The sequence below is a fragment of the Tasmannia lanceolata genome, unplaced genomic scaffold (genome assembly GCF_043159265.1).
Source record: "Tasmannia lanceolata isolate RefF3 unplaced genomic scaffold, GAP_Taslan_0.1 ptg000008l, whole genome shotgun sequence".
In the NCBI taxonomy this organism is placed as follows: Eukaryota; Viridiplantae; Streptophyta; class Magnoliopsida; order Canellales; family Winteraceae; genus Tasmannia; species Tasmannia lanceolata.
This window is the reverse complement of record NW_027518685.1, coordinates 21,456,953-21,578,683: the sequence shown is the minus strand read 5'-3', so window position 1 is coordinate 21,578,683 and position 121,731 is coordinate 21,456,953. Positions and strand designations below refer to the sequence as shown.

Below are 121,731 nucleotides of genomic sequence, written 5' to 3'. Positions count from 1 at the left end.
CTAAGCTGGAGAAGATGACTTTTCTTCTCTGAAACTCAAAATCCTTCCTTTCCCTCTCTCTGAAACCCGAAACCCCTTTGCCAGAGAAGGATTAACTCTCGATTTTTCTCCTTCATTCTCTCTCATATGTTTTGACCATTCAGCCCCTTAATAATTCATATATATATATATATATATATATATATATATATGGTTTCAAATATCTCTATCATATGGTTTTAAAGCTCCATGCGTCTCTCTCTATCGCAGAGTCTCCACCGCCTCTCTCTCTCTCTAAGGTTTCAACTCTATACTTAATGTATGTACGTAGCAGAGGAGAAAATCGGCAATCCCTACTTCCTTTTAAAGCTTACAGCTGTCCAACATCAGAGATATTTCTAAAGAAGTGCATGACAAATAGATTTGGAAAATGATATTTTCCACATACTGTCGTCATGTCCTTATCTTTATCTGCCCCTCTCTCTCAACGTGGTTTCCATCAGAAGTCTCTCCCTCCACGCATCTCCATCCTCTCTCTCTCTCTCTCTAAGCTGGAGAAGATGACTTTTCTTCTCTGAAACTCAAAATCCTTCCTTTCCCTCTCTCTGAAACCCGAAACCCCTTTGTCAGAGAAGGATTAACTCTCGATTTTTCTCCTTCATTCTCCCTCATGTTTTTACCATTCAGCCCCTTAATAATTCATATATATATATAAGGTTTCAAATGTCTCTATCATATGGTTTTAAAGCTCCACGCATCTCTCTCTCTATCGCAGAGTCTCCACCGCCTCTCTTTCTCTCTAATGTTTCAACTCTATACTTACTGTATGTACGTAGCAGAGGAGAAAATCGGCAATCCCTACTTCCTTTTAAAGCTTACAGCTGTCCAACGTCAGAGATATTTCTAAAGAAGTGCACAAATAGATTTGGGAAATGATATTTTCCACCTACTGTCGTCATGTCCTTATCTTTATCTGCCCCTCTCTCTCAACGTGGTTTCCATCAGAAGTGTCTCCCTCCACGTGTCTCCATCCTCTCTCTCTCTCTCTCTCTCTCTCTCTCTCTCTCTAAGCTGGATCGAGAAGATGACTTTTCATCTCTGAAACTCAAAATCCTTCCTTTCCCTCTCTCTGAAACCCGAAACCCCTTTGCCAGAGAAGGATTAACTCTCGATTTTTCTCCTTCATTCTCTCTCATATGTTTTTACCATTCAACCCCTTAATAATTCATATATATATATATATATATATATATATATATATATATATATAGAGAGAGAGAGAGAGAGAGAGAGAGAAGAGAGAGAGAGAGAGAGAGAGAGAGAGAGAGAGAGAGAGAGAGAGAGAGAACATTTCCTACACACTTGTGTAGGTAAGTTACCTACACACTAGCTTAAAATACAGTGGGGGCCCACATTGTTTGGGTGATCCAAACAATTCATTTGAATGGTCCTCACATAGATAGGGTGTCCACAAAAAATCAGATCCATAGGATCATCCCAACCCTACGATTTGTGGAGGTAAAATGGACGTGTATAAACCTTCACAAATTAGTCCATTTTTTGCCTCCATAGTTGAATGGTTAGGATGATCCTATGGATCTGATTTTTTGTGGACACCCTATCTATGTGAGGATCATTCAAATGAATGGTTTGGATCACCCAAACAATGTGGGCCCCCACTGTATTTTAAGTTAGTGTGTAGGTAACTTACCTACACAAGTGTGTAGGAAATGTTCTCTCATATGTGTATATATATATATATATATATATATATATATATATATATATATATATATATATATATATATAAGGTTTCAAATGTCTCTATCATATGGTTTTAAAGCTCCACGCGTCTCTCTCTCTATCGCAGAGTCTCCACCGCCTCTCTCTCTCTCTCTCTAAGGTTTCAACTCTATACTTACTGTATGTACGTAGCATAGGAGAAAATCGGCAATCCTTACTTAAAGCTTACAGCTGTCCAACGTCAGAGATATTTCTAAAGAAGTACATGACAACTAGATTTGGGGAATGATATTTTCCACCCACTGTCGTCATGTCCTTATCTTTATCTGCCCCTCTCTCTCAATGTGGTTTCCATCAGAAGTCTCTCCCTCCACGCATCTCCATCCTTTCTCCACGCGTCTCTCTCAACGTGGTTTCCATCAGAAGTTTCTCCCTCCATGCGTTTCCATCAGAAGTCTCTCTCTCTCTCTCTCTCTCTCTCTCTCAGCTGGAGAAGATGACTTTTCATCTCTGAAACTCAAAACCCTTCCTTTCCCTCACTCTGAAACCCAAAACCCCTTTGCCGGAGAAGGATTTATGGCCATTCTTTCCTCTCCGACCCTTTGCCGGAGAAGGATTAACTCTCGATTTTTCTCCTTCCTTCTCTCTCATATGTTTTTACCATTCAGCCCCTTAATAATTCATATATATAAGGTTTCAAATGTCTCTATCATATGGTTTTAAAGCTCCATGCGTCTCTCTCTATCGCAGAGTCTCCACCGCCTCTCTCTCTCTCTCTCTAAGGTTTCTACTCTATACTTACTGTATGTACGTTGCAGAGGAGAAAATCGGCAATCCCTACTTCCTTTTAAAGCTTACAGTTGTCCAACGTTAGAGATATTTCTAAAGAAGTACATGACAAGTAGATTTGGGGAATGATATTTTCCACCCACTGTCGTCATGTCCTTATCTTTATCTGCCCCTCTCTCAACGTGGTTTCCATCAGAAGTCTCTCCCTCCACGCATCTCCATCATCTCTCTCTCTCTCTCTCTAAGCTGGAGAAGATGACTTTTCATCTCTGAAACTCAAAACCCTTCCTTTCCCTCTCTCTGAAACCTGAAACCCCTTTGCCGGAGAAGGATTAACTCTCGATTTTTCTCCTTCATTCTCTCTCATATGTTTTTACCATTCAGCCCCTTAATAATTCATATATATAAGGTTTCAAATGTCTCTATCATATGGTTTTAAAGCTCCACGCGTCTCTCTCTATCGCAGAGTCCCCACTGCCTCTCTCTCTCTAAGGTTTCAACTCTATACTTACTGTATGTACGTAGCAGAGGAGAAAATCGGCAATCCCTACTTCCTTTTAAAGCTTACACCTGTCCAACGTCAGAGATATTTCTAAAGAAGTGCATGACAAATAGATTTGGGAAATGATATTTTCCACCTACTGTCGTCATGTCCTTATCTTTATCTGCTCCTCTCTCTCAACGTGGTTTCCATCAGAAGTCTCTCTCTCTCTCTCTCTCTCTCTCTCTCTCTCTCTAAGCTGGAGAAGATGACTTTTCATCTCTGAAACTCAAAATCCTTCCTTTCCCTCTCTCTGAAACCCGAAACCCCTTTGCCAGAGAAGGATTAACTCTCGATTTTTCTCCTTCATTCTCTCTCATATGTTTTTACCATTCAGCCCCTTAATAATTCATATATATATATATATAAGGTTTCAAATGTCTCTATCATATGGTTTTAAAGCTCCACGCGTCTCTCTCTATCGCAAAGTCTCCACCGCCTCTCTCTCTCTCTCTCTAATGTTTCAACTCTATACTTACTGTATGTACGTAGCGGAGGAGAAAATCGGCAATCCCTACTTCCTTTTAAAGCTTACAGCTGTCCAACGTCAGAGATAATGCTAAAGAAGTACATGACAAGTAGATTTGGAGAATGATATTTTCCACCCACTGTCGTCATGTCCTTATCTTTATCTGCCCCTCTCTCTCAACGTGGTTTCCATCAGAAGTCTCTCCCTCCACGCGTCTCTATCCCCTCTCTATCTATCTCTCTCTCTCTAAGCAGGAGAAGATGACTTTTCATCTCTGAAACTCAAAACCCTTCCTTTCCCTCTTTCTGAAACCCGAAACCCCTTTGCCGGAGAAGGATTTCTGGCCATTCTTTCCTCTCCGACCCTTTGCCGGAGAAGGATTTCCGGCCATTCATCTCTGAAACGGTGGACTGTTTGTAGTTCAAGACTACATGGCCGATCCCAAGATAGCCTTCTGCATACTTCAGTATGATTAATGGCATTTTCTTTTAAATTTCAGTATATTTATGCCGCTTCAAATTATGAATATTTTTTATATACCACTTTCATATTCATGTTTGTTCTCTTATTTGATTGTGTTTTCTCTGGTCAAAGTCTGTCGGCTCTTTGGGCTATAAGAACTGAAATCTGCTCTGATCTTTGAGAAAAAAACCCATCAATTTCTCTATCTTATTTTTTCTATTGTTCTCTCTACTGCTCGAGCAATACTTTGAAGACAAAACGGGCAATTCACATATCACGTCAACATCTAAAAAAATTTGCCTGTAAGTTGAATCTTCGGCTGATGGAGATCTCTGTAATTTTCCCAACTTCATTCGAAGATATGTTTTTACAAATATTTTTGTTTGTTATTATTGTTATTGAAGGATGTGGCGGATTTGGTGTTCAGCTGCCTGCATGGAGCACGGGAAATCACCTCTGAGTTAAAACTAAATCTTTCCCTCAATTTTCTTTTTAGTTAAGTACATCTAAAGAACTTTTCTGAATTCAGTTTACGTTAACGATCATTTCTCTGGACATTAGAGTATCTTATTTCTTGAAACCCATTTGCTAAAATCTTGCATTATTAGTTGCTTTGAAATACATTTTCATTAATCTATTATTTTATACATTAAAATCTAAAATTTCTCGAACCTCATTTCTTAAAAAATCTTAATATCTACGAGATATTTAATCCTAAGTTCGTGCCAATGTTAGATGCAGATTGTGGGGATGGCAGTATACGGTTCTGTGGTTGCAACTTTTAAATGCAGCAAAGACCCATCTGGGAAAAAGGACACTCAGCAGCAGCAAAGCAAAAAAAAAGGACGAAGAAAGAGATGTAACTTCTTTTTTCATCTCCACAAACTCCCATTTTCACCAATTATATCATTTTATATAAATTTAGCCCTTATCTCATAAGAAAAAAAAATGGACTGCTACGGTTTTGAGATAGTTGATGCTTTTTTTCTTGCATTCGTCATGTCATAATCTCTACAAGTGTTCTACTTTTGACTACTTAAAATGCAAGGCTTCTTAAGATGTATGTTAGTTGTTTGTTGAAATGGTTACAATAACTTAGTTACAATGATATCATGTTTTATTACTGATCTCTCTTGCTTCTTCGATTTTGTTGAGAACCACCAATTCCCTACACTTGCATTTGAATTGCTGGGCATTCGTATTCACTCCATGTAGATAAGCTTAATGTTGAAGTTTCTTGGGAGTTGTTTCTAAACACAAATACTAAATTAATTAATTTTCATATATCTTTTAGATATTCTTACCAGGTTCTCTTGGTTCTTGGATGTGTTAGAAACACATCTTCGCTGGTCTTGCACCTGATTACTCGCACTCCTACTCACAATTCTTTCAATTAAGCTTCCTGTTGAATCATTGACAGAGCAGTTTGAATAAAGCCAATAATTTGCATGTTGATTTTATACAACTGTGTATAAAAAAAACACTTATGTATTACATTCTTTACAATTTTACCATTCAAAAAATAATTCTTTACAATTTTATTACCTGACTCTTCTTGGGATCCTTTTTTTTTCATTTATTCTAAAGTTTTGAGAGCCGAGCTATCAGTTCCTTGCTTTGCACATGGGCCTGCTCTGCTACTTTCAATTAAGGTTGACATAGAAGCATTTGAAAGGTTAGTTCATATGGGGATACCTTCAAGGGGTAAACTGCATTCCAATATCTCTTGCTATTCTAGATCAAGAAAACTTCTCCAGCAATTGCTTCTGCCATGCCCGACCTTGCTCCAGGATTTATCTTCATCATAGCTTGGTGTCTCAAGTTCATAATATCATGTACAATGGTCTTACAGGCTGCAGCCATGGGAGACTTCCCTGCACCTCTAACTCTTATGTGCTGTAACCTTCTTACTTGGTTTGAAGTATACAGTTGCTGTGTTATGGAGCCAAAGGACTGTCTTTGATAAATGATGTTTTTTATATTTCCATAGTGTTAGCCCACTATTCGAGTCTCATCATTTCAGATTAATGTATGTTAGTTGTTTTATACTTATTTTTTATTTTTAGTTTATGATCGATTTCAGATGGATTTTGCTTCTTTTCCATCCATGCTTCTTCAACCATTTGATTTCTTAACGATTCCAATATATTTAGGCATCTCCAACAATAACATCCAATTAGAAGTGCTAACGAGATTTCAAAATGATGATTTCATTTTCCTAGCCTGTGTGATATGGTCTGATGGTAGTTCATGCCAAACACTGACATGCTTCTGTGGGTTGCGTCAATATGTGGGTTCCTGTAACAAAGAGGCACTTCTTAACAGTGAAATAACATTTCTCAAGTAAAACCTGTCTTATGTCATATGGGGAAGATTGTAAGTTTAGAATATGGTGGATGGGGGAAATGAGAGCAATTGATGACCATGAGACTGCTTTCAACAAAATTGAAGCAATCACATTTACGTCGCATCCTTTAACCCTTTTAGATGATTTCTTCATGAGGTGAAATTTCTTCATGGGTCTTCACCATTTCTTCATGGGTCTTCACCAGATTTAGCCCGACTTAACAGTAGCAGCCCTGCTCTGTATTTTTGTCTCTGTGTTCCATAAATTTGTTGCACGGCGGGGTCTACTACTAGTATAATATTATATGATATGATGTTTAATTAAAGAAGGAATGCATGAGAAAAATTTAACCAAGAATCTGGGAATCTTGCTCGTTTTTAATGCCTTTTCTGATTTAAAATTTTAATTTATTTTGAAAAGGGTGATGATAAATTTGCACCCCTGTAGAATAATTCACACCCCTTTAAAGGAGGGGGCGGGGTATGTGGCAGACTTTAACGCTTTTTAATGTCAATTCACGTTAAAGGGGTGCGAATTATCCTAAGCAGGTGCGAATTTATCATTGCCTTTTAAAAAATGAGAATTTATATTTCTATACGTTATTACGCACCATTTCAACCTTCTATTTTCACGAAAGACAAAAAGAAAAAGGAAGGAGAATGCAATAATTATTTTGTAAACAAACAAAATTAAGGGTGTAAAAACAGTAGAAAAGAGTGGAAATATAATTTATCAATTGTTAGGGAAAAAAATCTGACCTCCAACAAGGGGACGACACGTGGCGTCAAAGGGCTCGGAGGCTCCAAGGGAATAAAGGACGTTTTGCACCTCTTCTAGAAGCCATAAACTGATCCCTATAAGGCAACATCATTGGCGGCTGCATAGACTTTGAAATCAAATTCATAGACAAGTCGGCCAATTACAAAGACTCTAAGAAAATGAGAGTCCCTAGACTGCCACTGACTCCAAATCTATAAAAGTGGGACCAAACTCCAAGGTACGCATCTCACAACAATCCTCCCAGCTCCTTTCTCAAGCTCTTCATGCCTTAACTGCTTAATCCGTGCTGTTTGGTGCCTTATTTTGACTTGAGCGTTGGAGGGTACCTTAGAGTCCAAACTCCGGGCCATACCGATGAATTTTCTTGTGGGCGTGGGTCATCAAAAGCAGTCGAGCTCAGGAACAATGCTTTCCCGGGCCCAAATTTGGATTTCGACATCAACAGCTTGGTGCCGTCCTTTGCAAACTAAGAAAAGTAGGATCTCAGTACTATGGCACTAAGGAGTAACTGCACTTGCCCAGAGTCACCTTCTGTGGCGAGACCCGCTAATAGGCATGACTCACAGGGTGGCTCTGAGTCTGCTAACGTCCGACCTCTAAATCAGCCTCCTACGCCCAGACCAACGACAAACGAGATCAATAACTTGATGGGGAAGGAGGTTGTGGTTTTGACTGCCCTGGTCAGAAGACTCGCTGAGAGAGAAGAACGGGTCGTAGAGCGGGACGAAGTACGTCTAGCGGTCCCCCTGTCCCGGAGGAGAATGGAGACAGACCAGCTCCACTCAGAGCAAATCCGAGTAGCCGATCGGTCTCCGCCTCCAGTACCGATGAGTTCGTCAGACCAAACCTCCCCATGGAGCACGACCTAGCGAGATGAATCAGAACATCGGTAAGTAAAATTATGCTTACACACTACAAAAATGCGGTCTACGAGGCTTTATTCAGGCTACTAATCTCTTGAATGAAGTAGAGATTCATGCTTTATGCAATATAAAAAATAGATTTCATTCTCACTTGCAGATTGGAAACAAACTTATCTATGGAAATTTCTTCAATGGAACTTTGGTGATCGGGTTATTCTAATTGGGCACATGACAAAGGTAGAAAAAACATGCAGGTGCAGCAGGTCTTGTGTAGAGGACCGGTTTGTTGTTGGCTTAGTGAGAGTTAAAAATACGGGGCTTTTCATTGATTAATTTAAGCTATTGTTTCTGCTTTTCATTGTTGGTCTCCTTTTGATTGATCTAAACCTTTCATTTGAGAGGTCTTGCTTTGGATCTCCTATGGCCCAATAATCAGTACAATCATCCAACATTAACATCAAGTAATGAGTATCATTTTCATTGAATTTGAATGGTTGCCTCTATGTAATTTATAGCAATCCATGTTATACAATACACAAACACATTACTAGATCATAGAATTAGATGATTGAGGTAATTATCTTGGCAGTAGGGGATCCGAATCCATGTCGATATATCAAATGGACGATTCTAATCAATTATGGTCGGACCCAATCAATTATCTCAATGTGGTCACACCCTACTCAAGCATTCCTCCACCAACCAAGGCTACTTTTTACAATGCTTCTCATCCTCCGAATATCAAGGTGAAACGGGTGGAACAGAATCCCTTGGAGCAGCCCTGCCACCCTGCATCACTCTGATAATTCAACACAAATGGTGAAAAATTAGAATGTAAAACAATTTAGGACTTTACAAGTCGACAAACATAGGACTTTTATTTTTTAACCTGGAAAGGAATGTGACCCCGGGGAGGACCTCAATATTTCATATATTAGTGGAAAGATACAGGAGGACGGCAAGTCGCCAAACCTCTATGGAAAGCCAAAAGGCGAAGAAATGAAAGCCCTACACACTACCATAAACGATATACCTGCTTGATCGGAGATTAGGAAACCCCAATGCATCACATCTCGGCGTCCCACGGGCTGTGAGAGGCAATTCAGACCAGCCTTAGAACACGCGGCTAGATTTAAGGGTGCATACTTTGTTTGCGAGTGCATTCGCAACTTTGTTACCTTCCCTAAATTGGTGCTGGTGGGATATTCTCCTATTGTCGATGAGATCAATAATTTAAGGCCAGAAGAAAGAAATGGACCGCGGATGGCTCCCTTTCTTGGATACAAGCTCCATTAGCACCTTGCTATCAGATTCAATCACGAGATTCTCAATTCCGAATACCTTGCAAAGCCTTAGCCTGTCCAAGAGGGCTCTCGCTTCAGCTACCATGTTGGTGGATATCCCATAGACAAAGGCAGGACTTTAAAGACCTGATCACTCTAAAGTCCCTGCCGAAGTCCCTGTTTCAAGAGTTCCAGACATTTCTAGAATAATCCACATTCCGCTGGACATCCCTAGACACACATTCCGCAAAGCCATTGGAGATTTAAAGCCACACCCAACTGCTTGAGTCGGGAACTCCTAAATAACTCATATTTAAAGTTTCCATGTGGTTGAGGCCTTAGAAGTCCCAATAGAAAATAAGATTAACTTAAAATGATCATATTTTCAAATAAGGACTGATTTTTTTATGGAATTCAAAGAGGCCTAAAGATTTTCAAAAAAAAAAAATCTTAAAATCATGTCTTTTCCACCAAGGTCTTGATCAACAAGTTAGAATCATTGGTACGCAATGGGCTAGACTAGTGGTGCAAACCAGATCAATGGAGCCAATTACCATGTAAATCTGCCATGCAGATCTGGACTAAAAAATGGTAATAAAATAATTTTCTCTCCTAGCAACATCATAATACAAAATTAATATTCAACTTTACTAGAATGCAAAGTTATACAACTCGGATGATGAATTCAATAAATTCATGTGCTGTTTAGATAAACTAATTTTGCTTACATAGAAACTTTAAAGGGATTTGCTAGGGTATATTGCAAAAGGCATTTTGCAACTGGTCTGTCGCACGTCAGACCAACCACCTCGTGAATGGAGACAACAGAACCACCTCGTGAATGAAAACAACAGCTTTTGTCTCCATTCACGAGGTGGTTGGTTTGACATGCGACATACCAGCCACAAAATGCCTTCTGCGATGGACGCTAGCAATTCATAACTTTCATATTTACCAATTTAAAATTAATAATTTTAAAATCCGGACTATAAAATATGTTGTTTGGATAACATCCTATAGTTTACAAATTATAAGCAATTTTATGCTATTTGGATGAAACCCTAGATTCTAAAGATGTTAGATTTTGATTTCCTATTTAATTTCTTGAGCATCATAACTTATCAAATTTAATGGCAATTCCAATTACAACTCTAGTGCGTTTTAACATTACTACTGAACTCTCAAAGAAGATTTCTACCTTGATTTTCAGTAAAGTATTCGTCCCAGTCAACCCATGATTATTTATAACAACATGAAATTCCTACTAAACTCCCAAAGAGGAGAATGTTTACCTCGGTTGAATTACTACTAAACTCCCAAATAGGAGGATTTCTACATTGATCTTTTTATTTAAGTATTTGACCTAGTTAACCTATGATTATTTATAGCAACATGAAATTCCAATATAATAGCTGTCAAAGGTTAGAAGCCACCCTTACTTTCCAGTGAATCCATAACTCCATCAACGGTCCTGATTATGCACTTTATAAAACAAGCTCCTCTAATGAAACAGCCCTCCCCTCCAAATACCTGCCTAAGTAACATACATGTAACAACAAATTTCATATTTGAGAAAAACAAGCAACTCAAATCAAGGGCCTTCTTCCCTGTAACCATTTTAAATACTACTCACAATATTTGTCCTACAAAATACATGAAATCGCTATGTTTTAGATAGCATTGTTAATTGTAATAATATAAAAAACAACACAAAACAACATTCATAGTCTCCGATTGTTGTTTTCCTTTCAGGCAATCACGTCTTGATTATTGCTTTTGTTGTAGAAACTCACACCTGTGTAGGTTTCTTGAAGCTAACCATGTCTCCATCTTTTTCGTGGCATGTGGGAAATGCGCGAGAGAAACACCTTTTTTAAGTAATTCCATAATAAGTAAATCTGAGGAGCATGATCTCTTAAGAAACGTAATACTTCTGCCCGGCAATATTATTTCCAGAACCTGTGAGCACAAAATTATTTTAGCTCTTGGGAAGTGCAGAGTGAAAATAGGAGTGCCATTATCAAACACAAAAAATATATAGAAAGCAGGTCCAACCAACATATCTTATTGAACACATGTAGCTCCTCTATAAAGATACTGTTTTGTTGTATAATTCATTTCATCTTGTATATCATTTCTACTGGCATAAATGTCATTGTTAAGAAGATGGGATATGTCATGTGTCTCAATTCCACTTGCATAAGTCATTGCTAAGAAGATGGGATACGTCATCAAGCACATAAAAAATAGAGAGTTGTGTCATTGCTAAGAAGATGGGATATGTCATCAAGCACATAAAAAATAGAAAGTAGGTCTATTCAAATAGAAAGTCATCCTACGTCTGTAGAATGAAGACAATAGAAAACCAGTCCGTCTGTTCAGCCCCAAAATTTGGTTTTTTTAATCATTTAAAATATCTTTTTGGGCAAACTAAACCAATCAACTTTTTTCTATCAACATCCACTCTATTTTAAACAAAAATAAGCACCCTTATTTGGTTTTAAACATGTGTTTAAGAGCAAAAACATGAGTCTTTTTAGGGAAGGCTTAACAGGAAAAAAAAACAATCACTCATTAGACATTCCATGGCTCGATGGAGAGATGTTTCTATGGTTTTAAATTCCTGCCGAAATTGACACGAAATGACCGAAATATTTCCATTTCTATCCCCATAGAAACACATATATAAATCAAAACCATAAGGGGCGTTTGGATACATGGATTTTAGAATCTTGGATTTCATCAAAATCCTGTATGTGAGACGAGAGAAGGAGACCCTCTTGGATTTCATCAAAATCCTGTATGTTAGACAAGAGAAGAAGGAGACCGTCCGTTTCGCTTCTCTTTAGAATCTTGGATTTTAAGTAAGAAATCCAGGTTTTAGAAATCTCTCCCCCAGCCTGAGATTTTAAGTAAGAAATCCAGGTTTTAGAAATCTCTCCCCCAGCCTGAGATTTCTAAAACCTGGAAACATGGGATGATCTCCTACTCTCTTGCTCCTACTCTCTTGCTGACAGAAAGAAGGGCGAGAAATAAGAAAACGACGGCTGGCCTCCTTCTCTCGTATCCCATCTACGATTTTGATGAAATCCAAGATTTTAAAATCCGCGTATCCAAACGGCCCCTAAGTGTATTAGTAGAATACTACACCAGTATGTATTACATAATTATATTATATGAATTGTATATGAAGAGTGGTGTGTGTATTTTGTATAATTATTCATATGAATTACATGAATTATCAGACATGCTCACATGCATGATAGTGCATGTAATTAGGTGTTCGATGTTGTTAAACCATTATGGGTGTTTTTTCCTTCTATGTGATGGCTTTTTGGTATATATTTGAGTGTATTCTAGCACCTCTTGAAGTTTCATCTTAAATATCCATCATTTGGATATGTTTCCATAGGTTTCAATGATTTTACATGATTTCCACCACATATTTCCTTCCGAAACAGACATATTTCCTGAAACCTGAAACCTTGGATAGAGTCTGTCCGCATTTTTTGAACCCAAATCCGGTGTTTTCGGACGATATATCTTTTCTACGGATGACAAGTTTTTTTCACTGTCAGAACATTTATAATGACGTCCGGAATTTTGATTGTTCGTTTTTGCTGACTAAATTTCTAATAGTTTTCTATCTTTAATGAACTTTTTATGCAAAGAAACCCTCACTTAATAATAGGAGAGCGGCCCAGATCTCCTACTCCGATTCTCAGATCTCCACAATTGCACATAGGAGTGCGGCCTACACCTTCTAAGTCCAGTTCTTAGATTCCCTCAATTACTCATAGAAGTGTAGTGCACACACCCTATTCCATTTCTCAGATCTCCTTAGTCGCTCATAGAAGTGTCAGTCACATTTTTTTATATTCGTGTTTCTAGATTCCAGATCATTTCATTTTCTTTGAGAGGTACATTTCTTATTTCCTAATTCCTAATTCCAGATTCCAGGTCATGTCATTTTATTTTTATGAGGTCATCTCTAATATCCATGTTGAGAGTTAGGAGAGGAGAGACAGATGAGAGAAAGAGAATGAGTTGGAGAGAGCTCCCCCTCACTCATGTATTTATATAACGAAACAAGGTGTACAAAGACAAAACTGCCCTTAGGCACATGTATACACTCCTAACACTCCCCCTCAATGTAGCTTTTACACCAATGAAAACAAGCCATGTTTAGACAGAATACTGATCGGTCACCAGTGGGTTATAGGCTATATAGCACACCCAGTGTTTCTTCCAAGACAGCAATTTCATGCTAAGGCAGCATTTCAAACCATTTCATACACATTCAACAATTTCATGCTAAGGAAGCGTCTCAAACCATTTCATACACATTAGAAATAATGTACTGCGTGATACTATAAACACAAGCTCACTTCATCTGATTATGAACAAGAAAAAAAAAATTTAGCATAAGCTAATCTATGTCAAGATTCCAGATAGAGTAATTACCTCAATGTTTTATAACTTCTGGCCTTTTTTGACAAGGGAAAGTATGCTTTGAGCAATTTGTGCAGATGCATCAGGCAGGGCAGCCTTCATAGCCTTCTCACTCATCTCCGCCATCAGACTCTCATCCCCTGAAAACCATTTAAGAGTGAGAAATGCTGGAGCTCACCACGTGTCTATAATACTCGACATTGAAACTTCTTACTGGCTATGTTGCCTTCTTAAGACATTTTCAATGGAACGGCATAAAGGTAGAAAGGATCATATCGTAATTTAGGAATTGTAATTTTTATACATATCTCCAAAATCTCCTTAAAATAAAAACTATATGGTGTATGGCCCTTTGTTCAACGAAAAATGAGACAAGGTAAAATTGTATTTTGGGACAGTCAATGATCCAACCTGTTCATTAATTGGTCCCCACTGTAGATAAGCCATGTCCCAAAATCTTCTTCTAATTATGGAGAAGTGGTAATAATCAATGCATTGAAGCCTAATAGAAAAGGTGAGAAAAGATTAGCACCTCTTGACATAGACCCCTAAGCCACGAAGTAAGCTTCATACAATTTATCTGTGTTCAAAGGGAGCATGATCTGAAAGACCCATCGAATGCGCACTGAATTATAGTTTGCCACACAAAGAGAAATGGGGTTGCTACTGTTCTATTTTTCTTTTTCTGCAAAGGGGGAATGGGGGGCATTCTTCTCTTCCTAGTATAGCCCAAGGAAAACTCAATGGATGTTAGACTATGAGTTCAAACCCACAAATCTTTGGTAGTCCTAAAATATTGGCATAAAAGGACTTAAAAACCATCTGAGATTTTCACAAGGCTCACCACAACTACGAAAAATCAAACAAGTTGGCATAATCTGTCCATCCTTGATGGTCTAGAAATATTGGCATAAAAGGAAGTAAAAAAAACCATCTGAGACTTTCACAAGACACGCCACAACCAAGAAAAATCAAACAAGTTGGCATAATCTATCCAGTTTCATAGATGTTTTTTTAAAAGAACAAATTGTACGAGAAATGTGGTAAATTCATGACAAAATAGAATCAACTTGGTAAACTTTAGAGCAAATTTCTATGCCTATTTCTTTTCCACAATCTACCCGGCTCTAATCCTGGCTCTAGTTGGGTTCTTCTACGTGGATCATTTTCACCTTCTTCTTGAAATTTTTCTAAAGGATTCATTTAGCCGACCCCAACTAGTCTGGGACAAAGGCTTTGTTGAGTTGAGTTGAGTTGAATCTAAAATCGTGAATAAGAAATCCAATTTTCCAAATATAAGAATTTGTATTTGTTTTGGTGTATTGTATGAAATTTAAGAGATCAGGAAACAAATTGCCCTGCATAAAGAACACAATCAACTATCGTTGAGAGAAGCAATACACTTCTCATACCCATGGTTTTAAATTTCATTCGAAATCCGAAATTTTGGACCGAAACCGAAATTTCACAAAATCTGAAATTTCAGATTTCCCAAATTTCGGCCAAAATTTCGAGAAATTCAAATTAAAAAAAAAATAGTATTTTTTTTTTGTAATTTCAGCCGAAATGTGGTAAATAATAAAATATTGCTTTTTTTTGTACCGGATTGTGGCTGAAATTTTGGTTTCGGCGAGGACCGAAACCGAAATTTAAATCCATGCTCGTACCTAACATTGTGAGAATTGCATCTAAAAGAGTTGTTGAATCAAGTTCATCTTCTGTTAGAACCTTTGAACCTGCTATGCTTGCCATAATAGATGCATTCCTTGTTTGATGGCCTTCTGCAACATTTGGTGATGGTATCTACAATGTGTGCAGGAAAACCAAATACCGAATTAAGAAAGCAATCAATCCACTTATGGACATAAAGATAAAGTAAAAATGGAAAAGATAACTTACACTATAAGAAATAGAAAACAATTGTGGTCTCATTTCAAAGATTAAACAGGACATACGAACGAAGATGTGGCTAATGGCTCACTCATTATAAAACAATATTTTTGATAATCCACAAAGAAAAGCATTTGTTTGGGCTTGGTATGTAATTTCAACAACACAAAGTTTGATTACCAGCAACAATATGAAGTCTTGAAAAATCATTTGTGGATAGCCATTGATTTTTTTTTTTCAAATGGTTTGTAGATAACCATTGATGAAGTCGGAGTGTAGGAAAAATTAATGCAGCAGCTGACCATATTCTATTTTATGAATCCAGATTTTATCTGTGTACCTTTTATATGTTAATGATCGTCGTTAAAGCATGTTATAAATGATCCTTATGGTTGACAGAAAACATATGATAGTTGCCAAGCCACCATTGGAATAGGAGGATCATTGAGATTGTTGCCATGGTAATGCAATAGCGATGCAATTGCAAGCAAAGTTGATGAACAAGTCCATAATTCAGTAAAAGATGATTTGGGACAAAAAGTGGGTTGACTGAGATCCAAAAGTAGGCCCAAACGCTTCCAGAACATCATGTTAACATCACTAATAGGCCCTTATAAAAATTGGCAAGCAAGATCGTTAAATTTTATGTATCGACCCAATTTCGCATCGGGTCATTACAGTTGTGGTATCAGAGACGCCAGGTTCAATCGTGAGGAACCTGGTGCGCGTGAGTCTTGGGTACGTCCTAGGAAAGGGGTAGATGAACAGAACCTGATTAAAAGTCATACACCTCCCTTATACACTTGGAATACCCAAAAAGGAAAACACACATCAACACAGATCATTAGGTTATAAGTAAATAAAATAGACCAACCCACCTCATAATAAAATGTTGCCTGTTTAAAATAAAAGAATAATTCTTTAGACTTTTGTAACATGTCTAACTGCATGTTTGCTCGCCTTGTAGTTGTAGTAGTATCTTAGGAGAGGAAATTGGGCTAATGCCCAGGATGGAGAGGGTGAGGATCCATTGCACATGCTTGCTGAGATTTTGAGAGGGCAAGCACAGACTCAGGCTGCGAATCAGACCAATCAAGCTACTCTTCAGAACATTGTAGCGAGCCTTGCAGCCTGTCTGGAGCCGAGGGCTGTAGCGGATCCTTCGTAGCTACACAGACAGTTCGTGGATTATCACCCACCGGATTGTACTGGGATATAGTTCCTATGCTAGCAGATCAGTGGATTTTGAAGGTGAAGCGCATATTCGATGTTATGGAGTGCAACAATGCTCAAAAGATTCGTTTGGCCACCTTTTTGTTGAAAGATCAGGCTGGCCTTTGGTGGAGTTCAGTTGAACGGAATTACCCTGAGGCCAGAAATGAGACATGGATGCAGTTCAAGACAAGATTCAATAATTAGTTCTTCCCAAACCATGTCAAAAATGAGTTGGCATCACAGTTCGCATCATTGAGGCAAGGGAGTTGGGGATAATAAATAGGTAAAACATAGGAACGTTGGCAAGATATTTTCATCATTTACTACCCATTTATTGACAGTAAATAGGTAATAAATGGATGTTTGCATTGCAACTGAAGCCTCCTACTACGGACATCGATCTTCAATGCAGACAGGCAAACAGCAAAGCGGCGGCATGCCAGCTTTCTACGATGGTGGGTTTAGTAGCCAAATAACCTGGAGCTTTTTCTAACAGATAGTTGTCGCTGAAACCAAACGCAACGCCTTTGGCTGAAAGGAGGAGATGAGATGGAGGCGATCCCGACTTTACTTTTTCCTTTCCATTTAATTCCGCTTAAATCGGGAGGAAATTGCAAAACCTCTTATTCGGAAAATTCACCCCGACAAGGAATGTTGGATTGCTAGTCAAAAATGCCCAAACACAACTTGAAATAGGATAATGTCATCAATTACCTAGTATTTCCTGGTCATTTCGACTTTCGTGGCTATCCAAATTGACCCTGTGAAGTTTAAAATGAAGAGAAATGTTTTGTAGAATTTCTTTCATGGTCTTATCGTTATATATCAATTTTTTGTTGTTTCTTTTGGATCTAAAATAACTTCCAACCCACGGGTGGTCCCACTAGTGTGTGTGTGTGAGGTAGACTGAAGGGCGCCATTGCAAAAACCAGTTACAAGGGCGTTCACATCAGCGAAGTACATTTATGGCTCCTTTAATTTTATAGTTGTCAACGCCATTTCCATATTTTTTTGTGCCCTTTTAAATGCACTTTCTTGCGATGGACCAATGAGGGTGCATTTGTAACTGATACATTTTGCGGTAAGGACTGCTCTTCCTGCTGTTAACAGCGCTTTCTTTTTCTCTTTTGGGGGTTTCAGGCGCAGCAGATGGTTGTGACCAAGTCCGGATTGGCCTAACAACAAAGGAAAGTCAGATGGTCAAACGTAAAACAGTGGTGCATTATGAGTCTGTCAGAGTCACAGATGAGTTTGAAGAGGAAATACATCAGTATGATCAGCAGGTGCAGTCCATATCAGAACTTTTCGGAATACAGTACAGAATTCATCTTTTTAGGGCCAATATTTTGAATTGTATCTCTCTCTCTCTCTCTCTCTCTCTCTCTCTCTCTCTCTCTCTCTATATATATATATATATATATATATATATATATATATATATATATATCAAATTTTGTAGTAAGATTTCATGAAAAGCTAGAGCAATTGGAGGAAATTCTCCAAAGAATGTTAAAAAGGCTAGATTGGCTCATGTTGGGATTCATCACATGGAGGGAAAGTGGAAAACGACGATGATGCTAACGAGGTACTGAACGATAAAGCGCACCAACATAAATCCTTTTCAACAAGGTGGGTCTCCAACATGTGAAGTTCGAGGCCGGAATCATGATGATAGAGATCAAAGACAAAACTATGACAAGGATCAATTTGTTTTAGAAAGGATATTATAGGGTTAAGAATGATGTTGATTTAGTACCATCCTTACTATCTTATTGTGCCCATTCTCAATTTCAAGTATTATTTTTGAAAATATATGACTTCAAATAGAAGTTGTTCCCTGATCGAGTATGATTTTTAAAGTAAAGCTATTCCATGAAATTCAATGTTCTAAAAAGCGCTGGGCGGCTGACTGACCTCCCAGCGCCCAGGCGCCTAGGCGTTTTGAGGCGTTTTTTATTTATTTTTAGATATTAATATATTTTCATAATATCTTGCATTTTTTTATATAAAATACAAATACTTGAATACAGAACAATCCAAACCATTTTATGCATAAGCACTAAACATTAAATAATAACAAAAAGTCAAAAAAGTGTAGGTTATCATGAATGAGGGGTGAAACATGGAGAAGAAGCCTACAATCAAAGGTTTGTGGTTTCCAAAAGAGGACTTGCCAAGGTGGGCCTACTATAGGTTAGTTGATCTTTAAGATGCACACTCGAGGACAAGACTTCTTCAACCCAAGGGGAACTAATGCAAGCAAAGTTTATGAACAAGCCAATAATTCAGCATAGATGATTTGGGAGAACAAGTAGGTCGACCAAGAATCAATTAAAAAGGAGGTTGACCAAGATCCAAAAGTAGGCTTGAGTGTGTCTGAAACATCATGGCAACATCAATAGGGGGGCCTACAACGCTTCGTTCATCATAAAATTGGCAAGTTGGGTTGTTAAGATTTATAGAGATTTTTAGTAAATTTTATTTAATTTTTTGAACGAAGTTTAAGTAGGTTTTGGTGGGCCCTTGTAGTAAAAACAAGAATGGCATTTCCGGGCTAAGACACTTTCTATTATAATTTTGGGCTACTCTACAATAGAGAACACTTTATTGAGGTTGATCTAAGGACCGAAATTGATCATATACCATATGTTAGGCTCCTCTACAATAGAGAACACTTTATTGAGGTTAATCTAAGGACTGGAATTGATCATATACCATATGCTAGGATTAAAATACAATTTTAAGGTATTTTTTAGCATATATATATATATATATGTATGAGAAAACGGTTTCTACACACTAGCTTAAAATACTGGCCCACATTGTTTGGGTGATCCAAACCATTCATTTGATTGGCCCTCACATAGATAGGGTGTCCACAAAAAATCAGCTCCATAGGATCATCCTAACCCTTCGAACCATGGAGGCAAAAAATGGACAGATTTGTGAAGGTTTATACACGTCCATTTCACCTCCACAAATCGTAGGGTTGGGATGATCCTATGGAGTTGATTTTGTGTGGACACCCTATCTATGTGAGGGCCAATCAAATGAATGGTTTGGATCACCCAAACAATGTGCCCTCCACTGTATTTTAAGCTAGTGTGTAGATAACTTATCTACACTCGTGTGTAGAAACCGTTCTCTCTCTCTCTCTCTCTCTCTCTCTCTCTCTCTCTCTATATATATATATATATATATATATATATATATATATATATATATATATATATATATATGAGAATAGAGTTCCTAAGGGTGCCCTCATATAAGCTTATATGAGGTGGCTCTCACAAAACATAAGGGGCCCACATTGTTAGGATGATCCGAAGCATTCATTTGAAAGGCCCCATCATAGATAGGGTGTGTACAAAAAATCAGCTCCATTGGATCATCCTAACCCCTCCAAAAGTGGGGGCAAAAATGGGCAGATTTGTGGGCAAAACGTGTCTATCCAATGGAGCCATTCATGTATTCGGAGACCACGTAAATAGGTTGCGCCCCAAAAATCATTTCAATAGGATGATCCTAACCATAATCACCAAGTCGGGAAACAGACGTGAAGCGAAATGCGAAACAGAATGTGAAATGCGTGAAAAAAATAAAGGGAAAACAAGAAACGGGAAACACATTGAATCATGGGAAACGAAAGGGAAACGTTTGCGAAGAGCGAGGGAAACGTTTGGAAATACGAGACGGAAACGTGAGTGAAAGATTTATGCATTTGATTGTAGCGAGGAAGGTGGAAAATGCGAAGAAGGTGGGAAAACGCAAGGGAAACAAGAGTGAATTGTTTCCCAAACGTTTCCCACACGTTTTCCGAATGTTTCCCACGTGTTTCCTGCACGTTTCTCACGCATTTCCATAACGTTTCCCGCACGTTTCCCACATGTTTCCTCTTTTAATAGGCGTTTCGTTTCCGTGGAAACGTGTTTCCCACCTTCCTATGACATTTCCGGCAACTATGATCCTAACCCTCCGATCTATAATGGGACTGCACATTATGGAAACCTGTATTGATCGGAGGGTTACGATCATCCTATGGAAATGATTTTTTGGGAACAACCCATTTACGTTGTGGCCCAACAAGTGAAAGGTTCGTATCATCTTAATAAGTGGGTCGTGGAAGTACTTTTTGAAAAATACTGAACCATACGGCCACACATAATATAAAATCTTGTATATGTATGTATACATGCATGCATACAGATATGAAGTTTTGATGTATTTTATAGGAGGTCAATGAATAGTTTCAAGCTTTCCCATTGGGGTTTTTAGTGTTACCTTTCTTTAATCATCTTTTGGTCAAATATAGTTGTTTGTCTCCCTAGAGCATTATTTGTGAAGATATAACGAATTTGCATATGTGATTGTTCAATTCCCTATCATGTTTTCTACTTTTGGTGGATTCCTAGTAGATTTAATTGCATCAAATCAATGTCTAAAAACTCCCCCAGCCAATTGTGAACCCATCCAAGTCGACTCCTTTTTACCATGACTAAGTTCTCGTTTGAGCATAAGTTTTCCCTACTAAGTCATGAAAACTCCCTTGAATAAATTAACCATGACAATCATTGAATTGCCCGATTTGAGTCCCTTTTAAATGGTAGAGTTCTCGTCCGAGTCCAAGTTTTGAAAAAACTGCATCAAACATTCTTAGGTTTAAGTCCGAGTCCAAGTTATGAAAAACTGTATCAAATATTCTTAGGTTTGAGTTTCTAGATCAATCATACAAGCACCAATTGAGTACGCAAAGAGAAAACACCTACAAGACTTGCAAAATTGTTCTAGATCAGTAGAAACTCCATTCATCATCAAACTTCAGAAAATAAGATGAAGTAAATTTTTGTGAACGAAATGATAAAAGTACCAAAATAGAAGGCTTCCCAGCGGCCAAGATCTCAGAGCAAGTCATTGCCCCAGCTCTAGATACAACAACATCTGCAGCCGCATACGCCAAATCCATTGTATGCAAGAACCTTCACAATGTCATAGTAAATTATTCAACAAAATAGAAAAAACACATACCAAAAGATAAGTAAATATGGTATTAAATACAAGAGACAACCACAATAGTTGGTAATCAAGATTTAAGCTCACAAAAACTCATATCTAAACAATTAGCAATCAAATTTTAAAGAACATTAGTCCTCTACTCCACTTTAAAAATTGTGAAATTCAAGTTTCAATTCCTAGAGATAATATCAATCCTAGAGATAATATCAATTTGAACAATGTAGTTACATGACGATAATTTATAGACAGATAAAAAATAAAGGCATGATCTTTTGATCTTTAATGAGAACTTACAAAATTGAATTCCATGGTAAACATAGAAACAATGTGAAATATGAGTTGATGTGGATAGTACGAAAAGATAGTATCATCAAAGAACATCCTACAAGGATGCCAAACAAGTAGGGAGGAAATTATCGGGTTAAATAAGTTTAGGTTGGATTCTCTGTTGGACCAAGGAACTTACCCCCATGCAGTGGAAGGTCGACAAGGTTATGAGTTGGTATAAAATCTGAGAACTTATCAAAGGGATGATGCAGGTCACACTAGTTTTCTCAGCTAACCACATTATGAAGTCCCCAACAACAACAAGACCCAAAATCCTTGGATGTAGAAACACATAACTCAACCCATAGATATTCTCTCTCAATGTCACCGCAAGGGATGTAGACTGCCAACATCAGCCATTAAATGGAATTTACGGTCATCTGAATCAATATAGAAAATCTACCATGATCGATCCGACTACAACGAACAACCTCAGGGTCTTACATTACCCATATCTCCAGGTAATTCCCTAGAAGGGGTGATTGCTTCCTTATAGCCATTCCAAACTGAGTTAATCACCTCCATCATAACCAATTCTCTCTATTAATAAAACTATGCAAGGCTTGACAAACTTAATAAGATTCCTAACCGATGTTTTTCTATCGGTGCCCCTAATACCCATAACATTCCAGGATGTAATCTTCATAGATAACTAGTAACCCTAGGAGTCCCCTGAGAAGATTTGGAGTTAGTCCTAGACGTATTCTCATTAACTTTTTTTAAAAGAAAAACTAACTTTTTTCTTATTTCAATAGTTAAGAAAATAAACTAAGAGCATAGCTTCTACAAACTACCATAGGCAGGGCCTCATCTCAGTACTCATTTGTCGAAGTCTTGGACCATTTATGCACTGAATCAGAGCTATAAGGAAGAAGTAGCCTCATAAATATAGCGAAGAAGAAGACTCACTTTGTCAATAGCAAACGCGGATGATTCTTAACCAGGCTATCCATCTCATCGAACCCATAAACCCCCGTCTGCCATATGATAAGAATGTTCTTCTGCTCCAACAGCATCTGATAATACATATTCAACACCGCAATATTAATCGAATTCGCACCCAAAGAACCTCCAAGTATCAGCACCAACTGCGGAGTCAAATCCCCCGATATCCTCTTAAAGAAATGAGACCTCGCCACCGCCTTCGAAACATACCGCCTCAACGAAGCCCTAACCGGATTCCCACTCAAAACACACTTCCCTTTGGGAAAAAACTCCGAACACGAATCAAAGGCAACGAAAATCGTATCAGCAAATAGTCCAAGAACACGGTTCGCAATTCCAGGAACAGAATTCTGTTCTTGAATCACAAGTTTGATGCCTTTAAGAGCCGCCGCAATGCAGACCGGAAATGAGACATAACCACCGGTGCCAATAACAATCTGAGGGTCAAAATCGCTTAAAATCGTGCAACTGGCAGAAATGGATTTGAAGAGGTGGAAAGGGAGGAGGAGATTTTGGGGAGAGAAAAGGGGGCGGATTAGGGGAGTGGAGGGGGCGGAAATAAAATCATATCCTGCTGAAGGGATTGCAATTTGTTCCATACCAGTTTCGGACCCTAAGAAAAGGATTGGGAATCTAGGGTTTATGCTTTTGAGCTCGTCGGCAATGGCTACGGCAGGATAGATGTGGCCTCCGGTGCCGCCTGCGGCGAATATAATGCGGAGGTTATCATCAGCGGTGATGGATGTTGCAGAGAGATCATCGTCCTTTCGATCTAGGGCTAAACAGCAAGAGATTTGGGGGTGTCTGAAAAGGGGAAAAGAAGGAAAGAAATAAGAATGAGAAAAGAGAAAGAGAAGGGAGGAGACATGAGGAGAAGGTGAAGGGAGAATACCTGCCTTGTTGGTGATGATGTCGTTTGCAGAATGTGGAGGGAAGTGTAGTTTCGTAATTTGAAGAAGCGAGTAGAAGAGAGGTTGATGTGAGAAGGAAGAGCGACGGTCGCCATTGGAGAGGACTGGGAAGACTACTGTTTATGGGTTTATTTGGATTTTCCGCCCAAAATATCAAAAAAGGAGAAGGAGAAAAGGCTGCTAGAAGGAGGGAGGGGCCCACTTCATCAGATGATCCAAACCGTTCATTTGTTAGACACAACATGCTAGGATCATCTTATGGAAATGATCTGCCGGGTTACAGGCCCAACAAATGAACGGAATGGATCATCCTAGAAAGTGGGCCCTGTTGTACTAGTTGAAAAACACTGGACTTTAAGTCCACGCAGAATTTCCCTCACTGGAGTTCGCGGAATATAGATAAAAAATTTAGACTTTTCACTGACCAATGGACCAACCATCCTCTGACGCCTTATTCCCCGGGTGGAGAGATTCCAGTGGTCACGGTTCCATCGGATCACGAGCACTAGTGGCTATGGCAGTTGACTGAAATTTCAATCCTTAGATAAGGGTATTTTCTTTAACTTAGTGGTGGGGGTGGTGTTATTTATCAAAGTCTAGTTTCGTTTTGGAATTGTCGGTTTGTGTAAAACCTCTGTCCTACTCTCGTAACCGTTAGATCATCAATCCACGGCGTGGATCGCACCCTATTGGCTTCTGGTCGTTGAGACGCGACTAGTCACGATCCAAACTGATCTGATGTACCAGATGACATCTGATCCAGCACTAGCCGTTGCACAAATCTGAAGATCCAATCTGAAAAAAAGAAGAAGTAAGCACTCCAATCACGACGATGTGAAGTGCAAAGTGCACCACTAGCACTATAGGTCACTGCCCCCACGCCGCAGGTCCACCCTGTGCCAAAACTCATTTATTCAATAAAAAAAGAGAGAAGTGGCGGTCCACCCTGTGCCAAAACTCATTTATTCAATAAAAAAAGAGAGAAGTGGGGGTCCACCCTGTGCCAAAACTCATTTATTCAATAAAAAAAGAGAGAAGTGGGAAGCAGTATATTAACCCCTCTCCAACTTTTTAATGTCGTCTCTTCCCGCACATCGCTTTTCTCCTCCTTCAATAAGGCACGGCACGATACAGATAAAAGACAATTTTCTTTAATGCTATGTTTGGTTGCCGGGTTTTTTTTGTTCCCGGGAGTTATGTGGGAGAAAAAAATACCCTGGGAGATAGGTGGGAAAAAAAAAGTCCTGGAAGTATCCTGGTAAAATAAAAATCCCATGTTTGGTTATGTGGGAGAAAAAAATACCCTGGGAGATATGGTGGGAGAAAAAAAAACCTTTGTTTGGTTGCTTGAACTGTTGGGTAGAAAAAAAATTCTTCTCAAGCTTATTTTTGGTTCCTGAGTTTATTTTTGTTCCTGGGTTTATCTTGGGATGGGATGAAAAGGCAATCATTACAAAAGTGGGATTAAAAAATTCACCCCACAAGTAATCATTACAAGAGTGGGATTAAAATAAACCTACTGCTAAAAGGCAACCAAACATGGGATGGGACCAAAATTTAACTTACTCTCCCACAAAACTCCCAGGCACAAAAAAAACCCAGCAACCAAACAGAGCATAAAAAACTTTTCAGGATTTTTTTTTTTTCATGATAAATTCACGTCTCCAAGTGGAGATGGGGGCTGAAGTTCCTAAAAATCAGGAAACAAAATCCAGTGATGAGAAGTTAGTAAAAAATGGGAAAATATATCCGGTTTTCAATACAGTTTTTTGTTTTCGGACTTCTAGCCACATCCATGGTTTGAAATTTCGGTTTCAACATATATTTCGGACCTAGCCGAAATCCCGAAATTTTGGTCGAAATTGTGTATAGACGCTCGAAATGTTGGTTTTTTTGGGCCAAAAATTTTGGTAATTTCGGCTGAAATTTTATACGTTTCGGATATTTCGGATTTCGGTCGTTTTCGGTGTCGGTGTTGACTTAAATTCGAAATTTCAAACCATGGCCACATCTCGGAAGACTCTAGTTTGGGCGGAACCAGGAATTTACATTTGGGGGGCAGGCTAATTTACACTTGCCTGCATTGGGCATTGCGGGGGCCATAGCCACTATACTACCTATGTATGGATGTACATGCACCTTTAATGGGATTTTTCAAATCATGGCCCCCCTCATGCTATATGTGCCCCCGCCCTAATTTTTAACGAATTCATCCTTCTTTTTTTTAACAAATTCATCCTCATCTCCACTTGGAGACAGATTTATCATAAAAAAAAAAAAAAAAATCATAGTAGCCAAACGTGCCCTAAGTCCCACTCGACTTTCGGCTTCTACTTCAAAAACTCGAGTTAGTCAATAGGTTCGGGGTTTAGCCCAGGGACTCCCCTCCAAAACCCCATTCCATTGTTAAAACATTTATCGGAAATCCTTCTCAAACCAGTATAATTCGAAGTTCTAAGTGGGCAACTCCTCCCAACAATGGAAAACGACCAAAATACCCATCTTATATAAATTGAGAACAAAATTATAAAAATTAAAAATATCCTAAAAGGAAAATTTGTAACAATTCTTGATATGAGAAATGACAAAAATACCCTTATTTCATAAAAAAATAAAAGAGAATTAAACATAAGAAGCATTTAATGGAGTTAAGTTCTAACGAACTTTGGAGAACTCTAGGAGAACCCCTTAGTACCACACGACTTTTGGCTACAACTCTAAATACATGAGTTAGTCCGACATGTTGGGGATTTAGCACAGAGCTCCCCAAAATACCATTCCCTTGCTAAAATGTTGACCTTCAGAATTAAAATAAACACAATTTTAAGCCTCAGATCATCACAACTTGTTTATCTAAACTCTCCACTATTAGAAAAAATGTTCCATTGTCTTGGGTTTGACAACATCTTTTTTATCACAATGAGCGTTTGGTTAGAGTTACAGATGCAATGGATGGAGGCAGTTGCGCTAGACATGTAGCTTAGGCTTCATTGGAGCCCCATTTGAAATGGACTTTAGGTTTCATGAGCCAAAGAAGAACCTAACAAAGTACATTTGATCTTATTATAAAACTACACAACAAAATTTAATTGCACAAGCGTGTAATAATACCAAACAAAAACTCGTAAGAACACAACAAGATTGGCAAAACAAGAACTGAATAGAGAAGAGAACAATGGCTTACATTTGGAAAAGTCGAAGGTCCAATTCAAGAACAAAAGACCAATCATATAGCTGGCCATTTGATCCCTGGCTATATATCTTTCTCAACAGAGAAACATGAAACAAAAACAGGTTAGGATCTTCATATTATCGTTACCAACAAAAAAGTCAATCGGTAGCTCGCATTTTCAAACCGGATCAAGTACCAAGTCTCACTCTCACGCATAATGACTGTCATTTTCTTCTATAAAAACCAAATGAAATGGAATCAAATCGAGTTTACACACCGAAGAATAGATGCATTGCTTATTCAAGCATGTCAAACGGATATACAACATTCAAGGACTATAACCCGAGAGAGAGAGAGAGAGAGAGAGAGAGAGAGAGAGAGAGAGATTGATTCAACATTGAGATGCAGCAGCCTTGCAAACAGGGCAAGCATTTTTCTGCAAAAGCCACTGTTTTATGCAATATATATGGTAGCTGTGACCACACTCTAGCTTCCCAACCTCGTCATCTGCTTCATATTCTTCCTGTACTTCCATTAGAAGTAAACCACAAAAAAAAAAAACATTCAACATTTCTACATAGAATATACATTTATAATACATCAAAAGAAAAGGTAATGACCTACCCACCTGACAAATGCTACATTTGCACTCGATTGCAGTGGATAACGGCGACGACAAAGCATCCAAAATTGAGTGCTTCATTTTTCTGAGACAGCGGAAAATATCATCTTCTCTCAACCCAGTGCTCACATGCCCGATGCGCTCACCCAGCTCAAGCAACTCCTGTTGAATAGGATGAAAATAGATCATTATCATCTATTGATGAAGATGAAAAGTAATAGTAAGGGAAAATCTGGAGTGAGAAAGTCAAACACCTCATAAGACATATTATCAACATCGAGCCGCCAATCCCTGTATCTATCGTATGAGTCTGCTCCACCCAAAAGAAGGCTAGTTTGTAACATCATGATCTGCAGACAACTAAATAAGTGTGAAAATGTCACCCAGGACTCAAAAGATAACATTCTTTTGCTCCAAACCTAACTTCTTGAAGATAATCTGTAGATATTTTTACCAAAAGTCTTGCATCATACACGAAACTCACTTTTGTTGCTATTGTCTGATCTGTTCCAAGAGTTGCATCCATCCAGAGAAGTTTCTTTGATTCTACTTCGGTTTTACCATTACCACTTCTAGCTTGTGTATTTTGGCAAAGACAAAACAACACTACAAGTATATTTGCAGAGAACTGCATTTACATTTGCTTCGCAGGTAAATATAATGAAACTCGAGCGGACTTGCAGGACCCACAAACTAATAAGTAATAACATACAGAAGGAAAGAAAAAAGAGCCGAAAAAGTGCCATACAGGTGAAATCAAGTTTATGATAGCAGAGTGGCCGGCCCATGGTTACTTTGCAAATAGAAGAGTGAACATTTTTAGAAGAATTACGTTTAGTTTACTGAATTGCTAGATGCTTCTAAATGGCTAGATGCTATGATTTGTGGACATGGACACGATTGTCGCGTGTTGACACAGACACGGAGTGTCGGACACGGCAAACTCGAGCGGACTTGCAGGACCCACAAACTAGTTGGGGTCGGCTAATGAATCCTTTAGAAAATTTTCATGAAGAAGGCCTTTCTCAAGCTGGGGTCGGCTAATAATCTAAGACTAATGAAAATTTTCATGAATCCTAACCACAAATTACCTACCAAAAAAAAAAACACAATACAGTCCTAAACAGAAGATTGTTCATCATGAACCAATAATAAATAAGCAAAAAATTGCCCTTTCTCAATCTGCTTTTTCTTTAAGGACAATTATACAAGCATTTCAAGGTATAGGAGATGTGTACAAGAGCATGCCGGAAAACCATGCAATGCCTTTTCATGCAAACGTAAGCAATGATTACATGAATGCACATACAAGCATGATGAGTAATGATTTAAAAATGAACATGAGCTTGAAATTCTAGAATACATATACCCAGACATATAGAGCACTGCATATACAATTTGCCTTTAAGACATAAACCGAATTCCTTTCCCATCTGCCTGATTCAAAGGACATCTGCAGATGGGAAAGGACATCTGCCTGATTCAAATTATTTTTTCAAGAGAATTAACCTCCTCAAGAACCTCTTTAAAGTTTAAATGATCAAACTATGAACATGCTTTCAAGATTTTAAACTAGATCCCAGATGTGGAGAAAGGCTAGACTGGTTTTGCTTCCTAACTGAACCCAGACAATCCAAAACCCAGGGCTGGAAAGGTGATCACGAAAAAATAATAAAATTGCCCTTCAATACCCATGCAACAAATACATGGATCAACCAAATTGCTCTGATGGATAATCACATTGAATCATGGAATATTAGCCACAGCAAGAAAACAGTGTATAGGAGAAACATCTCTAACAATTTCAGATAGTTAAATATATTGTAGAATCAAGAGAGTCAGAGCAAAACCTATTTTAAGATTAGCCAGAATATAAAAAAGGAATTGTAAGTATAGATGCACCTCTGTGAGACCTCCAGGAGAACGATGAAATCCTCGTGAATGACGAAAATGTCCATCTGTTAAAAGATCAGATCCAAAGTGCCGTGTTCCAAAGGTAGGTGCAGATTCAAGACTGGAGATCTGCTCAAGGTTGCTACTCTGCCTAGTAATGCAAGGACGCTATCAAGGCAAAAAAAAACAGAACCATTTTAAAAAAACATCCATTATGGTATATGCATAAATGCATTCATGAAAGGGGAGGACTAAAATTCCTCTAACAATGAAAATGAATGCAGCAATGCAAAACCCGTCCGAACAACATGGCAGACAGTGAAAAAGGTAAGAGAAACAGAAATAAACTCCCGAGATGATCAAAGAAACTCATGAAACATAAAAATTGTTAGAATATGTAATATGCCTAAGGGCACAGTTTACTTTGCATTCCTTTAGTATAAATATATGAGTGAGGGGGATATGTCTCCAACTAACATTTTTCTCTTCTCATTCTCTGTCAACACAGTATCAGAGCCCTAGGGTTTTGATCCCCTAGGGACCACCATAGCTCCCCCCCCCACAACCCAATCCTCAACCCTTTTCTTCTCTTTCTCCGTCCCCTCTCCACCATCTCCAAATCCTCAATATTAAAAAAAACCAAACCCTAATCCTAATGTCCTAAATATTTCCTATTCCTCTCCTCTTTCTTCTTTGTTGTTGTTTGGTTTGCGACTTCGTTTTCGTGGCTTCCACGGCCATTTCTCTCGGATCTACTCTCCCTTTCGAAACCGCACCATGATGCTTGTCCCGTCTAGTTCTTTCCATCACCCTTTTATTTCTGGCATTGTTGCGGGTATTACTGTTTCTTCTTGTCCTTGTTGTCATGGATCCACCTGTCATTGAGGATCCCTCTACAGGCCCAACTGATGGGGTACGGGTTACAAACTCACCATCGGCTATCTCCTCTTCTAGTTACTCGTCCCCTGTGGAGGTTTCTTTCCCTCATATGACTACTACTAAACTGGATGGGACCAATTACTTGTCGTGGAAAGTTGTCGTTGAGACATATCTCCTTGCTCGGGGCAGGGTTAGTCTTATTCGCATGGACCCTCCCTTGTCGACTGATTCCACCTATGCTCGTTGGGAGCAGGAGGACGCCTTGATTCACACGCTTCTTTGACAGAGTATGACTCCTTCTAATGCTGCCACGATGATGCTTCTTCCACATCGAAGAAGATCTGGAATCATATTGTGTTACTGTATTATGAGGTTGACAACCTCACTCGTATTTGTGCCACATATTATGAGTAGATGCGCCTATACCGTGGTGATATGTCCCTTGCTGCTCACTATGGCTAGTTTGTTTCCCTATGCCAGCAGCTTGATGTGTTTATGCCCCTCACTTCTGATATCACCGTTCTTCGTCGCAAGCGAGACCAGCACCAAGTTGTTCATTACCTTGATAGTTTGGGACCGGAGTTCATCCATCTTCATCAGCATATCATTGGCTCTGGTTCTATTCCCTCCCTTACGGAGGTATATTCTCGAGCCTAGCAGTGACTAGGTGATTCATCACCAATTGTTCCCGCCGATAGCTCTGCTCTGGCGGCCTATGATGGTGGTAGTCGCCCTGTTCGTGGTGGTGGTTCTTTTAGCCGTGGCAGAGGACGTGGACGATTGTTTTGTAGTCATTGTCAGAAAGAGGGCCATCATATTGACATATGTTACACTCCTCCTCTCGAGCTTCGTCAGGCTCGCACAGCGCATTTGACTGCTACTGGTTCTTCTGAGATTCCATCGTCCTCCACTGCTGCTATTGTGCCAGCCGATGATTCATATAATTTATCTCGTGCTGAATATGAGAAGTTTTAACGTCTTTGCTTGAGTGCCCGCCCACCTACTGCAAGCTTTGCCTAGCCAGGTAGTTCACCCACTACCCTCCTCTCTAGCTCCTGGTCATGGATTATTGATTCAGGGGCCTCAAACCACATGACTGGTAACTCTCCTTAGCTTACCTCATTTAGATCTTTTCCATCTAACTCAGTCCATTGTCCTTGCTGATGGGTCCACTACTCCCATCACCGGTGACGATACTATTTGTCCTCATCCTAGTCTCCCTTTATTTTCAATTCTATGTATACTTCGATCTCCATTTAGTTTGCTTTCTGTCAGTTAGTTTACTAAAAGCCTCCATTGCTCTGTCTCATTTTATCCTTCTTATTGTCTTTTTCAGGATCTCTCGACTGGGAGGATGATTGGATCGGGTCGTGAGGTGGATGGCCTATATCGTCTTGACTGTCGGCCGCCTACTAGCTTGCATAGTTCTGTGGATCCCCTATCAGTGGCCCTGTCGTCTTGGCCACCCCTCACTACAGCGGCTTCAGCAGACGCATATTGTTCCAAGCCCTATTTCATCTTTTCAATGCAAGTCGTGTGAACTCGGGAAGCACCATCGTGTGTCCTATCCTTCCTGGGTCGTTAGTAGATTCTCTAGTCCTTTTCAGCTAGTCCATTCTGATGTATGGGGGGCCTCTATGGGCCGCGTCTTCAACTGGTTTTAGTTATTTTATTTTCTTTATTGATGATTATTCCTGTATGACATGGTTGTATTTGCTTAAAGATCGTTCTGAGGTCTTCTTTGCTTTTCACACTTTTCATGTTGAAATTAAAAATCAATATAATTGCAATATCCAATGTCTACACACCGACAATGCTAGAGAGTATTTGTCTGGTTTGCATGGCTTTCATGATTATCTGTCCACTCATGGCATCATTTATCAGTCCTTGTGTGTGTACATCTCTCAACAGAATGGTGTTGCTGAGAGGAAACTCCATTATTTACTTGAGGTAGCTCGCACCCTACTTTTTAAGATGCGGGTGCCTATGACGTATTGGAGTGATGCCATCCTTACTGTATGCTTCTTGGCTAATCACCTTCCCTCGTTCGTCCTTCGTGGAAACTCGCCTTTATCGTTTTACATCCTCAGCAGGACCCCTTTCCTCTCAACCCCCTTGACCCTCGCTCTGAGCGCTGTATTTTTATGAGGTACTCTCGTACGCAGAAGGAATATCGTTGCTATAGTCCTCACCTCCGTCTCTAGTTTGTGTCTGCTGATGTGTTACAGTTTGAGTCTGAGCCCTTCTCCACTCAGGTGTCTGACTCTCGTTCTTCTCTTCTTGACCCAAAAGTTTTACTTCCACTTCCGGTTCTTCCTGACTCAGTTGTGGTACCACATGTGCCTCCACTTGCACCTGTGGGTCCACCACCTACGGATGCTCCCTCTATTACCTCTTCAGTGCTGCATGTTCGTCCAGCTACTATAAAGCTATATCAGCGACGTCGACACAACGTTCAGCCCACGCCATCTCCTCTCGAGCAGTCCTCTTCTCAGCTAGTGATTCCGGTCTCTACTTCTCAGGTATCATCTCTTCCTTCCTCGATTGAGCTTTCTAATTCTCCTCTTGCTTCACGCACACGTTCTCATTCCACTACGCATCCTATATCTCACTTTGTTTCCTATGATAATATCACCCCTATCTTCAAAAGTTGTCTTCCATATCTTTACCACAGTCCGTAGTTGAGGCTCTTGCACACCCTGAATGGCGAGAGGTTATGGACCTAGAAATGGGTGCCCTGCACACGAATCAGACTTGTGATCTGGTTTCTCTACCTTTTGGTGCTCGCCCTGTTGGCTGTAGATGGGTGTTTTGCATTAAATATTTGCCCGATGGTACTGTTGAGAGTTTAAAGGCTCGCCTGGTTGTAAAAGGATATACTCAGACTTTCGGTGTTGATTATATTGAGACATTCTCTCCAATTGCGAAGACTCCATCCGTTCGTGCACTCCTTTCTCTGGCTGTGAATCATGGTTGGGCCCTTATCAGTTGGATGTGAAGAATGCCTTTCTCTATGGCGACCTCACTGATGAGGCGTATATGGAGCAACCTCCAGGGTATGTTGCTCAGGGGGAGATGTCCTCCTCTGTGTGTCGCCTTCGGAAATCACTCTATGGTCTCAAGCAATCTCCATGTGCATGGTCTGGGAGGTTCAGTGAGGCAGTCATGCGTTTTGGCATGAAACAATGCATTGTGAACCATTCGGTTTTTAGTCATCACTCTTCAGCTGGTTGCATTTTGTTGATCGTGTATGTTGATGACGGAGGTATACAACAATTATAGATCTTCTTACAGAAAGAATTTTTCACTGAGGATTTGGGTCGTCTCGGGTACTTTCTTAGGATAGAGGTAGCACATTCTTGTAGAGGCCTTTCTCTATCACAAAGGAAGTACATTTTGGATCTAATAGAAGAGACAGCCAATCTTGGAGTTAAGCCAGCATCTGTACCCATAGGTCCTAATGTGAAGCTTGTTCCAGAAGAAGGGGACTTGTTGGAAGACCCTGGCAGATATAGAAGACTGGTTGGTAAGCTCATATATCTCACATTTACTCCCCAGACATATCATATGCTGTGGGGGTAGTCAGTCGGTACATGAGCTCTCCACGTACCTCTCACTGGGTTGCAATAGCCCAAATTCTTAAGTACTTAAAATGTACTCCAGGAAATGGTTTGTTCTTTAAAAGGCATCGTCATATGAAAATTGAAGGCTTTTCTGATGCAGATTGGGCTAGATCTTCAGTAAATACGAGATCAACCACTGGGTATTGTACCTTTGTAGGAGGTAACCTAGTGTCATGAAGAAGCAAGATGTCAAAGCCAAGTACAGAGCAATGGCACACACAAGTACTGAACTCATTTGGCTGCACTCACTTTTATCTGAGATTGGTATTCTTCCCTCTTCTCCTTCGTAGTTGTACTGTGATAACAAGGCTGCGATACACATTGCTACCAATCCAGTGTTCCATGAGAGCACGAAACACATTGAGGTGGACTGTCATTTTATTCGTAAGATAATCTAGAAGGGAGAAATACGCACTGTGTTTACTCGTTCAGTGGATCAGCTAGCCGATATGTTTACAAAATCACTAAGGCTAAATTGAGTGATATTTGTAACAAGCTATGAAGTGCTGATTTTGACATAAACCGCGCTTAAATACATGTATATCGCACCTCTACCTCATCTACTTTATATAGAACCTAAATATACATATAATATACCATTTTTAAAACAAATCTTTCACAAAAAATATTTGTAACAAGCTACGAATGTATGATATATACATTCCTGCTTTAGGGGGAGTGTTAGAATATGTAATATGCCTAAGGGCATAGTTGACTTTGTACTTTACATTCCTTTAGTATAAATATATGAGTGAGGGGGAGATCTCTCCAACTCACATTTTTCTCTTCTCATTCTCTCTCAACAAAAATAAATAAATACATGAAGCCATGTAAATATTCCATGAACATGATGAAAAAACAAGAAGCCCAAAAGAGGGCCAAAAAATATAAGAAATTAAATCAGGAACAACCAGCATGTAACAATACAAAATCCATGCATTTTTTGGTAGCTAAGCAGGGATTGAACCTCCAACCTCCACGTTGAAGAACAAAGCCTGCTTAAAGAGGTTCTAGTCAACCCCTTACAAAATCCATACATGTAACAATACAAAATCCATAAAACCCAGTATGCATTTTTTAAGAAAAGGGAAAAAGATTGCCAGCTGAATAATTAAGCTTAACGAAAAGCCATGTAAACAAAACCCAAAACTGGACAAAAAATATTAAAAATTAAATCCGGTGACTAAAGAAATCAGGAACACCCAGCTTGTAGCAATACAAAATCCATAATAGCCCAATATGCAATTTTAAGAGGAGAGAAAACAGGCAAGACAGTTGTAAGATTAAGCTCCGAGCAAAGCATGTAAACCAATCCATCAATCAGAAAGAAAGAGCAAGAACCATCTCCCTCCAAAAAAAGGGAAAAGGGGTAAAAGAAGCCCAGGAGATGCAACAAATTAGAAAAGGAAAAGGATATTAATATACCAAAGTCATAAAGTCACCTCAGCCACCAAACAGATTTCCAAAAATGTAACTAAAAACAATACACCCCAAAATAACAAATCCTAAATCAACACCGAAAATGTAACACAAAAAATTGCAAGAAGGGAAGCAAATAACTAATAATCCTCACAAGTTCAACAGAAATAGAAGCTGAAAAAGGAAATCTAATTAAAAAAATAACCGATGATAATAAAACATATAGATGCAAATAACAAGAAACCCACGTGGAGAAACCCCCAATAAAAATAGAAAGAAAAAAGAAAAGAACCCCCAATAGAAGATAATATTTCTAAAAAATGGCAAATCCCCACAAGTTCAGCAGAACAAGAACCTGAAAAACAAAATAAAATAAAAAGAACCCGTGATCAAATAAAATATGCAAATTAAAAAGAAAGCCAGATGGATAGCAATCCAATAAACCAATAAGCCGTTTGTATACATGGATTTTATAATCCAGGATGGTAAAATCCTAGACTTTACAATAAAAAACCTGGATTCTATAAGCTAAAACCTAGATTCTACATTTTAAGGATTGTAAAATCCAGGTTTTCCCTTACAAAATCAAATTTTAGCCTGTAGAATCCAGAATTTTACCATCCTGGATTATGAAATCCATGTATAGAAACGGCCTAAAAAAGGATTAAAAAAAAAAAACCGACCTCTCCATGATCAAACAAAACATGCAAATTAAAATAGAAGCCCACATGAATATCAATCCAACAAACCCATCTCTCTTTCTCTCAAAAAAAAAAAAAAAAAAACAAGGAATCATAAGAAAAAAACTACCTCTACATGATTCCTCTCCCCATCGACCCTCCCTCTAGGCCTCCGAGACACAACACAATCCACCGGAGCCGTAGCGTCGGCCACAAAGGCGATCCCCGGCGAGCACCATACATCAGGAACAACAAGGGCAGGATTACCCTGCTTCTTTCTCTTAACCCTCTGCTTCTTTTTCCTAACCCTCTTCGCTTGCCAATCGGCTGAAGATCTTATAACCTCCGGTGCCGAAACCTCCGCCGACGAAGCACATCCGAGCCTGCGAAAAGTGGCCGCCGAGAAATGCTTCTTTCTAGAAGAAGAAGAGTTAGGGTTAGGGTTAGGGTTTGTGGGGGCGAAAGTGGAAAGGAAGAGGGAAGAAATGGAGGATTTGCAGGTTGTGGTTTGGAGATGAGGGGAAGAGATTAGAGGGGCTTGAACGGTTGGGGTGTTTTTGAGTTTTCGGAATCTTCTGCGTTCTGCATTTGGAGAATAGGGAGAGGAAGCCATGATTGGAGGAGGAAGAAGAAGGGGGGGTATGGAAACAATTATAGGATCTTTTTTTGTTTCTTTTCAGATATTTGATTTTGACGCATCTGTGTTCTTCTGCTTTTACTTTTCCTGTGTTGTTGCGACTTGCGAGTAGTGGAAGAGAGCTAGATTTTATGTGGGGTAAGAACGTAGAGTCTCAGGTAGCTTTCAAAAAGTACTACAAGGCTTCTGGATGATCCAAACCGTCCATTTGATGGGTTAGCCGGTTGTGTTTAAAAGAAAACATTTTTATAAGATGATCCTAGCCTTACGATTTATAGAGAAACTGGGTATTATAGAAACTCTATAGATGGGAGGGTTGATATCATCCGATGGAAATGATAATGAATTTATGTTGGGGCGCATCAAATGGACGGTTTAGATGAGATGATCTAAACCGTCCATTTGATGGGCCATAATGTAAATAGGTTGTGTTCAAATAATTATATTCATAAGATGATCCTAGCCCTACGATCTATAGAAGAACTGCTTATTATAGAACTTCTATAGATCGATAGCCTATGGAAATGATTTTTTGGCACAGCACCCATCAAATGAACGGTTTGGATCATCCTACGGTGTAAGCTAGACAGTGCCTTTTGAAAAATATTGGACTGTACTTGCTTACTAAGTAAATCCATTGATTCTTGAAAGTCGTATACGGATTCCACCGTAGGATGATCCAAACCGTCCATTTAATGGGCCATAATTTAAACAGGTGGTGATCAAAAAATCATTTTCTTAAGATGATCCTAGCCCTAGGATCATTATAGAAACTTTATATTATAAAACTTCTACAGATTGGAGGGTTGAGATCATCATGTGGAAGTGTGGCTCATCAAATGTGTAAGCCGTACAGTAGATCCATTGCTTCTCGACACGCGGTTTCATACGAAAGTGATATTCCGACTGATTTTCTCTCTGATTTGACATTTTTCTTCGCAGTAGGAAGTAATTTCCACACCCATATTTTAATCCTGCCACTCCTCTCTTCACCTGTATAAATTATAATTATAAAACAAACGTTCGACGGTTTGAGGGCAAAGGCAACAGATTCAGCTCCCAAATGAGGAGTGCAATTATCGAGAAAAGGGAGTGCGGATATATTGTGAAAGAAGGTCGTCTGTTGCCGTGTAATCCTCGTTTGAATTCTATTGGGAGGGCATCACGTGTTTTAAGTTGCTTTTACAAGTAAGACAGTTGAGTCCGTAATTTGCGCAGAATAGTAGTGTGACCTTTTTTTAAGTTACTTTTTGAACTAAACAAATGCCCGCGTACTCCGGTATATATATATTATAATGTGTTAGCGAGAATCCTGATTTATACGAAACGCGTTTTGTTTCCATCCGAAGTCACGAGCTTACAACCTTTTGGGGGGCCTAACTGGTGAATTGTACAGATCTTTCAACCAGGTAGGCCCCACCTGTACTTATTAACTAGTACTATGGTTGCAACTTGGATCAGGTTTTACCGGACCCACGTCAACCCGATCCGAAATAACTCGGGTCGGATTTAAAAATCATGGGTCTTAGGTTGGGTCGGGTTTTAGGTTGAAAATCCCGACTCAATCTTGGGCACGGTCGGGTTTAAAGAAAAAAAAAACATGAACGGAAAAACAAATTTCTAATATATTGATATAATTGTTTTCAACGTGGTGATCATATTTGTGATGTGAAGAACACATAAAATATGCGAAGATGTAGCTCAAAAGCAATCGAAAAACACAAACATAATCACCATTGCATGGAAAAAATCTCACTGTAGAAGATGATTCCTTTCAACATTTCGGTACTCCCGAAACAAGTTTCTGCTTAACACTGATTACAAGAACTAATGTTCTGTCGGGGAACGATTACAGAATCCTGGTACTACTGGAATTAGTGACTATGAACTAACATGACTACAAACTAAGATTAAGCAGGAAGGTAAATTAAGACATAATTGTTTGATGCTGTGTGTGATATTTCTCATGATGCAGCCCTCTCTTCTTATAGCAAGATGCTTGTGGTGGTTATTTTCACCACTACTTGTAACTTCCTAATGCCATCACCACCACTTATAACTTTACACCACTATTTGTAACTTCCAGAGCCACTGCCACCACTTGTAACTTTCACATTGCAGATAACCAGATGTAAACACCCCCCCCCCCCCCCCCCCCCCCCCCCTTTTGAACATGTCACCATGTTTGAAAATAATCACAACCATACATCCGTTGGAGAATTTCAAAAACAGGTGTAAACACCCCTTGACCACTATTCTACGTGGACCTAGGTTAAAAAACAAAACATGAATTGCAAGCATAGTTCGAAAAAATAGATTCAAGGATAGGGTCTCGAAGGTCACTAGGTCAATTAAACCCACTAAATAAGTTGGTTAACCAAGTGGGTCATATACATGATTTTTAAAGGGAAATGATATCACCACTACCATATTTTGATGATCGCACTCCTCACTTTATTAAAAAAAATTATGGTATTCCCGCACCATAGGATTATCCAAACCGTCCATTAGATGGGCCACAGCCTAAATAAGATGTGCCCCAAAAATCATTTCCATAGGTTGACCTTAACCTTCCGATCTATAGAGGATTAGGATCAACACTCTAATATTCAGTCCCTCTATAGATCGGAGGGTTAGGATCAACCTATGGAAAATGATTTTTGGGGCACAATCTATTTAGGTTGTGGCCCATCTAATTGACGGTTTGGATCATCCTATGGTGTGGGCCATACGGTACTTTTTAATGAAGGGTAGAGTGCGATAATCAAAATATAGTAGTGGTGATATATTTTCCCTTCTAAAATAGTTTTCCTTCAGGAAAAATTCAAAAGCTGACCAATGCCATCTAGTGTTTCTCCAAGTCAGCTTCGGCATGAGAGGAGTAGGGGTGTTCATTATTCGGTTATAATCGAACCAAACCGAATTGGTTTGGTCGGTTCGGTTCAATTTTTTTTCCTTTTCGGTTCGGTTATTTTTTTTGGAAATTCTATTCGGTTTCAGTTATCTCAAAAAAAAATTTGGTTAACCGAATAACCGAAATTATGATAAAAACCATTATTTTTTTCAAAAAAAAAGTGCTATATGGGCACTCCGTAGGATGATCAAAACCGTCAATTTGATTGATCACAACTAATTAGGTTGTGCACAAAAAATCATTTTGATAGGATGATCCTAGCCCTCCGATCCAAACTGAGATTTTACTTATTTCCTCTTTTTCTCCCACTAATCGGTTATAACTGAATTTTTAATCGGTTCAGTTTTGGTTCGATTTTTAGAAATTTTGGTTTGCTTTCGGTTATCGAAATTTGATAACCGAAATTTTTTCGGTTATCAAATTTCGGTCTATTCGGTTCGGTTATTTATTTTGGAACCAATTCCGATCTGTAATTCTTCATTAATCAAAGTAGATGCGTTTTTGGGATAATTGGGGAATAATGACTGCATGGATGCTGTCTTGAGTCCTGACCTTATAGCTGCCCTTCAGACATATTGTCAATTATAAGGGTGCCCATATCATTTAAAGGGCTGGGGGACAGAAGGTATGTACGTATTAGTTTATTTTTCTATTTCTCTTGTTTAGTATTAAATATCTTTTATATATATATGTGAAAAAGAATGTTTTATGTGAGATGGAGAGACAAGAATATTCTTTGCCCTAATGCAAAAATATTAAAATACTTTGGTTTTTCTGGGTCAGAGTTGGTGCAATAGGCTTCCAAATTTCCTTGCACATAAGATAAGAACAGGTGACAGTATAAACCTGTGTTTTAAGAACAGCAATATCCTTATTCCTGTGTTTTAATGAGAAATTATATGATGTGTGACAGTATAAACCTGTATTTTTGTAAAAGGACAGTACGACCCACTCGATAGGATGATCCAAACCGTCCATTTGTTGGGCCACAACGTAAAGGTTGTGCCCTAAAAATCATTTCCATAGGATGACCCTAACCCTCTGATCAATAGAAGTTTCCATAATGACTGCACATTATGGAAACTTCTATAGAACGGAGGGTTAGGATCATCCTACATAAATGATTTTTGGGGCACAAGCACAACCTATTTATGTTGTGACCCAACAAATGGACAATGGACAGTTAGGATCATCCTATGGAGTGAACGGCACCGTACATTTTAAAAAATACGTGTTTATACAGCCACACATCATATACTTTTTCTGTTTTAATAATAGAAGTCATTTCTTTATTTTACACCTCTTGGATAAAGTAACAAATTAAGATAACTAAAAACTACTGTAATAGTTAAAATTTAATGGCAGAAAACAATTTAAAATTCATAAGGTCTTAGATAGATTTATAAGGAATTTATTAGTTAAGGCTCTAGTTCTTTCCATATTTTGATAATGACACTACTCTTTCTTTTACATTGTTTAACGAGCTGCCAATCATAAAAGTGTAAGACAAGGTGATTACTACTGAGGGTGGAACTCGGGTCTCGTTGGGTTGGGTCGTGTTGACCTGAACCCAACCCGAAACTTTAAACCCTGGAACCGACCCGACTCTCAACCCAATGAAGGCTAACCCGATCCAACCCAAAAAATTAATATATCAACCCGAAGCCAACCCAAACTTGACCTAATTTCCCCATTCAGGTCGGGTCGGGTCGGGTCGGGTTGACCCGATTATGGTGATATCTCTACCCTTTAGGTATTTATGTTATATAAAAAAATAAAAAAATAAAAAAAAATGATAAAAAAAATTTAAAGTCGGTTTTTGATGTGGGTCGGGTCAACCCGAACCTGTCAAGACTCGGGTTTAGCTTCCTCAACCCTAACCCTAACCCGACTCGACTCAAACACAACCCAACCTGTGATTTTTTCGGGTTGAACCCGACCTAGCCCGAGTTGTAATGGAAATTTGTATTTCTAAGCTATTTATAGTTAAAGGAAAGTTTAATTTTTAAAGTTTTAGATAACCGTTGAGGCCATCCGACTTTTTCCTATATTATAAATTATATGTATAGAGGGAGAAATACAATAAATAAATAAATTTGAATATGAATTTACAGATGGCTAGTCGTATCAATTCTTTTCACCTTGGTGGTGTGCCATACAGTCCAAAAGTCCATTTCCTCCCTTCTTCTTCTCTAATTTTTTTATTTTTCATCTCCACCAACGTCGACCTTCGCTGCAACTCGAAAGGGGAAGAGAAAGGGGTAGAGGAATAGGAAGAAGAATAAGAAGAAGAAGAAGAAAAAGAAAAAGAAGAGGAAGTGGAGGAGGAGGAAAAAGAGGAAGCCGAAGAGGAAGAGGAAGAAGAATAATGGAAAACAGATTGGCTTTGGAAAAATTGGAAAGTACCGGAAAAAAAGGAAAAAGAAAAGGAGGAAGAAGAAGAAAAAGAGAAAAATTTGCCAAAATGGGATTAAATTGGAATAAAATAAGAATAAAATCGGGTCAAATAAGGGAAAAAAGATCAGGTTGAATTGCCGAATATTGGGTGGACTTGAAAACAGATCGAGTTGACTCGACAAAAGATTGGGTTGAAATGCAAAAGGATTGGGTCGACTTTTTTGCAACTCGACACAATCTTTTGTAGACTCAACTGAACTTTGAATATTTGACCTGAACATTTTGTGATTTGACCTAATTTTTGCCGATTTAACTCCATTTTTGGCCGATCATCCTTTTTTCCCTTCCCCTTCCTCTTCGTTTCCATTTATTTCGGCGCTTTCTTTTTTATTTCCCGGCACCGATATTTCCTTTATCCTCTCGCATTTTTTTTTCCGGCACCGATATTTCCTTCATCCTCTCGCATTCTTTTTTTTTCCCGGCACCGATATTTCCTTTATCCTCCCTCCTCCGTCTCTCTCTCTCTCTCTCTCTCTCTTCATTTTCTTCTATCACCTTTTTTTTCTTCATCTTCTTCCTCTTTTGAGTTGAAGCAATGATCGGCAGTGTAAGAGACGGAAAAAAAAAAATATTAGAGGACCATTGGAGGGGCAAAATGAGTTTTTGGACTGTATGGTGCCCTTCCTGGGAGGAAAGATTTGAAACTAGGGGCCATCTATAATTTCAGACTCAATATGTAATTATTTCATCCATATTTTAATTACTTTGAGACAACCCAGCCTATTTTTGAAAGCAGTGTTTTGACTTTGGTTTTATATATTCAAAAGATACTTTATTAAAGTTTGTGTAAGTAGGGTATATATGCCCACTTTGATAACTACTTTCTTATACAAAGAATATGTTCTACTAGAAAATATTTAAAAGTTTGAGGGATTCCCTACAAAGAGTATGTGGCATTCCAAATCTTTTAGGTGAAAATCTTAGCAAACTCTCTCTCTCTCTCTCTCTCCTTATTTGTCCCACTCTTCAAGGCACAGATCCACTACAACTTGTAGGGTGATCGGGTCTATGAATATTGTTGGCTATCACGAACATGGGCTATTGCCCTTTGCCACACTGTCATAGGTTGATTCTAGGTCTTTGATCTAGTATGAAGAAAGAGAATTGCTAGCGTCCATCGCAGAAGGCATTTCGAAGATGGCCTGTTGCATCTGACAGCAGCCACACCGGCTCACTATTCAGCAGATTTTGTCTTCATTTGTGATGTGGCTGCTGTCAGATGCAACAAGCCATCTGCGAAATGCCTTCTAAGATGGACGCTAGCAAATCCCATGATGAAAGTATCATTTAAGTTGTATTCAAGCCGTTGATTTTTGTACCCCTCAATCTAATGAATGAGATCTCCTGCAGAGTGGAACATGGACTCAATGGGTTGCCCTGTGATAGCCCATCAGATCAACAGTGCTTATGACCAAATATGTGCCATGTGTGCACTGAGTCGAAGTCGTTTTCGTTTGTTTTTGCCGGATTTGTTCGAGTGCACAAACGGGTCCGTCCTTGTGCTCGGCTGGACTGAGGACCTGCAAGATGATCTCGGGGGGACTCGACATAGTTGCGGACAGGGGCGGAGGTAACAAAAATCTCAACTGGGAAGGTGATAGTTCTTGTTTTCTAGAACTTAGTAGTTAAAGAAGGAAAACTTAAGAAAACTAAGAATTGATGTTATGGTAGTTAAAGAACGGATCTTGGGTTTCAAGAATAGGGATTTAGGTGGTTAATCAAAAAGATTATAAGATTGGAGGGTGGCTGGTAGATTTGAGTAGGTGGGTAATTGGGGAGGTGGTAGGTGATAAACTAAACAGAGACCATGTGTCTGAAATCCACAAATAAAAGATGAAAATGGAAGATGCAACCTATAGCACGAAGATCACAAAGATGGGATTTGGGTAAATCAAGGCTAAGATTGCTTCGAATAAGCAGATCGATTGGGGCTACAGTGGTGGAGCTCAAAGGGGATTCTTTCTCACTTGTGTTTAGTACTGTCATTTAGATTGTTGAACTGATCTACCTACCCCAAAATTATTCCAGCAGACATTCCGCGAGTTTAAATTTAAAAATCAAATTGCAAAAGTAGCTAAATTTAAATCTCAAGAGATATTTAGATTCGGTGGATTATGTAGTGTTTAATTCTTGAACGAATTCAAATTCCAACTATCCACTAATGAGACATTCATTTTCCATTAATATTTGAACTTTGACAAAATATTTGCCAATACAAAAACTTCTTCAAACTAACTTCACTAGCACTGCGTTACTCACAGTTATAAACTTCTATCATTTTCCATCGATTTCAAATAATTAAAAGCACAATAAATATAAAAGCTCTGAATAGATATGTATGGAATCATCTTAACTATCCGAAGGCAATATCCATCCAGACTCGGATAAATTTAGATGATCTTCTTGCATCTTATGACTATTTCCCATTTCCCTTGCTGCTAAAAAACTTAACCAAATTTGGCACTACCTTTCTCTTCTTCCTGAGATTGACGGAACTTGAGCGGATAACACGTCGTGCTCCAGGCGAGGCTGGCCTCCTGATCTTGGTGTGTCTCGGAGTCATTGGAAATGCTGCCTCAATCTGCAAGTTTACATCCTCCAGCTGTTTTTCATGTTTATTTCTCCGCTTATTCAGTTCATCCTCAACTACATTTATCGCTACCAATGCCTTCTCTGCTTTGTGCAACTCCTCCTCTTCCTCCTTCCTTATCTCACTGATTTCCCTACTCACTATTTTTGTTTTCATCAAAATCTCCTTCTCGGCGCACTTAAAAGCCTCGATCCATGCCTGAGCCGCCGCCACCTTTTTGTCAGCAATCTCTTCAGCTCCCTCCCCACGCCGACTCAAATACTCATACTCAAAATTGGAGATAGTTATGGTAGAGTTGTGGAGAGAAGAGGAAGCTCTGGCCTTCATGGTTCTCTCAGAAAGACTCCTCAAGCTCTCAAGCGCTATTGCCTCTGATTTTTTTATTGCTTCAAGCTCTTGCATTGCAGCTTGCAATCTCTCCCCCTCTAACCCAATATCAGACTCTGCCTTTTCAATATCTAATTTTATACTTTCAGTTTCTTTGCTAATGAGCTCTCTTTCTTTGTTTGCTGCCTCCTTTTCTGTTTGTAACTGTTGCAGTGTTTCTGATAGATTGGACAACATAGGCCTAGCCTTTTCCTCTGCCTTGGACGCGGCTTCCAACTTGGACTTGGCTCTTAGCAGCTTGGAATTGAGATTTTGAACAGCAGAATCTGCCTTCTGTTCTATCTTTTTCAGTCGTGCGGTTTCTTCAGAGATATGTTGGAGCTCTTCTCTTATGATATCCATCGAAGCCATGAACTGAAATCCTTCCTCTCTAATAGATATCAATTCATTTTTAGCCTCATTCAATTCGGCCTTTGCCGACTGTAACAAAGAATAAACCTCTGACTCCTCTTCCCTTCTCTTACTGATCTCCTCTGCCATATTATTTAGCTGATTATTTTCATTGTTTCCATCCCTAGCCTTGATTAGTTTTAGTTCATTTTGCAAGACATTAACATCTGAACTTGTGATTTCGAGCTTCGCTTCAAGTTCCTTCGAATGGTTTGCTTCTTGAATAAGATTATTAATTCTCTTCTTTGTTTTCTCCATGGTTGATGAAAACTCAGCAGCTTGTGCTTCTCTTTGAGATTCAATTGCCCCCAATTCTCTGACAGCCTCAATTTTAGCCAGCTCAACAAGTACCTCCTCTTCATTGGTTTCCTCTATCTCTTTCGTTAGTGCTTCAAGTGAGCTTGAACAAGACCTCGCTCTAGAATTCAAGGATTCGGTTTGTTTTTCTGCTTGCACTTTTGCTTGTAAAACAGCAGCCATGTCCAGCTTCAGATTATTCAGTTCTTGCTTTACTGCTTCCAGCTCCCTCATCACTTCCATGTACTGATCGTTATTCAGTTCTTTGGGTCCTTTTTGTTTTTTCAGTCCTTGAATTCCGTGTTTCTGTGATTTCAATTTCGTGTTCGATTCCTCGATCCTTAGAGTGAGATCTTTCACTGCCTTCTTCGCATTGGACAGTTCGGATTCTGCTTGATCTCTTATGGTCTCTGCATACTTTTTTCTGTCATTGAATTTATCCATGTCCCTTCTTGCAATATGGAGTTCTCTTGCTCTTGATGGTGATTTCTATAGGATATAAATTCACGACATTTTTAGCCCATCAAACCCATGAGTCCATGAACATTACAAGCACAGAATTTGATGTGAAACATGTATCAAAACTGAATTTTTTATAGTTTTCTGCATTCTATATGATAACTTTTGCAGGAGAGCAAGTAGAAAAATCATTTTCAGACATCTGGGTTTTATTTTACCTCTACAAATGCCATTGGGGTTTTATTTTTCTCTGCTTTTCCTCCAAGAATCCTTTCTCCATACAGGTTAACAGCTGTTTCCACTGACCTGGATCTTTCTCTATTCTCAGCCTCTGCACCGTGCATTCCAGCCATTTTCTCACTAAAACCAGAGAAACCCTACTAAATTTCCGGCATAAAGAAAAAGAAAAGGACAGTTAGAAAGTGATTTTTCAGGAAATCAAGCAAAGGAAAGTCAGAATCTAAACGCAGTTCATGAGAAGTTTCACATTCAACTTATTCAGATTATTTCAAAGACAAACAAACAAGAGGAAGTGCTCACTTAGCTTTAAGAACCTCTCAATCTTTTTAAGGAAGAACAAGTTAAAGTGTATTCAATTGCAGTCTGCAAATTCAAAATCTGAATTCCAGTTCCCATCTCATGAAACCCAGTTCTAAAGGAGGAAAGAAAAAGAAAAAGAAAAATACCATATCTCATTAATTTGTACCCATGTCTTCGACTTTCTATAACAACTATAAAAACCCAATACACATACCTGAAACAAAGAGCTTGTTCTCTTTACTTTATCATTCCTGTATTCTTCAAAGTGTTGCTGAATTTCAGATTATTACATTGAAGAGAAGCCATGAAAGAGGATATGAAAAAGGAGAAAGTTACAAGATTGTAAATGTCGCCAGACAAATTGTTTTGCCAAATTTTCAGCCAATAGAATTTATTTTAATCTGTTGAAACTACATTCTGTTTTCTGGTTGGCCATCAATATTATTTTTATTTTATTAGAATTTTTCTCTGAATAAAGGTCACTGTCCTGTGAATTCACCAAGGCTATCTGCTTTCTAGTGTGCAACATAACGAAAACCACACAAAAACATCAGATTCCAGGATATCCAGCGATTTTTTCTTTGAGAAAAATTGATTGGATGTTGCACGGATTTGGTGTTTCTGCAACAGGAAGTGATCTGGTGGTGGACGCTAGATGTGATCGGATGGCTAAAAGATCACAAGATTGCTATTGGTTCACAGTTCATACTTCACACCACACCATAGGGTGATGATTTTTTCACCCCTGTAGGAGTGATGCGCCCCACTTCTAACTCGATTTGACGTCAAAAAGCGTTAAAGTTGCTCACAATCACGTTAAAAGGGGGCACATAGGGGGGGGGGGAATCATCTCCCCACGCCATATCATTTCCGTCTATTGAGGAATGTTACCGTGGGGTGCCACCTCATAATGGGTCCTACCTCCGATTGATCTAACCGTCCATTTAATAGGCATTGCTTTAGATTTGCTATTTGCGAAAAACTCAGGCAAATCACGACAATTCTAACTAGGGGTGCAACTCGGGTCGGGTTGAAGCCGACCCGACCTGACCAGAGGAACCCTGTTTTCCAACCTGAACCTGAACCCGAACTCGATTTCCAGCCCACGCCCACCCGGACGGTTTGTCCATTGGTCCCACCTTTTGCAAACTTGCATGTGCTTCAAAAGCAATAGAGAGAAGAGGGAGGGAGTTTACTAACCCCTCTCCACTTTTTTTCATTTTCCAATGTGGAACAAACTTTTGGTTCCCAACTTTCTCACTTTTTTATCGAAACATCTTTTTTCCAAAATTAAAATCTTTTTATTTTAAAAACTAGTTTCTAAGAGTAATGATATGGAGACCGAGAGTAGAACCTAACAGGGGACGAAGAAATAGCTTCTCGCCCAACATCACAATTGACGTTAGGCTGCACTTACATTTAGGAAAATCAACAAAAAAAAAAGGTAAATGTTTTGCACGAATGGCACATTACCATCAATGTTGTCACGCTCCGAACTGAGGGCGCGCTCGGGGCCGTATGCCTGTAAGGCAAGCCTAACAAGCATGCAAGGCTTATAGTATCCAAACAGAGAAATAATTCTAAAAGATGGGGTTCATGGTATTATTCAAAGCAACCAATGTTCATGCCTAAACAATAATAGAAATTACCCTCTCCATTCTCACTCTAATCCCAATGTAGAAACCAACTCATTACTGTTCATCACAATTATCTAAAAACAAAGCACTCCCTATAGGGAATGTAAATCAAACGAACTAATTTCCGCCAAGGGTAAGACTAAAAATATAAAACCACGGACGAGCTTAACTCTAAGCAAATAATAAAGTACTACCCTAGTTGAGTCTAAGCATGCCAAAAAGAAACTAAGGCTAAAGCGCCATGAAGAAAATCATCTTTTTACTAAGAGAAAATTCGAAACAAACTTTAACACAGGCACATAAATAAAGATCAGTAGCTAGGATTGACCACAAAATGAATCGTCAGAATCCCACATTTGCCACAAACCCAATAAAACAAGAACAGAATCATGGATAATCATATGCTAAATAGAATCATCTCCGGGGCACAGACTTAATTCACATCATGGCATTTCACAAGGTACCAGAGTACCACAAGACACGCTGCAAGTCACCAGTGATCATCTCTGTCGGAACTCGTTTTTACACAATTCTTGTCGACAGTGCGAACATTTAATCCCCATGGGAGAGATCCTCGAATTCTAACCTCTATTCCCCCTGCACGCGGTCCACATCAAATCTTAACCTCCATGAGGACTGCCCGATGACAAATATAGCAATGGTCATGAGGATATACTACACAACACAAAAATTCTAAACATGTCTATACCTCAGATTGATCTCTCCAACGTTCAGAAACTATCTCCCGCAGCTCGTCTTTCCTCTGCAGTCACTCCTCTTCGGTTTATGGTTTCTCTTGGTGAATGATTGCTTAAGTTAGTATTTATATTAGGATTAAGAAGCCCTAAACTCTAACTTAAATTTTAACAGAAACACCCACTTCTTAAAACAAATTTACACATGAGGGATAAGTGGGGTATTTCAGTTGTCTCCCACTGGTTCTACTCTCGGTCATTTGGTCCCACCTTAATCAGATGTTTGTGACCTAGAGTGGGAAGTGTAGTTATCCTCCAACAGATCAATGGTACACGCGCGTGTCTCATGTGGGATCGCCCAACAAATCAATGGTGCCAGTTACGTACACGTGTCTTATGTGGGATTTTCCTACTTGTCTCATTGTAAAATGGGCAATGGTATTTTCCCCTTCCTTTTCAATATTTCCACTCATTTTGCTTGTATTATCTTATAACTGCATTTTTTTTCTTGAATATAAGTTCTTATACTTGGAGGTTTTCTTTTTAAACAGCGGGGCCGACATGGTTGGATTATCCTGATCATTCATTTGTTGGGCCGTAACTTAAATATATCGTGCTAGAAAATCATCCCCATTATGTTATCCTAATTCTCTGACATGTTGAGAAATGGCATATTACAGGAACACTTCAATCGGAGGGTTAGGATCATCTTATAGAGATGATTTTCCAAGCACAACCTATTTAAGTTAGGACATAAAAATGAATGGTCTGGATCATTGAATTATGTAGGTCCACCGATTTTTTTTAAAAATAACGTGCCAATACCTGCTAACACCATTTAATATCTCAGTGTATATTGTCATTTTCAAGAAAAGACAAACAAAATTAAAGGGCGAAAGAGAGTGAGCCCAATGGAAAGGTAGATAGGTTTGCCACGTTTCTCTACTTTCATCGGTGAAAATTTGGGAAGGATGAATTGCTCCTAAACAAGGACCAACACTTTCATTACAAATGAAACTAGAAATATAGCTGTCACCGTAATTGTCGCTACTAACTCTCAGTACCGATTTCAGGATGAAGATAACTATCAATTTATCATCTGTGTCTACTATTTAGGCAGAATACCGTCGCCTATTGTCACTAAGAAACTGAAAGAAACTGAAAGAAATGGAAGAAAGGGGGGAAAGTGAGGAAGAAACAGATGTAGAAATAGAAACAACTTCTGAAACGAAGCCTGAATTTAACTGGGGTTTGCAGTGGTGGAGGAACCGGATCATAAAAAAGAGGGATTCTAGTTGTAAGATATCTAATGAAACCGTAGCTGAAATTGAGATCTCATTCACATGATACTGATTGGACCTAGGAATGAACCAAGAGAATCTTCTTAAATCCAAATCATTCTCTTTCGTGGGTCCAGAAATGTACTATCCCTTTCTATGTATTGTATTGTATGAAAGTATGATTCCTTCTATTCTCATTTGAGAATTGAAAGATTTTTTATTGGGGGAGGTTCAAAGAAAAAGAAAGAATGGTTTTTTGTCCAAAGTGAATCGTATTCCATGAATATGATATATATCTAGTGTGATATATGGAATATATGACAAAGGTAGAGTGTTGGAGTATTTCTATGGATTGGTCATATAGGCCCGAGTCGGACATCCTTTGTCTAAAGAAATGTGTTGAGAAAGGGCAGATGTATCGAACCTTTCAATGAGATAGTGCTTTTTCAAATCTCCCAAAATGGAATCTGTTCCAAACATATATGCCATGGTTCCTTACTTCGACAGGGTGCAAATATCTCTGCCCCTCCTCCCTCTCTAAAGCTAAAGGAGTCAATCTTCTTTAAAGGATACAATTTCTACTATACAATTAATTATTATTGTATTGAGTGTTTCTTATTGAGTCTCTTTTACTTTCTTTCATAGCAGTGGGAGGAGAGTTGGACCTCCGACTGCGTCCCTGTTGAAGAATGAGCTGGCGACTCATAGGCAGTGGCTTGGTTAAGGGAACCCACCGTAGTCGTAGCGAAAGCGAGTCTTCATAGGGCAATTGTCACTGCGTATGGACCCGCGTGAGATTGGTGAACCCAGTCTATAATCGATTCATTTGCAACTTTTCTGAGTCATTGGAATAACTTATTTGGTTAATGACTTATCTTGTTCCGGTATTGAGAATCTAATTAAGATATTCTCCTCCCTCTGAAGGAGAGAGGAAAAAGGTTAAAACGAACGGCTTTAAGGCGGTCTAAAATGTATATCGACGTGATCAGATTGTCTTTTCTTGCTCATGTCGGACGAGAAATTTAAAGAAGAAAATGGACAAACCTGTAGAGAAATGTCTTTACTTGTTGGGACACGGTTAGAACTCATTCTCAAAAGCTAGTTATTAAGGGAAGGATGCCCAAGTCCTTATAAAGCATTAAAGCCCATCCACGTATGTTACTTTTTCATGTGGGAACCCCAACAATCTCCCCTCTATACAGAAGCAACGTGGACAATCTCGCCCCTCCCTGCGGCAGGAACGTGAGAATTATGAGATCTTCTCCGAGCAATTTTTTCGTCATAGAAGGCACACCAGAGTTACTGCGGTCTTCCCCGAGGGACTTTTTCATCCTCAGATGGACAACAGGGTTACGACGCCCAAGCTCTAATATCACTTGAGGACTAGGGTCAGGTAGAACTCATCCTTAAAAGCTAAACTATTAAGGGGAGGGTTCCTAAGTCCTTATAAACCCATCCACATTTATTACTTTACTGATATGGAGTCTTTGCTTTTGCTTGGAACCCCGAACAATCCTGTGCCATGTGTCCAAAACCATATGAATTAGCTATTTATTGCAGATTGACTGACATAGGCAGTCCATCTATGGCAGAGAGCAGGGATGAGAGCACTTGAATTATGATTCCTAATTCCAGATCTAGTTGGACCTTTAATTTTTGCACACGTAACAACGTTATTTAAGCTCGATTTACCCATTAAAAAAAACAAGGCTCGAGTCGGCCAACATTCGGTTCTTTTATTTCCCTTCAACATATGATTGCCATCATCATTAGGAAGGAATTAATTGCATGTTCCTCCTTACAGAAACCGGTAGCTTTCTCATTAAGCATTTCGGGATCTAGATGGAAATTTGGCAAGGCAGGGTATTTTGCTTACCAAATTAGGAGTATACAATAACCTAGGATTTTCAACTAGGGCTTCAATGGGAGAAATGCCATTTCCATCATCTTTTTTCACGATCAATAGCTCCTGCTTCAATAGTTGGAGATTCTTGCACTATTCAAAAACTAAAACTAGCAAGGAGATGCTGATTTATACATTGTTTGAGTTCCTTGCAAATCAAGGATGGATGGAGAGGAAGAAGAGAGAAGCTTGCAATTCAAGCTCTAAAAATCTTCCTTCAATTGCTGAAATTTCACTGAAATTTTTCCTCTAAAATAAACTACAACCGATAATCACCAAAATTGGTGATTATGAACTGATGGAAAACGATTGTGCGCATTGGCTGGCGTTTGGGTGGTCGAGTTTGCAAAATTCCGATCCTGTTTTTCCAAAAGTACCCTCATGTTCTAGAAAATGACAACAATACCCCCGATGAACCCTAACTCTAGCTCTCTCTCTCTCTCTCTCTCTCTCTCTCTCTCTCTCTCTGAACCCTCCTTATGTACAATTCTCAAAATCCGTTTGCGAAACAATGGTGATCTGCAACTAAAGGAGTTCTCAAAATCAATTTGCAAAAATAATGGTGATATGCAACTAAAGGACGAAATCATAAGGTTTCAGGGTAAAACCCTAACTCCAGTTCTCTCTCGAAGAACCCCAGCTCTCAATGAAATCTTAGGGTTTCGGAGTTGTTCGATCAATGCTCCGCCTCAATCAGGTCTTGTGGAACTTACATTTTGTTTGAAGAAATTGTGATTTAGAACATCTCATAGTTGAATCCTATCATGACATATTATTTTAACAATTGATTATTGGCATAATAGGCTGCCATAATCACCATCACTTCTTACATTATCTGAAACGAACAGGGCCTAATTACTTAGTTGAGATACAGTACTGAAAATGTTTAGTGCTCCCAAATTCGAATATATTTTATTATAGTACCAAAATCTAGAGATTTTATATGGTGTAAAGCCTTACAACAATACGGTTCAGGGTGGTTTAGACGGAGTTGCTCCAACTGTCCGTCGAAGGATGTGACGGTGGTGACCAGTGTGGCGAATTGCTCTGTTATAGTGGCGAGTTGATTGTTGTGGTTGGTGGCGGGTTCGTCGAGTATGCAGAGGCGGGTTCCTTCTGCCATGATGGGAGAAGAATCAATGAAAGCACCGATGATAGATCCCTGTTTTCGAGGACAGGTTCTCCAGAAAATGGAAGTAGGAGACGATGAAATTGAGAATTATGACAATTATTCTACTCCTTCAAATGTGAATGCATCATCCCTTTAAACAGAAAATAAGATAACCGAAAACAACTTCCATTAGAATTATGACCACAAGTAATGTAACTTCCCATAACTGCTAATATGTGTAATCACTGAGATGCTTGGGTGGTTGCCGGTTTCTTGTGGAAGTTGGCCGTTGATTTGTGGTCGTATCAGATATGCACTTCGAAAAGAAGAGAAGAGAAGTGGTTTGTTTGGGAGAACCGGTCCCTTATAGAAGAGCACGGAAATGGGAACTGAAATCTTATATCATTCCATAAAAGTTTTGGCTATATAAGACTACAAAGACCTCACAAACATAATAGATAAATATGATACCAACAAGTAACAAAGCTATTATTCAGGACTCCTAATCGAAACTAAGTACTTTTGGGTTATTTGGGATTCCGATCGAATCCAACAAATCTCCATAGCAGTTGGAACTTAACAAAAATAGATTTCATTTTGCGAGCAGCCCTTGTTATAAAATAAGAAACCCGAACTGCGCCTCGAGTTTATAAATAACTCCATCCGAATCCATTCAATGTATTGGGAAATGGGAATCGCTTTAATTTTGCATCCATGAACTGGTTTCTAGATGGGGAAGGAGAGGCGAGAATCGCTTCGATCCATGTCGTGCCCTAAGCAAACAAAAAGCCAAAAACAACGATGTGTAAACTTATACAACGATATATATTTTTTCACATAGACGTTTACACCCACATTTGTTTTAGACTCATTTTTTGGCAAAACATACGGACTCCGTTGGGGAATATATTTTCTACTACAAAACGGGCCCTCGACAAACCAAGAACTTTATTGTGGCATTAAATAGGCCCACATCACTGCTCCAAAACAAATCTGGATTTTAGTTATTTGCATGGACTTGGGTTACTCTAATGGATTTATATTCCTCGTTCTAGGCCAAAATTAATGGGCCAATAGGCCAATATACCCCACTGGTTAGATCCAATAGGCCTAAAAATGGGCTTAACCTGAATCTAATAGCCATAATGAGTAGCCCATCAAAAGTGAGACTCACTATGCCAGAGTGGCTATCAGGTCGATCGCTCCCTTTGAAGTAAAATAAAACTTGAAAATCATGAGTACATAGTGATATGGCAAGTTGGCAAAGAGAAACGTTTACGTATGGTGATATGTTGGTGACATGACATTGTGACTTTGTGGTGGTAGACTGTGAATTGTGTTTTATACGGCAAGTCGGCAACCACAAATTTCTAGTGTATAGTTGAGACTCTCTTCATATGATGGTAGAAATATTAGTTGACCTTAAGACTGTCCCAACTTGTTAGTAGAAAAAGGCGAGAGAATCGTAAGATGTGGGTTTGCTTTGTCAAAGTGGTCTTTTCAAAAGAACTAATAGGCCCAATAGGGTATCGACCGATCAACTTCGGATTGGATCCACCTGTGTCTTCGGTCACTATCCGTTTAAATTCCTTATGTCTTTCTCTTCACGTAAAACAAAATTTACACCCATTTTCTAAGTTATTTGCTTCTTGGCGTATACGAAATTTTGTACTCTATATTTTCATGTAAAATGTGCATAAAATTTATTTTAGATACATTTTACAATTTGTTTTACACCCATTTTACTTCAAAAGAAACAGAGACGATCAGTCGAACCCATTAAGTCCTTTTCGGATCTTGCTATCTAAGTTTCGGTCACGATCCATTTCAAAATGGACCGTCCATCGAGTGTCTATGCCCTACTTACAATGTATACAACTAGGCCGGGTTAAGATTAAAGAGAAGAGAAACCTGAAAGGGAGAGAATTGCATCTAATCAAAGCGGAAAATAACATTGTTTGCCGTTTTTTTGGATGAGGAAATGATAAATCTGCCCCTTTTCTTTACATGAAACAGCCAACTCCGGTGTACGTGGCAATCAGGGTCACTGAGTCCTTTCCACGTGAAGTAGATCAGCCTCTCTGCAGTCATAGACACATCAGAGGTGGCTGTCCCAAGTAAAAAGAAGAGGCAGATATATGACTTCCCTTGTAAATATTACAAAAACACTCCTAATGAGTGCATGTAAATGAACGAAAATATTTTTGGGTATCTTCTTAAATTGGCACCCTTCATTCGGATCTAGGACAGTCCATCAAATTTTACGGGTATGCCTGGTTGACGTCTTGGTCATGTCTGTGTCACGATCCAAAATAATTTTAGACCTTGGGTTGTGGATTCAACGGACATGGACTTGGATCGAATTGGTGGGCTTGAATCCTCCATTAGCATTTTGATTTTTTGGATTCATGGGACTGTTGCGATCAATGGTGCTCTTCAATTCTAGAATCCCGCATAGGAAAATGCACAGGTTGCGATCAATGGTGCTCTTCAATTCTAGGATTCCACATAGGGAAATGCACCGATGGTCTTCTAAAACACCATGAGGCGACTCATGGTCTTTGTTCTATTTTGAACGGACCTCCCATGCATAAGATAATTAACTACAAAAATCATACTTTTCGCTTTGTTAGCTAAACTCTAAATGTGGCTTGATGGATCTTAGGATCCGAAATCCTCCACAAAGTGGCTTGATGAATCAAGGTTCAGAGATCCTCCTATCAAGGTGTTCTCAGCCATATTTGGTTGGACCAATGGATCCTATCACAAAGATGTGACACTTTAGGCCCAGAAAAACACCCCAGCCTATAAAACTAGGGCTGCAACTCGAGCCGGTTTAAACCCGACCCGCATCGACCTAACCCGAAAATAGCTTGGGTTGGGTTCAGGTTTCTCGAGTTTCGGGTCGAGCCTAGTTGAGCATCCAAAAGCCCGCATGAATCTCGGGTCGAGCCGGGTTTGAAGTAGCCCGACCCGACCCGACCCGAGTTACATAAGTTACAGTGTGTATTTTTTTTTCTGTTGTTAGTTAAAAGTTAAAAGTGAAAACCCACGCACGCACTGTTATAGTATGTGAGTGTAATTTCTGCTTCTATGAGTTGAGTTGATTCAAGTGTTTGATTCGGCATTGTTTGATTGTAATTACAACATTGTTTGATTCAAGTTTAATTACATCATTGTTTGATTCAAGTGTAATGTGAGTGTAATTTCTGCTTCTATGAGTTGAGTTGCCTTGCAAAACAAGAGTTTTCCTAAAAAAATTGCGTCAACGTCAAAAAACCCGACCCGACCCGAGATTTATCATGGGTAGGGCCGAGTTTGGGAATCATGGGTTTTCTGAAAAAAAAAACCCAAGCAGAGATATTTCTCGGGTAGGGTTGGGTTCTGCAAAACCTGACCCGCCCGACCTGAGTTGCAGCCCTATATAAAACCCCGTCTTCTTGGTATTTTTCCATATCAATAATTTCAAGTAAATTTTATTTTATTTTAGTTTCATTAATTTTTTTAATATTTTTGTGTTAGCATAGTTATATATTTTTAATAAGAGGAATTCTAGACTGAAGGGAGCCCTTGCAAAAAAGAGGTGAAAGGGCTCTCTCATTGGCTGCACATCACCATCATGTTTGAGGCATGATAAATGCAGTTGGGTGACTTAGGCCCCTTGCGACAGGGTTTTTGCAAGGACACCCATTAGTTTAACATTCCTTGGACATAAAATTGATTTCAGATTGTACATCCATAACTTATAGGTAATATACTGCAGTAATTATTAAAAGAGGAAGTCTAAACTGAAGGGAGCCCTTGCAAAAAAGAGGTGAAAGGCTCCCCCATTGGCTGCACATCACCATCATATTTGACTTTTCACCCGCTATTAATGCATGATGGTGATGTGTGGCCAATAGGAGAGCCCTTTCGCCTCATTTTTGCAGGGGCTCCCTTCAGTTTAGACTTCATCTTTTAATAATTACTGCCGGTATATTTCCTATAAATTATAGATTCAGTTTAGACTTCACTTTTAATAATTACTGCCAGTATATTACCTATAAATTATGGATGTACAGTCTGAAATCAATTTTATGTCCAAGGAATGTTAAACTAATGGGTGTCCTTGCAAAAACCCTGTCGCAAGGGGCCCCAGGTCACCCAACTGCATTTATCATGCCTTTAATTTTGCATTTTTCAATGACGTTGGGTGACATGGATCTAATAGGCCGCCCTTGCAGCTGGACTTTTGCAAAGGCACCCTTAACTTTAGAATTCCTCATTGTGGCGATATAAAAAGCTGCCCAAAATCTCTTTTGAGATATTGGCCAACGCCCGCAATTTTATTCCATGGTAGATCCCAACCCCTCGCAACTTCATTAAATTTGCATGGAATATTGACAATTTTTACCCGCAGATTACGCCTCATTCATTGCTTTAATGGAGATATCTTGTCACTACAAATTCTTTGTAGCAGAAAATTGACTTTGAAAGAACATCGCTTTTGTTTTTTTGTGAGCTCCATAAATGAGTTATAAGACAAATTTTACGCCAATTTTCACTTAAACAGCATTAAAATTTGTTTTCCGTCCATTTTACGTTGAGGCTCCATTTCTTTCGACGTAAAACTGGATGTAAAATTTGTTTTATAAGGAAAACAATCATTGAATGGTGTGTTTCCACCACGCTCAAGAGATTTTAAAATGTTGTACACGTCAAGTCCAGTATTTCTCAAAAGAACATACAACTTCAAAGAATGATCCAAATTGTTCATTTTTGGCCACAACATCTATAGGTTGTACCCCGAAAATTGTTTCCATAGGATGATACTAACGTTCGGATTTCATTAGGTTCCTACTTTGATTCATGGTATGTGTATTTTGTGGGTCATCACAAGTTTAAGGCGATGTTTTGCAACTGTGAATTAGTTTCTCCAAGTGGTGAGAGAGGGGTAGTGTGGGTGGGAGAGTGAGTGACTTGAGAGGGCATGACTGAATAGAGGGTGAGAACTAGCTAGAAAACAAGAAAAATACTGGGCTTTAATAGGAGGCAAGGTTTTGGTGGTGGTGCTGCGAATTTGATTGTCCATCACAAGGCGACCATGTGGGTAAAATGCCTAAGGAATCAATAGCTTGGTGACATCTTGAAAGTTCGTTTTCTTCATCATCCATGATCAAGTGGATACTATCATCAGATGAGGGACAACACAATTAAGGGTCCCGAATGACCTTAACATATGGGCGTGGATTAGAGGAATGCTAAACTCATGGTTGCCCTTGCAAAAATCAGCTGAAAGGTTGCCCTAATTGGCTGCACGTCACCAAAGTGCATTTAATCGGGGCACCCCCTTTCAGCTGATTTTTGCAACTGCTCCCCTGACTTTAGCATTCCTCAATTAATTAGCTATCAAAAGTTGTTATGATTCAAAGCCAATAAGAAAAGTGTTTAATGAAAGTTAATTGGGATTTGCTAGGGACCACGGCAGAAGGCATTTCCCAGATGGGCTGTTGCATGTGAGAGCAGCCACCTCATGTGAATTAAATGAATAAGACAAAATCTGAGGCTGTGTGGCTGCTCTCACATGCAACATCCCATCCATGAAATGCCTTATGTCATGGTCCCTAGCAAATCCCAAGTTAATATTATCAAAAGAAGGGAGCGCCAGTATCATTTCCCTTTTCAAAAACAAAATCTCTCTTGGATTGATTAGATTGGAACTTGGGAGTGAAATGTTTAGGCGTTCTTGACTTTGTTTTTCTAACCAAACAAAATATATCTTAGTCTCCTCTGCCATGCTCTCAAACTCTTGACTCAAACGTCTTAGAAATTCCCAAGAATTTTAGGCAATCGTTGCCTTCACGGTTTGGGTCTCCCAAGTAGTTTTTCAAGCTCCTTCCCACCGGTTATTGCGCTCAAGTCTCATGCCAGACCACCTGTCGTTTTCACAATTTCACGTAAAGATTTTTTATTTTTATTTAAGGGAGATGATATCCACACCCCTTTTTTATACTGACACGCCTCTATTTTCTACTTTTGGGGTGTTACTTGAATGTTTTTTTTTTTTTGGTAACGAAGGGTGTCCCCACCCCACCGACTATTTCCCTATGGATGCGCGCAATCACCCGGAAACCACGCGCATCGGGTAAGCAAGGGGGGATTCGAATGCTCGTCACTGGGGAGCAAACTCATGACTTTACGCCAAAGAGCCACACCCTTCCGGGTGGTAGCCCTACTATTTGCCATCTCAAAACGAGGAAACATTCCATAGCATAGCATGGTAGTATGATTAGCACTTGAGAAAAGAAACAAAAAATAAATGATACTCTTTGTTATTTTATTTGTAAATCTTGAATCACATGTGCGTTGTAATATAATATCGGATTTACTAGGCATCATCGCAAAAGCCATTTCGCATAAAGTTTGTTGCATGAGAGAACAGCCACCTCATGAATAATGACAAACTCTATTGAAAAGTAACCCTATGTGGCTGCTCTCTCATGCAACAAACGTTCCACGAAATGCCTTATGCGATGGCCCCAACTAAATCCCATAAAATATATATGGTCTAATTTTTATTTTTATTTTATAAATACCCGGTTTATTTGGACGTAAAATGTAAAATGAGTGTAAAACTCTATGCTTCGTTCAAATTTTTCCTTATTTGGTACAACAACTTAAAAAGTTATATTTTTTTTTTGGAAAACCCACGAGAGCCCACGCCTTGGGGATGCTGAAAACACGTTTATATAGGGAGAGGGAGAATCCTCATATATAGCCCACAAACTTTCTCTCCCTTTTTTATGTGTGATCTCACAACAAGAATCCAAAGGGAAATGATATGTGAGAATAGTTCACTACTTGAGGATAAATTCAGCCCCTTTAACATTTTTCTTTGCCTTTAAAACTTAACGAATAACGTTAAAGGGGGGATTTTATCCGTCACGGGGGGGGGGGGGGAATATCATTCCCCTAATCCAAACCATTCAGTTATTGGGGCCACAAGAGTAATAGGTTATAGCCCTGTAAATCATCATCTCCATTGGATGATCATAAGTCTCCGATCTGCAGAGGTTTATATAATGTGCAGTCCGTCAATACATCGGAGGGCTAGGATCAGCTTATTGAGATGATTTACAGGGTAGGGCCTATTTACTTTGTGGTCCTAGGTAGTGAGCCCTAGACTACTACTTGCATGGGGCGCTACTCACGAGCGGATGCCATTCCAGCCCATCTATACTTTTGTTGTTCTACATAAAAGCTAGCATCACTCGTACACATGTATACTTATGCACTGGAAAGCGTAGTGGGACCTGTTCCAACTGAGGCCTGATAATAAGGCATGTGCGCGAGTGATGCTATCGGTCCTACATTAATAAGATCTAATAGGAATGGATTTTTTTTTTCATTTATGACAAAAAAAACTTGGTATACTATTAATATCCCAGGTTTTAAATGCCTCATTTTTTTTGCTCATAGAATTTCTAAAATTTAAATATTTATTAGTTGATAGGAACTAAAATACTATCGAAAACTATGGGTTTTGTTAACAAATTCTCCGGAGACACTTTTTAAGTGCATTGAAAATGTAAATTTATATTAAATTTACATACGGATTAAGAGTTTTATACGGCTTTAGAGTCTTTTTTTTCTCAAAAAAATGTGTAGATTTACATTTTCAATGCACCTTAACCAGCGCCGGGCACTCGTTAACAAAACCCTTATAAAATTTAAGACAGAGGGAGTTCGTCCAATTATCACAAAGGTTTTGTTAAGTGCATTGGAAATGATATTTTACACGTCTTTTAATAATAAATTAGTATATTCATGAGACAGTGTGTGAAATGATTGTAAAAAATCATTTCCAATGGACTTAACCCTTATCACAAGTGTTAGTGGGCATGTGAGTCTGTACTACCATTCATCTGCTGTAAAGCAGAGAGCTCCACCTCTTTTTTATTTTTTTATTTTTACTCTTTGTTATTTTCGTGGGACCGTTGGAAGACTCGAGAGTGAGAAAAGAGAGCTTTGTCTCCTTGGGGCCCTTTATTCTGACAAACGGCTACTTTCTTTGGTCACATGTCAATTTATCGTCATATTCTCAAATGCAATACTTCATTTGAGAATTTCTCTTAAGTGGGCCCCAATTTCTTTCACCACTCTTCACCGTCCGATTTGCTTTATTTTCTCACCCAAAAAAATACTTCATTTTTTCTTGGTTATTTGTGGGAACATATTTAATTGATTCCTTTGCTGTAAATGTGCTCAAATCAGTCTTTCGAGACTGTTGCAAGACTCTTCTTCTCTTTCCCATTATACAGAAAAACCTTTCACGCCTGTTTTTCTTTGCTGATCTCCAAAACTGTTTTATGCATTTTGCTGAAGGATTTAAAGCAAAAGGTGAGCCAAAGACCTCTGAAAATATCTCTTCCTGTTCTGGGTTTTGCGATTTTTCTTTCTTCTTGAGGTTTTGCTCCAACGGTCATATATGATATATCCCTTTGAAATTTCAGAGATGGTTTTAGTTCTTTTTTGGGTCTTTTTTCTTCTCTGCAATCCATTTGCTTTTGTGGGTTGTTTGAATAAAGAAGGTTCTGCTCTACTATCGTTCAAACAATCCATTACAGATGACCCAGAAGGATCTATGAACAGCTGGAACTCTTCTGAACAAAACCCTTGTTCATGGAATGGGATTACTTGTACCAATTTGCAAGTAGTTTCTATAAGCATACCCAAAAAAACACTTGTGGGTTTTCTCAATCCTGCTCTTGGTTCCCTTTCTTCCCTTAGACATATCAATTTGAACAACAATAAGCTCTATGGAAGCTTACCAATTCAGCTCTTCAATGCTCAAAATCTCATAAGCCTAGTCCTTTTCGGGAATTCTTTTTCTGGGTCTGTCCCTACCGAGATTGGGAAGCTTAGCAACCTCCAAAAGTTGTATTTATCACAAAATTTATTCAATGGATCCATCCCCATTTCTATACTTCAATGCAAGAGATTAAAGGAGCTTGATCTTAGTCACAACTACTTCGCAGATTCCCTACCTGCTGGATTTGGTACTAGTTTGATGGATTTAGAAAAACTCCATCTATCGTACAATCGATTGAATGGCTCTATTCCTAGCGACTTTGGTAATCTTTCCAGCCTTCAAGAAACATTTGATCTGTCACATAATCTTTTCTCCGGTCCAATCCCCGCGAGCCTTGGAAACCTTCCAGAGAAGGTGTATATTGATCTTAGTTACAACAATCTCAGCGGGCCAATACCGCAGAATGGGGCTTTACTTAACAGAGGACCTCCCGCATTTAGTGGTAATCCAGGGCTATGCGGTTCGCCATTGAAAAATCCTTGTTCTAGTGTAAGTCCTCAATCCTCATTTCCTTTCATGCCCAACAACTACTCTCCTCCAACATTAGATGGAAATAACAATCACAAAGGCTTGAGTAGAATTGCTTTGATTGCAATTGTGGTGGTAAGCGATGTTTTAGGAATCTTTCTCATAGGTTTGGTGGTCTCTTGGTGTTATTTGAGGTTGGTTTCGCGTAAGGGTAAAGATGAGAGAGGGACTATTCAAATGTTGCAAAGAGGGAGGAAGGAATGCTTATGTTTTATGAAAGATGAGTCTGAAACTCTATCTGATAACATTGAGCAGCTTGAGCTGGTGCCATTGGATACACAGGTCAATTTTGATCTGGATGAGCTTCTAAAAGCATCTGCTTTTGTTTTGGGTAAGAGTGGGATTGGAATTGTCTACAAAGTTGTGCTTGAAGGTGGGCTCATCCTGGCTGTTAGACGATTGGGTGAAGGGGGTTTACAGAGGTTTAAAGAGTTTCAGACAGAGGTAGAAGCCATTGGAAAGGTCAGGCACCCGAATATCGTCACTCTTAGAGCTTATTATTGGTCTGCTGAAGAGAAGCTACTAATCTATGATTATATACCCAATGGTAACCTGGCTGCTGCAATTCATGGTAAGTACCCAACCTCTAATTTGTTTATTTAGAAAGGGATAATCAGAGTGATGTAGGTAACACTATGGAGTTTTGGAACCTTAATTTGTTTATCGTCTTATTTGAACCTTAGTAATAATAGGGAGTTTTGGAAGCTATTTTCTTTTAATCTGAAGTTATATTCATTGATTTATAGATATAGGTAACACTATCTCAAATCTTATTTAAGATATAGGTAACACTATCTTAAAGAAATTTTCTTTTAATCTGAAGATATATTCTTTGATTAATAGACATAAGCAATAGTATCTTAAATCTTATTTTCTTGCGAATCATGAATCTGCTGCTATAAATTTGAAACCAGAGTTGTTATTTGAATCTTAATAATAATTTGAAGTTTTGGAAGCTATTTTCTTTTAATCTGAAGATATATTCTTTGATTAATAGACACAAGCAATATTACAACTTTGTAGTTAGCAGCTCCTGTTAAGAATTGTAATGGGATTAAATATATAACTCTTGTCTAGGATGTACTTGGATTTAATCCACTTTTGTAATCCACTTTTGTATATTGGGGGGGACAACTTGTCCCAACCACTATTCAATAAAATTGTCTTAATTTTTTTTTAAAAAAGAAAAAAAAAAGCAATAGTTTCTTAAATCTTATATTCTTGTGAATGATGAATCTGCCGCTATAAATTTGAAAGCAGACTTAACTGATAGTTAATGTGATTTTCTTTGATCCATTTTCTATCCAAGTTAGTTTGTTCTCATCCTTCAACTTTTGGGCGTTTGTTATGGATCTAATTTCAGGGGCGGCTGGAACGGCGTCTTTTTCCCCACTTCCGTGGAATGTTAGACTGAAAATCATGAAAGGCGTAGCGAAAGGTTTGGCTTATTTGCATGAATTCAGCCCAAAGAAGTACGTCCATGGGGATTTGAAACCCAGTAACATACTACTGGGACTAGACATGGAGCCATGCATATCTGATTTCGGACTTGGACGCCTTGCCAACATAGCAGGAGGATCTCCAACATTGCAATCCAATCGGACACCTGCCGAAAAGTTGCAGAAACAGACATCAGAAATCCCAGTTAATCTGGCCATGAATTCCGGGTTTTGTTATCAAGCTCCTGAAGCCCTGAAACTTCTAAAACCATCACAAAAATGGGATGTCTACTCGTATGGAGTGATTTTACTTGAAATGATTTCTGGAAGATCGCCAATGGTTTTATTGGATACTTCGGAAATGGATTTGGTTAGATGGATTCAGTTCTGTATTGAGGAAAAGAAGCCGCTTTCAGATGTTTTAGACCCTTCTTTATGTATGGAACCAGAGGGGGAAGAGGAGATGATTGTTGTGCTGAAAATCGCTCTGGCTTGTGTTCAGACCAATGCTGAGAGAAGACCTTCAATGCGGCATATTTCAGATGTTTTGAACAGGTTAACTAATGCTGGCTGAAAAACACCCATCCCATTTATCAAGCTTTAAATGACAGAATAATTCTCCATCTGCCACTTTGTCTCTCTGCTCTACGATAGCGTCAATTTTGACAGAGAAATCCATTAATGCCAATCATTTTCTGGTTTCAACTAAATCGAACCATTTAAGCAAGGGAAGGGCTTCCTATTTGCAGCTGAGGGGGGTTATGGTACAAAATGCATACTTGAATTTTTCTTACAATTGAAACAATAGAGAGAGAAGAGGTAGAGTTCTCTTTTACTGCTATTTCATTTCTTGGTAGTTTATGAGTTCTTTGTAGTTTATGGTTTGTTCCCATGGTTTGTGCAGTGTCATGGAGGTTGTGTTCTTTAGCTTAGCTTGTTTAATAGTGTAACATTTTTCATGTTTGACTGTGCTAAATGATTAGACATTAGGTCATTTAAGTGCAAACCATTCCTCTGTTCTTATATCTGGAGCTTATGTTGTGGGAATTCTGATGGCTAATGCAGTCAATGGAAATTATTTGTCTGTTTCTTCTCTGCTTGATTAGTTGGAGAATTTCTGAAAAGAGAAGTACATTTGTTTATTGGAATTCAACTGGCTTTTTTAATGGGCTTCCTATTGAGCTTATGAATTGGGATAGGGAGAAGAAGACATGGTGACAAACTATGTAAATTTAACTTCTTCTCAAGCCTACATTTCTCTGGTAGATCTTGCTCACCACTGTAATTCTTTGATCATCTCAATGTAGGCATGTCTTTTTGCTGCACATATCCAGCATCTTAACTGTCAACAACTTAGTTGTTATTATTGTATAGCTTAGTTGTTGGATGGTCAGCTAGACCTAGGGCCTTGAATGATTTAATTTATTATTGTATGGGTTAGTTGTTGCCTCTTTGGATGGGAACAAAACTGGTCCTTATTTGCATATAAGATTATTTTAATTTAGTCATGTCAACAAGTGAGACATTAAGAACTGTTTGGAGGCCATGGATTATATCATTTATAACACTATCACAACCATTATTTTCATATAATCATACATAAATTCAAAGAGACCTTTTCACCTCCGTCATGACGAAGGTAAATAAGATTAGTCTCTGTGATATGTTCGGCGGTCTAGATTTGTTATGTTGAAAACCAATTGCTACGTCTTACAATCGGTAACTGGTTACATATTAAGCTGAAAAAAGGAAAGCAATTCCCCTTCCTTCTCCGTTTTTCAGTTCTAAGCCAAAAAACCACAAGAATTTTCTTCTGTCTTAGATGAAATCTCTCCCCTTCTACTTTTTTTAGTTGTAAGCCAAAACACCAAAAGAATTTTCTTAGGTCTTACATGAAATCTCTCTGCTTTGAAGCTTAGATCTTGGATGGTTAGGCTTTCATGTCCACGCTCAAAATTCATGTTTCATTTGCCATGCTTCGACGTAGAGATGCTTCTGAGGAAAACTATGGAATCTCTCTCCTAAACACGTTCACTAAGAAATCCAACATTTGTTTATCTCCGAAATTCTCCAAAGCAAAGAAAGCCTATGAAATTCTAAGATCAATATGTGACACCAGAAAGTTTCAGATGGGTACTTCCAAATTTGATGCAGTATTTAGGAGACTAGAAAGTCAGAACCAGTTTAACCACATCCATGGCAGATTTTTTAGTTAGAGATGAACTCAGTCAAATGTATCCATGGCGCTTTAAGGTCAGGTGAGGCCCATTACAAGTGTACAAATAGAATCTTGTCCATGCATTCATGCCACTCATACCTGAAGGAGAGAGGAAGAACGAGCTTGATGAAACTGCCTCAAATTGAAAACCATTTGCAGATGAAGAGTAAATGCTAATAATAATCAGAGGTATCCAAAGAGGCCCTTAGTTTCAAGCTTCTTTCAAAGCCCAAGGCTGTCTAGTTCCATCAGTTTAAAATTTCAGTTCATCAAGTAGTTGAAATCCTACTTATAATTAGTGAATTGGCTGCATTGAGATGACGAGCTCCGATCACCAATCTGTCAAAGTGAATTGGCGATGATAGATAAGATTCGGTCTAGATGTGTGTTAACACCAGATCCTTCCCTTCATCAAAAAACTGTTTTGGGTTAAGGCACAGTCCTGCCTGTACTATCGCTGGGTTAGGTGAAGACCCACCACACAATCTTACATTGGAGTTTTGCGAGTCAATTTCATGGTGTTTTGGTGAAAATCTCCTTGGATTCTTATATTCTTTCGTGGATTTACACCTTTGGATTCTCTGTCGTTACATTCTCCCAGCTTTTTGTGTCCTGGGGTCTTTCTTGCACCTTTGTCACTTACTGCTAATTCATATCGATATATATTTTCTGTTAACAGTTGTGGAAACGATAATGGCATACTCTATTTTGGCTGTTTGTTCGATTTATCTGTATCTTTTTCCCTCATTATTCAGTACCTGCACTCCCTTCTCTTGGAACTGGTAGTCTTGTAAATCTGTTGGATCAAATACGAAGGGTGGTACCGCTTTCACTGTACTTGAAGGCTGGGCACCATATAAAAACTCCTTATAGTGAGCATTGTGTTTGATGGGTCTTAGTTCAGCTTTTCAAATGCAATAACACTTTAATCAAATGGGTAGAATTGATCTATTCAAATTTTTCTACAATACTCTTTCATAAGGTTGCTCCATTGTGACCTGGTGGTCACGGGTTCAATTTACGGAAACAGGCTCTCTGCAAAGCAGGGGTAAGGCTGTGTATATCTAGCCCTCCCCAGACCCCGCAATGGCGGGAGCCTCGTGCACTGTGCCACCCTACTCTTTCATAATAGGGCCAACACACCACATGGAGTGGGGAGTCATAATTGGGCAATTTAGAGACATGTTTGTGTGAGGTCTCATGTGTAGACTCCATACTATCAAATTATCAATACTAAATATTACGAGAAAACTTATGTGGCCCAACTCTATTTAAAACCTTATAAATGTAATGTTTTGGTGCAGCCCTAAGTTATTTAAAACATTATAAATCTAAAGTTTCATGGGAGACAGTAAGGTTATTTGGAACACTATGACAGTAAAGTTACGTGGGTGGACCCATGATCAATTATTTAAAACATTGTACATATAGAATTTCTTGAGTGGTCCCGAGGTTATTTACAACTTCAGGGGAATGATATCACCCTTTAAGTTTATTCGTTAAGTTTTAAAGGCAAAGAAAAACATTCAAGGGGGTGAATTTATCCTCAAGTAGTGAACCATTCTCACAGAAACCGTCAAGGGGGGATTTTATCCATTTAGGGGGGGATATCATTTAACAAACTTCATATTATAAATTTTCTTGGGTGGTCCTGGTGTTATTAAATTGTTATAAATGTAAAGTTTATTGGACGGCTGCTGAAGTAATTTAAAACCTTATAAATGCAAATTTTCTTTTGACTCAAACAGGTAAAGAGGAGAAATAGGGTATCTGAAAGAGGGGTGTTTCAAAAAGTTATTGAATTGGTTAGGTGGTTAAAGAAGGGATTCTTGTTAAGGTTGTTAAGGAGTCTGAGGGTTAACTCAACAAGTGAAGAATTGGTTCTTAGGTGGTTAGATTCTTGATGTTTCAAGAATGTATGTTAAGGAGGTTGAAAGAAATAAGAATCAATAAGTAAAGAATTTGGTTTAAGAAAGGTTGGCAAGAAGGGTCGGTTAAAGAATTGGAATTTGATACATCAAAGAAAAGGACTCTTACTTGGTCTTCAATGTTAGGCAATTGGTTGTACGGTGCTTAAACAAGAAGGTGTGAATTGGTTTTGGGTAGTTATTCTCGTGTAAGTAATAGGGTGGCTGGCAGCTTTGGGAAGTGTTTTGCTGGCAGGAAAAACTGGTTGGAAGGGTTAATGGTTTGGGTGGTTTTGAGTAAGCTGGTTAATGGATGTATGAGCTGAAGGTCGGTGGGCTATTAGAGGTTTTATAGGGTTGTTGTCAATTCAATTTCAGGGTGCAAGGATGAAGATTGTTGGGATTGTTTAGGCAGCAAAGGGACTCTTTGGCTGACGTTTTATCACCTAAAACTAAGGAGCACAGAAGTGCAGCTAACAAGATGGAGTTTTTGTTGAGGGAGATGGATTGTCTGTTAACAATTGAAGAGGATTTGGTGGACTTGTTGGTGGCGTTCGGTCCTCCTTCGGTCCGGGTGTGTGCGTGAGCATGCGTGCGTATAGGTGCAGGCGTGCCAGCCTCTCTCCGAGGTAAGGTGAAGGGGTGTGGTCCAAAGATCGGAGCCTTTCCGTCCCTGGGATTGGATTTCATGCGATTAAGAAGAAGAGGGGAACATCACTTCTTTCTTGGGTTCCACTGCCTTTACACATATGGAAATGACTTTTTTACGTGGGAGCGTGGTCTCAATCTACCTAAAGCAACATAAGAAACAAGACAAAAGGTATCCGAGAGTGAAGGGGGGGGGGGGGGGGTGCCCCCATACGCGTGGGACGTGTAAGACCCTCAAGGTCAACAGACCGTCCGACTTAGGCCAAATGATAAAATAGGCACAGACCCAGCGCCAATGCGAGGGATAAAACAAATTAAAGAGCAAGACTCACCAGTGAAGACAAATCCATTGCTCCTTCAATCCGAGTTACAGTTATAGCTACCGAAAAGTAAAAATGTACACGTACTGGAAAGTAAAAAGATAAGGATAAAATGCTAATACATGATTTGTGGATTTTTGGTTCTGGGACCTCTTCCTTGGAGATGGATGCCTCCTTATATAGCTTTATTCGGCTAACCGCTTCTCATTACCCACGTTCTACTTTGAGGGAAGCTTTTTGGTAACTACCCATGACAGGTCATATTCCACCTCCATAGTCCAGATGGCCATCTTCCACCTTCCCATGACCGGCAATAGACACGCCACATCTTTAAGTCATTCAAACAGATAGTATCGTGCTACTTTAGTCCCATTTCACCGATCGTCTCCTTTATGGTGAATGCGCACTAATGGATATCTTCAATAACCGCCTTCTTATACCATTTTAAATCATTCACATTTTTCCTATATGCCTATTAAGTGCCAGCTCAGTTCAGCTCGGTTTCAGCTAGGTTCGATTCGGTTCGGTTCGGCCAATTTTGCCACCTGTACTTGTGGATCCAGTCACTTATGGACCGGTTAAACCCAAAATGGGTGTAAACAGGACTCTTACGAATAGTGGAGAATGGACACGATATGAAACAGGGAATGGCTGATTCACGGTGATAAAATCTTGCGTAAAAGAAGATGAAAACCCGAATAAAACATATTAGAAAAGTAAATAAAATTAGAAGTTTTAATGAAGAAAACTTACTATTCTTCTTTCTTCGGCATAAGTCTCGGGTATGCTCCCTGGAGACCAGTGATCGAATCCCACCCGGACTTGCCCGATGCACGTGGTTTACGGGCGATTGCGTGCATCCGTAGGGACTAGTCCTACTCCCGAAGGGAGTGGGGACATCCTACGTTATCAAAAAAAAAAATAATAATAATAATAATAAAGAGGATAAAAGCAGAGACTCTTCTCTTCCAAATAAAATATTTTTTTATTTCATCCTCAAAGCACCCAAAAACGTTTTATAATGATATATTTATGGACTATTGATTTGCTTCCTAATCCAACTACAAGCAAATCAACAAATAAAGGCTAACTCTACTTTTCTAGAAATCCTAAAACGAACTAAGATAAAGGCTATTTTAAGCCAATAGAAAATTAACAAATAAAATAAACTAAAACAAATTGAATTTTAGATCCTTAGTGAAACAAGGATCGTTGATCATAGCATCGTCCGTTATCTTGATGATCATGCATTGATTGGCCTTGGAAGAACATGATCTTGCATAATCTCGATCTCGATCGTTGAAATGTGTCATCCGTTGGTTGATCCGACGATCTGAATCATCCGACCATGTCTTTGTAGTTCTCGGCCTTCGAACGGCATGATTGCACCTGCATCACTTAGATACCTTACAAATATAAATTTCTATCTAGCTATTAAATGTCTCATACACGTTGATTTTTCTATAACTATCAAGTAGCTCATTGATGTAAATTTCTTGATAGCAATTAAATATTTTAAGTTTGGGAAATGATCCCCGCACTTTAACGTTATTCGTTAAGTTTTAAAGGTAAAGAAAAACGTTAAAGGGGGTGAATTTATCCTCAAGCAGTGAACCATCCTCACAGAAACCGTTAAGGGGGAGAGGGCGCTATATCATTTCCCTTTAAGTTTTTAAGCTCCTGTTCTAATTTGACCTCTTAGAAGTTCATTCAAAGCAGTTAATATTTTTCCCATGAACAATGTTCGGGCCATTTTCTTTGTAAAGAGTAAAGAGAATCGGATAATTATCTCAAATTCAATGAGATGACACAACACGAGTAGGATCTTGGAGTCACTTTTAACAAAGGTGAGAGTGGGTTGGAGACCGACCAAAAAACCCAATCACTTAGGTGGTACCGTTGATTTCACAATATCCCTTCACTATTTTAGTCCAACAAGAAAAGAATAATAAACCTAGCAAAAAAGAAAAGAAAAGAATAATAAAAATCAACGAAGAAAGTAAAGAGGAGAAAAAAGAAAGAGGTAGACTATAATATCTGGTGGACGTGAATTGCAATCAGGGATAAGAATCCTACTCAGGCTCTGGACAGATATACATACATACAGAGAGAGAGAGAGAGAGAGAGAGAGAGAGAGATGGGTAGAGAATGGAGAGGGGTGGGAGATGGTGGTGGTGGTGGTGGTGCTTTTCTCTTGTGGGTGGCTCTTATCTCACTTTCTCTTTTATCTGCCATACTTTTCTCTTGTGCAGATGGAGTCCCTAAAGGCAAATCCTCTGCCGCCGATGACACTATTTACGGCAGTGGATGTGCCCCAGGGTGCGGTGCGGCTTGTGGTGCCTGAAATTCAACACATCATCTCTTTCTCAAACAAGATTTGGCCCATAAGGAGAGAACCCATTTCATCGTTTGAGTTCCAACGTCAGTCAATTGAGTCTCACCAGCCATGAGTCGAGCCAGAATTTAACGGCTATGACATAGTAGTAATGGTTGCTATACTTTCTTTCTTTCACTTATTTTGTACTGCTGCACTAGTGCATAAATGTAATATTTTCTTCCAAGAGCAATTACCCCCCCCCCCTCCCTCTCCCTCTCTCTCTCTCTCTCTCTCTCACACACACACACACACACACATAAAGTTAAGAACCATTTTGTTTAAATATCCGTGGCGTTTTTAGTATAATATAAGCAAAATGAGCTTTGGACACTGTCTAAAATGTAAAGAATGCAGGGTTTTCTTTCATCCATCCCTACAGATATATATATATATATATATATATATATATATATATATATATATATATATATATATATATATATATATATATAATAATGTTTTGGCTGGGACCTGACTTGCTCGGATGGGTCCTGCTGTCTAGCTGTGGCGGAGGGGTGGTCAGGGGCGACCTCTGATCAGAGAACACATGTAGGAATGTCCAGAGTTGGATAATCCTCCAATGCTAAAGTCAAAACAAGGCAATAGATACAGGCAGGGACAGAGCCAAGAGGTGAATTGGGATATTTTTCCAATATTGTTAGTTGTATGCGATTTTTTGGTATTGGAATTAGTAGGTTTTTTTTTCCGACAAATGCCTGATGAGTTTTCATTGGTTTGGACTTTGGATGTGCTAAATTTTCTCCAAAATTTATCTGGTGTTGCACTCTGGCAACGTTTTTCGTTGGGAAAGCCCACAATTTTTGGTGGGACTGTTTTGCGTTAGATGGAAACCTAACCTAGGAGAGAGGGAGAGGGAGAGAGAGAGAGGGGGGGTAAGTGCCCGTAAAGTCTAGTATTTTTCACAAAGTAGAGTGGGCCTACTTCACAGGATGATCTAAACCGTTCATTTGTTGGCCACAACATATACAGGTTGTACAATGTAGACCATCTCCATAGGATGATCCTAACCCTCCAATCTAGAGAGGTTAATGTAATGTGCAGACTTTGGACATCTCAACACTCACCATATAAAATATCTAGCATCATATTTATCATTCTATGATATAGTTTAGAACTTTCAACGAGGTGAAAGTTGGTGAGTCCAAAACTGATAATTGGGCTCAAAATTTATTTTAATTTAGTTGACTCCAATTATCAGTTTTACACAATCGGTTCTCTAATCCAAAAGAAACAGGGCGTTAGCATCCCATTCGTACATGAGTTGGGGTTCCCTTTTTTATAAACGGGGCTTACAGGAATCGTCGGTTGGCGATGGGACGGCCCGGCCCTACGATCTTCCAGGATTCAGGAATCTAGAGTCATACTAACTGTCCTCCCTGCCTTCCTCTGAATAACACAAGCACAAAACGCTCTTGGCTCTTTACTCTAGTTTGAGTTTCCAATTTCAAAAAGGATTCCTCTTTTAATTCAAATTCTCCTTCCCTTTAGAATTTCAATTTCCACCAATTAGAAATCTCCAAAAATTAGCCAATAGGAATTCCCATAATTCCCAACCAATAAGAATTAAGCATTGAATTGACCACATGCTAGTTAAATTATTTAATCCTTACCCAATAGGATTAAAATATTTAATTAAGAACATGCTAATTAAATGCACATACCATATTATGGTGCGTCTCTTCTTCTAATTGAAGTGTATGCACCCTGTGTATGGTGCGTCTCCTTCCTGTATCCCATACAGTGGATCCAATCCATTCATCGTGCACAATTAAATATGGAACCCGGATTGTCCAACAATCCATAAGGGTCTAGCAATTTTTTAGTGGGATCATCGCAAGGATCTAATGGTCGTTTCTACAGGGCCCACTCCGATCTCACACAATGTAGTTTAAGTACGATCGCATTAGGCAAGTGGCCCCACCAAGACATTAGCCTGAAGGAGACCATTAGATCAAAATACCCCAAGCACATCCAATGTGCATATCCTTCCTCCAATCCTATATTTACCGAGTTGGGTCTTACGGAGGTGGACATCAATTATTCTCTTGGCCCACTCAATGGTATACCATTGATCTATCGGTTTTAGCCCGCAAATGCATTTGCAAGCTCGTTTTGAAGACTACTCTAGCATTTTAGTAAAACTTTGATAAATAACTTTATCAAATCGGCGGGCCAGCAGCCTCTTTAGTTAAAGGGCTTAGATGAGATCGAAACTGTATATGGTATTCTTCTACAAGAGAGGTGGAGGATTTCTTGGTGGGCATCACTATTGATCCCATGGATTTGCCTGATGACCTAATACTATTTGCTAGCAATCCCAGTTGGAGAGTGTGGTTAGATAGACCAAAGCAATAATGCTCACTCACAGACCAAAACGACGACCCCTCCGGTCTAAAGACATATATGTCTGACAAAATAACCTTATTAATTCCTTATCCACGAGTTATTCTGTTAAGTGATACGTTCAATGCATGATCCAATCACCGCACACATTCCACCTGCTTAGGGTTAGCTACCCTAGCGATCGAGATAGGCCACCCCAATGCGTGTATAGAGGCAGAATCAATGCATTGAACGTATTTCGGATTTCGGTGGAGACCGACACCGAAACCACCCAAAACCGAAATGCTCATTTATTTCGGCCGAAATTTTGGAATTTCCAAAATTTGACACAAAAAATCTGTTTTTTTTTTTTAATATTAATTTAATATTTCATTGAAACACATCACACACTCCAAGAATTATCCAACAGATGTCATGAAATGGCAAATTCTTTATTAAATAAAAGTTCAATACAAGTAGAACTAGCTTTTAGGGCACACTCTCTAACATCGCATGCCTAAGATAGAAGGACAACAGAAATCAAGGCTATCTTTTCTTGGTGAAACCCAAAACGAGAGTAGATGGATCACGGGTACAGATCATCCGATCACGGTGTTCTCAAGGTCATTTTAGGATCAACAGTTCATGTAAGCGATGCAGAAGTGGGCCCCAGTATCTTTCACTTAAGAATTTGATGTAGACCAGATGGTCTGAGATAAGATTTCAAAGATGAGTTATCCAATGTTTGTCGAAGCAATGTATATCCAAATATCTACCCAAAAAAAGCACTCTATCAACCGAAAGTAGTGATACGGTAGAATTACACTAATCCTTATTTTTTTGAAAATTATTGTTTAATGATAAAATTTATATGGATTTGCTAGGGACCATCGCGGAAGGCATTTCGCGCTTCGTCTGTTGAATGTGAGAGCAGCCGCACAGGATCAGATTTGTAATTTTCATTTAATTCATCTGAGGTGGCCGCTCTCGCATGCAACAGACCAAGCGTGAAATGCCTGCTGCGATGGTCCCTAGCAAACCCCAATTTATATCATAGAACTCATCCGAAACAACATATCTTTGGAATACAAGGCAACTTAGGTCTTATCCAAGAAAACTTACCCCCTAAAAGAGACTTTCTTACCAACATAGCAAAAAGCTGCCACACCCATAACTCATTCAATTCGCCTGACATGCATGTGGGTTTCATTGGGACACGTTCTGAGTAGAACTATTCTCTGTGTCTCATATATAAAAGCTATGAGAGTTGCAATCTGCAACATTTTCCATGCCTCACATATCCGATGCATGGGTTTAAGTGGAGTTGCTAGGACTTACCCTATCAAACCACGATGTAAAATGGTGGGCCCCACTCGATGTATGAGCTTGGCTAGAGTTGGTGGGCCTTCTCATCGCTGTAAAATGATGAGGCACACCATATGCATGGGTATGGATAGAGATGGTGGCCATACCTTATCAAAATATGAGGTGTAAAATGGTGGGCACTACTAATGCTATGTATGTGAAATGATGTGCTTCACCTTATCAAAACACGTGTTGTTAAATTATGGGCCCCACCCAAGCTATATGCATGAGGTGTTCAAATGAATCACCCTAGAAAAAATTTGGGTACAAACTTTCCACGAAAAAAAATTATCCATAGAAATTTTCCATGAAAAGAAAACGAATGACAAAGGAAAGAAACACTTTTAGTATCTATCACAGATAGATGAGCATCACAGAGATTGAACTATATTTTAAAATCCATGTGTTACTCTATTAATTTAATAAGTCAGAACATACTGTCGTAGGGAGAATTTATATGATCGGTGGCCGTGAAAACAGGTGAAGTCTGAAAAAAGTAGGTACGGCCCACTTTTTTCGATGATCCAAACCGTTCATCTGTTTGGGCACAACGTAAATAGGTTGTGCCCCAAAAATCATTTCCATAGGATGATCCTAACCCTCCGATCTGAACTGATCTGAAAATGGAGATTTCCAAAAATCATTTATAGGATCTTCTACAGATCGGAGGGTTAGGATCATCCTATGGAAATGATTTTTGGGGCCCAATCTATTTACGTTGTGCCCAAATAGATGAACGGTTTGGATCATCGAAAAAAGTGGGCCGTACCTACTTTTTTCAGACTTCACGTGTTTTCACGGCCACCCATCATATAAATTCTCCTGTCGTAGGTCTGATTGAGATTGAACAGACTCATTATCTAACCATGTGCAAGATGCCCGAACAATCATGCGATGACACCCAGTTGTTTGCTTTTATGCTGATCATTTATTCCTCTTATCAACATGAAATATCAGAAGCAGTGTGGCGAGAACCTGGCTAAAATGTCCATCACATAACCCTCTTGTAATGTTTAAGAACTCACTCAAGCGAGTCAGGAGTTTTTCATTCACTTGTTAAGGCAAAACTCGACTAGAACAAGAACTCAGCCAAGATGTTGCGAATTGATGACTGACTTAAGGGGTTTATAAACAGTGCCCTCTTGTACTGAAATCTTTTAACTGTCATGGAGTTTACAACCCCTGACTTTTCCTTACCTCCGTTGAGGATATATCGATGCGAAACCTTTCCTCTGGTATTGAGATAAACAAGTCCCTTAACTCCAGAGGAAGGTCGAAATCTTCTAGAACCTGGAGAATGACATCAAACATGTTAGAATTTCCCCAGAAAAAAAAAAGGAAAGGAAAAAGATAGGAAGAGTAATTGCGTACAAATACATGCTTGAAACACAAACACACCTTGAAAACCCCATCAATGTCTCGACCGCCTACAAGAAAAGTGCATCCTGATCTTTTGCATCCAGTCAATATCTCAAGCATTTTTTCATGGTCCCCACCATAATATTTTGGCTGCAATGCAAAAAGACAATTCTATAAGATATGAACCATGTATCCATTTGGACCATGTTCTCTATAAAGATATGGGAATGAACAGCCAAGTGCAATATTTCAAAGAAGCCAAATGTCTGTCAATTGGTTTACAAAAATTTCTAAACCACCTACAAGTGGAGTCTGAAGGAAATCAAGTGTTGGTTGTAATAGTAGGGAAGACCTACAAGTATGAATAACTTGATTTGAACATATCAGTTTTTTTTTTTTTTTGGAAATTGACATTTCATTAATTTCAATAAGATTAGTCAGGGACAAGTTGTCCCATTACGTAGGGACCGTTTCGTTTTTGTAGGTTGGTCTGGTCTATTGCTCTTTCCTTGTGCTTATTTTGCTTTAGGGGGTTAGTTCACAGGTACAACTTTTGTAACTTCATGGTATACCCATGGATTGGCCCGTTCCTATTTGGAAGGCTGCAATTTCTTGGGGTGCCAGACGAGTACACATCGACTAAGCTAATAACCTTAACCATTTCATTTCTAGATCATTGTGTCAATCAGCAAAGAAAATATAAGGCCCAAAACAACGAATTCACTTGTATCTTACACACATAGGGCGCCTACTACGATAACACAATAAATCAAGCATAACAAAAAAGCTAATTTACCAAAAAGGAAAGCACCCCCAAAATCAACTGGTCTATAGGAGATTAATGACGACAAACACAAACAAAGGACAAAGTCCTGCACTAGGATACTCGACCAAGTATTTGTTGCATGAATAAACCATCATATATGGACTTAAGTTGCAAATTCATATACTGCATAAATCCTTGTAGAAAAGTTTATATAAATGAATCGCAATTTCTTACATTAATGAGCCTTGCTGCAGTGTCTGCACCTATTACAAAAGCACTGCCAGGAAAGAGTTCTGCTTTTTTATAAAAATAAGGCTGATTGGAAATTACCACGGTCTTCCCTGCCATTCGAGAATAAAGAATTTAAGGGGTCATTGGATATTTTCATGTGAAAATTACTAATTAATTCTGCAGAAATAGTAAACAGATTGTTCGGATGTACAGGCACATTTTATTTCACCAACTCCTTCAATATAAACTCAACTCAACTCAACAAAGCCTGTGTCCCAAACTAGTTGGGGTCGGCTAAATGAATCCTATAGAAAAATTTCATGAAGAAAAATTTCTAAATGAATCCTTTAGAAAAATTTCAACAAAGCCTCTGTCCCAAACTCAACCAACTCCTTCAATATGGATACAAAAAAATCATGCTGAGAATAGGTAACCAATGCCTCATACCCACTATCAGGAAACTAGAAAAGTAACTGCATGCACATATATTTTGTAATGTTTTTGCCATGGTACTGTTAATAGTCCATCCTTAAAACATTGTAAAAATGTCCAGTGCAACTAATCTATGATTGCTATAAGGGTGTGTTTGGTTGCACGGGGGTGGCTCAGAGAGTAGTGGAATAGGAAGTCAAAGGGAGGAGACAAGCATTTTGACTTGCCTGAATTACCTCGGAGAATTGTGTAGTAGTGTTTGGTTCCACGGCATATACTCGGAGAGTAGGAGAATAAGTAGGAGGTGTCATTACCAATAATAGAGAGTGAGAGAGAGCATCATTCCCTAGAAAATTCAACCAAAATTCTTTGCTTTTGGAAGAATTTGGTTTAAAAGTCATAATGAGGGGACAAGCAATCTACATCACTAGACAAGCAATTATTACATGGGAGACATCCAAGGGAGTCAAAGGGGAGCCCAATGCTATTTTGGCAACCAAATGTCGAATGGCATGCCAATCCAAGCCAAATTAAAACGACTGCCAAGCTTTTGTGCAACCAAACACACCCTAAGTAAAAACTAGTCAAACTAAGCACATAGTTAAGACCAAATTTCATGAGCTTCTATTTCGATTCAATGTAACGTGGTATGGGCATACCACTGACATTTTTTCGTTAAAACCAAAATAATTATGCAACACAATGCTCTCATGAATTTCAAAACAAGTTACAAAAGTTTTTTTTGTTTTCGTAATATTCAAATGTTGATACCACAAAATGATCAAACCAGCACCTCAAAAATCTTAGGATACCACTAACAAGTATGCTGGAAAAAATTATGATGGAATACACAAAACATATCACAAATAGCTCCTCAAATCATAAATCTCAAATGATGCCAATCACATGAAGTAAACAAAGGGCACAAAAGTCACTCAATAATCACATAATCCACTCATAGAATAATCAAATTCCTTTGATAAAAAATCAAACTGATAATTAAATTCCTCTGGTCACAAAATAATCAAATTTAGCTCCACAAACTGGATCAAGAGGCAACTTTATTCTAATTACATTAAAAAATAAAAAGCCAATTAGAAAATAAAATATAAAAAATCATCCACCTTACCAACTTTTTCGAATTGCTTAACTCGATCTTTGATTTGAGATACTGTCAATGGAGGTTTATCTGCATTTATTGCTGAAATCTCAAAGCATGGAATCCCATCACCACAAATGCTACATTGCAAAGAATAAATTAGAAAGAAATTATAATAAATGCAACCACATTGAAGTAACATAACAAGGCCAAGTGCATTCGAAATCATTTGACCAATCTTAATTTTATTCCAAACATATCCATACATGATACTAGTAATCCATGGATCCAAGCTAGGCCCAAACTTTTGTTAAAAGGTGAAATAGGGGCAAGGCATTTAGAGTGTTAAAGGAGAATAGGGGCAAGTCACCAAAGTATAACAATCTGGATTGTGATCAAGTTTCTCCACTCTTATCACCATTCGTAGGAGGAACTTTATCAAATTCTTGTGAGGGAATCGAGGTATGATGTCATGACAATGCACCATTATCCATTGGCCATGAGCAATATAAATCATTATATCTTTCTAATAATGGAAAATTGTCATTAGATAATTTGCTTAAGATGAGTTGAGGGAGAAATGGAAATAAAGTACCAGACGTGTGGACATACAAGAGGAAGAGAGAGAATCCTGAGTTTAAAAAGTGAGAGAAAGCAGCAAGATCAAAAAGAGTAGTGAAAATGGAGAACAATAGTTTTGATCTGTTGAGGAAGATAAGAAAAGGTCAAAAACATTGTATTCAATAAGAGATGGATGTTGGTGAGAGAAATAAGATGGAAGAATGACATCAATCGCACTCACATTTGCAGTCAATGTATACTTCTATCGTCGATTAGTCATATGAAGAAGTATCTAATTACATGAACTATCGGTACTCATTGTTAGATTCTGCTTGAAAAATGATTTCAATTAAATAATCATATTTGTTACTTATTTATTTTACTAATTTTTCTTTAATCTTATATTTTTAAAAGAAAAGAAAAATAGGTTGAGCGCCTTATTCCAACGAGAGTCGTACATCTACCAATTTTATGGGTAAATGAATGTCTCACAGAAATGATATTCAGATTTACTGGCTGTCTCAACTTTTATTCACCAAATTAAAAAGACTGACAGATGCATACAGACTGAATCATATATAATATTTAGACAAAATCCAATCTTAGGTAGACTAAAGCTTAATCCTGAAGAGATCCCATAAGGGCCAGAGTAGTAGCCACCAGTAGTACCAACCGAGCCCCATTATCCTGTTCACCCAACCTTGTTGTCACGGACTTCCATAATTACCAAAATGGAGAAATGAAACACCAAAAAGTATCATGCAGACCATTTTCCAGTGTTGCCGAAGCTAGAAATAACACTGAGAACATCCATAGCAAAAAAATATCTAAATGTGTCATGCAAATCCATGAAATCCCAGATGAGATCATTTAGTAATGGAACTCGTAAGGGGACTTCCAGAGATAGAGAACCAGTGCCAAGATAAGTAGATAACACACTACCAAGGATTGTGTCCTCGCTCTGTTAGGTGCCTCATCAACAACTAAGAGAGACAGAGCAAAGAAACAATCATAAAAAACTATTTTACCAAAAAAAGCAACCACAAGGACAAGAAAAAGACAAAGCAAAAAAAAAAACTATTTTACCTAGAAAAGCAACCACAAGGACCCAAAAAAGATAAAGGAAAGAAACAATCATAAAAAGGTATTTTACCTCGAAAAGAAACAAAAAGGAGCAAAAAAAAACTGCTGACAGTCCCCTTGCTTCCAGTACTGAATATTAACTTATATCAAAGCAGTTACCAAACAGAACCATTCAAAAAAAAAAACAGAACTTCAGCTCTCCATTTTGATTACAATCCCAAGGATCAGTTTCTATGATTGTTTTCAATCATCATGGAACAAAGGACAAACTTACTTTTGGTGCTTCAAGGGTGCTTGTGTAAATTCTACTATGGGACCCCTATGATACACACATGGTCACATGACATATCACAATGACATATAGCACACTATTTTTTTTGGTAGGTATATAGCACACTATTCGAAAGGAAACTTGATATTCATAAACTAAATTAATTAGATCAAGATCTTTCTACCTTGACGCAACTTCCAGAAGTTTGAGGTGACCATCATGCAAAGGATTAAATGAACCAGATAATATAACCTTTCTTTCTGAATTTGAAGTATGTGTCTCTGCAAATTCAGATTCCTTAACAATAAATAGCGAACAAATTCATTGAGAATACTTATTATTAATTTCAGGTCAAAATGAAACCACAGATTAAATATACCACTTGAAAATGGGTAAACTTTCATGCATATTTCCCCATCTATAAGTTGTTGTAGCTCTTGATCTTCATCAAACAGCTTTTCAGATTCATCAGGCAATTCAGAATCTGTGAGCTCTGAAACATATGTAGCTGAAACTTTGCAAGCATCTGCAAGTGTCTTTACCAAAAATAAAATGTCAATTAATCAAAATATGGAAGGAAAAGTGTGATAAGGAGAGCCCAAATTATCAAGCACATCAAAATTTAAACAATCATGTCTAAAATCATCCCAACACTGCATATGGTTCTGGGTCAGTCAGGAAAAGTAGTGTGAAAATAATAACTAATTGACATTCACGAATTCAAGGAAAGATAAAGAGGGAATTAATTGAAGGAAGGCGCATGAAAAAAAAAGTGGTGTGAAAAATCAAATAACCACACTGGAAATTAAACAGTACGGCATTTATATTTAATTTAATCACTAAGAAACCCCGTCTAAGTTGGAAAATATTCCCTGATGTCATGCATGTCAGTTCTAAGATTGGCAGTATGGACTCAAAAACAGGAAGAAACAAAAACAAGAAAGTAATCGATAAGTAACTCTTGTCTGTAGATCTGGCACATACAAATCCTTTCCATGGATTTATATTGGCATATTAGCAAGAGGCCTCTGATAAACTGCATGCAGAATGCATATTTGGACATGGGGGTATGAGTCATATTCCTGACCAACTCCAATCAACACATATCTATACTATACCTAGATACAATAATACACATTGCAAACTATCCATTGGTACAATCGATCGCATAGATAGATATTATGGGTTAAAAGCTACAATACCCAAATACTTATATAGAGGCCCAACATATAGTGGTTGACACAACATGATATCAATGTCATGGGCTCTAAGGCTTAAAGTCAAGGGTATGCTCCCCATAGACGCGAGTTCGAATCCCCCAGCTTACCCGATGCGCGTGGTTTACGGGTGATTGCACGCATCCGTAGGGAATAGTCCCGCCCTAAAAATTGGGGTGGGGATACCCTATGTCATAAAAAAAATACTGTAATGGATACTTCATGGAAAATTATGCTAGCAAAAACAATAGTCATGTTTCAAGCATATGTCACTCTCCCCAAATTAACTATTATGTTTTCCTCTTGTTAGTGTTGCGTATTTGCAATTACAATTTCAAGTATATAATTTTTAAAAATCATATTTTAAATGTATTATTACTTTTATCGTCTAAATTAAATCTAGTTAAGATTTGTGGTGTTTTATTTATAGATGTCTCGTATATCATCTCATGGCATGGGATACTCGTATCCATATTCATATCCTAAATTTTGGAAAATTGAGTCAGATCTATGTTCCTGTATCCATGTCAGTATATGTATCCATACCTGGGTATCATAGGTGCAAGGGCCATCTAAGAAAATTGTGCAATCAATCATTCTTGAAGACAAATAAGAAAATGAAAAAAGAGAGGAACCCTAGGACTTGCACAAGAAAATGAGAAATGGGAGGGAGAATCAATTTAAATCCATGACTTGTCTTCCCTTCATCATATATAATATCCCATTTGTCAGATTAAATGCACACCCCGTTTTGTATTGAACATAATATAAGAGGTAGTAACGTCTTTTCCTCTTATATTATATGCACAAGAGTTGTGGTATGTGTGTTTAAGAGTACAAAAATATTACAAGGAGCTCTACCTGAAGTGGTACAAAGTATAGTGATTCCCAACTGAAATCAAATCTACATCATTTGTACAAAGATATGAAATTCAATTATGACATCAGATTTTTTTCATAGCAGTTATAACCACGTAAATTGTGTATGATGATCGATAAATGTAACAAAGTAACAATATCCTAGTAGTGATGATACAAGTGCAAGTCCCCATACAACGGTATAAACCAGTTCAAAAGGTGCCTTCGTGACATGACTGCTTACAAGAAAAGATAGTTATGTACTTTAATGAGGATAACAAGTATCACAATTGAAAGTCCAAAAGACGAAGAAGAAACACGAGGGACAATGTTTACATTGGTGATTAGTCCATAATGTAACATAGAATGTAGTCTTTCTCCGTGTGGAGGACCAAATCATCTATGCCACAAAGACGACAATCGTTTAGGCCACAGAGACAACAAGTCATTACATGAAAGAGAAGAAAGTAAATAGGTAGGTGAGTGAACTAGTTGGAGGCAAAGGAAAGAAAAGAAAATTTCGAATGAAAGGAAGAACAGGCAAATATTTGCTTGCATCCTTGAAGTCTTCAATGGACTTGACCTTCTGTGCTTTGATAACATGACAAATTGAGTGTAATCAACAGCTTTTGAAGACATAAGATGAAAGAAGAAAGAAGGCGAGCCCCAAGGCTTGTGAAATGAGAAACGGGAGATTCAAGTTAAGTCCACAATTTGTCTCTCCTTAGTCCTTAATGATATATAATGTCAAATTCTCAACTCAACTCAATAAAGCCTTTGTCCCAAACTAGTTGAGGTCGGCTAAATGAATCCTATAGAAAAATTTCAAGAAGAAGGTGAAAGGAATCTACGCAGCTCTAATCCTGGCTCTAGTTGGGTTCTTCTACGTGGATCATTTTCTTCCATTCTAATCTATCCAAGGTATATAATGTCAAAGTCTAATATAGGGAAATGATACCCACCCCAACGGTTTCTGTGAGAATGATTCAATGCTTGAATATATTGTATTATGTCAAGTCCTTGAAGTCTTCTATGGGCTTGATCTCATGTTGATGTAGGAAGAAGAAGAATTAGGGGAGAATAGAGAGAAGAATAGGAGAAGAGAAAGAGACGAACACAAGAGGGGAGGAAGAGTTCTCAATATCAATCAATATTCATCAAAAGTTCTCAATAATGTTTGCTTAAGGCTTTAAATAACCAATTACAACCCAAAATAAATAGAAACCAACTAAAATAGGACTCTAACATGAAATGACTAAAATATCCCTAACTAATACTAACAATAACAAAAAGGACCCTAAGGGCGGCCCCGCCTAGAATAAACGCGCAATGGGCGTTGATCTCTATCATTTCCCCTCTGCTGAAAAGAACTCTCCTCCGGAGAGTGAAGAGAATGGTACTGCTCTAGGATTGCAGGATCGAGACGGCAAAGCTCGTCTTCTGTAAGCCAAGTAGCGTCGGAAGGAGGACGATCACGCCACTGAACAAGATAGCGCTGAAAACCACCATGGCGGGAGGAAATGATCTGATCATCAATTATAGCCTCGATCTGATCTGAAGGAAGTGGGGGCACTGGTGGAACCACTGGCACTAGTGCTGGAACAGAAGAGCTGGCAGTCCGACCTGTAGAAACATCTGTAGGCATAGAAGGAGGCTCAAAGGTACCTCGATATGGGATTAGATCTTCAACATTGAAAACATGACTAATATTCATATCAGCAGGTAATTCAATTAAATAAGCATTCGGGCCATATTTACGAAGAATGCGAAAAGGGCCGATGGCTCTAGCATGCAACTTTTTAAAAGAATTGCGAGGGTAACGTTCAGGACGAACACGAACCATTACATAGTCGCCTTCATTAAATTCAAGGTTCCTACGATGTACATCAGCTGCGAGCTTATAGTCAACATTACTAGTAGCAATCCTACAACGTATATCAGCATGAAGGTCATGGATGTGCTGGGCAAAAGAATCGGCTGACTGAGAGGGACGGGCATCAGGTGGTAAAGGTATAAGAGATCAACAGGCTGACGAGGGTTGACGCCATGAACACTCTCAAATGGGCTCTTTCCAGTAGTCCTATTGATGGAATTATTGTACGCAAACTCAGCAGTGGGTAATAACAAATCCCATGTACCAGGACGATCTCCAACCAAACATCGCAACAAATCACCTAAACTACGATTAACTACCTCTGTTTGACCATCAGTTTGTGGGTGAAATGCTGAGGAAAATTTCAATTGGGTGCTAAAAAGGTTCCAAAGTGTCCTCCAAAAATAGCTAACAAACTTGACATCACGATCTGACACAATGGAAACAGGACGCCCATGAAGTTTGACAACTTCCTTAAAGAACAAAGTAGCTACTTGCAGGGCATTAGCTGTTTTGCGACACGGAATGAAGTGTGCCATCCGTGAGAAACGATCCACCACAACCATGATAGAATCATGTCCTCGAGCCGTCTGAGGCAGACCAAGGACAAAGTCCATGCTAATATCTTGCCATGGGGAGTGGGGAATAGGTAAAGGCGTATACAATCCAGTATTTTGTTTCTTAGTCTTACCTAATTGACATGTGCGACACTGTGACACGATTCGCGCTACGTCTTTCTTTAAAGATGGCCAATAAAATCTATCATCAACTAACACGATCGTCTTATCACGGCCAAAGTGTCCTGCTAGGCCTCCAGCATGCATTTCCCAAACTAAGAAATCGTGAAGGGATGTGCAGGGAATGCATAGCCTAGAACCTCGAAAGAGATAACCATTGTTTATCAAGAAATCAACATGTTCTCTACGGTTACCATCATGGACATCTTGAAAGATGATGCCAAAATCAGGACACGTAGGATATTCGTCCTTCAGTCTATCAAAAGATCAAAACCTATGACTGTGACACTCATGGACTGTAAGACCATAACCTTACGACTTAAGGCATCAGCTACTTTATTTTCAATCCTGCCCGATGATTGAGTACAAGAGTATACTCTTGGAGAAATTCTCTCCACTTGGTGTGACGTTGACTTAATTTCTTTTGTGAATGAAGGTATTTCAACGCTTCGTGGTCAGAATATAATACAAACTCCTGGGGTAAAAGATAATACCTCCAATAGGACAATGCCCGTATAACAGTGTATAACTCTTTATCATATGTCGAACAACGCTGTTTAGCCTCATTAAATTTCTCACTAACGTAGGCGACAGGATGTCCTTCTTGACTTAAAACACCTCCTAGCTCTTCTCCTGACGCATCACATGATACCTCAAAGACTTTAGAAAAGTCAGGATGAACTAGGACAGGAGCTTCCATCATCTTCTGCTTGATATTTTGAAAAGCTCGTGTAGCAGAAGAGGTCCAATGGAACTCACCTTTCTTCATGCAGTCCGTTATTGGAGCCATAAGGGTACTAAAACCCTTAACAAATCTGCGATAAAATGTGACCAATCCATGAAAACTTCGAACCTCCGAAAGTGTAGCAGGAATTGGCCAATCATTAATTGCTCAAACTTTTTCAGGGTCTGCAGATACACCCTTGTCCGAGACGATAAAGCCTAGGAATATCACCTGGGTTTGCATAAATGAGCACTTCTTGAGATTTGCATAAAATTTAGCTTCTCGAAGAATCTCAAGAACTTGCCTAAGGTGATCCAAATGTAATCATTTTGATCGACTAAAGATTAAAATATCGTCAAAATAGACCACCACGAATTTGCCTAAGAACGGACGTAATATCTGTGTCATTACCCTCATAAATGTGCTCAGAGCATTAGATAATCCAAAGGGCATGACTAACCATTCGAATAATCCGTCTGGTGTCTTAAAGGAGGTTTTCCATTCGTCTCCTGGACGAATTCGAATTTGATGGTAACCACTACGTAAGTCGAACTTACTGTACCAACGCGATCCAGCTAATAGATCAAACATATCCTCAAGACGGGGAATGGGAAATCTGTACTTAATTGTGATCTTATTTATAGCGCGACTATCAACGCAAATTCTCCATGATCCGTCTTTCTTGGGTGTAAGCAATGCGGGTACAGCACAGGGACTAAGGTTGTCTCGGATTACACCACGCTCTAGTAATTCCTCTACTTGTCGACGTAATTCTGTTCGCTCTAGGGGATTCATGCGATAGTGTGGAAGGTTGGGCAATTGAGAATCGGGAAGCAGGTCAATCGCATGCTGAACATCTCTCATGGGTGGTAATTCTGCAGGAAGCTCATCAGGAATCACATCGTTAAATTCCTATAATATCTGGGTGACCTCAGGTGGTAGGTCAACTGGTTGCTCAGAAGAGAGCTGAAGAGCTCCTTCATCCACTAAAGCTAACATGTGTCCTGTCTCTTGACTTGCTCCTTCAAATTATTTACGGTTCAGAAGATGCAGACTCTTTTGTTGAGCGAGCTTTGATGGTGGAGTAGGCTTAGAACTCTTAACTTTATCGACAGGTAGCACAAATTTTAGCCTAATTGTTCTACCATGGCGCTTAAAGACATGAATTTTCTCGCCCATGATGAAGGACATCCATATCATAAAGCCAGGGGCGGCCGAGTAAGATGTGGGCAACATCCATGGGTAAGACATCACACCATATCTTGTTGGAATAATCTCCCATTTTGATGGGGACAAGACACCTCTGCGAAACAGGTAAGGATGTCTTATCAACCCAAGCGACCTTGTATGGTTGCGGGTGAGGTTCGGGTTTGAGTTTCATGTTAGAGACACCCGCTTGGGAGACAACATTCATGGAACTACCTCAGTCGATGACGATTTTACACACTGTGCCTCCGCAGGCGAGATAAGTATGAAAAATGTTAGTGCGCTGACAATCATCGTTTGTTGCAGGCATAGACAAAATGCAACGCACTACACCAACACGTGTGCCATCGAAGTCAGCTTCATCTGCCGAGTCGATAGGATCAAGAGGCTCTACTTCTTTCTCGTCGTCTTGGTCCTCGAAGGGTTCACCATGCTCCTCCTCTATAGTAAGGGTGCGATGTCGACAACGGGAGGCAATGTAACCTTTCTGGTGACAGTTAAAACACTCAGGACCTTGGGGTACTTGTCGGGAATTTGAAGTTACAGGTCCTTGACGAGAAGTAGGATTTACCGGTCCTTTATCTCGATTAGTGCTAACTGCTGGACCAAAGTTATTGCTTCCTCTAGAAACAGTGGTGGTGTTTCTTGAAGCAGACGGACCGGACTGGGCGACTCTACCAGTCTGCCGTGAGTACCATGATCTACTCGTTTGGGTCTCTCTCATTTGGGATGTTCCACCTCTAGGGTTGGGGTACTTGAGATATTTTTCAAATACGAGCGCCTTTTGATAGGCTTCCTCCATGGTCTCAGGAGAATGGAGTTCGACTTCTCGCTTAACTCGGGTCGCAACCCATTTATGAACTTCTGGATAGTCATGGAAAGCTCGTCAGTTACATCGCATCTCAGCGAAAGCTCTTCAAACTTAGACAAGTATTGAGTGACTGTAAAGGTCGACTGCCTCAAATTTAGCAATTCGTCCAGCAGTTGATGTTTATAAAAGGGGGGGACGTACTTATCTGTTAACCTGGTTTTCATCTCATCCCAGTTAAATTTGTATGGCTGTCCGAAACGCACTAAGTTCTTATGAACAGTTTGCCAATGCCGTTTGGCAAATCCCACTAACTTAACCTGACAAAACAGCACACGATGAAAATCATCCATTTTATACCACGCAAAGTAGGCTTCCAAGTCTGCTAACCAATCGAGGAAAGCATTGGAATCCAACTTTCCATCAAAACTAGGAACCTCCAGTTTGACCTTTTTAGTTATATCCATATGATCAGTATGGTGACGATCTGGACTCTGTCTCGGAGGTCGAGTAGCAAAACGCCTATCGAGATACCTAGCCTGGGTAGGTGACTGGACATAATTCTCTGGGTCGTCTTCCTGAAATTGTCCCTCATTAACAAATCCCTCATGGTAGGGATGGCCAACATGGTGATTTCTCCTATAATTGCCCTGCATATGACTTTCCCTGGCAGGGGTTTCTCTAGCAATGGGACGAAGTCTCGCAGAGGTGGGGAGAAGACCTCCTGGACCGTCAGGATGTCCACGAGCATTGCCGGATTGGCCTACCTGGAGCCCAGGTCCATCCACGTGAGTGGTGGACCTGTCACCCAACTGCATAAGGCGCTCTTCTAGTTGTTCTATGTGTCTTGCCATTTGTTGTATTGTTCCCCTAAGAGTGTTCACGACATTTTCCAAGGCGGTGACTCTTTCTTCCATTTTGGTTTGTGAACGTGTTTGTATGCTCATGAACTACGGGTAAGGAAAGGATGGGGTTTTGGCTGATATACAACGCAAATAACTGAAAGTGATGCAACTAAACTATGCTAATGTAATGCAAGGAAACAAGTACGTAATAAAGGAAACTACTTAAGGTTGGTGTAAAAATAGAGTTTGAAAAATCACGGTAAAAGGGGTTCTAATGTAGAGGAAATAAGGGTTTGATGAAAACAAGGTGAATATGGGCCCTAAGTGCAAATTTATTAACTATCTACTTATAAGAATATTAAATCTTGATTTCAGTAAAGAAGATGCGTACCTCGGAAGCCTACGAATAGCCTAAGAAGTCCTGATGGTCTTCTTGACAACTCGTCTGTTGCGGATCGTCGATCGGATGACGGAAAGGTGCTGATCGGACCGTAGAACGTGATCGACGGCTGAGATTGCTCTGGAAACTGTGCTGAATATTACTATCTACTGCTGAAACTGATACAGGTGTGCTCTACTAATCAAGTACTTCAACTTTCGTATTGAAGTCGCGGGCCAATTTCGAGCAGAAATAACCCGAAAACAAGAGAAAGAAAATCTAACGGAGAGAGGAGAGAAAGTTGAGAGAGAGAGAGAAAGTAGAGAGAAGAAACTCTGATTTTTTTTTTCTTTTATTCTGAATTTTCTGATTTTTTTTTTCTTTTTTTGGGTGTCTAAAGGCAAAAAGAGTGGGTGGGGGAATAGGCCTTGTGAAAAGGAAAGTGGTCACGTGAACCACTTTGATAATTCAACCCTTAGCTTTTTTTGTGAAACTTGTTGCACAAGTTAAAATAAGAATAACTATTTAAGTGTTGTACAGTGAGAGTAGAAACTTTCCTTTCTTTATTTTAGCTTCTCTAACAAGTTACTCCTCCTGTGCAAGTGACGTCAGATGCCTTATCTACTGTTGTTATAGAAGGATACTTTCTGTTTCTGTATTTTTGGCTTCACACGACAACAGTAACTGCGAAAGGCAAGCCACAAAATCCGGTGAGATCCAATAATGCCGAGGGTTTCGTGCACCAACAGGAAACCTCGAATTCTTCCTCAGGAAGGAATTTGGGCTGCTGGTTATGGCTGAAATTTAAGAAAAAAGTGGATTCAAGAGGCTGTTTTAGTGAATTTCTAGACAGCAAGGTGGGAATTAGCAGTTTGGGGCTGGTTTTTGTAGGAAAAGTAGGACCAAGTAGGGCTAAAGAGGTGAAGGTTAGGGTTTCAAGAGGTTGAAGACAACTGGGTATTTGGGGACTGATTGGTGGTGCAATGGCTGTTAGGGCTGAAGCAAATATGGAACCGAGGTGGACTGAGGGTGTAAATTTTTCTGCAGTGTGGTTTTTTTTTTCCTTTTTTTTCTTTTTGTTACAATCAAATTGTAAGATGGGTCGTTGGTCAGCAAAATCAACGGCTCTGTCACTTGGTAGATTTCGACAGTTTCGACTCTTGGATCTTTAGCTTTGATACCAATTTGATGTAGGAAGAAGAAGAATTAGGGGAGAATAGAGAGAAGAATAGGAGAAGAGAAAGAGACGAACACAAGAGGGGAGGAAGAGTTCTCAATATCAATCAATATTCATCAAAAGTTCTCAATAATGTTTGCTTAAGGCTTTAAATAGCCAATTACAACCCAAAATAAATAGAAACCAACTAAAATAGGACTCTAACATGAAATGACTAAAATATCCCTAACTAATACTAATAATAACAAAAAGGACCCTAAGGGCGGCCCCGCCTAGAATAAACGCGCAATGGGCGTTGATCTCCATCACATGTGCTTTGACAGTATGACAAATTGAGTGTAATCAACCATTCTTGAAGACAAAAATGTAGTCTTTCTCCGTGTGGAGGACCAAATCGTAGAATGTAGTCTTTGCCACAAAGACGACAATCGTTTAGGCCACAGACACAACAAGTCATTACAAGAAAGAGAAGAAAGTAAATAGGTAGGTGAGTGAACTAGTTGGAGGCAAAGGAAAGAAAAGAAAATTTCGAATGAAAGGAAGAACAGGCAAACATTTGCTTGCGTCCTTGAAGTCTTCAATGGACTTGACCTTATGTGCTTTGATAACATGACAAATTGAGTGTAATCAACAGCTTTTGAAGACATAAGACGAAAGAAGAAAGAAGGAGAGCCCCAGGGCTTGTGAAATGAGAAACAGGAGATTCAAGTTAAGTCCACATTTTGTCTCTCCTTAGTCCTTAATGATATATAATGTCAAAGTCTCAACTCAACTCAACAAAGCCTTTGTCCCAAACTAGTTGGGGTCGGCTAAATGAATCCTATAGAAAAATTTCAAGAAGAAGGTGAAAGGAATCTACCCGGCTCGAATCGTCGCTCTAGTTGGGTTCTTCTACGTGGATCATTTTCTTCCATTCTAATCTATCCAAGGTATATAATGTCAAAGTCTAATATAGGGAAATGATACGCACCCCAACGGTTTCTGTGAGAATGATTCACTGCTTGAATATATTGTATTATGTCAAGTCCTTGAAGTCTTCTATGGACTTGATCTCATGTGCTTTGACAGTATGACAAATTGAGTGTAATAAACCGTTCTTGAAGACAAAAGATGAAAGAAAAGAGAAGGAGAGCCCTAGTACTTGCACAGGAAATGAGAAATGGGAGAATCAAGTTTAAGTCCACAGCTTGTCTATCCTTTATTATATAATGTCAAAGTATAATAAATTGTATTGTGTTAAGTACCTAGGGGTACTTCAGTCTTTTACCAATAATAATAACCTAGATGTTAGTTGACCTAATTGGAGGTCAACTAACTAGTTTTTCTCCCATAATCACAATGCCGTAATCTCTCTCTCTCCTTCCATGTGGTTTTTCTCTCCCTGTTCCAGACGTGTGCTGACATGATATCAGAGCATGAGATCTATTTTTTTCTCCTGTCCCAGCACCATACAAGAGCATACCTGGAAAAAAAAGGTACCGGTTTCATTTCTAAATCAGATCTAATCTCTCATTCTCCCTCATATTTTTTTCCTTTCCCTCCTCGGCAGTCATATTCTTCCCTTTCATTTTTTTTCCTTTGGTATTAATCCAAGATCTGGAATGTTTGCCTTAAGCCTTGAGACATCTGATCAGCCAAGAAAATTTGGACTGAAATGAAGAAAAGACAAATTCTTGCTCGAGTCCTTGCAGTCTCCTATGAACTTGATATCACGTGCTTTGATAAAATGACAAATTGAGTGTAATCAACCATTCTTGAATACAAAAGACGAAAGAAGAGAGGAGAGCCCTAGGGCTTGCACAGGAAATGAGAAATGGGAGAACCAAGTCCACAACTTGTCTCTCCTTTATGATAGTGTCAAAGTATCATATATTGTATTGTGTTAAGCACTTAGGGGTTCTTTAGCCTTTTACCAATAATAATAATCACCTATATGTTATTTGACCTGATTGGAGGTCAACTAACTCATTTTTCTCCCCTAACCACAATGTTGTCAAAGTATAATATATTTCAAAATGATCTTCAAGATGGTGCTAAATTCCTTCATAAATCAATTTTGAAAACTACTGAAAGCCCTTAAAGTACCCAAGATTTTATGAACTTTTTGACAGCCACAACTGCCGACTGAAAGCGAAATATACCAATCCTATACCAAATACCTCGATCATGGATCAAATCCCTCTGCTTCTCAATCCTACCCAAAGCCTGCGAGTTGTGGAAGTTCAAATTTCGAAACCTCTCCAAATTGAATCCAAATACCTTTTTTCCAATTTGGATTCTTTCTAAAACCCCTACCTCTAGGAAGTTTTAAATTCGTGCAAACCCCTAGCTTGATCCTTACCATTCAAAAGTTAAAACAACTCGTTTTGCCCCAAACTCAATCAAAACCATCCAAACTAGTTCCTTTTCAAATCGCCCCGCGAAGACGGACGTTCAGAAAGGTTCTCAAGATTCTCAATTAATCGTCCAGGCGTGCAGGAGCGAGACCAAGCCGAGCCACTATCGAATGCTATTCCATTTTTTATCTTATTTATGATACACCTCCTGCCATAAAATAAAGAAGGGGACTCTATACATAAGAATCCCAAACCGTATTGGTACGAGTGTACTATTACATATCTCATCCCTTGACTTTACAGGTTCGGACCTCAAATGGCTACAAACGAATCATTTCAACTCGTCAAAATACAAGTTGCCAGTGATTGAACTTTATATTTAAATATAATAAAATGGATAACTATAAATCTTCTGGAAAGCACATGGTATGGTAAAATACAACCTCTGATTTTGGTATCTATTTATTACATATGTTGTGTGTGTGCGAATATACATATATAGATAGTTAACTGATATTTCCACCCACTTTACCTATTTTGAGGAAACGTGATGGTGGAAATGCTAGAAAAGTGTGGAACACGTGTGTACATGTGTGTCCTGGTTTCTAGATTAGTATGGGTTGTTGTATCAGACACCTTGTATCCAAGGCAACACTCCGCATGTGAATCTGGGTCTACATATCATAGGATATAAAAAATGAGTAACAGTTTGGAATATAGTGTTCGAAGATATGGAATTGAAGTGACAAATAACATAAAATTTTTAGTTCTTGCTATCGAAAGAGTTTAATTTACAATGAGGCAGATGAACATATTTCAATACTAAATTCAACACGTACCTTGAGTAAAAGATGGCTTGAGACCCTATCTTCTTGTTCACGAGTTCGTAAACCCTAAAAATAGATTTAGTGCGAGGTATATCAATTATCTAGGTAAAAGATCTAATATTATAGCTAAGATCCAAAACCGCATGTTGTGAATACCTTTGACAAAGTAACATTAGATATCCAAAGCCGATCAGATGTTCTTGTTGACAAGTAGAACCTATGTGCAATGAAAATGACAAATAAGCCAGATGTCTAGAAAAGACATGAAAATATGATTAAGAGTAGAATGTCATCCCACCATTCGCATATGTAGCATTTTCGAATACATAAGATTAGATTAGAAAGGAAAAGAGAGAACAACCAAAAAAAACACATCCCGCAGCAATGGACCAAACAAAAAAAGAGGAAAGGAAAAAAGTAAACCTTAAAAACCTACTAAAATATGCATATAATACAAACGACCCACTTTGTACTTACACCAGAATTGGCTAATTTATCAGTCATATGATTTCCTTAACGGTAGATGTGGGAGAAAACAAAACTCACTACAAGACACAATGATATCCTCCAAACCCATATGTAGCATCAAACAAGATGTAACTTTGAGGATCACACCTAGATAGAAAGGATAAAGTTCTTCTACCAAAATTCCTAACCTAAATAAGATTATAGGAAGAGAGAGAGAGAGAGAGAGAGAGAGAGAGAGAGAGAGAGAGTTAAAATTATATCTAACATACAGCTAAGATTAGTCTCAACACATACGCATCTGATCCGGCTTCCTCTCTCGTTCCCTCTGAGCCTTTGTGTTCTATGACTTCAAGGGGTTTTTGCCCCCCATTTCTCAAGTCACGGGTTATGAAAAACCCCTTTCAAAAATCTTTAAAGACCACCCCTTTCAAATAGTCCAACTTGAATTAGATATGCCCACTTAACTCTAACTTAAAATGAATATAAGAAATTACTTTAAATCCCAGAAGTGCACTTTTGCAAAATCCCCAAACTACCCATTTAAACACAAAACAAAACAAAATTATGTGGTTCAAGAACTGCAGGAGAAAGAAACACGAGAGATAGTACTTAACCATGTACTGAAATGGGACCCATAGGGACCACCCATGTCATTTTGAAGCAACGAAGGGAAGGGTGGAGGGTGTGCATGTTTTTTACAATTCACGACCTGTTTAACTCCAATCAAACAGTCATCTATGGGTTGTGCTTGACAAGTAGGAGTCGCACTACCTAGGCCCACGTAGAGAATCTTTTTCAATTCAATTAGGATAGTATTATTTGTTTCTTTGTTTAGGATTGTTGCTAAGTGTGTAAATATATAGGTTTATTTAAGTTATTTGATGTATCTTAAGTTAGGAGCATTTTTTTATTTTTTTCATTTTATGGCTTAAGGGAATAAAAGAGACAGTGTGTCCATGATGGAGACATTAGCCTATTCCCCATGAATTCTCTCTCTCTCTCTCTCCTCTGCTTTTCCCTCTTCTTCTACCTCCTCTTTCCTAATTCTATTCCTTTTAACCACACGGTATCAAAGCAAGTGTAGATTAAGGTTCAAGAACAGATGATCCATCCCTAATCAACATGAAAGGGAGTGAAGATCTAAAACTTCGAGATAAGAGGAAGTTTCATGTTTCCCTATAACCTTCGGCTGATGTCAACAGTCATACAACTCCATACCTCTCAAGAACTGAGAAAAATGCACCATGGCCTGATAAAGATCCACTGATAAAGATCCTCTTTGAGGGATTTGAGAGCATTTTTATAGAATTTTTTGACTAATTTTTAGGAGTATATGTGAAGATTTCCAGTTTCCATTTTTCTGAAAATCTGGGGACTTGGAATTCTTTCAAAAAAAATCTGGAGACCAGATCAGGACATTTTTTATTGGATACATACATAGAGTTCAGTTTCCTCCCCACTGTTTTCTTGGCATCAAGAGGATGGCAGTGGTTTCGCTTCATTCCAATCATTATTAAGAAGTCTAGAACAGTTTCTTTAAAGGAGTTTTTGCCCATACAAGGGATATTTTTGCCCAAAGAAATTTTGGTATTTCGGCTGACAATTCGGTTTCAGCCACAGCCGAAACTGATACTGAAACCGAAATTTCAAACCTTGGGTGGAGCAATATTATGGATTGCTCAGGTGCAAATGGGAAGAGTTGGATAATTTCCAAACCATTCCTTCCAATGTTGAGGACGTGCACAAACAGATTGAGCAGAGGAGGACCTTTTGAGTTCCTCGCTGGATTGAACCTTGATTTAGAGCTCTAGAGGGTTCAAGTCATAGGGAAGGATTCTCTACCACCACTAAAGAGTATGCCATATAGATTCCTTCATGGAAATCCCTAATTGTCATATTTAAACCAAATGCTCACATGTGTGCCATTGCTCCGAAGGTTTGGGACGTGTTTGTTTTGTGCACATCCTGAATCAAGGAAAACGAAAAATGGGAGTTCAAGGGGTTAAATGCCTATTTTTGAGACACTCTAATACTCAAAAGGGGTACAAGTGTTACTGTCTTGTGACAATAAAGAGATGTGTCAATGGATGTCATCTTCAATGAGGAAGTTTCTAATTTTTCACCACTTGGCAATCCATTCATTTTACATCTCGAGAAGAAAGTCTGGTTCCACTTCTAATAATCTCTAATATCGACGTACCTTCCAGTGATCCTCCCACCAACTAAAGGCCAAAATCAAAGGCATCTAATTTATGTACTGATCCTTCTTTGCTTTTGGTTTTAGATCTACATTCTAACCAAGGTTTTAAGCTTCAGTTTCTGTTTCAGTTGCCACGGAAACAGAAACGTTACGGCTTTGAAAAAGCCTATAAAATCATGGAAACGTAAACATACGCAAATGATAGAATTTTAAGATGAAACTTCAAGAAATGCTAGAATAAACATAAATACATACTTAGAAACCATTACATAAGCCTGACAGCCATCTATAATGGTTTAATCACATAAGCATGACAACCATCCATAATGGTTTCATCTGTATAGATGTCTAAGAAAAGAATCTGGAAACTTGTATGATGCTATATTGTATGATGAATATACTATAGTATTTTGATAATTTTTAGAGGCCTTCAGAGATTTTGTATTATGAAAGGACCTGTGCTATTAGATCTATTTAGTTGCCACACCTAGTATATTGATCTGAACCACTTTTATTTAAGAGTTGTTCTTTCTTTAGATCACTAAAACTTTGGTCCTAAATATTATTTAAGATGATACATCTTGCTCAATATGTATCATCTTTTGTCCCTGGCAAATCACTAAAATTTTGGTCCTAAATATTGTTTAAGACAGTATGTATCATCTTCCATCCCTGGTAATATGATATTTGCATACTGCATAAATGTGTAATATACACATCTTAGACATTAATTAGTCAGTAATTTCAGCATAAAATATTTGCATTATGTCCAGTGTAACTTGTCTAGATGTCACGATCCACAAACCAAATAATGCATGCTCGATAACAGAGGTTTTATAATCCTTGATTAAGATTTGAATCTTGGTTCTTTGAATTATGCATGACTGTAGACTTGTAGTTTTGTCCTACTAATTATGTTCATGTTACATAATTAAGACATTCTTATGTCAGTATATGATGCCCATAGTTGAGGTGCTTTGAATCATACTGGTGATTTTTTTTTCATTGAACATGATTGGAGACTAGTATCATTCTTTATATCACCATTCAAAAAAAAAAGTATCATACTTTATATTTAATTTAATAGTTTTTAATGAAAAATAGATAATTGCTCACTTCATTGTTATTTTTGACCTTTTAATATTTCTAATATTTTTTCTCATTTTTATATATAAATCTGAAAAATCTTACAATTTACGATCCGATTTACGATTTGAACCTTGTTACGATTTACGATTCAATTCTGATATTCAGAACCTTTATTAGCACAATGTAGGACGGCCAAAATTTCACTAGAAAGTTCTACTTTGCTAGAAAAAAGAAGAAACAATAGGAGAAATGATAATCAGATAGAAAAAGTGATACCTATGATCCCCACGCTTTGGATGTAGGCTCGCCAAAGACCCTGTAAACCCCACTCCTACAGCGGGCAAACCTATTAAGGAAAAGAAAGAAACAACAACAAAGTTCATCATATTAAAGACCAAAAAATTGTAAACCCCACTCCTACAACGGGAAAAACTATTAAGGGGAAAAGAAAGAAGGAATAGAAAAATTCATCATATTCAAGACAAAAAAGTTGTAGACATGTATGAAGGAACAATAGGGGGCATAATCATTATATTATACGAGAAATAGGATTACTTCATGAGAACAACCCATGCACCAATTATATTTAACAATGTCGACTAATCATTTTGTCTTTTACTTTTGGAACTACATTGATTTTTATTTTGAATGGTGGCCAATTTCATTAAAAGAGCAAAACCGAGATGATCAGTACAATGAAAGGAAAAGAAAAAAGGTAAGAAGAATACATAAGAGAGAAGGTAAAAAATAGTGAGCAAGGATAGAGGTCAGGAAGGAAGGGTGTCATACAACGCCAAGGATTCTTTGGATAGACCCTCCCTAGTGAGGCTATCAGCCACCTCGTTGGCCGATCTTCACACGTGCTTAAAAACGATGGATGAAGATCCTATCCGATCTTGTTATCTCATCAAAGAAACTATCAAACCTCCATGGATGCTTGGGGGAACCCTTGAGCCATCGGATGAAGTTGAGAGAGTCGCCTTCCACAACCATAAAATTTAACATTTCCAAATCCATCAACCTAATGCCGTGATGACCAGCACGCACCTCCGCCTTCATTGCTTCGGCAGTACCAATGGGCCCTGCAAAAGCCCAAAGCACCTCTCCCCTTTCATTCCTCAACACCCAACCAATACCCGATGGTCTGGGATTCCCAAGGCTAGAACCGTCAAACTTGAACTTCAAGAACCCCCGGGGGCGAGGGCTCCCAAACCTGGGAGACCTTGGGTTTCAACGCAACACTAGTCCACACCTCCTTCCACCCAAGCGATTGTCAATGAGACGGCTTTTACATAGAAGAAATGAGGATTTTTAGTTACCCCATCAAAGACTCTGGCGTTCCTTTCTTTCCAAAGAACCCAAATGGTGGCCAGGAGGGCAACATTCCACAAAATCTTCCCTTTTTTCCTCCAAGTGACCCCCCGGCCAGCCGATGAAGAGATCCAAAAGTGTTGCTGGGAACACACAGGCAATGCCAAATCTGCCCAAAAGGCTACTCCAAATAGCACGAGCAACCTTACAGTGGATATGATTCCCCCGCTTCTAAGCATAGAGCACAATGATCGATAATCAAGATCCCCTGCTTTCGCAAAAAGTCAATTGTCTGGATCAAGAAGGGCCGCCCAACCAAAAGTGCACACCCTCGGTGCGCTTGGATTGTCCAAACTCTAGCTACATTTGAAGATCTAGGATTAGACATAAGGTGGTGATAGAAAGATTTAACTGGGAACTCCCCAGATGAACTCCAGGTCCAAACTCTAGCTACATTGATTGTTTTATTAAATTTACAAATGATCTTAAATCCAAAGCTCAACTTGATTACAATTGTTTCAAAGTCATTTCAAAATGGGATGAAAAGGCAAGAGCAGAAGTTGATAAGAGGCCTACATAGGAGGAAAGAAATCAAAAGCGTTGAATTTGTTATGATGAAAATATTGCAAGAAAAATTCAGCATCATAAAAATTTTAAAAACCCACATGAAGCATCAATTTGCTAGCAAGATTCCTCAATCAACAATGGGATAAAAAATGACCTTCCTATGGATTTAATCGAGTAGTATCAAGTGAAGGGTCCAGAGGACCATATCTTAAAATGAACTCAACACAAATTATTGGTGCTTAGTATCAAGCGAAGGGTCCAGAGGACCATATCTTAGCTTTGAGTGTCGATCTAAATTTCTGGAAAGTAAAGAGATGAGGTGGGTTTTGCATGGGCACTGGCCAGAATTCTATTCTATAATGTTGGAACATGCACGACACTAGCCAACTTCTATTTATCTAGCACACAACCATGCTGCAAAATGGGGAGACTATCTTAAAGATGAGATGAGAAGGCTTAGATAATGAGCTTATAAAATTTATCTAAGCTTTAGTAGACAGAGTAGTTTTTAGTGAATGGTCCGTAATTACTCCTACAAGTAATGAGATAGTTTTGAGAGTACAGCTAAAGATCCATGTTACCTAGATACAGAAACGGTCCAAACGGAGCACCAAAGGATTCTATAAACCCCAAAATCTTAGGATATGGGTACGACAAGGATCTAATACACTTATGTGACACCATTCAAAAAAAATACACTTATCTGACATAGAAGTAAGGATCCTTCAAATCTAAGACATGAAAATACTTTCTCATCATTAATTAACATTTTCTTTTGTATCATTGATTCTAATTTCAAAGTTTAGTCTCTTAGTACAATTAAAAATTACAAAAAACTATTAAAATCCAATAACCAAAATATAATTAATCTAATCAGACATCGAAAAACGTAGTTAACACTTTATGATCTTAATAAGACAAACAAATCAACACACAGTTTACATAACATTTTTTCCAATTTTCTTCTTATAAACTTTAGTAACTTAACTGCAAGTGAAGATATCACCCAACTGGTAAGATTGATTTAGTTATCTAATCATTGGTTCAAGTCACAAATGGAATATATGCTTAGGTAGTAACAATAGGTATACTCAAAACAATTATGAGTCCAAATAAAAAAACATGAGTCCTCAAGATTTTAAGAAGACAAACGAAAAGGCAAATGGATCCAATATGGTGCATCCTAAGCGAGAACAAAAGGATCCATTACGGGTACAATAAATTAAGCCCTGTTCCAATCATCAAGAAAAAGAAGAAGGGGGGAGGGGGTTAAGATTTTGTTGATTTTCTAAGGGATGAAATGATCTGTAACGCTACTAGAAAAAGGACTAGCACTTACGACAAGGGAAGGGATGATTATGTGAAATGTGGTAGTGAGGTAGTACCTAAGTCTAGAGGAGAAGAGGGATAAGTGGAATTTGACAAGATAAGGATTTTTTATTATTTAAACAAAACTTCCCTTTACTTTGAAAGAGAGAATGGGAGAGTTCTTGTAAATATATTTATCAATATATTTAAATGTCAGTGAGAGCACATAGATCAGCTTCAGGAGGTTAATGCCACAAAACCAGATATGCATATGAGCCTTTAACACAAGGCCATTACATTATAATTCAATGGACATAGCATTATGACAGATAGTGAATTGTAGAATTATTAATTATTATAGTGTGTTAATTCATCTCTACCAGGTTGAAGGGAAAGTTTTATAAGACAGTTGTGAGGCCAGCCATGCTGTACGGCTCAGAATGTTGGGCCACCAAGATGCAACATGTGCATAAGATGAGTGTAGCGGAGATGCGAATGCTTAGATGGATGTGCGGCCACACAAGGTTAGATAGAATTAAAAATGAAGACATTCGTAAAAAGGTAGGGGTGGCACCGATTGAGGAGAAGATGAGAGAGCACCGCTGAAGATGGTTTGGACATATCCAACGTAGGCCTTTGGATGCTCCAGTGAGAAGAAGCGACTCGTGCCAAGTTGATGGAGTAAAAAGAAGTAGGGGCAGACCGAAAAGAACTTGAGAAGAAACAGTGAGGTAAGACTTGATAGCTAGGAACATAACAGAGAACATGACCATGGATAGGATAGAATGGAAGAAAATGATCCACGTGGAAGAACCCAACTAGAGCCAAGATTAGAGCTAGGTAGATTCCTTTCACCTTCTTCATGAAATTTTTCTAAAGGATTCATTTAGCCGACCCTAACTAGTTTGGGACAAAGGCTTTGTTGAGTTGAGTTGAGTTGAGTATAGTGTGTTAGTGTAGGCCCAAAAAAGAAAGAACTCAACTTCAGTAAAATATATCTAGATGTTTCAAAATTGTTGCCATGACAGACTTGCAAGACCTTAACAATGTTATGGATATGTAGGACCTGGTCTAGAAAGCTTCAAAGCACGATTGTATGCTAATAATGCCATTTCCTCTGCAGTTTGCTGGCTGGTAAAACTTGTGGGAATCTGCATATGAGAAATTAATATAATTAATGCCAATCTAAATGAATGCATACATGAATTTACTGTTCATGGCAAAATCATATTTCACTTTGGAAGTCTATAAAATAACCAAAATAAAAAACAAAGAAATGCATTTGCAAAAGAACTGCGTAGCTCATGCATATCTCTCAAGAAGATCTTAGATACAAATCATAAAGGATAAAGCTAAACAACAATATATCTTTTGTCTTTTCTTTTTGTCGCTAACCTCCTGTTCAAGGCCACACCTGGTGTCATACGGCATGTCATGGAGACACCACATTCTCAACTCGTGTAGTGCACCATGGGCTTCTATTCTACACATAGCCTGTACCTTAAATTCTCCTCCATGAATTTATTGAAGGCTTTCCTCCACTCCTGAATCCACAATCTTCAACTGGTGCTACAGCCTTAATTTATTATCTATTACCATTCATTTGCACGATATCATGTAGCCTCATAGTCGTAGTCTACCAAATCGTCATTAATTTATTGTAACTTCTAAGATAGCATCCACATATGAAACGACCGCGTTAAAATTGAAGTTTTCAATCATTAAATCGCTCTAAATCTCCAGTAAAATAATTATTTTTTATTGTTAACATAAAGAAAATTACTTCTCTCTACTAAGAAAAAGTGAATGACCACCCTACATTGATTATAAAGAAATATTTAGCGTAACCCCATAAAGAAGTAGAGAAGAAATAGGTGTCAATATGTCAATAAACAAGAATGCACAGAAAATTGCAAGACAAACTAAAATAAGTAATGGGGAGTTATACAATCAAGCAAAAATGCAGGCATTGAATCGATTATTCACAGGAAAATTCTCAAATTTAGGCATCCAACTATATCATTTTCTCATAAACAAAACTGCAAATGTTATAATGAGGATCAACATAAATAAATAAACAAGATTATCTGCCTCCATGAACTGAATCAGACCTAGAAAAAGAAAACCCATAAACGGAAAAGGCCAAAAATGAAACCCAGAAATAAAAAAAGGCAAATCTGAAAATCCTTACCTTACCCAGTAATTCGGTCATGGAAATCCTGGAGTAAGGAACAACAACTTCAAGGATGGTGTTAGAAGCTCCAGGAATGGACATAAGCAAACCAAGGGCCTATGGGGTCATGCAAATCCAGTTCTCCATCACTAATAAGTAAACAAAAGGATAAAAACGAATGGATATGGAGAGAGAGAGATTGGGGGTGGGATTTAGAAATGGACCTGAGAAGCCCCGCCGGAGAGATAGAGAACCGTTTGAGTGTGGCTTGAATGTATGGCCTCGACGAGAGCTCGAATCCAGCCGTCCGTCATGCTACTCCGATCGCATATCTCCACTGTCTTTGGCCCGTTAGCAGCTGATTTTCAATGGGGAAATATGGACCTGATTCGCTGATCTGACATAAAAAGGATTAACGTCTCCCACAATTCACGTTAGAAGGGGGCGCATAATCCTACAGTGGGGGTGAAAGGGCATGGGTTCGAATCCCATTCTTGACAAGTAGATAAAGTTTTTCTTTACTTTTTATAAAGTTTTATTCCTTCACGAGTGCGCTTATAAAGATCAAGGCGGTTACAAGTAGCATCAGAGCCTAGGAGGTAAGAAAGAAATCATGGCCATCACATAATAGCATGTGGACAGGAAACAAATACAAGTCTGTTATGTAGGACATGACCCTTTATATGTCCTTAGATATAAGGGGTCATGTTAGTTTGTGGGCCCACTCTACAGCTTTGGTCCATCCAACAATGGTTCTCATTCGGATCACTTGATGGCTGTATTGAGTTATAGGGTAACCCACGAAGCCAATAGGGATGCCCAATAAGGAAGCCTCTACCTCTTATATAGAGGAAAGTCATTTACGTTTTTAATCTCAGCACAAGCATTTAAAATATGTCTTGACATATGATTTGATAAAGCGTTTCCCAAAACGGAGTGCGAAAACAAATTGTTTGTTTATAAAGGAATTTGCAAATGTATTTACAGGCCCATGCTGATAGATTGAAAACTATACCATTGGGGTGGCCCCAAGTGGTATTAAGTGCCCCCAGAGGACACAACTCGGTAAATAAGGATTGAAGGTAGGACATACACATAGGATGTGATTGGGGTTATTTGGATGATCTAATAATCCTCTTCATGTTAAGGACCACTTACCTAACTGTGAGTCTACGACTATAGTAAGACTACAGAACGATGTCGCAGTGGGGCCTATGATGAGTCCTACAGGATTGTACTGTCAATTAACTCAATTCAAAATAGGGTTAATAAATATATTTGATTTGGAAGTTATCACATGGGAGTGCACAATATGATTTTCTAGACACACCAAGTAACGATGGCTAAGTTTGTGTTTAAAGTATGGTTTAATGGGTAGAATCATTATCACTCACAAATTTAGAAATAATAGACCTAACCCTAGCTCCGATGAACTGATTAGTCAATAGGGGTTCAACTGGGGTCAGGTTCAACCTGATTTTCGCTTGGGTTGGGTTGGCATTTCCTCAGGTTGGGTTGGGTTAGGATTGGAAAAAACCAACCTGATTTAATTTCAGGTTGGGTTAGCATTGAGGCCTTGCAACCCGACGTGATCCGAACCCGACCTCCATCCTCTAATTTTATCTTGATTTTCTTTGGGTTTGTGTTATTCTTGCATTTTTTTGTTTGGCCTATCTTGAACTCGAACCCAAACCGACTCAACCCAACTCCGATTTCGGGTTAGATGGGTTTGGCCTAGGGTTGAGCGATTTACAGGCAGGTTGGGTTAGGAATTCTCTCCACTTTGATTCTTCGAAACTTGTTCTAAAACAACAAATTCGTCCTTTTCGTCCTATTCTTTTCTCGATTCTATTTCCTTGACACTTGCTCCTAGGAATCCCCTAACTCAACACGTCATGGACAGACGGCAGCGACAAACTAAAGCAGCGTGGGTCACAGCTCCAAAACAAAATCTCTCTCGAAAAAGAAACAAGTTAGTTAACAAACAAAGAAAGAAGAAGATGGTTGTTATTTTATTTTTTTAGTTCCTCGAGTCCGAGACTCACAAAAAACTTGACACCGTCCTTGTACGAACGCACCACAGAGTTTCTGAAATAAATAAAGATTACCAATGTATTCTCACTCGCTGAGTTCCTTCAATTCCTCTCTGAATCGCTCTCTGTGCTCCTTTCATGAACCGTCTAGTGCCGGATTTGGATTCTGCCGCCGCCGGCGAGGATGCGGCCTTCCGGTCATTGGATCCGGTCAATGGAGACGTTGCAGTACTTCCTGATTACAATAACAATAGCAGTGACCTTTCTTCTGGGGTCCCTATATATCAAAATCCTTGCCTGTGGTCGAATTTGGAGGGAGATTGCTACTCTGATATTTTTAGGGTTTTATCGGACGTCGAACTTAATCCCACTCCTCCTCCTCCTCTTCCTCCTCTTCCTCCTCCTTTGTCGAACTATGTACGTAAGTTAGGGAATGATGGTGCTGAGAATGAGGAATATTGTGAGACATGGAATTCCAAGGGGAAAGTTGTAGCGGATCATGATTATTTTCGGACCCAAGACAGGCTGCTTCCAATTCAGGTTCACCTTTTCTCTCTCCCTTTTTTCTTTTCTTTTTTCGCCGAATTCTATACTAAGGGCGCTACTATATTTATAATGGGACGAACTCTCCCTGTTTCATATGTTTAGCCTATACCTAACCTACGACAGCTTTTTGGGAATTGTAACAGCCTTTGGCATCAGGATGCGTTTTGGGAATTTGTAATAGCCTTTGACAGCTGGTTAAGTCACATAAAAGAAAGAGGGTTCGTTTCATTATAAAAACTTGTCGCCTCCTTTTCTTCCGCGGCCACCCACTCTATAGTTTATGGGTTTTTTATTTGATTGTGTTTTTAGTCTTTTTACACTAGGGGTGGCCCGGGAAAGAAAAGCGGGGCGAATTTATCATTTTCCCTCCTGAGTTTATTTATGTAGAGAGCCCAATAGACAGGTGGCATTAATATGTGATGATAGAGCCGTTGATCTCAACAGTCTTTCCAAAACTTTTGGCCGTCGATATTTGAGGCCTTTAATCGGATTGATGGAATGTAAACCAGGGTCCGATGCGTGGTCTAGTTGTGGCCCACTAAATCAATGGCCCAGATCATCACGTAGCACCACGAAGCCACTTAACTGAAAAAAAAAAAGACAAAATAAATGTGGTACGGTTGGATTTAGGTACTTGCTGACTCATCTACCGTACATCAGACCGTTGTTCTGTAGGTTCAATTGTGGCCCAAAAATCATACAAAGTAGGGTGATTTCCGCCATTCTGGCCAGAGGGCCAATCTAAGTGGTGTGTTCAAGGGATTAGCAATCAATCCCTACCAAATGTTATTTATTTTCGTTGGTGTTGGAATTGGTGGTTTTGTAGGAGGTTGAAGGCAAATGCGAGAGTGTGAAGGCAAAGCAAGATATTGATTGTTCCTCGAAGAAACGTAAGCGGAGTGCTGAAATGCATAATTCTTCTGAGAGGGTAAGAAAGCATGGTGTGTGCATGCGTGTGTGGCTGGGTTTGTTCTTTCATTCATCCTTACTGTTGAAATGGTGGCCTCCTACACTTACGAGCATGCTTGTGTATGTTTGTTTTTATGTGTGTGTGTGTTAGCTCCATTCTCGCTCATGTAAAGAGATCATCTAGTAAGATGGTCTTGTCTTGAGTATGAAAATGGCGAGTTCTACCTGGGTCCCGACAAGCGGTATCTGAGCCGGGGCGTGGTAACCTTGGTGTACCCTCGAGGATGAAGAAAATTCCTCGGGGAAGATCTTGGTAATCCCGGTGTACCTTCGAGGATGGTGAAATTCCCTCGGAGAAGATCTCGTAGTTCCCACGTCGTCGTCGGATATGTTAGAGTAATTAGGTCAAGCAAGAGGTTGCTTGAAGCATTACACTCAAGGCATCTAATTTGGAATACCAAGTTTGTTGCCTCCAGCCCCTATATATATATTAGATACACTAGGGTTTTAGTAGGTTAGTGGACTCTAGCCCAAATAGGCCCACTACACCGGTCCATTATCTTATTGGGCTTATATTAGAACATACATGGGTTATATTATATACCCAACAATCTCCTCCTATGTTCTACATATAGCACAATCCAATAGATAGATAGTGTAATGTTCAAAACAAAATATTGAATCATCCACATCACCATATGGTCTATATCATAAAAGATCTGTAATCCAACTGAAAACACGAATCCTTTTATGACAAACCAAGAGTTTTATATATACAACAAGCTAAACTCAACCAAAAGGTAGTTTCACATATAAGTGAACCCTACTGATCTTAGATGAATTCATTCATGAGGTATGATTCTCATCGAGATCCAAAATAAAGTTCCACAAAAAAGTGAACTATATGCACACTGAAATGTAAGCATAGTCTTTATGACTTTAGAAGATTTACTCATCAAGTAAGTTATCTTCATCAAAGTCCAAATCAAGACAAACTCCTCCTTTTTCGCCAATCCCTATGAATTATCAAATATGAATTTCATGAAAAATGAATCCAATCATTTGTGTAAAACACTAAAGTATCTAGTTCTACCTGAAGAAGAACTTAGTACAATTCCATAATTCACGAAAGTATCTAGTTCTACTTGAAGAAGAACTTAGTACAATTCAAAATGGCTGAAAAAGTATCAGTATCACTCTCACCATAAGCATCATTGTCAAGTTTCAATTAAGAACAAGACCTAAACAGCTTCTTTTGCAAATAACCATTCATAATTGTCAAGTTTCATTAAAGAACAAGACCAAATAGTTTCTTTTGCAAAGAACCATTTCATGTTTCTTTTTGGAATGTTACAGTCATCTTATCCATATTTGAGTTAAGCTGTATCATCAAGTTTGGAATGTACAACCTTTCCCAAAAAGGACATGTCATCAAATGTGGAATGACACACAACAACTGTAAACATCGTCGAAACATATCAAGTGCCTATCTTGGCCAAAAGGGAGATTCGAAGATTTAAAATAACATGGATGTAAGTTAAGTCCTGTCTATACAGACGTTAACCCCATCTCCCCCATAATTTTGAATATTCGATCTTTGGTCAGTCCCTTTTGTGAGAGCTTCGGCCTATTATCCTTCGATTTCGTATCAATCAAAGTGATAATCCCGTGTTCTTAAGAGAATTCAGCATATGGCCTGTTTCAGCCTAAGATGTCTCATCTTACCATTAAAGAGTGAGTTCTTCACAATCGTAATTGTAGCTTGATTATCACAGAACACACTTAAGGAACTAATCCTTAACTGGGTCAGTGGAATGTCCATGACCATAATCAAAATCTTTTTCTCCTCTGCTTTCATTTGCAACTGAAGCTAAAGCATAAAGTTCCAATTCGACTTCCACACAACAGCAGTAGATTTGCTGTCCCCTGATTCTGATCCCCATGATTCATCAGAATATGCTTCCACGATAAGTGGATGGCCACCATAGTTTTGAACATACTCTTGAGTACACGAAAGGTATCTCATCAGCCTCATAAGGGCATCTCTATGCTCATGGCCAGGATTGCTAGTAAAATGACTCAGCATGCCAAGTATAAAGGCTATGTCTGGCCTAGTGCAACACAAACATGAGACGACCAATCAATTTAGAATAATCTAACTGGCTCATACTGTCTCTTCCTTAGAGATCAGCTTCTTGGTATAATCAAAATGGTGTCTCAATCGGTTTGCACTCACTGCATCCTCAAAAATGAAAGTAGTTTTTCATATAATGGGCTAGGCCAAGGGTGATTACCTGCCTTTCAAAAAACTTACTTTCATACCAAGAATGATGTTAACAACACCCAGGTCTTTTCATGTCGAAGTCTTTACCCATGGGTAGTTTCACATTTCTCATCACAGAAAGAGATTAGAAAGAAGAATCAACATCTACATACAAACAAATAATCATGACCGTATTTGACACAAAACGATAGTAAAGGCATTTATCCGAGTTATATGTCAGAAACTCAAAGCTCTTTACTACTTTACCAAATTTCTGATGTCACAATTTAGGTGCTTAATTAAGACCATAATAAACTTTGTATAATCACATACAAATATCTACTTACAGCCCATAGTCCTAGCCCCTTTTGGCAAATTGACTAGCTGCCAAGTTAGATTTTCTAACAGAGAGCTCATTTCATCATGAATGGCTTCTGCCAACAATATAGAGTCTCTAGATCTCATCACGTCCTGATAGGATGATGGATCATTCTCCAATTGGCAGGTCACAAAGTCCTCACCAAATTTGTGGGTACTCTATCACATGGATGAGCATATAGAGATTTAGGATGAAATTTGCAGTCAAAGCTGCCTCTCCCCAAATGCAACTAGGCATGCCAGCTGACGTTAACATTGAGTTTAACATTGAAATTAACGTCCTGTTCTTACACTCAGCTATGCCAATTGATTGAGGCGAGAGAGGAGCAGTAGGTTCAAGGATTACGCCCTGAGAGGCACAGAATTCCTTGAACCTTATCAATGTGTATCTTCTCCTTCTCTATCACCCCTAACTCTCACACTTGTCAAATGTAATTGACATATATAATGGTATCTTATGAGTATTAGTAAGTTAGACCATTTTCTGATAGTGCACATGTCCCAATCGGTTGTGTAACAACTTAGGAGCAATTCGCGGTGAACTGGCCTAACTAACAGTCTCATTAGCTAAACTCAAATCAACCATACCATCTATCAAATATGCACAATTAAAATAGTATGAGTTAACAATCAAAGTTACTCTACCACACATAAATGAAGTACATATACCAGCATAGTCTAAAAACATAGTCTAAAAGACTAATAGAAATTAAATTCTTTTGAAGAGCAAGAACTACTTTAACAATTTTTAAAGTTAGTATTTGTCCTGAAGAAATGACCAAGTTCGCAGTACCAGCGTGAGGCACCTTTACCTCTGCTCCACTAGCCACTGTAACGGTCTCTTTCGCGGCAACAACATCAACTAGTAGTTTTTGTTGGAGTTGCAAACATGACAAGTGGCTCCTTTATCTAACCACCAATCTGAAGAAGTACTGGCCTTACCGTTACCCAACATAGCAACAAAACTCTCAGACGCAGTCTTACCCACCATCATATGAGCGTCCTTTTGTGGTGTGTCAGATTTAGCCTTTTTAGGGTGTTTACACACTGCAGCAAAGTAACCCCATTTCCCACGGTTGTGGCACTTGCCCTTCTTTTTCTGAAAGATAGGCTTTCTGGCCTCTAACTTGGGATGTTCACTTTTAGGTGACTTGGATTTCCGAGGAAATTTCTTAGGATATATTACCGCGTTAGCAGCAGACTGTTGCTGTCTAACCATCTCCAAGATATTCCTGGCTCGATTCTCATCTTCGATTCAAATGAATCGTTTGAGATCATCCAGTCCCACTTGCACCTTTTCGATACATTTCAGTTTTAAAAGAGTGCCATGCAGATGGTAACGTAAATATGATTGCACCCACAAGAAATGAGTCACAGACTACTTTTTTTTTCATTATGCAACTTAGATCTCAAATTCTCTAGATCAGTTACTTGAGGAGTGATTTCCTTGTCCTCTTGAAACTTGAAATCCATGAAGTTGTCCACAAGATGGGTCTTGGACAATTCCTCCTCCTTCTTGAATTGAGCATCTAAGTTGTCACATATGTCTTTAGCAGTGTTAAATTGTTATAGGTCTCTGCTCAACGATCTGAAAGACAATTTAACAAGTAGTCGCTGCAGAAATCCTCATCTCGAATCCATTGAGATTCCTCAACACCTTCAATCGAATCAACAAAGGTACTCAAAATGGTGAAGAAAACATTCAAATATTTCAGACCAAATTGAGTCTTTCGCTTCCAGGAATAAAATTACGAACCTCCAAACGATTGAAGTTTGACCATCTCAAAGGGAACTACAATCTTTTCCATTTTAGTCTAATTTACCAAAATAAAGTATGGAAAGAGTGCACCTGATTTGTGAAGCACGATAACCAAATAAGAATAACTAAGTCGCGAACCAAATCCAAACTCGAATCCGAGATATCCAAGATGAAACTCAGCAGCAAGAGATAACCCAAGGCGAGGACAAACCAGCCAAGGCGAATACCCAAACCCAATAATAATTAGGATTTACAGGGGGTGAGCCCAAAACAAAGAACCAAATCCACGAAGACGGCTCAACAACCAAAGCTACGAGGCAAATCGAGGAAAAAAAGCCAAGAACCAAGGCATTCCTCCCACAATAATTTTCCTCCAAAGTGTCGGCTCCAAAAATTGATTGCCAACGTTGCGGCCACCACAAAATTTCAGCCACCAAGAATCGGCCACAAGAATTAGGCCCAAAGAGGGTGCGGCCACAATTTTACCCAAATAAAGTTTGATCCAAGTCGTGACGCCTACTCGGATTCAACCTTCACCATGAGAGAGAACACCTGCAACTTGCTTCAATCACAAATAGGGTTTCAACCAACAAAGTGAATCCAAGTTCCAAAAACAAATGGCGCAGAGATATCGAAAGAGATAGGGCTAAAGATTTCGTCTCCAAAGAAATGAGAACCCAAATCTGGATCAGATACAAAGCTAATATCTCTGTTTTCCTTTGACTCAACAGCCTCTGCAGATGTGGGAATTTTGTTGGAGTCAAACCCACACCCAAAACAGAAATTCTTGAGGGAGTTTTAAACCCAAATCTTGCATAGTGAAGACATGGTCTGCTGTTAGAGCAAGAGAGAGATAGGGTCTATGGGTTTGCTTGTGGGGAAGAAAGCAATGAATCAGCAAATTGGCCATGCCCTCTTCACAGACCCTTCACAACGATGGTCACAGATAAGGCCAATCGAACACCAATTCAACTCCCTGAAACCCAGAGCTTGCTGTTTGTGAACGTTTAAGAAAACCCCGATCTTGCACAAATACCGTTCAAGATAGTGAGAGGCAAACACGCCCAAGATTCCTCTCGAGCGAGAGAGAGCCGTTCGTTTGAGATGGGTCCCACCGTTTTCTAAGCAAGCAAGATACAGCGATTTTAAAGCTTCACGAGGGTTTTGGAAACCCAAACAAACCAATCAAAACAGAGGATCGTTGCTTCCTTACGTGAGAAGAAAATTCAACGATAAAAAAAAGATGAATTGAGATGTTTCCCTTCCTTCTAAACGATTGGAATTAAACCGAACCGACGTCAAAACTGATGGAAGAAACCCACGTCGGAATTCAATACCAAACGATGAAAAACAAGAAGAGGCACACGATGGTGGGTGGGTCATTAAGAAACAAATTCAAGAGACGATAATGAAAAACCAAAATCAAAATTAGGGTTTCTTAATGCTTCAAGATTGTTAGAGTAATTAGGTCAAGCAAGAGGTTGCTTGAAGCATTACACTCAAGGCATCTAATTTGGAATACCAAGTTTGTTGCCTCCAGCCCCTATATATATATTAGATACACTAGGGTTTTAGTAGGTTAGTGGACTCTAGCCCAAATAGGCCCACTACACCGGTCCATTATCTTATTGGGCTTATATTAGAATATACATGGGTTATATTATATACCCAACAGGATAGAGGGGCGAGATTTTCCAAGTTGCTTCCGCATGGATGTGGAGATTGTTGGGTGGGGCGGGGTGGGGGTGGGGTCCACACAAAAGCAAGATCCCACATCTAAAAAGTGATGAGATGTGGATGGGCTTACAAGGGCTTGGCACCCTCCCCTTAACGGCTAGCTTTTAAGGGTGAGTTTTATCGGGGTCCCAACAATTATGTTTATTGATGCTGCTCGAATCTGACCAGATGCTCGAACGGTCCTGTGTCCCGCCTTATGTTCGGTTCTGACTACAAGGAGAATGCCTCGACCCACGACCTGCGCTCACAGACAAATGGGTAAGGAGTAAGGACCACCCGGAGTTGGAACTCCGGGGAACCCTTCGACACTCAAGTCAGACGGAGACACCTAAATGAGAGCTAAACACCAAGAAGAGAGAGTAGATGGACGGACACTAGGACGGTCGGGTGGATAATGTCGAAGGCTTGAAACACTAATTGGGGCTGGATAATGTCGAAGGCTTGAAACACTAATTGGGGCCATGAGCTCAAGGGGAGGTTGTAACTCCGAAAGCTGCGTGTGAAACACCCAACTGGAGAGAACGAGGTCGTGAGGCGGAGGCACTCAGCATGGAGAGGCGACCGCTTAGGATTCCGTTGGGGCAGCGTCAGGCTGTAGAGTTCGGGCAGAGTCGTAAGGCGTGAGACACTTATGTGGGTTGAGGAGACTCGGTTTGCAATGATCGGCAGTGACACTGCAAACAGTTTCAAAGAAGCGAAGCAGGACCGATCTAGGAAGTAGGGTTGATTTGTGACAACTTTCGTCACTGTCTTTCTAAGTGGAGGCGTCGCAGGATAAGTGGGTGCATATCGCAGTACGTCGCGGGGTGGCACCGTAGTCGATGGAGGTGAGTGAGGATGTTCGAGAGATGCCAATCTGCCATCAAGTCATTCCTTCGAGCCGACAGCAGGATTGGGCGCAGAAGCACGCTACATGATGTAGGGGCGTTAGCGTCACAGTCGCCGGTGGGAAGGCACTATCTTATACTTCTGGAGTTATTCAAGCTGGCGGTGCATTCGCCCATGGGAATGCGCCGTCGTGCACTTTTGGAGGTACCCGAGTTGGATGAGATCCTCGATATGGTCCTTACGCTGGCGGCAACCTTCTATATCATGTCCATATCCTTCCATCCCGCTGAGAAAAGCTCGACGGGCGATTGGATGAGGCTCTCTAGGTCCATCGCCCAAAGGATGTTTTCTTGAGGGGTGTTTAGCGGTGTGTAATTCTTTGGCCGGCTGGTCGCTTCGAGTTCCAGGCGAGAGCGGGTGCCTTGCTGTATCGTGCCGGTTCCATGTCTCCGTGGTAGATGGATGGATGGAATGCACGGATCAGGAGGACACAAGTTGACGTTCTTCGAGGCCAATGTACTTATCGACTCGCTTGCAAAGGTTGCACATGTCCTTGGCGGGTCTCTTCCTCGGCGACTGCCGGTGCGAGGACGTCAGCTCCAGCCCTTCCTCAAAGGCGAGCAGGGCGGTTTATCGGGTAAGATCCTTTGTCTCCATGGCTTGAGGTGTTGTACCGAGTGACATATCTTTTCAGCGGCTCTCTGCTTTGCTGCCTGAGGGTCGCTAGGGAGGATGGGGTCCCCCGACATTCCGAGTTGGCGATGAAGCGATCGAAAAACAGAATGCCTTGCTGTCGGAAGGAACCGATGGAATCGGGCTGGAGGGAGGTGTATCATTTGTACGCCTCCTCTTCAAGGGTGACGGGGAAGGTTCGGCAAATTAACAAGGGGAAACAATATTTTTTGTGAAATGTAGCTACATAAAAACAGCGCACCTGCTTCACAACCACGACCAATCTTGTCCTTCGTTGCCAAGTCCTGGAAAACACAGTGAATAGGATAAAGGGTTATATTGCAATTCAGATTTTCGGTTAAACTACGAACGGATAACAAATTAGTAGTTAAATCAAGAACATGAAGAATCAAGGAGAAGAACAGGTGATCACTAACCCTAATGTCTCCTTTTCTTGAGAGTGAATATGGAACCATCACCAATACACACCTTCTCGTGATAGAAAACAAATTATATGAAGAGAAGGGTCTGAAGGCTCCTTCACCAACAGTTAGAGCAACAACTGTGAGGACCATGGAAGGGCTTGAAGGCTTCTTTTAACTACTCATATGTTTTTTCATGCCTAAAAAGATTTGATCACTCTAGTATAATTGTGATGTGTTAATGGTAGATCTAACTTTGATATCAACCACGTAACTCTCGTTGCATAGACCCATAGTATTCATTTATATCTCACATATATCAACCCACTAAGGTTCTTTACTTGTTTGCTATTACCCTTGCTGTCTTTATGTAGTTATTCCCTTGGTTTGAATTAATTAGTATTTATTTCATGCAATAGACCTTTATTACAGTCATTTGTTGTGTTCATGATATCTTTCAACCTTGAACCAAGTTATATTTCACAAGAAATACGGTTTCCCCTTGTTTGCATCAGTTACATCTTACATGGTTATGTCCTTGCCATTATCATTTCTTTATTTAAAGTATTAAGATGAGCTACCTGTCTACAATCATATCTTAAACTATTTAATTGTGAAAAATCATATTTATAAAAGGAATAATTAATTATTTACTTTCTATTATCTGTTGTTTCAATTTAATAAAGACCATTCACATCTCACACATTACTGCTTTCAACCTTGTTTGTTTTTTCCTATTACCCTTACTTTCATCTTTCTTTTGTCATTGAATTAGATCACACATTATGTTTATTGTTCACATCCACCTTTCTTGGATTGTTGGTCTTAGTTTTATTGAATATTTCGGTGCTTTGTAAATAGAGGCGAAGGAATCGTATCAAGGAGAAGATGAATGCTTTGCAGGAACTCATACCCAATTGCAACAAGGTTAGGAACTACTAAACTCTCTTTGATTGTTTTGAAATTGATATTTCAACCCTCATTTAGAAGACAGTTTAGGACCTCCACATCTCATGTTAGTGTGTTGATGGCACCTATGACAAAGCATGGGGTGCCCCATGCGATGTCAGGTTGGTCCATCATTCTATCGGTCAAGAAACAGGAGTACGCCCTTGCTCGGAGAACTGAGTTTTTTTTCCTTATTTATATATGCTACTTTGTTTATTCCCATTTCCTAATATTCAAATTCCTCTTGATACTTGAATTGGACTTCTTTGGGGGAGTATGCCTTTTTTAGGGGCTGTAGGAGAAAATAAAAAAATCTAAATGAAGCAAATGGGTGGAAATATATCAAATACATAAACGGATATGCCATTTCTCTATATGTTTTAGAGATGCCATTATTCTATACTCCCCTAATGTCACTTTTGCAATTTATCTTTTCTTTTTAAGTTTTTATTCATCTCAATTGTGAACTATTTTCATCATGAAATAGAACATTTTCTTTCTTGCTCATCTCCTTTACAACATCAAACCAATACCTTTTTGGCTGAAACTTGTCATATTGTTAGTTGATTCAAAAGTACTAATTTTTAATTAACAACCCCTCTTTAAACACAAACATTTTTCTCCTGCAATTGCCCTTTCTTATTTCAGAAATAAATATAAAATCAAAACATGAAGAATCTGTTTATAAACTCCAACAAATGTCACCAAGCCATGCACGTGCGTTGCACCTCCCTATATTATGGGCCAATGAGCCTTACAACTTTGGTCATTTCTCATAAGCAACTTCAAAAAAATATCTTGACAAATTCAGCATCCATATTCCTTAGGTCTTTGGTAGTTTTGATATTTTTAAAATTTAGAAGTTGACCATAATCAATTCACGTGGAGGAAGAAGAAAGAATGAATGAAAGAATATGCAGATGACATTTTTGGAGGTTGAGAATCATTCCCATGACTTCTAGCCTTTATAAATAGGCTCTTGGGCCATCCAATCATTACTGTAACTCAAGGAATTACACTGAAATCATAAATTTAAATCACCCTATACTAACTTAACACATAGCACTCTCCTTCCAGCTGGAGCATAGCTATCATCTATGACCAGCTTCAAACAAATACTATGAAACTGATTTCTAGCAAGTGCATTTGTGAATGTCTACCAACTGATCCTTCGAAAATAATTAGAGCAAACATCCTTCTTCTTGCAGTTAGATGCTACATGTCCATGCTATAAAAAGGAGTCGTTCAATGATAGGGATATTTTTGTCATTCTGACCAAACCCCACTTAAAAGTATATGACTTGTACTGATATCTCTTTATGGATAAATGAACTAGGTTGAGGACTCGGTACAATTTCTATCCTCTCTTATGTCTCTCTATTCTATATGGTTATTCTAGAATCTTGTGTTTACATGGTATCAGATATAGAATATAATGATCCGTGGGCACTCCTTTCTCCGATCTCCTTAACCAAGTTATTTCTCCATTCTACTCCTTTAATCAGAATTGTGATGTTCTCTTCTCCCCTTCATTCAAAAACCACCTTTTCTCTTCTTTTCTCACTATCTCATTCAAAAACCACCTTTTCTCCATTACTCTCATTATTCATCTCATTTTTTTGTCTTGTTTCTCCTTGCAAAACCTTCAAAATCTATGGATTTTCTAGCGATTTCTTTCTCTTCTCCACAAAATTTTCAAAATGCCCTCCTCACTTCTTTCTATCCGATTTCTCCTTTCCTTGCTAACTCAAACCTAATTTAAGTGGGTGCTTCGCCCTATTTTCTTCTTCACTCTTTATTCCTTTCACATAATCATTTACTCTTTATTTTTTTCACCAAGTCCTTCACTCTTTATTTTCTTTGAGCATAATTCCTTCACTTGGGAATGAATCAGAAAGATTTGAGAAATAAAAGATTTAGGAGAGCTTAGTCACTTTCTTAGTTTGGAAGTGGAAACCTTGAAGGATGGTGTGCTTGTTTCTCAAAAGGCTATGCAGAGAAGGTTATTGCACGAATTGGGATGAATTTAAGAAAATTATCCTCTATGCCTCTTCATGTCAATATAAAGATGAGACAGGAAGAAGGGAAACTTCTTTCGGATCCTCGACCATTTTGTGCACTTATGGGTATTCTTATCTACTTGACCATCACAAGACCAAATTTTTCATTTTTTGTTGGTCTTGTTAGTCGCTATATGTAAGCGTCACGGAAACCACACTTGGAAGCGGCAAAGAGGATTTTGAGGTATGTAAATTCTATCCTTCACTTGGGATTGCTTTACAAGAAAGGAATTGATTTTGTATTAAACGGATTTACCGATGCCGATTTTGGAGGGAACTTGGATGATTGGATATGACTTTCAGTTATGTTTTTTTTTTTTTTTGTGTGTGAATCAGAGGGTGTTTCTTAGTGTAGCAAAAAAACAAGATTCAATGTCTCTTTCAACAACAAAAGCAGAATACAAGGCCGTCACTCATGCTTCTCAAGACTGTGTTTGGTTGTGGCGGTTAATCGAAAGATGTTCATTTACCTATCCATATCATACTACTATTCTTTGTGACAACCAAAGCACACTCAAACTTAACAAATCCAGTTTGTCATGGAAGAATAAAGTATTTTAAGATCGAATATCATTTCATTCGTGAAATGTACCTGATGGCATAATTAGTGTGGCAAAAGTGAGAAGCAAATAGAACATGGCCGACATCTTTATTAAATCACTTTCCAGAGGACGGTTTGAGCTGCTAAAGGGTAAGCTTGGACTTGTTTCCAAAAAATCACTTTATAGGGAAGTGTTAAATTTTAAAGTGTAATTTTTTTGACAAGCTCCATTGTGTGCAAACTTGTGATTGAAGCAAAGTGCCAACTTGCCCCATTTTCTTCATCTTTTGAAGGTTTCACTTTCTATTGCTTTTATCTTGTAGTCTTGCTCTTTTATCAGTATATTGAAGTACATCTTATTGGTGATTGTTCTTCTTCTATTTCAGATCTCGAGCTAGTCTAAACTTTCGTTTCACTATTTGAGAAGCAGATATTTCGGTTTTGCGAAATCCGTCTTTCTTTACACACAATCAAATGGCTCAATCTTTGTCTTACATTGTGGTTCTCACAAGAAATAGGATGATTGGTACATTAGTCATGGTTTTTCTACATGTTAAATACCCAAGAAAGTTTCACGGGGCATTTTTGCTTATCATAATTTTATTTCATAAAACAATGTGATTCGAAGTTAATAAAATGTAGGGTGCAATGTAATTGTTAGGTAAAATATCAGCACCTTAATTTAGGAATTGTCATCGAGAGCATTTTTGGCTATGTAAGAAGCTATTGCATGTCATGCAAGAAGTCACCAGATAAGGCTGAATCCCTATTTGCATTATGTTACCATCTAGTTTCTGATCAGGAATGGTGCAAGTTGACTGTTATTTCTCAATGAAAATGAGAGTTTGCAAACAATGATTTTCGTTTTTGCATCTGGCTAATTGTACTCTCTTGACCTTATTTTTGCTCTGGAATTTGTCATTTCATTGTTACTGGAGACTTGATTGATTTATTTCTTCGAGGAAAATGATAGGTTCGACTAGTTTTTGATCTCTGGAATGTGGGTTTACAACTTCATGACTTATAATTTGAATAAAAATGGGATTGGCAATTAAACATTTAGGATTTGATTTGTAGCTAGTATGGATGCATTTTGTAGGAATATATATATTTTTTCATTTCATGCACTGCTTGCATGACATCTTGCTGTTGGGTTGTATCATATATAAATTGATCTATACATTTCAGTTGGACAAGGTATCTATGCTGGATGAGGCAATTGAGTATCTGAAAACCCTTCAAATGCAACTGAAAGTACGAGTCTCTCACTTTGCATGGAAGAAATCTTTTCTTGATACTGCTGTACCAACTAGGCTTTTTAATCCTCGTTTTCAGATCGTGTTGATGGGTGGTCTTTGCCAATTTCCATTTATTTCACCTGCTGGGATGGAATGCTTACACAGACCCCAATTTCCTCCATTCTCAACAATGACACAAAGAATTGGAATGGACGTGGGGTTTGGAATGGGTATGGGGGGAATGGGTTATTCCTCAGCCACAAGTTTGCCTAGTTTTCCTGGATTAGGTGTTCTCCCGATGCCCCAACTGCCATTGCCCATTCAGCAGTTACCATTCATTCCTTCACCAGCATTACCAGAAACAGCTACCACCGGCTTTAGTATCCCAGTTCTAGTATCAGAATCACTGCCATTGCTAAACTCATCCAACACATCAGAAATGTGCTCTACGGATATACAGGGGCTTGTTGTTACTGATTGCGAATGGGTACCGATGGAAACTGAGGTTCACTTCTATCTTTTCACATATTACAGCTTTTCTCTTCTCCCATGGTTTTTATCCTTATCTCAAGCTCATCACACTGGTTTGATATTGATAAATCATTCCCCTGTAAACATTGTTCTATGGCATGATTACAAAGTTGGAGAATTGGCGTCTATGAATGTGTGTTTTCTCTCATTCTCTGACCATCCGGCTTGGTTGATTTTTGTTATGCATTTCTAGAAGTCGAACACAACTGATACAGATCCCACCACACTCCCGAAAATATGCAAGCCTCCTCTTTGAGCAGCTGTGGTTGACTAAGATGTGTGCCGTAGGGCTTCTAGTAAGTGGCAGCTGCCATTTGATCTGTTATTTGCTTTCTCCGTTACATTAGAATGCTCAATATTGGTATCCTGTGCACATCTTGTCACTGATAATTGCTTATTAGTATATGTGCTAGTGTTAAGTTTTTGCATGTCACTGATTGAAAGAAGTTGCTTATGGCAGGCTAAAATGGGAGGTCTGTATAACTAGATTGATTTAGAAAGAGGAACAAACCCTCCTATACAATCAATGCCATGTGGGCATCCCTATAAGTATGCTGCAAGTCTTACTGTACTGTACTGTACTGACTTGGTCTTTCTAGTATGGTATATGAAGAGATAACTTGATATAGTGCAGTGCACTTATAGCAGTTTCTTTGCTGTTTCATAAATTCCTAAATGCCTTGCTTCCTAACTGCTACTATCTTGTAAAGGTGAGTTTATTTGTTCATCTTTTCTTCATTCCATGTTGGCTTACTACATGATGCAGTCTTTAATACACTCTGGTGAACTGACAGTTCATCACCCTTTCCCACTGTACACAGCCACATGACCATATGCTTTGAACTAGGGGTGTAACTCGGGTCGATTTTTGGGAATCCAGGTTGAGCTTTTACCATAAAATCGTGTCGGGTTCAAGTTGATTCCAATTCATTTTATAGCAAAATCTCAACCTGACCTGATCCAAATTGCACCCCTACTTTGAATCGCCCATACAGTGGGTTCTACCATAAAGGAAAATAAGTTTTTCAAGCTCACCTTGTGGTCTTTGATAAAATCTATGTGTTGAACTTAAATCTTGTTTGAAATATAGAAAATATATTTACACTGTCTGAATTAGTGTTTTCTTATAAATAATCTAATTAGATTATACTTTGATAGCCTTACGCGCATCATAGGAAGTCGAACGACAGGGTTCTTTTTCAATTCCAAGTGAGGAAGATCAGTTGTGAGACCCTTTCATCCATACGAATACTTCATAATACCTTTTTTCTGCCTTCATAATACTTCAATTCCAAGTGAGGAAGATCAGTTATGAATAATTTAGCTAGTTAAATATGACAAAGAATGGATTTGTCATAGGTTATTCAT

General features: G+C 38.9%; 6 protein-coding genes and 1 long non-coding RNA gene across 22 annotated transcripts; 3 read left to right on the top strand and 4 right to left on the bottom strand.

Moving 5' to 3' along the window:
- Positions 1 to 3,519: 3,519 nt before the first annotated feature.
- On the top strand, positions 3,520 to 8,464 carry LOC143884785 (uncharacterized). Of its 6 annotated transcripts, XR_013253077.1 has the most exons (5): positions 3,994 to 4,285; positions 4,388 to 4,478; positions 4,725 to 4,842; positions 7,074 to 7,999; positions 8,131 to 8,464. It is a non-coding gene; the product is annotated as an uncharacterized LOC143884785 (long non-coding RNA). The 6 variants fall into 6 exon arrangements; XR_013253074.1 differs by lacking the exons at positions 7,074 to 7,999; positions 8,131 to 8,464 and adding exons at positions 3,520 to 3,987; positions 5,571 to 6,085 and having other exon boundaries at positions 4,116 to 4,285; positions 4,388 to 4,842; XR_013253073.1 differs by having other exon boundaries at positions 4,388 to 4,842.
- A 2,378-nt stretch (positions 8,465 to 10,842) lies between these two features.
- Positions 10,843 to 24,353, bottom strand: LOC143883420 (UDP-Glycosyltransferase superfamily protein). 2 transcript variants are annotated; one of them, XM_077386768.1, is made up of 6 exons: positions 23,994 to 24,353; positions 23,066 to 23,905; positions 21,684 to 21,792; positions 15,376 to 15,511; positions 13,721 to 13,848; positions 10,843 to 11,215 (listed from the first exon to the last, which is right to left on the bottom strand). In XM_077386768.1, the coding sequence occupies exons 1-5, from the start codon at positions 24,254 to 24,256 to the stop codon at positions 13,730 to 13,732; spliced, it is 1,467 nt and encodes a 488-aa protein (XP_077242883.1). In that variant the 5' UTR covers positions 24,257 to 24,353; the 3' UTR covers positions 10,843 to 11,215; positions 13,721 to 13,729. The 2 variants fall into 2 exon arrangements, with proteins under 2 accessions (XP_077242883.1, XP_077242884.1); XM_077386769.1 differs by having other exon boundaries at positions 23,998 to 24,178.
- Positions 24,354 to 27,392: 3,039 nt separating this feature from the next.
- LOC143884781 (uncharacterized) lies at positions 27,393 to 37,045 on the bottom strand. The gene is made up of 5 exons (XM_077388564.1): positions 36,431 to 37,045; positions 29,709 to 29,867; positions 28,061 to 28,156; positions 27,813 to 27,968; positions 27,393 to 27,707 (listed from the first exon to the last, which is right to left on the bottom strand). Exons 1-5 carry the CDS (start codon positions 36,911 to 36,913, stop codon positions 27,576 to 27,578), a joined length of 1,026 nt encoding a protein of 341 aa, XP_077244679.1. The 5' UTR covers positions 36,914 to 37,045; the 3' UTR covers positions 27,393 to 27,575.
- A 7,408-nt stretch (positions 37,046 to 44,453) lies between these two features.
- PMI2 (PLASTID MOVEMENT IMPAIRED protein (DUF827)) lies at positions 44,454 to 49,382 on the bottom strand. Of its 5 annotated transcripts, none has more exons than XM_077388560.1 (4): positions 47,186 to 47,408; positions 46,972 to 47,083; positions 46,650 to 46,811; positions 44,454 to 46,461 (listed from the first exon to the last, which is right to left on the bottom strand). In XM_077388560.1, exons 3-4 carry the CDS (start codon positions 46,782 to 46,784, stop codon positions 44,725 to 44,727), a joined length of 1,872 nt encoding a protein of 623 aa, XP_077244675.1. In that variant the 5' UTR covers positions 46,785 to 46,811; positions 46,972 to 47,083; positions 47,186 to 47,408; the 3' UTR covers positions 44,454 to 44,724. The 5 variants fall into 5 exon arrangements, with proteins under 5 accessions (XP_077244675.1, XP_077244676.1, XP_077244677.1 ...); XM_077388561.1 differs by having other exon boundaries at positions 46,972 to 47,034; XM_077388562.1 differs by lacking the exons at positions 46,972 to 47,083; positions 47,186 to 47,408 and adding an exon at positions 49,318 to 49,382.
- A 12,477-nt stretch (positions 49,383 to 61,859) lies between these two features.
- LOC143883419 (receptor protein kinase-like protein ZAR1) lies at positions 61,860 to 65,581 on the top strand. The gene is made up of 2 exons (XM_077386767.1): positions 61,860 to 63,547; positions 64,340 to 65,581. Exons 1-2 carry the CDS (start codon positions 62,065 to 62,067, stop codon positions 64,987 to 64,989), a joined length of 2,133 nt encoding a protein of 710 aa, XP_077242882.1. The 5' UTR covers positions 61,860 to 62,064; the 3' UTR covers positions 64,990 to 65,581.
- A 10,988-nt stretch (positions 65,582 to 76,569) lies between these two features.
- On the bottom strand, positions 76,570 to 106,177 carry LOC143884783 (Nucleotidylyl transferase superfamily protein). Of its 6 annotated transcripts, none has more exons than XM_077388565.1 (13): positions 105,607 to 106,167; positions 103,723 to 103,890; positions 103,517 to 103,615; positions 102,392 to 102,476; positions 98,416 to 98,485; positions 94,539 to 94,599; positions 94,395 to 94,448; positions 81,775 to 81,931; positions 81,580 to 81,676; positions 79,511 to 79,620; positions 77,953 to 78,059; positions 76,992 to 77,102; positions 76,570 to 76,883 (listed from the first exon to the last, which is right to left on the bottom strand). In XM_077388565.1, exons 2-13 carry the CDS (start codon positions 103,810 to 103,812, stop codon positions 76,767 to 76,769), a joined length of 1,158 nt encoding a protein of 385 aa, XP_077244680.1. In that variant the 5' UTR covers positions 103,813 to 103,890; positions 105,607 to 106,167; the 3' UTR covers positions 76,570 to 76,766. The 6 variants fall into 6 exon arrangements, with proteins under 6 accessions (XP_077244680.1, XP_077244682.1, XP_077244684.1 ...); XM_077388567.1 differs by having other exon boundaries at positions 105,621 to 106,167; XM_077388569.1 differs by lacking the exon at positions 77,953 to 78,059 and having other exon boundaries at positions 79,506 to 79,620; positions 105,607 to 106,177.
- On the top strand, positions 105,450 to 121,119 carry LOC143884784 (uncharacterized). The gene is made up of 7 exons (XM_077388571.1): positions 105,450 to 106,071; positions 106,904 to 107,005; positions 115,907 to 115,972; positions 119,783 to 119,848; positions 119,930 to 120,337; positions 120,557 to 120,659; positions 120,824 to 121,119. The coding sequence occupies exons 1-6, from the start codon at positions 105,670 to 105,672 to the stop codon at positions 120,617 to 120,619; spliced, it is 1,107 nt and encodes a 368-aa protein (XP_077244686.1). The 5' UTR covers positions 105,450 to 105,669; the 3' UTR covers positions 120,620 to 120,659; positions 120,824 to 121,119.
- The last annotated feature ends 612 nt before the right edge of the window (positions 121,120 to 121,731 follow it).

Excerpts from the sequence above, each read along its gene's own strand:
- LOC143884784 (XM_077388571.1), top strand. The coding sequence starts at position 105,670 with ATGAACCGTCTAGTGCCGGATTTGGATTCTGCCGCCGCCGGCGAGGAT. Across the intron at positions 115,973-119,782 it reads TCATACCCAATTGCAACAAG|TTGGACAAGGTATCTATGCT; the intron begins GTTAGGAACTAC and ends TATACATTTCAG. Across the intron at positions 120,338-120,556 it reads GGGTACCGATGGAAACTGAG|AAGTCGAACACAACTGATAC; the intron begins GTTCACTTCTAT and ends ATGCATTTCTAG.
- LOC143883419 (XM_077386767.1), top strand. The coding sequence starts at position 62,065 with ATGATATATCCCTTTGAAATTTCAGAGATGGTTTTAGTTCTTTTTTGG. Across the intron at positions 63,548-64,339 it reads CCTGGCTGCTGCAATTCATG|GGGCGGCTGGAACGGCGTCT; the intron begins GTAAGTACCCAA and ends ATCTAATTTCAG.
- PMI2 (XM_077388562.1), bottom strand. The coding sequence starts at position 46,784 with ATGGCTGGAATGCACGGTGCAGAGGCTGAGAATAGAGAAAGATCCAGG. Across the intron at positions 46,462-46,649 it reads CCCCAATGGCATTTGTAGAG|AAATCACCATCAAGAGCAAG; the intron begins GTAAAATAAAAC and ends TATATCCTATAG.
- LOC143884781 (XM_077388564.1), bottom strand. The coding sequence starts at position 36,913 with ATGGCTTCCTCTCCCTATTCTCCAAATGCAGAACGCAGAAGATTCCGA. Across the intron at positions 29,868-36,430 it reads GGGAGAGGAATCATGTAGAG|CGTCCTTGCATTACTAGGCA; the intron begins GTAGTTTTTTTC and ends TTGCCTTGATAG. Across the intron at positions 28,157-29,708 it reads CTCCTGGAGGTCTCACAGAG|ATCATGATGTTACAAACTAG; the intron begins GTGCATCTATAC and ends AGTTGTCTGCAG.
- LOC143883420 (XM_077386768.1), bottom strand. The coding sequence starts at position 24,256 with ATGTTGTGTCTAACAAATGAACGGTTTGGATCATCTGATGAAGTGGGC. Across the intron at positions 21,793-23,065 it reads CCGCGTTTGCTATTGACAAA|GTTCTTGCATACAATGGATT; the intron begins GTGAGTCTTCTT and ends GACATTGTGAAG. Across the intron at positions 15,512-21,683 it reads CTGGGAAGCCTTCTATTTTG|ATACCATCACCAAATGTTGC; the intron begins GTACTTTTATCA and ends CACACATTGTAG.
- LOC143884783 (XM_077388565.1), bottom strand. The coding sequence starts at position 103,812 with ATGACGGACGGCTGGATTCGAGCTCTCGTCGAGGCCATACATTCAAGC. Across the intron at positions 102,477-103,516 it reads TGACCGAATTACTGGGTAAG|ATTCCCACAAGTTTTACCAG; the intron begins GTAAGGATTTTC and ends TCTCATATGCAG. Across the intron at positions 98,486-102,391 it reads TTTGAAGCTTTCTAGACCAG|GTTTGCCCGCTGTAGGAGTG; the intron begins GTCCTACATATC and ends TTTCCTTAATAG.